The sequence below is a fragment of the Sylvia atricapilla genome, chromosome 18 (genome assembly GCF_009819655.1).
Source record: "Sylvia atricapilla isolate bSylAtr1 chromosome 18, bSylAtr1.pri, whole genome shotgun sequence".
Classification (NCBI taxonomy): domain Eukaryota; kingdom Metazoa; phylum Chordata; class Aves; order Passeriformes; family Sylviidae; genus Sylvia; species Sylvia atricapilla.
The window spans coordinates 895,156-998,207 of record NC_089157.1 but is presented as its reverse complement, the minus strand read 5'-3'; the positions used below and the strand labels follow the sequence as shown (position 1 = coordinate 998,207).

Below are 103,052 nucleotides of genomic sequence, written 5' to 3'. Positions count from 1 at the left end.
GGTTCTGCCAAACTCCCGGTCCTGGCTCTTGCTCTTCAGGAGAGCCGTCACCCCACCCAGGGGACCAGTGGGCACAGCTGGGCCACGGCTGTGAGCCGGGAGCTCTGCTCCTGCTCCTCCAGGGGCCATCCCCGTGTTCAGGCTGCACGCTGGCCCCAGATGTGCCCAGGGCTCTGGTGCTGTGGGCAGGCAGGAGCCCTGGGAGCACACCCTGCTCACTGGGCGGGGGTAGGAATAGGGGTCAAAACCCAGCCTGTCATTTCTTCTAAGTACAGCTAACAAGCAATCTGTAAGTTCCCACATGAAGCTGTTTTAAGAATGAGAAGTTCCTTTAACACAACAATCTATTCTGAAGGTAAAAACCCCCAAAAAACGAACTAACTAACTAATAAATTAAAATAAACCAAATAAACCCCCAAATTCTAAGTTCCTAGGACTCCAACACACTTGTAAGAAAAGGGATTTGTCCCATGAAAATCAGTAAAGAAAATATGTGAACAATCTGAGAATAAATAGATCTGAGAGACAAGTAAAATGTCTTTTACTAACCAATAGAATAATTAACAAGAAATCTATTAACCAATTAGAAGTTGCCTTCACTATTTGTAAAAACTGCATAAAAGACTACACGCAGCGATAATAAAGGAGCCTTCTGAGCCTTCCGAACTTTTACTGCGTCCCTTTGTGTGTCGTAACCGCCTCAACAGCCACAGGAGGGAGTCAGCATCCAGCCCTGGGCTGCGGGTGATGCGGCTCCGAGCCTCGGGGAGCGTTTCCCTGCCCGTGCCGGCGGTCTGCACACGCTTTTCCCCCCGAACCGCTGCCGGAGGTTTCCACGCCACGTGAGAGCAGCTGCCGGATGGAAATCAGAGCGGGGACTGGCGGCTGGCAGGGAATTCCAGCGAGGATCAGAGGCTTGGGGAGGGTGTGAGGTGCCCTCGGCTGCAGGCACCGCACCTGCCCAGGACGGCAGCGCAGCGGCCCGGCCGCCCAGCCAACCCTCTGCTGTTTGTGCCGGCGCCGGGGGATGGCATCACCTCCTCACGGTTCGGGATGCGAGGTGAGGAGCCCGAGGCTTTCCCCATCCCCTGCACCCTGCAGGGCCCGGCTGAGGCTTGTTTGGGTGGAAAACAGAGATGTCACATGAAAAGCCGAGCTTTTCAACGCATTTCCAGCCTTAAGTGCCCGGAGCTGGCGGGTCGGGGAGTTCTTGTCCCCACGGCCGTGTCCTGGGCTGGGCACAGAGCAAAGGGCTCAGCCCCAAACGTGGGGTCCCTCCGGGGCTGTCGCTGCACCCCCCAGTCTGCAGGCAGGGCTTTGCCACCACTTCCACCAGGGACAAGAGGAGTCTCGGCCGGTGCTGCTGGATCCCGGGCAGTCCTGGATACCCACGGAGGCTGCAGAACGTGGGCTGTCCCCACGGCAGCTACGCCCTCTGGAAGCCCCACACTTCCAAGAGCTGCACCTGGAAGGTCTCCTGGCAGAGCGGGGGGTTGTCGAAGGTCTCGCAGTGCTCCGTGTGTCCCCAGAGCAGGTTGGCGTCCAGGGACAGAGCTTGTCCTCCGCCTCCACCTGCAGAGCGAGCGCAGCGTGGGCCCGGCTGCCCCCGGCCCCGCTCCGTGTCCTTTGTCCCGGCCCCGCTCCGTGTCCCTTGTCCCTCGGGCTGCTCCTGCGGTCCCCTCGGGGCTCTCGGGAGGAGCTCCCCGGGCTGGAGGAAGGGGCTGCCCTCAGCCGCCCCGGCTTTATCCCGATGTCACCCTGGGGAGCCACCGAGAGCGGCCCCCCTTACCGATAGTGATCCCTCCTTATCGATAACGATCCCTCCCTTATCGATAGTGATCCTCCCTTAGCGACAGTCATCCCATTTACTGAGAGCGGCCCCCCTTAACGATAACGATCCCCCCTTATCGACAGCTATCCCCGCCTTGTCGATAACCATCTCCTCTTATCGACAGCGATCCCGCCTTACCGATATCGATCCCCGCTACCGATCGATTACTGATATCGATTCCCTATTACCGAGATCGATGCCCCCTCACCGATAACGATCGATTACCGATATCGATGCTCCCTTACCGATGACGATGCCGTCCCGGGAGCCGGACATGAACATGGAGGCCGTTTTGGAGGGCAGCAGGAAGTGCCTGACGGCCAGGAACGGGGACAGGCGCTCTCTCCTGTGCGCCGAGGGCACGGCCAGCTGGTTGGGGCTGGAGCCGCGGCTGTCCCGGGAGGAGCCGAGCGGGGACCCGGGAGCGGGGGAAGGCGAGCGCTGCCGGGAGCGCGGCACGGCCTTGGCCAGCTCCGGCTTCTTGATGAGCACCCACTCGTACCTCTCTGCCTCGGGGCGCACCTGGGCAGCGGGACACTCCCGGTGAGCCCCGGGCCACCGCGGGGAGAGGTGCTGCTGCTGCTCGGGGCCCGAGAGCTGCGGCCGGGGCCGGGGCCGGGAAGGGAAGGGACGGAGCCGGACACAAACCGCGACTTACGGTGAACACAAAGCACTCCCCCGTCCCAAAAAAGGCCGATGTGGCTCCGCTCTTCTTCCTTTCGCTCCAGTCGGAGGAGAGAAACGCCCCGCACACCTTGGCAGAGAGCACGGGAGCCCTCAGGGGATGGGCCGGGAGCGGAGCCCCGGGAGCGCCGGGCATCGCCCCGGGCTCAGCAGGGCACGGGCTCTGCCCCGTCCCCTGGGGAATCAGAGCCCCAACCCTGCTGTGCCGGCTCCGTCCTGCCCTGCCCATCGCTGGTGCCCCGGCCTGAGCGATCCCAGAGCCAAACCCTGCTGTGCCGGCTCCGTCCTGCCCTGTGTTTGCAATCAAACCTCACTCGTGGCCTCTCCCCCTCACCCACTGCTCCTGTTGCCCCCAGCACCGCCGGCTGAGGGGTCCTGGTGGCCAGAGGGGCACTTTGTTCTGTCCTGGGAGCTGGGACAGACCCGGGGTGGGGCAGGACAGGGACCACACAGCCCGGGGGTGCTCCGAGAGGTGGCTGTGGGGTCACCCACCCTGTCCCCTCCCCAGCCCTGCCCGGGAAACGCTCACCTCCCCCTCAGTGGTTTTGATGAGCAGCACCGTGGGTTCGTAGCCTTCACAGCACGTGTAGAACCTGCCGAGACGGACAAGGGCGGGCTCGGGGGCAGCCCCGGGCAGGCTGTGCTGGCGATCCCTGGCACAGGGTGGCACACGGGGACATCCCGGCCTGGCACATCCCCGGGGCTCCGTGTGCCCAGGTGTTGGCCCAGCGCCTGCCCTCTCCCCTGAGCCGCACTCGGGACCCTGAGCCGAGCCCAGCAGGGTCCCAGCAGCCCCAGAGGTGCCCCGGGTCCCTCGTGCTGCTCCTTTCCCCAGCCCCAAGCCCTGCCCCGGTGTCCCCTGTGCCCGCGGCCCCGCTGGGCAGGGGAGGGGACAGGGTGGGACAGGTGGAAGCAGGGGAGGCTTCACCTCTGCAGGCTGCAGCCGTCCCGGGAGGTGGAGAAGAGCAGCAGCGGGGGGAAGAGCGAGAAGCGCTCGGGGATCCAGGACCAGACGAGGCGCATCTCCTGCGCCGTGACAGTGCTGGAGCTGAACTTCTGCATGTCCACAGCCAGGTGGAAGGACGGCCTGCGAGGGGAGGGACATCGCCGGGCTGTGCGGCCCCTCTGCTTTTGGGGACACAGTCCCCTGCAGCAGCTTCTGTCCTGCTCTTTGCACCGTGAGTTCCCTGCCAACACCCCCAGCTCCGGCTGTGCCCTGTCCCCTGACAGTGTCCCCTGACAGTGTCCTCAGCTCCGGCTGTGCCCTGTCCCCTGACAGTGTCCCCTGACAGTGTCGCCAGCTCCGGCTGTCCCCTGACAGTGTCCCCAGCTCTGGCTGTGCCCTGTCCCCTGACAGTGTCCCCAGCTCTGGCTGTGTCCTGACAGTGTCCCCAGCTCTGGCTCTGCCCTGTCCCCTGACAGTGTCCCCAGCTCTGGCTGTGCCCTGTCCCCTGACAGTGTCCCCAGCTCTGGCTGTGCCCTGTCCCCTGACAGTGCCCCCGGCTCTGGCTGTGTCCCCTGACAGTGTCCCCAGCTCTGGCTCTGCCCTGTCGCCTGACAGTGTCCCCAGCTCTGGCTCTGCCCTGTCCCCTGACAGTGTCCCCTGACAGTGTCCCCAGCTCTGGCTCTGCCCTGTCCCCTGACAGTGTCCCCGGCTCTGGCTGTCCCCTGACAGCGTCCCCAGCTCTGGCTGTGCCCTGTCCCCTGACAGTGTCCCCTGACAGTGTCCCCAGCTCTGGCTGTGTCCTGTCCCCTGACAGTGTCCCCAGCTCTGGCTGTGCCCTGTCCCCTGACAGTGTCCCCTGACAGTGTCCCCGGCTCTGGCTTTGCCCTGTCCCCTGACAGTGTCCCCTGACAGTGTCCCCAGCTCTGGCTGTGTCCTGTCCCCTGACAGTGTCCCCGGCTCTGGCTGTGTCCTGTCCCCTGGCAGTGCCCCCAGCTCTGGCTGTGCCCTGTCCCCTGGCAGTGTCCCCAGCTCCGGCAGGTCCCAGCACAGGCACCGCTGTGGGAGGTGCCCGCAGCTCCCCCCGGGTGCTCTGCACAGGAATTCCCCTTTTGCCCGCTCAGCCCCCAGGGCTGGGGCACGCAGGGCTCTCCTCACCTCTTCTGCACCACGGTGATGCCCCTCTCCATCAAGGCCTTCCTGTTGGCCATCTGGAGCAGCCAGATCTCCTTGCGGGAGAAGAGGCGGATGCCGAAGGCTCTCTCCAGGAGTTTGTCCACAGTGACGTGCTGGGCGATGTTCCCGACGAAAGCGCGCAGCTCCGCCTTGATGTCAGAGCCCTGCAGCCCGGCCGGGCCCAGCGAGAGCCTGAAGAGCTTCAGCAGCGCCAGGGCGATGCGGTAGAGCACCTTGTGGCCCTCCAGCAGGAACACGTCCAGCACCCGCACGGCGTAGGCGAAGGGCAGCCCCGGGAAGAGCCACCAGAGCCACTCCGAGTACACCTCGAGCACGTTCTCGGCGGCGCCGGCGATCAGCCTGTGCGCCGCGGGGCAGTGCTTGTTGGCCAGGTCCCCGAAGGTCATGCAGGAGGCCTGGTGGGCCAGGAAGGACTGGTCGATGTAGGCGGCGTGGGGAGCGTTGCTGGCGATGAGGCGCGAGAGGCTCTCGAAGCACTGCGCCTCGTCCTGGCTGTAGTGCAGCAGCAGCGCGGCCAGCGCCGGCAGCAGCGGGCTGTGCGTGATGTCGGGGAACAGGGCGCCCACGCAGATGAGGATCTTCTTCAGGGCGGTGACCCCGTGCGGGTTGAGGCAGTAGGTGGGCATGGGGCAGCCCTCCAGGAACTCGGGCAGGGGGTGGGAGCTCACGCTGGGCTTCCCGAAGAGGCGGCCGGCCACGTCCCTGTACACCAGCGCGTCGGGGGTGACCAGGCGGCAGGAGACCCGCTGGACGAGGCGCGGGTAGAGCCGGGCCCGGGCCGCGTGGCTCCCGGCCCAGCAGCCTTCCCTGGCCAGCCTCTTCAGCTCCTTCGGGGGCCGCTCCAGCACGTCCCGCGGGATCGGCGCCGGCGCCGGCGGCTCCGGCATCTTGTCCCAGTCCACGAACTGCCCGCGGCCCAGGCACGGCGAGGTGTCGATGTCCCACGCGTCGGCCTCGGACGTGACCACGATGGTGACCGGGGACGAGCCGAGCACCTCTGGAGGACAAAGAGCTTTTACCGCGCGCCTTTCGCCGCCCCACCGACAGCCTTTGCCGCTGCCCGAGGGCGCTCGGAACGCTCACGGCCCCGTCCCGGATCCCGGGGTTCTCCCCTGCCAAGGGCGGCGTCCCAGGCTTTGCCCTCGCCCGCTGCCATCGGCTCGGGGCCCTGCAGAGGTGGGGCCGGGGCCCGGCTGCGTGTCAGGGGTTCTTCTCACACCGTGAGCGCCTTTTCGCCCCTCCGGAGCTGCAGCCCCGAGGCAGGGCTGGGGCAGCCGCCAGCCCGGCGCTGGCAAGAGCAGAGCCTGAGCTCCTCCTGGAGACACGGGAGCGGCGTTTCCCCGGGGCCGAGCCGTGCCCGGCCCACGGGAGCTGTCCCCGCGTGGGTGAGCCCTGCTGGACGCTCATTAACGGGCACGGCTAAAGGCAATCAGCGCACTCGTTAACTCTCGGATGTTTTTGTCGGAGCCGTGCTCAGTTGCCGGGGGTCAAGGATGAGTTCGCCCTGAGCCAAGGGGACACGGGGGGACAGCACGTGGTGGCACATCGGGAGGTCCTGACGCCCGGGCTGGGTCCGGCTCCGGCTCTGCCTCTCCGGCTCAGTTTGGCGCTGGCCCAAGGGCAGCAGGAGCAGCGGCTCGGGCTCGGGCTGGCTCAGGGCAGCAGCTGATGGATCCGGCGGCTCGGCCCGACTCGCTGTCCTGGACACAGCCTGACCCCGCACGGCCCCGGGGCTCCTGGCCACAGAAACCGGGCCGAGACAACGCCGGCGCTCAATCGGGAGCTGTTCGCACCCCAGATTCACCTGGTCCTCTCCCCAGGGTGCTGCCCTGCCCGGGTTCCGAGGAGCGCCAGCCCGAACCCCCCGAGCGCCGGTGCCCCGGTGCCGAACGGGGGCCGCAGCTCCGCCCGCCCCGGGCCCGGCCGGGGGCTCGGGGCAGGAGTCGGGGGCTGCCGCAGCCCCGGCGCTCCCCGGCCGTGTCCCGGTGCGGGCGGGGCCCGCTGGGCGCACTCACCTGGCCCGGGGCCCGAGTCCTCGGCCGGCTCGGCCGTGGGGAAGGCGGCGGGCCGCGGCCCCGGGGGCGCGGGGCAGGCTGAGCCCCACCTGCAGCATGTCCCAGCCCCGCCGGCTCCCCTCTGGCCCCGCAGCCGCCCGCGGGGGGTTTTAAGGCGAGGCCGAGCCCGCGGCCCCGGGCTTTATTTGGGGTAAACACGGGCGGGGGCGGAGCGGCTCCGCGCCCGCATCGCCCCTTCCTGCCCCAATTCCGCGCCGAGCCCGGGCCGGGGGCTGGAAACGGCCCGGGGCCCGAGATACCGTCAAACACAACACGAGCGCTACACGAAGCCTTTATTTCCCCGAGGATCACCTCGGTGGTCCCGCTCCGGGGCTCGCTCCAGGCGGAGCTCGGCCCAGGGGGACACCGGGGCCGCGGCGACAAGCGACCCCCGGCTGCGGCTGCTGCGGGCACGGCCGGGGGGCTCCGGCCTTCCCCTGGCCACGGCTGGGACCGAGGGATTTCAGCCTCAGGGCGCTGCAGAGCTGCACACTGAGCGCTGCGCCCACGGACAGAAGCGCTGAGCTGGAGGAAAAGCGGCCTCCAGCAGCCGGGAGAGGCTCCGGGACATCGGCCCGGGCCGACAGCGCTGCCGCAGAGCTCAGGGCTCAGGCCGCGCTCCGCGGGCACTTTTATTGGCATCCGAACACTTTAAAGGATGTTTGTTTGCCTTTAAAAATCGGATTGTTTCTGCTGCGGCAAGAGCAGCTGCAGGTTGTTGCTGAGCTGCCTCCAGCTCCGGCTGCACCTGCAGCAGCTCCGGAGCGAGGCTCCCTCCGTGCCTGAGGAGCCTCTCCTCCTCCTCCTCCTCCTCCTCCTCCTCCTCCTCCTCCTCCTCCTCCTCCTCCCCCTCCCTTTCTCCGAGCTGGGCCAAACCCCCCGGGAGCAGCTCGGTTGTCCCGTCACCCCTCCCCGCCTCTGCTCCTGACCGGGGTGTCCCCGGCAGTGGTGGCGAGGCTCAGCAAATCCCCCCGGGCTGTGCCGGCTGCCAGGGGCTCTCCCCGCTGGAGTTATCCTTATCTCCTTCTCCTTCTCTCCTCCGCCCGGAGCCTGCCCGGGGCCTGCCTCTGCCCCACAGGCTGCTCGCGAAGGGGCAGGGCCGGCCCCAGCCCCGCTCCTGGGGCACGGGCGGCCGGCAGCCGCTCTGGAGGTGGAGATGGAAGTGAATTAGGGACAGGGCGAAAGGAAATGTCGCTTCGTGCGTTTTTAATGGCCAAATATTAAATATGTAGAGGCCGCGGGGCTCCGGCTGAGCAGCGCAGCCGAAGGCCATGAATGTTTGATGGGTGTGCGGAGAGCCGGGCCAGGGAACAGAGCCCTGCCCGGGGAGCTGCCGGGGCCAGCGGGGGCTCAGAGCCCCTCAGGGCACCGCTGGCACCGGGTGCTCCTGGGCAGGAGCGGGACGTGTCACCCCACCCAGCCCAGCGTGTCCCCAGCCCTGCCCAGGACAGCAGCCAGGAATGAGGGGGTGCCTGGGTGCTCAGCACCTCCCCAGAGCCGCCCCGGGCTTGGGGCAGCACAGAGGGGATCAGCCCCGGAATAGGGGAACACAGCGGGGATCAGCCCCCGGGAACAGGGGAATACAGCGGGGATCAGCCCCGGAATGAGAGAACACAGCGGGGATCAGGCTCGGAATGAGGGAACACAGCGGGGATCAGGCTCGGAATAGGGGAACACAAAAGGGATCAGCCCCCGGGAATACAGGGGGGATCAGCCCCGGAATGGGAGAAGACAAGGGCGATCAGCCCCGGAATGAGGGAACACAAAAGGGATCAACTCCGGGAATGGGGGAGCACAGAGGGGATCAGCCCCGGGAACGGGAACGTGCTGACCAGGATGCGCTGGTTGTCGTTATCAATCTCGTTATCGCAATTGTTATGATTGTCCTTATTACTATCGTCATCATATCGTTATCAAAACGCGCCATTGTCGCAATGGAACACGAAGTAAAGATGCTTGACTCGAGTCAGGAGGCAGCAGAAATCAGGTTTTATTTAGAGTCATTCAGCCCTTTTATAACACCCTGCACTACAAGTCACGTTATAGCCCCATAGGGCTGACACCTCTCCCATTGGCTCAGTAACAGAAATGGCAAACAACACCTGCTGTTATGGGAAAGGAATATTGTTTACACAAGGCTGTTTTGCCTTTTGGGAAAAGCTGTTGAAGTTTCCCTAGAGAAGAGCCAGCTCTTCTCAAGCTCAGAAACTATCGAGTCCACACCCCTGCGGTGCTTTGTGCTCGATTTGCGTCACCGATCGTACCCAAAAACAAAGGGAGAGGCCAAATCCTGGCGGATCAGGGATGGGAAGGGCCTGGACGGAGCTGTTGCGGGAGCGAGGAGCTGCGCCCATCACAGCCAAAACAGCGACAGTGCCATCACTGCCAGTGTCACCCGGGACCGGGGGACGGGGACATCGGCGTGGGCAGTGACTGTCGCTGGAGATGGGCAGGGACAGGAGACAGGGCTGGGCATTTGGGGAAGGGAACCGGTGCCACCGCTCAGTGTCGGGTTTATTCGGCGGCAGGGAAGGGAGGGAGGAGTGGGGACAGCCCTGGTTCTGTGCTGTGCACATCTGCACACATCTGCACGGTGTGCCGTGCACCTCTGCGCCCTGCACCGTGTACTGCAAACCTCTGTGCGCTGAACCCGTGCCCCTGAAAACCCTGAACATCTGCATCTCTGCACCTTGAAACGGCAAACCTCTGTGGACTGAACCCCTGCCCCTGAAAACCCTGAACATCTGCATATCTGCACCTTGAAACGGCAAACCTCTGTGCCCTGAACCTCTGTCCTCTGCACCCGTAAACCCTGAGCATCTGTATCTCATCCCTGCACCCCACACAGCTGCCCCTCTGCCCCTGGACCGCACATCAGAACCGCTGCGCCATCGGCCCCGCTCCCTGCAGCCCCCTCTGCCCCGGGCCCGCTACCTCTCTCCTTCCCCTCTCTCCCCTCTCTCCTTCCCCTCTCTCCCCTCTCTCCCCTCCCTCTCCCCTCTCTCCTTCCCCTCTCTCCCCTCTCCCCTCTCTCCCCTCTCTCCTTCCCCTCTCTCCCCTCTCTCCTTCCCCTCTCTCCTCTCTCCCCTCCCCTCTCTCCTCTCTCCTCTCTCCCCTCTCTCCTCTCTCCCCTCTCCCCTCTCTCCCCTCTCTCCTCTCTCCCCTCTCCCCTCTCTCCCCTCTCTCCCCTCTCTCCCCTCTCCCCTCTCTCTCTCCCGTTCCCTTTCCCCTTTCCCCTCCGTCCCCTCCCGGCGCCTGCGCGTGGCGGGTCCGGGCGGATCCGGCGGAAGCGGCGGGAAGGTTCCGGGGCCGCGATGGCTCCGGACCCCTGGTGAGCGCCGGGCCGGGGCTGTGGGCCGGGGCTGTGGGCCGGGGCCGTGGTTCGGGGCCGTGGGTCGGGACCGTGGGTCGGGGCCGTGGGCCGGGGCCGTGGGCCGGGGCCGTGGGTCGGGGCCGTGGGTCGGGGCCGTGGTTCAGGGCTGTGGGCCGGGGCCGTGGGCCGGGGCTGTGGTTCGGGGCTGTGGTTCGGGGCTGTGGTTCGGGGCTGTGGTTCGGGGCCGTGGGTCGGGACCGTGGGTCGGGGCCGTGGGCCGGGGCCGTGGGCCGGGGCCGTGGGCCGGGGTCGTGGTTCGGGGCCGTGGGCCGGGGCTGTGGTTCAGGGCTGTGGGTCGGGGCCGGGTCAGGACCGGGCCTGCCGGGGCTGCGGAGCGCCCGGAGGCTGCGGGTCCGGCACGGGGGGAGCGGGGCCGGGCTGTGCGGGGTTTGGGGGTTGTGCCTGCCCAGAGCCCGTCCTGCTGTGCGTGTATTGTGGGGGCGCTGCGCCTGCCCTGCCCGGGGCCCTTCACTAAATCCCGGGCTTTCTGGGGGTGTGTTTTGGGGGTGTTGTGTTTTCCTCTGCCGGGCATTTTCCCGAGGCTTATACCGGCCCATCCCATCCTATCCCGGCCGGTCCCAGCGGGTCCCAGCCCATTCCACCAGATCCCATCCGATCCCGGCGGGTCCCAGCCGATCCCATCCGATCCCGTCCGATCCCAGCGGGTCCCAGCCGATTCCGGCGGGTCCCAGCCTCGTCCAGCCCATCCCAGCCGATCCCAGCTGATCCCGGCGGGTCCCAGCCGATCCCATCCGATCCCGGCCGATCCCAGCGGTCCCAGCCCATCCCGCAGCCCCGGGCTGAGCCGCTGCCGTGCCCGCAGGCTCCCGCAGCTCGCCGCCGCCCGCCAGCTCGCCCAGGACATCGCCGAGAGGATCCAGGAGCGGAGCCGCTGCCAGCGGAGCGGGGAGAGCTCGGCCAAGGTGCCCCGGCAGGGAGAAGGGCCCGGGGGCTTGGGGCCGGGCTGTGCCGGACACGGGCTGGGTTTGAGTGTGCGGGATTCCCGGGATGCGGCATTCCCGGCAGTGCGGGATACCCGGGATACGGGTCAGGGGGAGGGCGGCATGCCAGGGATGCGGCATTCCAGGGATGCAGGGTTCCTGGGAATGCAGGATTCCGGGGTGTAGGATTCCCGGGATGCAGGATTCTCGGGATGCAGGATTCCCGGGGTGCAGGATTCCCGGGGTGCAGGATTCCCGTGAGTGCAGGATTCCCGTGAGCGCAGGATTCCCGAGGTGCAGGATTCCCGGGATGCAGGATTCTCGGGATGCAGAATTCCCGGGATGCAGGATTCCCGGGATGCAGGATTCCCGGGGTACAGGATTCTCGGGATGCAGGATTCCCTGGATGCAGGATTCCCTGGGTACAGGATTCTCGGGATGCAGGATTCCCGGGGTACAGGATTCCCGGGATCGGGCCGCGGGAGGGCGGTAGGGGCTGCGGCAGGGGCGGGCCGGGGCCGGGCTGTGTCGCTGTCGCTGTCCCCGCGGGGGAAGGTGGTGTCCCAGGGCAGTGTCACTGTCCCTTGCCGTGTCTGTAAAGGGGACGGGCAGCGGCTTCCCGATGTCACAAAGGTCATTTGGGTTCGGCAGCAGCGATTCTCTGCGTGCAGCAGCGCCGGCTTTAGGGAGGAGCTGTGGCGGTGCTGGGCACGCCGTGCTGTCTGCTGCGGGCTGTCCCTGCCCCGGGCTGTCCCTGCCCCGGGCTGTCCCTGCCCCGGGCTGTCCCTGCCCCGGGCTGTCCCTGCCCCGGGCTGTCCCTGCCCCGGGATGTCCCTGCCGGGGTGGAGCTGTCCCAGAGGCTTGGGGATGTTGGGATGGAGCTGTCCCAGAGGCTCAGGGATGTTGGGATGTTGGGATGTTGGGATGCTGGGATGGAGCTGTTCCAGAGGCTCAGGGATGTTGGGATGGAGCTGTCCCAGAGCTCGGGGATGTTGGGATGGAGCTGTCCCAGAGGCTCAGGGATGTTGGGATGGAGCTGTCCCAGAGGCTCAGGGGTGTTGGGATGTTGGGATGTTGTCATGGGGCTGTCCCAGAGGCTCGGGGATGTTGGGATGGGGCTGTCCCAGAGGCTCAGGGATGTTGGGATGTTGGGATGGGGTTGTCCCAGAGGCTCGGGGATGTTGGGATGTTGGGATGTTGGGATGGAGCTGTCCCAGAGGCTCGGGGATGTTGGGATGTTGGGATGGAGCTGTCCCAGAGGCTCGGGGATGTTGGGATGGAGCTGTCCCAGAGGCTCAGGGATGTTGGGATGTTGGGATGGAGCTGTCCCAGAGGCTCAGGGGTGTTGGGATGGAGCTGTCCCAGAGGCTCAGGGATGTTGGGATGTTGGGATGGAGCTGTCCCAGAGGCTCAGGGGTGTTGGGATGGAGCTGTCCCAGAGGCTCAGGGATGTTGGGATGTTGGGATGGAGCTGTCCCAGAGGCTCAGGGATGTTGGGATGGAGCTGTCCCAGAGGCTCAGGGATGTTGGGATGTTGGGATGGGGTTGTCCCAGAGGCTCGGGGATGTTGGGATGGAGCTGTCCCAGAGGCTCGGGGATGTTGGGATGTTGGGATGGGGTTGTCCCAGAGGCTCAGGGGTGTTGGGATGTTGTGATGGGGCTGTCCCAGAGGCTCAGGGATGTTGGGATGGAGCTGTCCCAGAGGCTCAGGGATGTTGGGATGGAGCTGTCCCAGAGGCTCAGGGGTGTTGGGATGTTGGGATGGAGCTGTCCCAGAGGCTCAGGGGTGTTGGGATGCTCACCAGCTGCCCTGTGCCCTCTCTCTGTGAATGGGGAGCAGATGTTCCTCCCCCAGGGCCGGCTCCTGCCTTTTGCAGTGGCTGCAGCTTAGAGGGAATAAGAATTTTGCAGCCTTGTTTTAGCTGCATTTCTAAAATACAAGCCCAGAGTTAAATGGGAATGAGAAGCAGCAGCTGGAGCTTACCCAGGAATGTTGTGTTCTCCATGTTTTCACACTTCCTGTTCAAGAAATAAAATAAAAGTGAGGTTTTCAGGATGCTGCTTTTCCTGGGGTCAAAGGCTCATCTTTTCCTTACCTGCTCCCTTCAGATGTGTTCAGATGAAAATTGCTGTATGCCCTTGAGTTGTTTGCTTATAATAATTGAGACAATTAAAGCCCCAAGGCTTTTTCTAGCCCCTCTCTATATCAGGGCTGTAATGCAGTGCCTGATCACCGGATCTGCTGGGCCACTCACTTTGCTGAGAGGTGTTCAGATCAAATGCCACTTCTGAAATGTTTCCTTGCAAGAAATTCTGAGAAAAAGTGTGTAGGCTGTGCACAATAACCAGTGCTGCTGAATGGCTGCCTTAGCAGGAGTTGAGAAGGGGTCTCAGAAAACCCAAATAAGTGGGTTTTGAGAGCAGTGTGTTCTCTGGCTTTGGAGAGTTTGGAGGTGCAGATTAAATTCCTGCTTTCAGGATGGTGAAGTATCACGATTGTACAGATCCACCTCAACAACAGAAGACGAATAAAAAGATTCCTGCTCAATCTGCCTGTATTTATAGAGGACAAAGTCCTTTATTGCCACCTCTGAGGAGTCCAAACCCCAGTGAAACGTGGGGTTGGTGTTTGGAGCCTTTCTGGGGCTGGAACACTCCGAGGTTGTGTTTTATGGAAACATTGCACGGGTGACTGACCTCTCCATAAAATCATTTGTCCCGTGCTCTGTGTTTTCCAGCTTCCTTTAATCCATTAACAGGTAAAGAGGGATATTTGGCAGTTTGATTCTACTCTAAACAAGTTTCCAACAACGAGAGAGGTGTTTTCATAACAGAAATGAGAACCCCACGGCTGAGCAGTCGTGTGTCCCGTGCCTCCTGAGGGCTGTAATGCAGGAAAATGTCTTTGGACAGCATTGGCCTTCTAGGGAGAATGTAAACAGGGTTTATTTTCATAGGATTTTGTCATTAGCATGGCTGACAAACTTCTTGCTTGTTGCTGAGCCAAAAATAGAGCAGAAAATCTAAAATGGAAAAATAAACTGTGAGGGAAGATTTTAATCCAGCACTTACCATCTGTGAACTCTGCTCTATTAAGCTGATCATAAAACTTCCATTGGTTCCTTTTCTTCCTGCTTTTCTTCTTTCTTAGTTTTCTGTAAAGAAGGTGAAATCTTTTGTCCTCTGACTGCAGTTTCTGGCCAGGTGGCTGCATTTGGTGGTTTTTTTTGGCCGTGTCTCCTTTGTGCTCTGGTGCTGTTCTGGGTCAGTCAAATGCAGCATTTTCCACCTGGAGCTGAGAACAGATGAAAAGACCTTTTATTACCTGATTGCAGAGCTGGAGACCATGCAGAGGCTTCAGCATTCCCAAAATCTGATCCCCCATCCTGGTTTGGAGCTGCTGCCGTGGTGCTGCTTTGGTCCGGAGGTGGATTTTGGCTACCTCAGCCTGGGTGCACCTGCTCTCTGATGGATGTGGTGGTGTTTGAGAGCAAACCTCAGCGAGTCAGAGAGGTTTAATCTGCTGAGGCTGTCCTGCCTCAGCCCTGTGCACACAGGCAGGGTGTGGCAGCACTGACCCTGCAGAGCTGCTGCTGCCTCTCCAGTAAATCAGGGCTGAGAGTGAGAGCAGGTATTTCCTCTCTGTTCCCACTTCCCCACAGGGCTGCTGCCCATTGCCAGCCACAGCTGGTAAACAGAAAGCACAGCAAGTCTTAATTGGGGCGACTTGCATTGTTAATTGCAGTTAGAGTGGGGTTTTTCTGCATAACTGGAATGAAAGGAAATAATGTCTGAGGAGGAAAAACTCAGAGGATAATGTGATTTTGAGTTGGGAAGGGGTGAGGAGAAAGCAGGAGGATTCCTGCAAGCCTGGGGGTTGCTTGCAGCAGGGAAGAAGGACTGAATTACATTTTTACTGAGAACAGACTCATCTGGATCTTGGGCAGGTCAGTGTGGAGAGAGGATTTGGGAGTCCTGGGTGATGCCGAGAAGGGAAATGGAACAGTCTGAATTTCTTTGGGGTCTTAAATTTCAAGTCTGGAGGAGTTCAGTGCAGGGAATGCAGGAGCATGTAGCAACCTTCTCTGTTCCTGGTAGCTGGGAAAGAAACCTGGTAGTAAAGAAGCTGGTGCCTGCATTTTTATTTGAGATCGGAGGAAAGAGCTGGAAATTTACTTGGAAAATATTAAAACGCTGAACTGCTTTGCCCAAATGAAGAAGTGTGTTTATAAAGACTGGAGAGACAGCTTTCCATATTCATCAGCATGAATTCCTTAGAACTGTGTTTGTGAAACTTCCATTGTTTTGTAAGCAGCCTGCAGTGACTTCTGGCTCCGTGGGGTTGCAGTGGAGCCCTTCACACCTGTGCAGTAAAAGTGAAATATATTGTCATGAAACAGCATAAAATGTCATGTAGACCTGACAGAGCAGGCAAGTGACAATCTCTGTGTCCCTCAGGTCAGTGTGACCATCAGGGCAGTGACAATTTCTGTGTCCCCCCGGTCAGTGTGGCCATCAGGGCAGTGACCATATCTGTGTCCCTCAGGTCAATGTGGCCATCAGGGCAGTGACAGTCTCTGTGTCCCCCAGGTCAATGTGGCCATCAGGGCAGTGACCATATCTGTGTCCCCCAGGTCAGTGTGGCCATCAGGGCAGTGACAATCTCTGTGTCCCTCAGGTCAGTGTGACCATCAGGGCAGTGACAATCTCTGTGTCCCCCAGGTCAATGTGGCCATCAGGGCAGTGACCATATCTGTGTCCCCCAGGTCAGTGTGGCCATCAGGGCAGTGACAATCTCTGTGTCCCCCAGGTCAATGTGGCCATCAGGGCAGTGACCATATCTGTGTCCCCCAGGTCAGTGTGGCCATCAGGTCCTCACTGCAGAGCCTCAGGGAGAAGATTGATCAGCTGAGGGAGCTGCTGCTGCGGGCAGTGTCAACACGTCAGATGTATCCTGCCACCCCTGTCCCTCTGGGATAAATGTGCTGTCACCCCTCTGCTGCTCTGGGTTCTCTCCTCATTCCCTCTGCAGGACAGTTTGTCACCAGAACTTTCTCTGTGCTGCTGGTTGTTGTTTTCATGGCAGCTGTGGAGCCAGAGCCTGGCTCTGGTCACCTCTGTGTCGCCCTCCTGGTCACCTCTGTGTCACCGTCCTTAACAGGATGGGCTGAGAGGAGTTTAACAAGATGTTTGAGGCACCTCAGGGCTGCCCTGGTGCTGCTGTGCTGGTGTATGAGCAAGGTCACTTGTCCAGCACTAAACTGGCCCAGGAGGCATTTTCTTGTCTTCCACTTTCTCTTCCATTTTCTCTTGGCATTTTCTCTTGGCCAGGCCTTGCTAAAAGGAAGGAGGAAGCTTTGTTCAGGCTGTGGGCAGGCCTGGGGTATCCTGACTTTGACTGACTTAAGAAACAACAGAGCTGCAGCTTCAGATTGATCAGAATGCTGTGAAATACTCCTTGGGAAGAAATGACAGATCCTGTGCTAGGAGTGTCACCCCATGGCCAGACTGGGACATGCAGGCAGAGTCAGGTTGAGGAGTCCCTGAAGGTGTCCAGGTGCAGTCTGGATTGAAGGAGGAATGTTTCACTCCAGCCTAGCACAGCAGAAATCCCTCCTGAGCCCTGAGTGCTGTGCTGGTGGCCAGGGCTGGAGTTCCCCTGCCTGGTGGCTGCTTGAGCAGGCAGATGCTGCTGCTGTGGCAGAAAACACACACAAACCAGTTCAGCACTGCTGAACCCACTCAGCAGTACTTGGGGGAGAGTTAGAAGTCCTTCAGGATGTCACTGAGGTTAATTTAAAAAAGCCCACACAGCTCCCCTGTGGAAGGCACAGCTCTTGAGAGGCACTGTGTGAATTGTTCCTCTGCTCGTGAATTGCAAGTGGAAACAGATGCCCAAAGGAAAGTTTTGGTTTTTCTCTGATCCCTTGGCTGGGAGCTGCTCCCCTGGTCTGTGTGAGGAGCCTCCAGTGAAGTGAGATGAGAAATACCCCGCTGATTTTAGAGGCTCTGTTCTGCTTGGCCCTGCCCTGGTGGTGTCAGGGCAATTTGGAGCTCTTTTAAGAAATCTCATTCCTTCCCTGGGCTTAACCTGTGCAGTGCTGCTACACTGTCAGTGTTAGAGACCAACAAATTAACAAAACATGACTTTACTTGGATTTTGGAGGGGGAAATGCTATTCTTAATGCTAATTTGACAGTAATTATCCTTTCAGTCCTGTAGTTACTTTGATGGTGGCATAAAGATCATTCTGTGGCCACTGTATGAAACATTTATGTAAGGATCAGAAACACATTTAGAATTTCTAACAGCAGGTTTCACTCAGAAAAATGTGACAAATCCTCTTAGATCTTGGATAACATTTTTTTTTTGTTAAAATTGTTAATTTTGACAATCACAAAGTCTGATTTATCTTAAAGGATGTATAGCAGGTATTATTGTATACAATGAAATGAAAGCTTCTCGGTGTTTCTGAGCTTGGTCCTTAACCCAGAGCCATCAGCACGCAGCTGGAGGGAGACAGGAGGCAGAATCTGCTGGACGAGCTCCTGACACGGCACAAACAGCTCGAGGCATCCTACAGGAATGAAGGCCCGGAGCCAGACATGAGCAGGTATGGACTGTCCCCTCCACTCCCAGCAGAGCTGTGCCTGGAGTGCACCTGAGGTGCTCACTGAGCTCACTGACCCCTGCAAGGAACAAAGGCTTTAGTGTAGAAATGTTGTGGTTTTGTCAGCGACAGCCCGGTTCCTGGCAGTTCTCTGGGAGTGCTGGCTCTGGTTTTGGTGACACTCAGAGTTCAGTTGATGCTTTTGTGCATTCCTGGGTGTATTTCTGTTTGCTGAGGGTCTCTGCAGTGAGGTGGTGAAGGGCTTGGCTTCAATACTTGTGTTCTCTGGTGTTTGTTACCCCCAAAGCCTGTGCTGCCCTTCTTGCCCACGGCAGCTGGGGCTGCCCCTGGAGCCCTGGCAGTGCCCAAGGCCGGGCTGGGCAGGGCTGGGAGCACCTGGGACAGTGGCAGGTGTCCCTGCCATGGCAGGGCTGCCACTGGGTGATCTTCAAGGTCCCTTCCAGCCCGTTTTGTGACATGTGATTGTGACTGGTTTGTCATCTTTGCTTATCCAGACCTCAGGGCAGCACCTGCTGCAGGTGATAAACCTCCAGACCAGGCTTGAACCCACACAATTGTTTAAGGTTTGGATTCTCCAGAGCTCAGTGCAGCTCCTGGTGTTGTGTTGGCTCTTAAATCCATCAGGGAGTCACCCACAACACGTCAAACAGCGAGCAGGCAAAATGGGACTGTAATGTGGGACAGCTCTTGTGTGTCCCCTGCTCTGAGAGTCCCTGAGCTGGTGTGGCTTTTGTGACCATCCCTGCTGTGCTGGCGAGGTGCTGCTTCAGGGATGCAGCCTTAGCTTGCCCCAGCCAGGAGGTGTCGAGGCAAACGGGAGGAAAATACCAAAATCCCTTGATAATTTCATTGGAAAGAAGCAGGGAATCCAGTATTTTCCAGGAGAAGATAACATCAGGGACAATGTTCATTTGCTCGTGTTGCAAGGCTTGAAGTTCTCTTTTAACTTCTTTTATTTAAAAATGGATAAAACTATACCAAATATTCCAGCTGGTGGATTCACACTCCTTCCATGGTCTCCCCTGTGGGTCTGGTTTTCAGGGGTACAGGCAGAGACAACTCAGGGCCTGGATCTTGTGCCAGGAAATCCAACTTTGCTCTCTTGCCTGAGCCTGGGCTGTGTGTGGGTCTGGAGGGAAGGGGCTTGGAGAGAACTTGGAAAGAGTTTGGAAGGAGTTTCAGAGGAGTTTGGAAAGAACTTGGATCTTGGAAGGAATTTGGAAGGATCTTGGAAGGAACTTTGGGGTAGTTTGGAAGGAGTTTGGAAGGAACTTGGAGAGATTCTTGGAGGGATCTTGGAAGGACTTTGAAAGGACTTTGGAGGGATCTTGTAAGGAGTCAGGCAGGATCCTGGCAGGAGCTGGTGGCAGGCACGGAGCCCCCAGGGTCTGTGGGGCTCAGCTGCCCTTCCCAGCTCAGGGTGCCCTGAAATCCTTGCAGAGCCTGGCCCAGCTCTGGGATTCAGCCGTGGCAGAGCCCAGCCTGGAATGTGCCTGGAGCTGACACTCAGCTTTTCCCTGCATTAGAAAAATCAGCCCCTGGGGTTTGATGGGGCTGAGCAGTGACACTTGCCTGGCTTGTGCTGCTTTTCCATATCTGATCCAGGCCTGATGTGACAGCCCCCGGTGCCCAGGCGCTGTTCCTGCCAGCAGCCCTTCCTTTCATTAACCTTCCTGCACCACTGATCACATAGTTATTGTCCCAGGGCCCGGGGCTGGGAGCTTTTCCCTGGAATTAAGCTGGTTTACGTTTGGTCACCACTCAGTGAGTTTCACACCCTTTGAAAGCTGCTCTGAGGCTGTTTCTGGGCTGGGCTTTAAAGCTCTCAGGGTTGATCCCAAGTGACAACTGCGGGCAGGACACTCCATGGCTGGGGACAGCATTCCTGCCCCTGGTGGCCTTCATTCAGGTGCCACTGGGATTTCCCAGGGAAAGGCTGTGCTGTTTGTGTGGCTCACCTTGAGCAGGGCCAGTTAACAGTGCCTTGGAGTGGCTTTTGAGAACCATTTCAGATCTTCTGCCCCCTCTTCTCCTGGGCAGAGATCTGGGCGGGTTGTTGGGACAGGGGCTTCAGTGGGGCAGAATTCCCAGGGCTTCACTCCAATTCCAGAGGCAGGGCTGGGAAAAGCAGCCAGGAACGTTGACTTTCTGTGTGTTACATGTCAGACTTTGAGAGTATTTAAACATTTGTGCAGGCAGAGGGATGGGAGTGTTCCTGCTCCTGTCTGACCAGGTCTCAGGCTGGAGAAGTCCATGTCACTCACCAGAGAATCCATAAATTCACTGGCCTTCCTTGATGTCTTTTGGAATTCCTCAAAAACAGAGGCAGCTTCTGCTATCTGGGGGACACCTTCAGTAAGAGCTAGCCCAGGTACATTTTAGAAGTGTCCGTATTCTTTTTTCTCTTCAGTGTGGGTCACCATTTTTCCTGGCTGAACACCTTCCTGACTGATGGAAGGTAATTCAGCCTTGATCCAAACAGGAATTCTGCCTAATGCCAAACAGGCTTTTAATCCCTCAGTGCCTGGCTTCAGGTGTCAAATGCTTTTGGGAATCTGGCTGTTGTTTGTGGGGGGCAGATGCTCTTTGGGAAATAAAATGAACAAGAGTTGTTCAGGTGCCTCTGAAAGTCCTTCCTGGTGTCCTTCCTCCCTCCCAGTTCCTGCTGGAGCCTCCTGGCTGGGATGGGGCTGACCTCAGCTCTGGGAGGTGGATGGGAAGGGTGGGAAAAGAGGGAATTGTCCATCCAGGAGAGAACCTGAGCCCCAGGATCAGATCTAGGAGTGGCCTGAGGCTTTCCAGGGTTTGGCTGTGTGATCAGGAAGCAGCGTGGTCAGGATTGTCCCACACCCTCCTGAGCCAGCACGAGCAGCTCCCAGTCCTTGGAGTGGGACCAGCCAAAGGGAAATGGTGTCAAGAACAACATGGAAATTCCTGGAACGTGGCAACAGCAGTTCTTGTGCTGCTGAAGCTGGAAGTCCTCTGCCAGCTGCAGGGAATGCTGGAGACTTCCCATCAGGAGAAGTTCTTGTGGGGAGATCTCCATCTGGGATGGTACCTGGAGGGGATTTGGAAGTGACTGTGCTCCTGTGGCCTCTCAGGCGTTTTTGGAGAGATAGAGAGGGTTTCTGTTTTTATGTTAAAATGATATTTGTTTTATTTATTAGCTTGGAGCTTCCTAAAAATACAGAGTGAGCCCTGTAAGTGAGAGAATGCCCCAGCGCTGCAGCAGCCCTGTGGAGAGTGACCCTGGGTGCTTCAAAGAGCCCCTCTGTAGTTCAGGGAATGTTCAAGTGATCATCCACCCAACTGTCAGATGACCCAGGTTTTGTTTAAGGCTCAGTCTGGCTGATCAGTCTTGTAAAGCCCTAAGCCTCGATGTGTGGCCTTGGCCTAAAGTAAGTGCTGCTTGAGTAATCTAAGTTACTTGGGAGGTGTCCTAAGAATTATCAGTGAAACAATAAGACAAGCCCTCCCTTGTTAGGCAGTGACAGAGCTCCCTGATTTTAAACCCCATCACCTTTTAAACTCGGGCAACATTGCTGAGCCTTGTAATTAGTTAAATCTGCTCCCATCATCAAAAGGCATCCCCCCACACTCCAGTGCTCTGCGAGGCTCCAAGATTTGCCTGATTAACTTGGCGGAGGCGGTGGGTGGCTAATTGGATAAGCTTTAATCTTCACACCAGCCAGGCGAGGCAGGGCACCCGCACACAGGGCAGGAGGAAGTGCTGCTGTGCTGTGTGGGCAGGCAGTTACCAAACATGTCACAAAGATTATTGTAACGAGCAGACCGCTTGTCATGACCCAACCTACAAGAATAGGGCAGAGCACGGCTGGGAGGGAGGGAGACAGAGCCCCAAATTATTTCAAATTTGCTTGCCTTGGCTGTTTTTTAACAGGCAGAGGTAGTGGTGCTCCTTTCAGCAAGCACAGAGCTTTATGATCCCTTTGCTTTAGTTAAACAGCTCTGTCAGATGTTGTTCCCCTGGGTTTTGTGTCCTCCTAATTGAACTGAATTGGGTGAGCTGCAGTGATGTTTCCATCTTTAACAGTGCAGTGCTGCTGGGGTGTTCACACACCCGCTGCCAGTTGTGAGCCCGGGGGGTAAAAGAGCAGATTTAATCCCCCAGAGCAGGGGGAGAGCTCAGTGATGTGTGAAACTGCATTCCAGGTGTGTGTGAGTTTGTCTAATCAAGCCTGATTGCCGACTTCGATAAATGCATGGAGATGTAATGGAGGGGCAGGACTGGAATGCAGAAGAGTCCCAGCTCCTCTCTGGTGCTGCCCTTGACACCCAGCTGGTCGTGGCACAGGCTCTGCTTTGGTGTTCAGCATCACTGGCAGGCTTAAGGGAGATGTTGAAGTCTATAAAAAGTGCTTTTTAGCCACTTTTATAAAAAAAGTTTATTTTTTTCTATTTTTTCTAGTTTTTTTCTACTTTTCTGTGGTTTTCCATTTCTCATTCTGACTTCACCTTGAGCTGGAGCTCAGTGCCCAGGTCGCAGTGGCAGGGAGAGGAGCTGAAGCGCTCCGTGCCGGGTGTGGGGGATTTTCCAGCGGTGCTGCTCCATCCCACGGCCAGGAGATGGCCCCAGCTGCCCGGGATTCCTGCAGGAGTCAGGAATCTGGCCCTGGGCACAGTCACCTCCTGCCTTTGGCACACGGGGATCCAGCAGCTGTGGGCGCTGGGCAATTCAAAACTCACTTCACAACTCTATTCAAAACTCGGTTCAAAACTCAGTTAAAACCTCAGTTCAGAACTCAGTTCAAAACTCAATTCAAAACTGCATTCAAAACGCCAAAACAACTGCAGCATTCAAATTCATGTCTTGGTGTAATTAAAAAAACACCGAGAATTTGAGAGATCCTAAAAGCTGTATCTGGTCTTGGTTTGTTTGTGGGAGTGCTTTGGGAAAGAGCAGGGAAAAGGTAAAATGGGGATGAAATAGTTTAAAGACAGGAAAGCAGAAAGCAGAAGCTCCAAGTTGTGAACATCTGTCGGGGGGGAGCAACCTCACCATTCCTCCCCCCAAACCTGAGCTGCACTTGTGGGTTCAGGGGACTCTCAGTCTGTCATGAGTCTTTCTTCTTGTAGGAGAAACCAGTGAAGAGCTGAAAGGCAGAAACCAGAAATCTGCTACGGAGGAAATATTTGAGTAGGGTTTCATTTTACTGCTTGGATTTATGTGCCCTGGACATGGAAAACTTGTTTTCTGTGGTCACCAGGGAAGTGTCTGTAATGTGAATAATCTCAAGTCATAATTCTTTGAAAAGAAAACCCATTATTTAATTACTCTTCCATTTAAGAGTGTGTGTTCCTGGCTTCTCCTTCAGGTTGGAAATGCAGGAAGGGAGCTGTGTCCATCTGCAGTTTCTGAAATTCAGGAATGTTCCTGCTTAGGTTTGGTCAGGGTTGCAGGGAATTAAAAATCTCATCTGATTTGCAGTTCTGTTAACAAGTGGATTCATTTAGTGTTTGAGGCTGTAGCAATATTTTTATAGGTTTGTGCTTTGATCACATAGCAAATCCAGGAATAATGTGTATTCCCAGGAATGCTGGGTGCTCTACATGCAAACAGCACTTTATATAGATATATTCTACAATCTATGGGTATATTCTACAATCTGTGGGTATATTATACGGTCTGTTTATCCCTGTAAAATGAATTCTCCCCTTCCAGCCTGTGAGATGGGTTTGTTATTGGGGATTGCTTCTGGCTGATTCCTCCTGGGGTTGCCCAGAGCCCCGTGGAGCGCTCAGCCCTGTGTGCTGCTGTCTGCCAGGGGTTTGGAAATCACTCCCTGGGGCTTTTTTCAGGTCCAGCCTCATGGCAGGAGGGGCTAAACGTGGCATCACCAACCCCTGGCTCTTGGAAGAACCGGAGGAGACCAGAGGACTTGGCTTTGATGAGCTCAGGCAGCAGCAGAGAAGGATCATTGAAGGTACAAGAGCCTTTGTGGTTGTTTTGAGCATCTCTGGGACTCTGAGAGGAGCCTTTATTTGAACCTCAATACACCAGCCTGTGCTGAAGTTTTATTATTTACAGATACAGCTCCAGGCAGCTGCTTTCTGTGTTTGCAGGAGCAGCATTGTGCTTGCAATGATCTTAACTGGATGCAACTTTTTAAATTAAATTTTGAAAGTCCTGATTTTGCCCCTCTTTGTGGTTTTTTTGGTGTGCAGTGTGTGATCACATAAGTGCCCTGGGTGTAAGGGTGTTAATTAATGGGTGCATTAAATGTCTTGTTGAATTGGAACGAGGTAAGAATTAACTTCTCCGAAAAGGGTCTTTAGATTTTGGCCCTCTGCACGCACAAGGAATCTCCATCCAGCTTTGGAAGTGTTGGGAAACCTCAGCCTGGGGAGATCAGGTGATTCATGAGGTCATTTCCAGGCAATTAAAGTATTGGAAATGATGGAAGGAAACCAGTCTCCAGATAAAGCCTGCTGCACTCTGCATGGCAACAACTTGTGTGCAGCTCAGGAGAACCTGGATGGGCCAGGAGGAACCTCAGCTGGGTTTTTAATGACATTAGAGGTAATTAAATGGAGGCTGAAGGAGGGGTGGGAGGGCTGTTGTAAGTGAAGGGTGTCCTGACCACCCCATTTGGGCATCACTGCTGTGCCCTGGGCACTGACCCTCCTCCTGTGCCTCTCCTGGCAGCTCAGGGCTGAGGGGCACAGGGGATGTTGTTTATCACCCAGGGGCTCTGCAGAGCCCTGGGAACACCTCACACCTTCACTGTACACCCTCTCCCCACCCTCTGTGTCCTCTCGCAGCTTTACAAACCTCTTTGGATTCTTTGGTGTTTGCATCACCTGTTTTCTTTTTATTCCTCTTAAAAGTTGCTCGGAAAATTAAAAAAGGCTAATCAGGAGCTCGCTGTGTGTGCCAGAAAATCCCTTGCATTTTGATTGAGTAACAGCTCAACATTAAATTCTTGGATTTTTTTTTTCTTTTTTGGATCCTCAGCAAAAGGTCCCAGCCAGAGCAGAGAAATTATTTACCCATCATTCAGATTATTTCAAGACTACTGTTGCCATAAGGATTAATTTTCATGTTGTGCTCATGTATTTTTCTTGATACATTTTAGCCCTTTAAGCACAGAGTAGATTCTTTTTATTTTTTCCTTCACTTCTACCTATTTTATGTAGCCTGACATTTCAGCAACTTCTTCAAGTAATTTAATATCTTTTCCTGGTGCAGAACAAGATGCTGGACTCGATGCTCTTTCTTCAATCATATCCAGGCAAAAACAGATGGGGCAGGAAATTGGGAATGAGCTGGATGAGCAGAACGGTAAGGACAAGATTTTTGCCTCACTTTTATCTTATGTGAGACTGGGATTTGAGGTTTTTTCTCTCCTCCTCACACAACTGCTCCTTCTGCCCACAGAGCAAGAGGCTGACATGAAAAGTTTCTGTTCAAGCATCCATTGCAGATTGTGCACATTTATCACTGAGTTTATCATTGTGCCTCACTCCATTCCCTGGGGCTGTGTCCAGTGTGTGACCCTTGGGGTGTTTCCCCAAGCCTGACTTTTGAACAGAGAGATTGGTGATTGCTGGTCCAAAGCACAGAATTAATTCTGTACTCCATCTTCTGCATTTTTCCCCTTTCATGACAGTTTTTATGTGTTGCAGGGCTTCACTTGAGCATTGTCATTCTGTTGAGATTGACTGAATGGGAAAGTCTGGAGCAGCCATTAGAGGAGAAGCATTGCACTGTTTGCTCCAGAGGATTTGGTTTGGGAGGCTTTGTGGCAGTGGATGTAGATCAAATAAAGAGCAATATTGAACAGGAGAGCACCCATTTCCTGCCAGAGGAGCCAGTGGAATTGCTCTCCTGGTAAATCCACTTTGTTACTCACTTCATTGTGGCATGAGCTGGCATTGGCAGAGCAGATCCTCCAGCGCTCCTGACTTTTCCATTCCTTCCCCCTTTCTGTGGGAGGTTTGACTTCCACTTCCCTGACCTTGCTGGGGGTGTTCCCACCTCCTGCAGCTTGTCCTGGTGTTCAGATAAAACCTGGGCTTAATTCACAAGTAGCTGATAATGTGCATTAATGAATTAGGCTTGAGGGAGTTGATTTTCCAGGAATAATCCAGTGAGGACTGTGAGGCTCTGCCAGAATCTCCCTCCCTCAAAGGCTGCCCCGCTGGGCTTGAACAGGGCAGTGTCCTTCTCCTTGCTAAAAAATGACAGCTGAAATCTAATCCTGAAACCTGCTGCTCCCTGGGGTGATATTCCCCATTTGTGTCTCTCTGTGAGTTTGCTCGGAGTGAAGGGCTCCCAAATTCACATCCCTGCCATGAGGGGCTGCACGGGAGCTCTGTTCTGAGCCTGGAGAATGGATTTCTCCTCTTTGCCACGGCTAAATCCAGGAGGGATAGGAAATGCCTGGAATATGGCTTTGTTTGTTAATCTTGAGGTTGTTAAGGAAGGGTTTGTGCAGCTGGGAGAGGCTTTGCTTAGTGCTCTTGTCATATTTTGATCCTCTGCCTTATGTGAGGAAAGACATTTTCAATTAGGAGCCTCATCTCATAGGTTTCTTTATTAATTGTTGCTTAAAAAGTCATATTAATTGCCTTTTTTTTTTTTCCTCTCTAAATAGGAAACAGGTGGGAAGCATGAGCATGTTTATAGACTCAGTGAAACTTTGCTTTCTCCTCAGGAGAATACATGATCTGTGTCCCGTTTCTCTGTTGGGGGCTGGGGATGGTTCCCCAAATTCTAGTTTCTGGGATCCTGTAGGTTCTGTGTTTTGTGCCATTGCATTTTTGCCAGACTTCTTCCAGCAATGAGGCCTCGAAATACCTGTGAAATGGAACATATTTAACCCTCCTTTTTATGAATAACACAAAACAGCGCTGCTGTGTTTGTCTCACAGGACGGTTACAAAGCCTTGAGCAAAATCCCTGTGTTTTCATGGGAGCTGCAGACAGCTGCTTGTGGAAAGAGGGGCCCTGTGCTGGGTGCTGGGAGCAGGAGGTGGTGAGGATGGTGTGTGCTGATGGGGACAGCTCAGAGCCCTGCTCGTGTCCCTCAGCCACGAGGAGCAGACCTGCCAGCCCCGGAGGAAGTGTCATCAGCAGAGGCTGAAACTGTCCAAGAGAGCTGGGAAACAGCCTGATTTTACAGATGTGGGGGCAGATCACTCAGCACTTGGCTTCAGCCCTGCCAGGCAAGTGGAACTCCCATGTTTCCGCTGACTTGATGCAATCCCCCTTTTTTTTTTTTTTTTTTTTGGCTTTTTTGGCGGATATGGGGGGGGATAAGGTCAGACATTTTGTTGCCACTGGCACCTTGGAGAAACTGAAGTCCTTAGCAATATTTTCCAGGGGCTGTTTTCCCTGTGCACATCTTACTTCATGCCCTGTGCTTAACGATGAGCAGACTTTGCTCAGGCTCTCTGCCAAGCTCGTGTCACTGCTGCACGCTCAGGTTGATGAGGATAACTGCCCTGTAATTTCCCCTGCCCTGGAATCCCTTTCCTTCCTAGTGCTGAGTGATAATGGCATCGTCTGTGTTGTGGAGAGGCAGGGGAAGTTCATCTTCATTAAGTGCTGCTTCAACATTTCTTTTTCCTCCAGTCAGATTTTCCATCAAACCTCCCCTTTTCTGTGGGAAGGTTGAACTTCCACTTCCCTGACCTTGCTGGGGACGTTCCCACCTTCTGCAGCTCGGGAGGTGCCTGCAGCTTGTCCTGGCGTTCAAATAAAACCTGGGCTTAATTCACAGGTAGCTGATAATGTGCATTAATGAATTTAGCTGATAATGTGCATTAATGAATTAGGCTTGAGGGAGTTGGGTACTGACTTTCCAGACTTGTTCCTCGGGTCTGCTTTATCCATTCCGAGGCTCTCTGGAGGTGTTTGCCCTTCCCAGCTCTCTGAGGTGGCCAGAGGCATTTTCCCCTGAGTCCCAGCTGGTGTAGCTGTGCCCTTGCAGATGCACCAGCACCGAGGGGTTGATTAATTATGCAAAGTTTACTCCTCATGAGGAGCCGGTTCATGCAAATTCCTTTGTGCTTGTTAAATGAGTGCAAAATGATGAAACTTTGCCTTTGGGAGGGAGGTGCCTCGGTGGTGTCTGCTCCTCCTGCACTGCTGGGCTGTGCAGCCCAAGAAAAGATTTTGCTTGGAAATTAAGAGTGAAAGAGAAAATGCCTCAAATCAAAAATTAACCAAAGGAAAAAAGGTGAAGTTAAAATCAGGTGTCATATTCGTATCTTGTTTGGTTTGCCTTCAGCAATGCAACCTGCCCTGTCAGTCAACCAACAAAAAGTTTGGAGCTCAGGAATATTGAGGCTTCCTTTGTTAGATGATGGTTTAAGGAAAATACTAAGTTCTGTTGAATGTTCTGCTCATGCTTTTCGCTCACTTGCTTTCAGTAGTGTGAGTTTGCCAGTTAGACAATGTACGGCTTTAGGCTAATGCATCAAATGGATATCACATGTCTTTCCCATCCACCAAGTTCTGAGTTTCTAGGGCTCCAACATTCTGCTTCATCCTGACCTTGGCAAGGGAAAAAAAGAAGCCAAAACCATCACAAGGAGCAGGGCTGGAGCTTCTTCTGGGTTTTCTTTGGTGGGAGCTGTGCCCATGCTCAGGTGGGGACACCAGGTGACACCAGCCTGGCTTAGCTGCACATCTTTCCACCCATCTCTCCAGGAATCCTCTGGAGCCAGCAGGGACTGCTCAGGTGGGATTGCCTGGCACAGGATATGCTGGAAAAGCCCATTTCCCCCAGGGTACAGCTGGGATGGATGTGGCTGAGTCCCATCCTTGGCTTCCAGGTTTTAATGGGAGTCCCATGTGGTTATTCACTCCGGTTTCCACTGCAGGTTTTCATGGCTCTGCTTAAAGCTGTTGGACCTCTGCAAACCTCCTGAGAGGGGCATTTTGCACTGATGAGCAAAATAGAAGCAGGGTACCAGGAGACTTTTTTTTTCCAGCCTCAGGAGTCTGCTAGCAGTGAGGATTAGCAAAAGAATTTTCCCATCATTAGCTCCAAATTTGGCCCCAGAAAACTTTCTGTAATCCTTTCATCTGTTCCACAAAAAAAAAAAAAAGGAAAGAAAAAAAGAAAAAAAAAGAGAGAGAAAGAAAATAGTGTAAATGGCCTCTGGCCCTGGTGATGAGGCAATCTAATCTAGTGCAATAATTGTGGAAGAATGCTTTCAGAAATTGTGAATGCTGTTTGTTTTACCCTTATAGAGATGTTGTTTTCTCATTGTGACATGCTTGCATGAGAATGGAGTACTCTGGGATGGATGGTAAATATTGGGAGCTTGCAAAACTTGCCCTGTTTGACATTTTTCCCCTGTCAGTGTCCCTTTGCTTTGCTTTATTTTGCTTTGTTCCTTTGCTTCCGGCTCCTCTAAAGTTTATAGCAGAGCGTAAATGAGTTCTGAAATAGATAAGCTGCAAAATCAGACACTTTGTGTCCTTTTCCTGCTTAGGAGAATGCTGTACCCAGCCAGGATGTTCTTAACCAAAATGGATTATTTTAAGTAAACCATCTCTCATTATAATCTTTTAATTATATGGTTATGTAACACTTTGAATTTCTTGTCAAAAGCGAGTTTCTGAAACGGACCAGAAATTGTTGGCATCGTGTTTTTGTTTACAATGGCTTTGCAAACCAAGGTTGCAGTGTCACCTCTGGGCACAGTGGGTGGCACAGAATCCTCCCAGGGGAGGACTCAGCTCAGCCTGGTGTGAGATTTTTGTTATCCTGACACTGCCATCAAAATGCTGGAGACTGGAGCCCTGCTCTGGCTGCTGCTCTGTGCACACGTAGGGAATTATCCTGGTGTCATCAGGATACAGTGAAAATATTCCTGGGGGTGCCAAGACTTACTGGAAAGAGCACCAGGAATGTGATTCCCCTGTCCTAGAGCAGTGCTCAGCCCAGTCAGGACATGGGCAGCAAAGGGCTTCTCCTAAAGATTATTTACATGGCTATTGCAAAATCCAACAAGTCGTCTCACATTTCTGTTTATTAGGGGCATTTTTGCTGTAATAGGAGCTAATTAGCACTGTGTATGGGCTGTGCTTGAGTTATGAGCCTCAGAGCAGGGGGGCTGGGGATGCATTGCATCATTGTTAGGATTAGTTTGTAAATTAGAAATGATTAAAGATCGATTTTTTTTAGAAATGTTCCATCATCTTGTCTAAACAATATCTGTTTTCATCCTATGGAGGCGCAGCCCTGCCTCCTGGGAGCCCCGTGGAGATGGCTCCAGCCCTGCCTGGTGGGCTCTGGAGGTGTGCACCCTTCCCTGGGAAGGGCTGAGCACCAGCAGGTTCAGCTTGCCTAGAAACCTCCACAGAGGCCCAGATGTTTTTAATACTCAGATTTAAAATAACTATCCCTAGCCTGAGTGACCTCAGACCACGCAGATAGATTTTAATTTTGCTTCCTGAGCTTATTGTACGGACTAGAAACAACTTCAGTGTTACTGGGGCGCTGCTCTGTCTTTATTGCACATTGTTTGAGTGGCTTTAACCCTTCCTAGGGGGAAAATGAACTTTGCTTTTTGTCTTGAGCAATCTAACTAGTGCAATACTTGGGCTGGATATGAACACTGAGAAGGTGGGAAGTGGCAAACCTGAGCTCACATGGGTGTTTTTTTACTCCTAAAACACTTGCATGCTAGTTTCTGCAGGTCTTGCCTCACTTTGTGCATCTTTCCTGGGGGCTGAACTGTGCATGTGTGGTGACAAAAACTGTTTGTAGGGACCCTGCCAGGTGTGGGGAAACGTTCAGAGAGAGAGGCCAGGCTTGTAGGAGGGTTTGTGGCAGCAGCAGCAGCAGATAAATGTTACCTCAGAGCATAAAACTGTCTGTGCTGCTGCCCAGGAGCTGGGAGTGAGGGGGGTTAACCCATCCCAGCTGAGCTTTTGCAGGAGTGGATCCCTCAGTGGGCCTGGCTTGGCACCCAGGACAGCCCAGGACAGCCCAGGACAGCCCAGGGGCTGCTGCAGCTCTGGGTGCAGGCAATCGTGGAATGCTTGGGCTGAGGATGGTCTGGGAATGGAAGGAAGGAAGGACTGGGGATGGAGAATCATTTCCTTGTGAAAAATCTTTAACATCACCAAATCCAGCTGTAAACCTGACACTGCCAAGCCCACCACGAGATCGTGTTCCTGAAATGCATCAAAATACATGAAATATTTATTGGGAAGGTCGAGGAGGTTTGGTTTGCACGTGGTTGTAAAAAAGAGAGATTCAAACTCTTTTTTACTGAACATCCAAAATTAGTTTTAACTATTAGTTTTCCTATTTTCCATCTGAGGTGGAATGAGAGTGTTCCATCTCCCAAGGAAGCTGTCAAAATCAGAATGCACTCAGAGCTGCTGTCAGGAGGGCATCGTGGGAAGGTCTGGGAGGGAGCTTTAACTCTTCAGAGCAGAGCTGGAGTTGTGTGCAGTCCATGAGGAATGCAGCCTTGTGCTGGGTGATGAGGATAAAACAAATTATTTGGTATCTGTCAAGGAAGTAACCCTGCCTGTGCTGCCTGCTGGGTGATGGAAACCAAGGTTCCACTGCATTTGCATTGCTTTGAGAAAGGTATCTACAAAAAATGTATTTATAGTGTTTCCTAACCTTTTAAGTATAAGATTTTGCTGCTTCGGTATTTTCAGTGTTTATTTATCCGTGAAATTTCCTGGTATTCTTAAAAGGACCATGGAAAAAGCAGGGAAGCCACTGCAGAGTGGATGTGTCTCCAGGCCAGATGGGAACCTGCACAGGGAGCTCTGGAGCTCAGGCTCAGGGTAATTTCAGCAGTGTTGGATGATTGGAGCAGCAGGAGGGAGGTGTGAGGTGTCCTGCCCGTGCCTTCACTGGAGGGCTGCTGACAGCACGGGGAGAACAAGGAGCAGTCATCCCTGTGCTGCCTGGCAGCTCTGCTGGGGTGGGCTTTTATCCTTGTGCAGCCCGTCAGCCTCTGCTGGGATGGGTTTCTATCCTTTTTCAGCCTTTCAGACTGTGCTGGGATGGGTTTTTATCCTTGTGCAGCCTCTCAGCCTCTGCTGGGATGGGTTTCTGTCCTTTTTCAGCCTTTCAGACTGTGCTGGGATGGGTTTTTATCCTTGTGCAGGCTCTCAGCCTCTGCTGGGATGGGTTTCTATCCTTTTTCAGCCTTTCAGACTGTGCTGGGATGGGTTTCCATCCCTCTGCAGCCTCTCAGGCTCTACTGGGATGAGTTTCCATCCTTACGCTGCCTGTCAAACTCTGCTGTTAAATTCTAAGTCATAACAAAAATAATGTAGCCTTGCTGAAAATTCCTAGATGGAACAGATAGATTTCAGATATTATATATATATGTAGAATTGTATATTATATATATGTAGAATTATATTAGTAGAATTCTATTATACATTATATGTGTGTAGAATTATATATACACAGAAATCTATTCTATTAACCTAGGATTTGTGTAAGACTTTGCATTTGCCTTCACACATCAGTCTTAATTTAGGATTAACCAGACGTGGCTGGGTGTTGCTGCTCTCGGGGGCAGTGGGGATGCTGCTGCTCCTCTCCGTGGTGTTTCCAGCACTCAGAGCACCTGGTGGGGGAGGAAAGCCCCGCTGCTGCCCAGGGCTGCTCACACACACAATGAGCCTGCCTGGCCCCTTGGCACGGGCAGCCTTTTTCCTTGAATGCTTTGAGCTGTAAAATAACTGTTCAACATTTGTCTTCTCAATTATGTGGATTTTTCCACAGTTAGTCAAGCCCTACCTCACCCACCCCATGCTGGGGAGGGGGAAGCTGTCTCCCTCCATCTGTCTGCACAGGACCAGCACTGCTGGGGAAATGAGCTTCCAGCTTTCTGAAGCCTTTCAGGGTTTTATTTTTTTATTGATAAGAATTATGATCTTAAACATCTTCTTTGTTAAGCTTTGTCTTTGCTTTCCTACTGGAGAGCTCTGGTAGGAGCCTCAGCTTTTAGCACATGAGGGTTTCCCATTTGCTTCTTCAGGCATTTGATTTAAACTGCTTAAAAAGAAAACAAAACCTAACTGTAATTGTAGAGATTTCAAAACTCTGATGATTTTTTTCCATGTTCATTTAGCTTTTCCTCTGTTCAAGAAAATCTCAAATTGGGACTGTGGAGAGGGGATTTGTTTTCCCAGCTTGCTTTCTTAGGCTGTGTTGTAAAGGAGCAGGAAGGGACAGACCCAGTCTGTTCTCCTTTACAGCCCCTTTTTGGTAAATCCTTACCTGGCTGGGAGCAGCTGGAATTCTCTGTCCTGACCTTACAGTCCCTGCCTGTGGCAAAGAATGGCAGGGGATTAATTGCCCTGTGCAGAACAGCCTTTGCTAAAGGAAAATGTTAGGAGTTTCTGTATGATTTTAGTGATTTTGTCCTTGTAGGTACACCGAGGTGTATCTATCCTTCTCCTCTGGTTTTTGGCTGGATCAGGGAGGGTTTTAAGGTTCGAGGCAGGATCCCAAATGCTTTCTCTCTGCCCTGAGCTGGTGTTCACTGAGCAGGACGTGGCTGCTTCAGCCTTTTCTCGTGATGACATTTCCCTGTCTCTGGGCAATGGTTTATTCTCTAGTCCTCAAGCACCACTTAGGCTAAAAATAATGTTTTATTTTTAAATATTTGCTATTTGTGGCAGTGAAATACAGCTTGATGGCTTCTCCTTCAGTGTGTACATTAAACGACTTCAGTGCTTCCTCTGTGCCTTCCCCTCCTGGGGAGGGATTTTTGAGGTTGGATGGGGGAAGGAGGAGGGGGCAGTTCTGTCCCACATCCCTGGAGGAGCTGCTTGCCCAGGCATTGTTGGGGAGGTGGTTTCCAGCCCTTAAAGGGAGTCACATTTGCTGGGAGCCAGATGCTCCTGTGTCGTGGTGATTTCTGTCAGAGCTGCTGGGCACTGTTAACAGATTTCCCAGAAAACCTGCAGGGGCTGGAGGCTGCACGGTTCCAGCACAGGAGAGGAGAAGAAAACCACGTTTCTGGGCACGTTGTGCTCGTGAGGTATTGCTGGAATCTGAGGAGTGCTTTGAACTGGGCTGCTCAGGGCTCTCCAGCACATTCTCCTGCTTTTCCCATTACCTCCACGTGCGTGGCCAGCTCATCCCTCCTCCCAAATCTTCTCCCATCCCTGCTGCTCTCCTGAGCAGAGTATATTGCTTGTCTGACTCTCTTGTCCAGTCCTCTGGAGCTGCTCATTTACCAAATCCCTGGGGTGGAACTGTTCCACACGGAGCCCAGTGTCACAATTCCAGTTTGTTGGGCTTGGGCTGAGGCAGCAGAACCAACTCCCAGGTGCAGCACTGGGGGTGGGTTTGCCGTGTAATTTTTTAATTGTGAAGTTTAAAGAAAGTTGGAAGTGCCAGGTTGTGCCCACAGTGTTTGTGGGAGCTGATTTTTCACAGAAGGGTTTTGGTTTGTGTCAGACCTCTCTGTTTGAGGGAGGTGGAGGGAAAGCTGGGAGCAGTCACTTCCTCAAAGCTGTGTTTCGGTCAGAAACAAAAGAATTGTCCCATAAACGTGGCATTCTTTTAAAATGGGGAAGTTGATATCTTAGAGCATCCCAATATCAGTAAAAAACTGATACAATCATTATGCTACAACTATTGCTAGAAATTAAAGTAACTTCCTTGCAAGCTCGACTGTAACCTTTTTGTCTGGATTGCTGATGGATTAAATGTGTTTCTCTGCATCCCAGTCCAAGTTGGTGTGGGTATGACCCTGTTTATGCCATGTGCTGTGAAAAATCCTCTGCCTTGCTGCCTGACTCCAGCCCTTTCCTCTGGTCCCAGGGAGCTCTGGAGGGACTGGGATGTACTTGTTCCCAGTGAACTGCTCTTTCCAGACATCAATAACTGCAGTAATCCTCCAGCACAACAGTAGTACAAGTCTTGGATGTGGAAGCAGACAAAATTCCACTTCACTTTCTCCCAACAGTTTTACAAGGAACACTTCAGCATGAAGGGAATAAATCACACAAGGTACGTGAGGTCCCAAAATATGAAGTGTCTGGCATCAAAGTGCAGGGGCACAATCAAATCTGGCTTTTGGCTCCGTGGATCACATTGTGCTGAAACAGCTCCAGGGGTGTTTGATCTCAAAATTTCGTTGGAAATTCTCTTACAGGACCAAGTTTGCTGAAAAATGCTGGTTTGGGGCCAGTCTTTAGTCTGAAACATCTGGGCCTGACAGCCTTTTTCCAAGCTCAGGGTAGGAATTCAAGCAATATTTTTATCACAATACCTTTGTGATAAAAGTGATGGGTTTGGCTGTGAAATACTTACGCCACAGTTCCCAGTTTGGAACAGGACAGCTGGACTGGGCACCAGGGCCCCCAAAATTCCCAGTTTGGAGCAGGACTGGGGACCAGGGACCCCAGAATTCCCAGTTTGGAGCAGGACACCTGGTCTGGGGACCAGGGACCCCAAAATTCCCAGTTTGGAGCAGGACTGGGGACCAGGGACCCCAAAATTCCCAGTTTGGAGCAGGACACCTGGTCTGGGGACCAGGGACCCCAAAATTCCCACTTTGGAGCAGGACTGGGGACCAGGGCCCCCAAAATTCCCAGTTTGGAGCAGGACACCTGGACTGGGGACCAGGGACCCCAGGGCTCCCCACAGCTGCTCAGCTGAACCTGCTGCATCAGCTCCTCCAGGTGTGAGCACAAATGCTGCCAGGGAATGTTGGTTTCCGGCCCTGCCAGGATTCCAGAAGGTTTGGTTTGGTCTGGTTTGGGCAAATCATATGTAAAAATAAGAGAACACTTGGTATAAACGACCCAAATGTTCTGTATAAGCCTGACCTTTGTGTTTATAGGATCACAAGCCCAGTGCCAGAGCCCCAGATCTGTGTCAGCACTGGGAAGAGGGGGCAGGATCCAGCTTCTCCCTCTTTGTGGAGCAAGGAAGCGCTTCTGGGTGTAGAGGGAGGATTTATGGTTCTTGTTGGCTGGTTGTTATGGGCTTTGCCATGTTTGTCACTTTGTGTGAGGGAATTAGGGTGGGAAACATGGTGACTTGGGCAAGAAACTTAGAAATTGTTAATTTTACTGTGTTAAAACTCTTTTAAGGATTTTAATTGTATTGCAGAGGTCTGTTTTCTGTGCTGTAGCACAGACAGGTAGTGGTGGAGGGGACTGATGTGGGATTGTCCTTGGCTTGGGGAAAAATCCATCAGGACTTGGCTGAGCTCGGAGATCTCCTGAGGGATGCTCCAGCATCCTGTTCATTTGCCTGCTTCATTTTCTGCAGATGACATTTCCCTGATCAAGCTGTGCTTGGGCTTGCAGGAGCTTTCCTTGCTCCTGGTTTGGAGGCTGGGACAGGGGCAGGAGAGGGAAAGCAGGAGGTGCCCACTGGGACATTCAGCGTGGGGCAGGGAAGGATCATTCTGGGGACTGGGAGGGCATTTCTTCATTTTTCTGTTCCTTGCCTCTCAAGCTCCTGCACTGTTGGGGAAGATGAATCAGGGAAACCTTATAAATATGATTGCTTAGCAAAAGATTCTGAAAATATGAAACCTGTAATCGAAATAGAAATGGAAGCTGACTTTGAGTTGTAGGATATTGTTGTTAGTTACTATATAACCTAAAAACAATAGTCTATCTAGCTGAAGGAGAATCCCTTTGGATTGAACAATCCCTTTCTGCTGGCTCAGGGATCCAAAGGTCAATGTAGCAAAACAGAAGTTTAAAGAGTAGTTTCTAGAGTTTAAAATATAACACAGTATGGTAATGTAGTAGTTCTTATAGGCTGTATGTAAATTCTATAGGATTTTGTGTCTTGTATTGTTTGGTCACTGTAAATTAGAATATTCATCACAAAAGGAGATATAATGTATTGTAACAAGGACCTCGCTCTCTTCTCTTTCCCCCTGCTCTTGCTCTCTCTCGCTCTCTCCCCCCTGCCCTTTGCTCTCTCGCTCCCTTCTCTCTCAGCTCTCACTCTCCTGTTCTTTCTCCCTCTCTCTTTGGGACTTCCCTTCAGCAGAAGCTGGTGGCTGAAGGCAAGGCCCTTTTACCCACCACCCTGCAATAAACCCACGTGTTCTAGAATATCTCAGGTCAGCAGAGAGCCTGGTCCCTGCCGTGCTGGGATTCGCCTACACTGCGAATCTGATGGTAATAACTGGAATCTGATGGTAATAACTGGAATCTGATGGTAGTAACTCTGCCTTGTTTTGGACTGATGCAGGTTTCCCACAGCCCTGTGTTGCCCATTGCTGTGCAGCAGGGTGTGGGTGTCCCGTTGCTGCAGTTGGGTTCTCAGCCAGAGCCTGCAGATAACCTGGGGGCTTGCCAAGGAAAATGAGCAGTGTGAACTGAACTCTGCAGTGGCCTTCCGAAACGGGCTGTTTGCAATGAATAGAAAATCAGATAAGCTGGGAGGAAAGCTTCCTTCTGCCTGAGCTTGGGACATGGGCTACCTCATATGTACTCATTCTGGAAAAGTATTTTCACTTGGGAGTTATTGTTAGGTCCCAGCTGCCTCAGAGCACCACCAGCCGGATAGAGAAGACCCCAGCATGGCCCACATTCATGGGCTGAATCATCAAAGATCTGAGTTTTGGGGCTGGATGAGGATTTTCTGGTACTGGTACCTCTGTGTGGCACTTGGGGTCAGTGCTGGGTTCTCCAGCACTTCCATGTCACCAATCACAGGTCATTTTAGGGGTGCTTAGACCTGAACTGGAGCTGCAGGGTGATTCTTTAAGCTGCAGTGTGATTCTTCCCACTGCTTAAGCTGTTGTGACCTCACTCCTTATGGAAAAGCTCCATTTGATGCTTTATTACAATGGGCACTGCAATAGTTTTGCTGATGGCTAATGTGGGTGGTGTGTTTTCAATGAAAGGAAAATGACTTTCATAGCTGGAGACCACAGGACTTTGGAGAGGGAAGGGCTGAGGGTTTGAGTGTAAAATCAGTGTTTTCCTCCCTTCTGTTCCAGCCTTCACCCTCAGTGGCTGGTGCTCTGCTAAAGCTCCCTGAGCACTTGAAACTGGTTTTATCTCTGGGGAGAGGAGAGCAGGGCTTAAAGGCAGTGTGCAGGACACACCACCTGTGAGCTGTCCCCCACTGCAGGGAGATGTTGGACAGGTTTCTGTTTCACTTGCTGCATAAAGGGACCCTCTGAAGTGGAAATAACCCCCAGATCTGCCCTGTGCTTCCTACCCAGCTCTGTCCGAGCAGAATTCCTCTTGGAAGGGAATGGCAGGAGGTTTTGTTGAGTGAGGGAAGGTTGCATCCCTCAGAAGCAAACATAAATTAAAAAATGCAACAGTCACAGCTGATTTAAAAGAAATCTTGGAGCTTTGTTGTGAGCATGAGGCAGATTTCTCACTCTGCTTTCTGTTGAGTGTTCACAGTGCGAGTGTGGTGGCAAAGCCCCTGAGCAGCTGTGTGTCTGCATGGTTTTATTCTGAAGGTTAAAACTGTTCCTCAGTCCCTGCTGAAAGGGAAACTTCCAGATTTCTGTGAATAATGGAGAAAACCCATTAATACAGGGGCTGGGGAGCCTTTTAAAGAGATCCCATGCCAGGCTTGCTCTGCTTCAGGCTTTCAGCTGGGGCAGGATACCAAGCCAAGTGAATACAATTTCTGATACCTGTGGAGTTTTTTCCTGTTTCACATTCATTAAAGCTGGTTACATTTATACAGTTATTATACACATTGTATACATTTATATCCATTATATACATTTATTTTTTTATCATAATCTGTCTGTAATTGATGTAACTGAGTTGAAGGAGGAGTAACATTCCTGTCTGCAAGTGCAGATGTCAGCCACCTACAGAGATCATCTCTGCAGGAAGGCAGATCCAGTGCCAGGCACAAAATGGCCCAGGAACATTCTCCTGCTCTCCAAGTCCTGGGGGACACTTGGGACCATCAGGCTTCTGGTGAAGAGAACCTTAATTAGCAGATCTCAATTAGGGTTTGCTGGAAGGTGCTTGGCTCTTCTGCAGGGCTTGGGAGCTCCTGGTGTGTCAGAGCTCCTCAGGAGACCCTCTTTGGGGGAGGGCAGAGGGAAGTGGAGTGAGACCTCAGGATTTCTGTGGCCTGGCTTCTCCTCCAGCTCCTGAACGTCACCCACACTGTCCCATGGTGACAGCTGAACAGTTTATCCCCTGAAGCCAGCAGGAAGATTAAGGAAAACTCTCATTTTGGAGTTGCCAGGAGCCTTTATAAGGGATGTGTTTGAAACAAGCCTCCCAGTAGTGTTTAAAGAAACTGGAAAGGGAAAACCAGTTTTAACAGGGATTAAATAGAGCAGCTGGACATTAAAGGCAGCAGATCTGGTCTGCCTAAATCATCCACATGTCCAGACTCTGCCAAACACAAACACAGCCAAAGCCCCATCCTTCAGTTGGGGATAAAAACATTTCAGAAAGTGACTGGCACTGCTGGCTTCAGTGAGAGGTTCGGTTTTTGAAAGGGGGGAAGCTTTCCAAAAGTCCTCAGTAACAGTAATTGTGTGAAAATCAACCACAGACACAGCTCTGGTCCTGCCCAAGTGTCCTTGGGCTGCCCATGGCTGCTCCACTGAAGCTCCCATCACCTCCTCTGGTGCTTCTGGATCAAAGCAACTGGTGATAAACACTGAATTCTCCGAATTTAGCTTTGCTCAGGAGATCTTGGGTAAAATGTGTCATTGCTGGCAGCAGCTCTTCCTGCCCAAAGCTGTGAGCTGCTGACACAGCCCAAGTTGTCCCCAGTGCTGCAGGGTCACGGGGTTTGTGTTCCCTCCTGCAGAGGATGCTCTTCCTCTTGTTCCCCCAAATCCAAAAGGGTTTTTACACCAGCTGAGGGTTGGGAGTGGCTGCTGTGAGCGGTGGTGACTCCTGTGTGGTGCACAGGGGCTCAGAGGGCTCCATGGGTTTGGTGGTGCTGTTCCTGTGCACTCTGCTCCTCTGCTCTGTTTTAGGGCTTGGAAGACTCCCTTCTTCTAGAAAAAAAAAAGCCCGAGGAGGAGTGGGGGGAAGAGAAATTCAGCAATTTAATATGTTTCAGTGTTCCTGCGTGTCCTTCCCCACATCCTAAACATGACAAATATCAGTGAGTTTCCCTTTGGCCCTGGGGGAAGGAAAAGGAGTCTCCAGCTGGAATTCATGAAGGTCTGCTGGAGGAAGGAGCAGTGTCATGGGCTTGGGGTGATCCCTCTGGAGCACAAGTGCTGTGCTGGGAGTGAACAGCTGGTTCATGCACACTTAAACTGTCCTGAACCACCACCCTCCCCAATATTTCTTCATCCCTTCCACGTGGGAGAGAAGCACAGGGAAAAAAAAAAAAAAAAGAAAAACCCACAAAACATTGAAAAAGGAGAGCTAGAAATCCATTTTGTCCTTTGTAAAAAGAGGGCACTGCTTTTCTTCTTGCATATAATACTACCTGAAGGAATGGCCATATTTGATTTTTAAGGTGCTTTTTCAGCGTGGGGTCAGCAGTGAGGTTGGATGATCCTGCAGTCCTGTGCCTGGCAGTGATGCTGTTTCAGAGGAATGTGTTTTTCCCCTCTTTGACTTCCTCAGACAATTGCCCAACTGTTGGAAAGAAAGGTAGTGCTGCCTGAGGGGAGGAGGAGGTGGAAGTGTTGCTGCCCAGCCACATGCCAGGGAAGCCTCAGAGCACATCCAGCTCTTCAGTGAGGAAAAGTCTCTGATCTTGTCCTGGCAGAGGGTCCCTGGCTCCTGGGTCTGACACTGAGGTGCTTGTGGTGCCCTGGGTGTGTTTTGCTGGGTGCTGAGCCCACGCTTTGGCATTGCTGTCACAGCCCTGTCTGTCCCTGGTGCTGGAGCTCTGCTCATCTGGTTCTCCTGCCTCTGAAAACAGCCCTGAGTGGATGGATTGCTGCTCAAGTTCTGACTGATCAACTCTTCTCCAGTGAGGGAATGCAGTGAGGTAAATAAGGGAAAGACCCAAGTTTTATTTCCTTTGAGCTGCTCAGCTCAAGGTGCTGCTGCTGCTGGGCAGGAGGAGCTGCTGACCATGCAATTCCCAGTTCTTCCTGCCCCTTTCAGGCAGGACACTGAGCTCCTGGGGCTTGTGCCTGGGTTTCCTTGGAGAAGCTGTCCTGGGGCTGTTCCTGTCCTCAGTGTGCTCGCTCTGCGCTGCTCTTCCCAAGGACAGCCTTTGGCTCCTCACTGTGCTTGGTGCCCCATTGCTCTTGCATTTCTCTGATTTATTTGAGTTCTCTCCCCCAGTTGTGTTCACTTTCCTTGGTAAATGAGAAGGAAGTTGGTATTTTAATTTTCCCTGAGAATGAGTTCCTTTCATGGCACTCGTGCACTAGTAAAATGTGTGTCTGTCATCTCCATTTCTCTGGCAGAACAAGAGAAAAAACTCTTCTGTGGGTTTCTGCATTTAGTGACCAAAACCCCTCTTTAGCAAACAACTCTGGCTCTTGGGTTTGCTGTTTCCAGCTACTGAATTCCTTGTAGGAATTCAGGAACTGTGCTCACTGCAGTGAGCATCCCTTGGTGCCTGCAGGCCAGGCAGCTCCTGCAGGGGCCCTGAGCCCTGGCTGGGCTGGAAGAGGAGAACTCCTTTGGGTGCTGAGCCCTGGCTGGGCTGGAAGAGGAGAACTCCTTTGGGTGCTGAGCCCTGGCTGGGCTGGAAGAGGAGAATTCCTTTGGGTGCTGAGCCCTGGCTGGGCTGGAGGAGGAGAACTCCTTTGGGTGCTGAGCCCTGGCTGGGCTGGAGGAGGAGAACTCCTTTGGGTGCTGAGCCCTGGCTGGGCTGGAAGAGGAGAATTCCTTTGGGTGCTGAGCCCTGGCTGGGCTGGAAGAGGAGAACTCCTTTGGGTGCTGAGCCCTGGCTGGGCTGGAGGAGGAGAATTCCTTTGGGTGCTGAGCCCTGGCTGGGCTGGAAGAGGAGAACTCCTTTGGGTGCTGAGCCCTGGCTGGGCTGGAAGAGGAGAATTCCTTTGGGTGCTGAGCCCTGGCTGGGCTGGAAGAGGAGGATTCCTTGCTGAATGCTCTCGGTGTGCACAGGAAGGGGAGGCTGCCCTGCAAGTGCTGCATTCCTGCAGCTACTCCCCACGGGCTGCCCTGGGATGATGGATATCTCAGCATCTTTGTTCTTTGTTTTCCTTCTAACACTGGCAGAGCTTAAATCACGGCAGGAGAGGGCCTGACACGTCTCCAGTTACACAAACAAGTGGTGCTGCTCTCGGCAGAGGTGAGGAGCTGTCTGGAGTGCTGCTCCTCGGGAAGGGTCTCTCTGTGGCAGGGCTGTGAGGTTTGGAGGTATTGCAAAAATGGGGACGTGACTGCAGGGGCTGGGATGCTGTCCAGTAACAGCCTCACCAGGAGCTTATCAATGTGTGGAGTTTGGGATGGATCCTGACAAAACACACGTCAGACCCTTCACTGAACGAAAATAGAGGCTGTTGGCTTACCTTTGTGCTTCTGCTGCTTCTTTCTCTTAAAATAATAACTCTCAGGGCAGTATTAATTTGTTCCAGCTTCCAGGGAGCAATCCCCCGTCTCCCCAGACCTCAGCAGGAATAAATACGACTGCGTAGGTGCAGCTTCAGCAGAGGAGGAGATCTCCAGTGGCACGTTAATGTCAGGTTTCGGAGCAGTAGCACGTGAATTTGGAGGAATTCAAGCTGTGGTGCTCTCTCCTGTAGCCCCAGGAGCAGCTGTGCTCTGGTGGTCCTGGGTGGGTTTGGGCAGGGTTCTCTGCCTTGCCCTTTGTTTCCAGGCCCCTCCAAAGAGGGATTTCCCCTGGGATGGCATTGGTGAACCTGAGCTGCTCTTCTCTGAGAGGTGCTGAAAAGCTGTGAGGTCTTTGATGTGCCTCGAGATTCCTCTTGCCAGATCAGCACCATGATGATGATGAGGGTGGAGTTGCTGAGGTGTTGTGAGGATGAAGGCTTGGGTTTGCTTTTGATCCACTGAGCTGCAGCAATGGTCCTGAGCTCATCCCAGCCCTGAGCAGACCTTTGCTGGTTTAATGGGGACAGAAAATGAGCTGGAGCAGGTGACAACTGTGCCTGGGGCCAGGACAAGTCACTGCACCTGGACACAGCTCTGTGAAAAATCCTCTCTGAACTCTCTGGTTCTTGTTTCAGAAGAATAACTTGGATGAGAAGAAGGTGCAGAGTAGAAGTGGGGGCTGTGGGGGTCGGTGGGAAAGCACAGAGGAGGCTCTGCTGTCTGGGCTGTGCACTCTGGCCGGCTGGGGATGGACTGCACATAATGGTTTGCTTTCTGTTCGTGTTTAGGCAGTAAAATATTGGGGAGGGAAAAAACTACTGAAGCTGAAGAAGGGTATTGGTTCAAGAAAAAATGGGAATGAATTGACCATAAATAGTACAGATGAGAAAATTACTTTTCTTTTTCCTTTTTTAACTGAGAGATGAAAAATTCCAAAGGAGCTACCAGAAAAAATGGGGAAAATATCACCAGTTTTTAAAGTGGAGTTCAGATTAGTAAAAAGTTTGGATAAAAAGTGATTTGATAGGGAGGGAACTAGCATGGATCTGCAGATCTTTCTGAGGTTTCTGTCGGGGTGAATATGTGCTGCTATTTCAGAGTAATAAAACCAGCTAAACCATGTTTGAAACTGATTATTTGATGTATAATACAACACCAATGACAAACCAGCTGTATTTTGAATCTAGAGAGTGGCAAACCCAAGTATCAATTATTTTCATTCTTTCATTCTATGGAAAGACCTTATTATCAAAAAAAAAAAAGTTCTGAAAATCTTTGTGTGTTCTGAGAAAGGCAGTGGATTTTGTAAGGCACAGAGATGCATCCAGGGAAGGAACCTGCAGTCCAGGAGGAGGAAGAAATCTGCCCAGTCTGGTCACCAGCACTGGGGGAGGGAGGCAGATTACCATTAATAATTTCTAACCTTCATGAGCATACATTATGCTGCTAATTTTTTCCTGCTGCTGAATTCATGTCGACGTTTGAAAGTATAAACAATCCCCTGAAGAAAATTGTGTTTGGTTTGCCTTGTCCCACGGATTAACAAATCTGATTACTGCATTTAAATTTAATGCCCCCCAAAAATTCCCGAAATGAATGATTCAGTGTGAGGCCATGAGCAGACGTAATTATCTATGAAAACTAATGAATCATGTCGTTAGGAGAGTTCTCCTTGCAGCTGTCTCCAATTAATCCGTCCATCAGTGCTGGAGTGAGGATGGAGTAATCCCAGGGTAAGGTACTGCCACGGCTCTGCTCTGCCCCAGCCACACTGAGCAATCTTCCCTCGCTTTTAGGTTGTATTTTTGGAAAATGCAAAGCCCTGAGAATGTGTTCTGCCAGTAGTGGTGTGATGAAGTGGCGTTTGATTTAACTGTGTCCCTTCCATCTCTCCCAAAAAGCCAAGTGTCCACAGAAGTGACTTTTGGGGAGGATTCAAAGCTTTTCCCTGCTGGTTTTGTCTCTCAGTGTTCTGGGATCAGGGTGTTCACGTGGGAGGTTTCTGCTGAGCAGCCCCTTGTTCTGTGTAGGGCAAGTCGGAGTTTGCTCAGGGAACTCTGCTACTGCAAAAATGGATCAAGGAGCTTTTCCCCTCTCCACATGAGTGGCAGAGGATGTTGAGTCTTTAACAAACAGCTCCAATGTTCTGGAAAACAGCTGAGTGAAAAGAGTTAAGTATGAAAGGAGGCTTCCAGAAGCCTGGGGACGAGGAGACTTCCTCCTGCCCAAGTTTTGGTACCCACGTGTCCCTGTGGCAGCTGGTCCTTGCCTTTCCACCAGCTCAATGTGAGAGTTTTCATCTTCATTATTTTGTCTGTCAATATTGGGAGTTTCCCCGGGCTGGGGGGTGATGTAACAGGAGGGTTTTATGCCAGGTGCAGGTTTGGAGCTGTGGTAAATCAGTGTCTCAGTTTTCTGAGCTGTGCACAACAAACCAAGGGATGGCCAGCGCTGCTCTCAGGGCTGGAAATGTGTTTAACTGTGGCACATGAGAACTGAAAATGCTGAACACTGTGTTCTGATGTGCTGAAAATGGTGTGAAAATAAATCTAATGGTTGTCTACCCTGTTGCAGAATCAGGATTTTGGAGGGAAGAAAGAGCAAATCCCTCAGCTGGAAGGAGGGATGTGGCTCAGCTTTTCAGGGTTAGTGGGGGCCAAGACCACTAACCACCACTAATGCCTGCAAGAAATCTGTTCCTCCACTGTGTTCCCAGTCTCTGGGGGCTGTGGAGAGCTGGGGGAAGGTGTGTGGGGTGAAGGTGTGTGCAGGGGGACAGGGGATCCCTCAGTCCCCTCTCTGCAGAGAGGCAGGGCAAGGCTCAGTGTGGAGCTGCTCCTGCCTGACCACAGCCCGGGCGGATTTGTTGTTGCAGGGAGCCTGGCTCGTTTGAAGTGGCTGCCCCTGCTGGAGCAGAACTGGCTGGTTCCTTGTACAAATGGAGCTCCTGCTGGGAGCGGAGTCCTTCCACCTCAGGCTCACAATAACATTGCCTCTGGCCCGGCTGGGGAGGCATTGATGGCATCTCCTGAGCACAGCCTTGCTTAAAACCAGGATTAAGAGGGAAAGCGAGCAGATTGCAGAGATTTAACAACTTGCTGGCATTCCTGGGGCGGTGGGGGCACAGAGGGGTCGGGCTGCTGTGATGGCTGGGGAGGAATGTTGGCTTTGTGCTGCTGCTGGACACGCACAGCGCTGGCGTTTGGGATGTGAGGCATCTCTCAGGCTGCGGGACACCTGTAATTGCAATTAGCAGCAAGGAAACAAGAAGTCACCGGGCTGGAGGAAGGGGGGAGAGTTGGAGGGGATGTGCTGGAGTGGATGGGAGCAGTTTGGCCTCTCTTCAGCACGAGGAGCAGAGCTGTAAAAACACCTGAGCTGGTTCTCAGCCTGTCCCGCTGATCAAAGCCAGGCAAAAACGGGATTTTCCTGTGCACTTCGGGGGACTTCCTCCAAAAGGCCTGTTGCCTGAGGTTTGTTTATGGAAGTGCAAAGCTGGAGAATTGCAGAGAGCAGGAGTTGACCAAGGAGGAGCCGGTTCTGCTTTTCCCAGTGAGAGTGCGCTCGCAGATCCACGGACGGTGTGACCCCAAAAACAACTGGAGTCACTGTGCAGGGAGAGGGAGCTGGTTTGTTGTACCACCTGTACTGCACTGTGTCCTCTTAGCTATTTTAATAGCTAATTAATCTTGATTTGCTTGGATTTAAGAGGTTTGGTTTTTTTTTTCTCTTTTGGCACATATGTGCAACCTATTATATCATAAATCCCACACGTTTCAGCAAATGTCATCCCGATTGTTCCCTACAGCACAGCATCCTACTAGGGAAACATTCAGGGTCAGGAACTCAGATTCTTTAACCACTGTATTCGAGGAAGCCAATTTATTGTTCTTTCCCAGCAGAACAGGGTGATTTCTTTTGGACCTATATCACATTGGCAGCCAATCTGGAGAGGTCAGAATTGCCTTTTAACACGGGGTGGTTTGTGGGCACATTAATCTGCCTTCATAAATTAACTGTTGCACCCCACAGATGCCAGCACGGGGCATTTCTGAGTGTTCAGAGCTTTTATATTCCTCTAGAAGTAGGAATTATTTTAGTGCACTCAGTGTTTGACCTGCGTCTCATCTCCTAAAATCGATACAAGTATTCCTTGTCCTTTTTCCTTGTGTCTCTTAAAGGGTTTGAAGGAGTTTTGCTTGGGGCTGGAGGAAGTGACCTCCATATCAAATAATCCTGACGTGGCAAGCTGGGGCTTTGGGTTGCTTTCTTGTGGCTATTTGTGCTGTGAAAGCTGAATAAAAAATTTGCAACTGAAAGTCTTAAAAAGTGAATTAGGGAAGTGTTGACTCCAAAGAGCCATTAGCGTGTCCTCAGCGTGGGATGTGCCTTGTTTTTCCTCGCTGCTTAATGTATGGCTGTGTCTGACCTTTTCCCCGGGTTGTTTTGGTGGGCCTGTGAAGGAGATGTCAGAAGGAAAATGTGAATTAAAACAGCCTGCGTAAGGAAATGACTTTCCTGCTCTTCTCCAAAAGGGAAAAAACCCTGAAAATAATAAAAAAAGGGGGAGAGTCCTCTCTTGGTTTGCCTTCTCTGGGACTTTTAGTTCCCGTTTTCTCTTGCTTTGGTGGTATATTTGAGTTTTGGGGGGTGTGGTGCTGGGGCAGTGTCTGTGTGTCCCTGCAGGTGCTGGCACTGCCTGCTCCCAGCAGCAGCACCCAGGGCTGGGCTCTTTGCAAAGCTCCTTCAGCCCCAGCAGCTGGATGTTCCCTGAAGTGACATTCCCTCCTCAGGTAAAACACAGCTTATTTCAAACTTTTTGTTACGTTTCAGTAGCTAAATTAAAGTTTTTAGACATTCCAGTCCTCAAATCTCTCTGTGGTTGGAGCTCTTTTTATTTCCTTTTTCAGAAATCTTTGGAGTGTTCTTTCTTCCTTATGGCCTGTATCAGGGTGGTTTTTTATTCATTTATTTGGGGTTTGTTCTGTTTGAGTACAGGGTGCTGCTCCGTGGTTTTCTGACAGGACCTGCTGCGTTCAGGGCTCCTGACAAGCCGCTGGGTGCCGAGGCTGCTGCACAGCTCAGCCCTTTCACAGGCAGAGCAGCCTTGTGGTCATGTTGACAGCTCGACACTGCCCTGGCAGTGATTTGTTCGAGCTTCCTCCAGCAGCCCCGTGAGCAGGGCACACAAAGGGGAGGCATGGGCAGGACCTCCCGGAACGAATTGGGATTGGAGAGGAGGCTGGCCTGGGCCATCCCTGCGGGTGCTGGAACCGACAGGGGCGGGTTTGGCACCAGCGTCGCCAGCCTTGTGTAACAGAGATGCTCCATTCATCCCCATTTGGGGTTGCAAAAGCAGCTTTGGAGGGCTTGGTTTATCCTGCATCAAGCTCTAAGGCAGGGGAGAGGAATCTTAACGGGGCAAGGGAAGAGAATTTAAGGAGTGTGGGGTGGGAAGAGACTTCAAAAAGGTGGGAGCTTTAGTGAGGGATCCTGAAGTGAGACAGAGTGAGGGTAGAGCAGTCCTGGGCACTGGTGGGTGCAGAGGGCAGAGGGTGGCAGTGCCCAGCCTGGGGAGCTGTCAGTGCTGCTGGCACAGCTCCCTGCCCCAGAGCCAGCTGCTCCTTGCACAGGGGGACAAGGGGCTCACTGGGAGGCCAAGCTGGGAGCTGAGCTCCTGTCAGCTCTGGGTTGCTGCAAATAAAACATCAGTGGCACGAGCAGGGCTGCTCTGGCAGGAGACAACTGCTCTGGGAAGGAAACATGCCATCAGGGTTTGAATTCCAAGTGTGATAAGCAGGCACAGTGTTCTGCACCAGTTTGGGAGATTTTCTGGCACGGATGATCAGCCCTACAGGTATGTGACCCATTGTCACACACCTCTGTCCTTGGCTGCAGGGAGAGTCACAAGGAGCCCATTAAATCACCAAAATGCAGGGGTCAGGGGATCAAGTGCCATCAGCCCCTCTCCTGGTCTAGAAAATGCTAAATTCTGTTAATATCCCTAATTCATGGGGCCTGGCTCCTGCTGGCATTGGGAGATCTGGTAGGTAAAGGTCAGTGGAAGGAGAAGTGCACCAAGTAAACAAAAATACTCAAGTTTTCAAAAAGAAAAAGGCTTATGAAGAGAGGAAAAAAAAAAAGATGTATCAGGGTGTAGGCTGTAAAAGTGGCTCTTAGACTCCTGTGTGTCCTCTCTGTGGGCAAGGTGTCCCAGAACTGGTACCCAGAAGGTCACTCAGCTCCTGCCAGCTTTAGATTGTGATTATTGCCTGGGACTGGTGGTTTTTACCAGGGCAGTCCCTGTCACCCAGAGCAGTGGTGGGCTCAGTCCCTGTCCTGTGCTCTCCTTTAACCCTCCTGCAAATCAAACTGTCCCTGCTGTGTTTGCTGCTGCTGACACCCACAGTGAGCACACCAGCATCCCTCCCATCCCTGCTTTCAATCAGGAAGTGAGGCAGAGGAATAAATACTGCCTCAGATGAAACTTTATCTGTTTTTGAAGAACTCCCACTGAAATAGAAGGCTTTTTTTTTTCCTAGTTTTTTAACAGGCCTCTCCTGAAAAGCCTCTCTTGGGGTGTCTCTCATCCTCACTTCATGATGTCGAGGTTCTTTTTCCTTTTTTATTCCAAGTTTCTGGAAGCTCCGTGGTTTTCCCTGTTACACGTTTTTAATTCAGAATGCCTCAGTGAGCCTCTCCAGTTCTGAATCTCCAGAGTACTCCATGGGGGAAAATTTCAAAAATAATATGTAAGCTTTACATAATTTACTATGAGAGTAATTGGGTTTATACAGCAGTTCATAAACCTTTAGCTGGTAAAAATCAAAGTACCTTAATCTCAAAAGCAGATGGGAGGATGTCACAGTGAAGGCTTATGTAGTTTTCAAAGACAAATTGTTTAATTCCATCACTGCTGGGAAAATAAATAGTTCTGCTGCTCGATTGAAAACAGAAACATCTCAGAAATGAGACTTTCTTCGCTTTCAAGCATTGTTAGCCTGACAACAAAGAAACCCCAAAGAAGCTCGGTGGAAGGATGTGATGGAGCTGCAGTTTATGAGCAATGAAAGGCAAAAGCCTCTGAACCACGTGTGAACCATTCTCCAGGAATTTTCAAGTGCCTTTCCTGTGCCGCTCTCAGGCACTGCCAGTGTCCCGGGCAGTGTTTGGTGTGAATCACTGAGGCATGTGAAGATGTGGCAGGTCATTTCCTTCTATCCACAGAGGTGGCAGGGCTGGCCCTGCTCCGTGCCCGGCGATGGGAGCCGTGCCTGTGGGACGCTGCTCCCAAATCCCACTTTTCAATGCAGTGTGCAGGGCTGGATTGAAAGCTGGGAGCCATGCCTTGCCTGTGTAATGAAGGCTGCATTTGTAGCCCCACAGCAATGCTGCTCACAGGCCAATCAGGGCTATCTGGCCAGCACATCCCCTCCCAAGTGATGGTCTTGCTTTAGTCCTAATGGCCTGATGAGATCACCTCTAATTTGTGTATCAAGCTGGTTTGTATCACATCTTTCAGAGAAAAAAAGAAAAGGGGTAAAAAACCCACACACAAACCCAACAAAACCCTCTTTATTTTATTTTTTTTTTCTCCTTGCTGGACTTCAAAAGGTTGTATTATACCCAGTGTACTGTGAAAGCTCAGAGCCATTACCTCAGCCCAGAACCAGCAGCAAACAAGTGCCTGTTTTGGTGGGGGCTCATTTGCCCCAGAATTATGACAGTGCTGTCAGCCCAGGAGGAGATGCTGCCTCTGGTGGCTACCTGGGCTGCTCTCAGCATCCACAGCTGCAGCCTCCTCCTCCTGTGGCCAAGGGAAGGAGGGAGATTTGGAGCAAAAAGCGTGAAAAGCTGGTGGGTGACAGCACAGAAACATCAGAGGAAGATGTTGAGGCGGCTGAGGATGCTGATGGCAGAGTGTGGGGGGATAACAAGGTGCTCCCACACCCTGTTTTGGGTGTCCAGGTATCACATTGTGTCAGTTTGGAGAAAAACTTGCTGTGTGTTCTTGCTGGTTGAGCCTGGGTGTGGGTTTGGTATCTCAGTGTCAGCAGGCTGGGTCACAGGTATGGCTCTGACAGGGTGAGGGGGTTCCTGGTGCCCTTCCTGCAGCAGCAGAGCCTCGTGGTTGTGCTGTTAATTCAGCAGAACCGGCTGTGCAGAGTGTTTTTCCAGTTTTTGGGCAAAGAGGACTCAGCCGTGGGTTCAGCAGTGATGGACCCATTCCTGGTGGGCTCAGTCCAGTGGAGACACAGAGCTGAAGGAACAACATAATCCTCAGAGCCCAGCACACAAAGCTCTGCATTGTGTGTTTGGGAGGAGGAGAGATTTCATAAAGTGCTTTGGTGTAAAGTGTAAGGGATAACGGAGTTGGGCTGTTGGATGTTTGGGAAGTGAGTGCTGACAGGAGGGAACCAGGCACACCACTGTGCTCACATCTTCTGTGCATCAGCCAGGCCTTTCTTCCAGGTCGTTCCAGAGCTGAATTAACCTCAGTTGTCTTTTCCCAAAACTGCTCTCCCTCTAAAAGAAACGAATTATTGGCAGAAATTGGTTTGTTTTTAGCAGCTAATTTTTAAATCTAACAAGTATCTGCTGCAATGATCAAAAAATGTGACATTAATACTTTTTTATGACCTTTGCTGAGACACTTGGTAGCTGTTCTGGGTGATTTTGATAGTTTTATTTTTATCATTTTTACTGTTCTACACCCTTTTGTCACTGAACCAGCATTGAATATTGCAGTGCTGGCATTTGGATTTCTCTGGAAATCTGGCTGGAGGAATTTAAATCTTTGGAGCTCAGCTCGTTGTTTTCTGTCTCCTTCCTGTGTCCCCACACTGGTGCACAGCAGTTTGGGAGCCCAAGGGAACAGGAGCTGGAGCTCACAGGGGCTGAGCACTCAGCTCTCACAGAACACTTTTGGAAACTGCACTCTGCTCATGAAATCAGGATGCTGGCTGCAGAAAATGGTGCAAAATTCAACTGTGTGAGTTGCTCTCAGTGGGCTCTTAGGTGTCTGGTTGGGATCAAACCCAGGTGAGTGATGCTGCTCCAGTCTGAGGTGTTGGATGAGGTTGGTTTGCTCTCAGACAGCAGGATGCATTCCCAGAGTTGTCTTGGGGCTGCCTGCATTGTTTTGGCTTTTTGTGTTGGCTTTCTTGCTGAACTGGGCCCGCAGTTAATGCTGGGTTTCGATTCCCATGACAAGTTCTCTTTTGGGAGATTTACAGCTCAGCTGCTTTGGTTTGCCAGGCTCATGCTGTGGAATGCAGGTTGACAGTCCAGATGTGAAACCTTTCTCCTCGCAAAGAAAACAAGGGATTAAATGCGTTTTAAGAGGGTTGGAAAAAAATAATTTAAGGCTGAGGCCCCGAACCCAACATCTGAAGTCTTGAAATACTGCTGGGGATGTGAAACTTCAAAATCAGGACACTTGGAAGTGTGGCCAGGCTGGGAGTTCCCTGTGGCTTTTGCAGCACCTGACACTGCCTGTTCCTAAGGTTTTACAGAATGTCAAGTGATCAAATTCTGCATCTTCATGCCATCAGTGCAGATTAAAGGGTGGTTTGGGCTTTGCTCCTGCTAAAACCTGTGCAGTGAGGGGACAGCTGCAGGCTCTCCCTGGGAAATGACCCTGTTTCCCCCACTTTCATAGCTGAAGGTAGTAGCTCGTGTTTTCTGATGTGACAAACTGACAGTTTTCCTGAGGGAGATTTAGAATGGGAGCTCCAGGTGGTGCAGGTTTGTTCAGCAGCATCCCCACTGCAGGGGGAAAGGTCTGACCAGGCTACAAGGTCATGACTGAGCTGGAAAAGGGTTTAATGGTGGTGTTTAATGTCCAAAACATCTTTTTAAAGAGGGAAACACAATGGCCTCAGCCAAGCCATTGAATGGGATCCTTTGTGCTCGTGAAGATTTGGACAATGCATCTACCCATGAATGCCCATTTGGGTTGCAGAATTATTTGGGTTGGAAACAATGCAGCAAGAGTTCATTGTCCTTTCAGAGCAATGATGAAAACATCCAGAACTTTCTCCCAGCCCATATGGGAAGAGCAAACATGAGGAGTCTGCACTACCAGATGTCTTAAAACTGAGATCACAGCCTCAAAGGTAGAGAGGGCAGACCTTGCAGGGCAGGTCATTCTCCAGTTGCCTTGGGAAATATAATGGGGTTTATTGGGATTTATTAAAACTGGAGTTGTAAAAAGCTTGTGGCTCTTTATTTGGGGCTAATAATCCTGCTGGTGTTGTGTTCTGCTCAGGCTCAGGAAGCCTCTGCAGAACGGTGACTTTACTGTAGCGGAGGCACATTCTACACTCAGATATTTGATATTTGCTCGGTTCAGAAAGATCTCTGCCTTTATCCCAGGTTGTGGAACAACAGATGAGTACAAGTAGGCTAAAAAGCAGCTTTAACAAATGTTGAATAAAAATGGCTTCTGTTTTTCCCTGGTAAAAATCAGGAAGAAAATAAAACCCCTGGGCTAAAACTGCCTTTTGTAGTATCAGTATATCTTTTTTTTTTAAGGGGGATGTTCCGAACTGAGTAACTAGAAAAAACAACTTTGACATTACACATAGAACTAGGAGTTAATTTTTACCATATATATATATATATATTCACTTTTAAAAATTAATTTCTCCTTGGAAACAATGTATTTCTGATTAATAAGATGTTGTTTGGTGTTGAACTCTGCTGCAGTGGGGTCTGGTGCTCAATGTTCCCATGCACTGGGAGCCATCAGAGCAGCCCTGCACACACTTGCAGGAGAAGCAGAACTGCCCCAGCAATCTGTGCAGTCTGATAAACCCTCTGTTTGTGCAGCTTGATAAAGTGGAGGCTCGAAGTTTCCTTCCTGCACTGGGGTTTGTCACTCTGGGATTCAGGGCTGGTGTGTGGAGACCAGGGCAGGCTGCAGCCACCCCAGTGTCCCCAGCCTGGTGGCACCAACCCCCGGTGCCAGCGAATCCCTTTGTGGAAGTCACAGAGGAGCAGAGCAGCAGTGGGAGGGTTCCCTGTGTGCAGCAGCCTCCTGCCGCTCTGCAGAGATCCACAGGCACAGAGACACCCAAATACCCTGCCCTCAGCCACATCTGCACAAAAGCCATGGGAGGGCATGTGGAAAGTTGGCACAGCTCTTGGTGGAAGGAAGTGGGAAGAAAGAAAATCATCAGCTAAGGCTGATGGGGGTGCCTGGACTCGAGGTCATCTTATCTGTGGAAGTTCTTCTTCCACCCTTTCTGTTGTTTTAAGCACTTCTCTGAGTAATCAGGACTTTTTTTTTCCATGCCTGCAGACTGGGAATGGAATCTTTTTTTGAGCCATCAGCCCTGGAGATGTGTCTCTGTGTGCTTTTGGCCTGGCAGTCTCCTGGGCAGGTGGCTGGGCAGGCAGGACCCTGCTGCCAGCGAGATGCAAGGAGTGCCATCACTGCAGGGCATCCAATCCCTGCCATTTGCCCAGCTCTGAGTGGATTGTTAGGTGATGTATTCCTCCTGCTAATTCACCCAATTTAGCCCTGATTCCAGTGGAGCTTGATGAAGGGTGTCAGCTGGAGATTAGTCCCAGATGCCTGGGTTGACCTTAGCTTTATCAGCTGCTTTCAATACTGTAACTATGAAGCACTTGCAAGTTTTCTGGTTCCTCCCATGATTGATAGCCCAGTTCTGAAGTGGCTTTCCTCCTCGTTTGTGATCCAAGAGGATAATGCCCTGCAGCTGTCCACAGCGTGATGCTCTTGTGGTGAGCACTCAGATGCTCAGCTGGCTCCTGCCCAGCACCAGTGTTCATTAAAATGGCACTTGTGTTCTGCAGGCCTGACCTCCCACTGATCGTGGGTCTGCCTTTCCCTCTGCTCTGAGTATCCTGAGGAGAGGGGAACAAGTCCCTCAGGGCTCAGGTGAGGCTGAGGTGTTTCAGGAGAGGTTTAGCTGTGGATGCTCAGAGCTGCAGCACCCGTGGCAATCAGCCTTTAGCACTTGGCAGAGGTGTTTGCTCGTTTTGAGTCTGGTTTTGGGGAACTTTCCTGGAGTTCTCAGCTCCTCTTGGTGTAAGGGGTGAGGCAGAGCTCTTTCCTGCTGGCCTCCTGGCCTCCTCTGCTGTTTGTCACTGTCACCACGTGGGGATGTGCTGCAGGGTGGCATCTCCCCTGGCTTCACACTGAGGTCGTTCAGCAGGCTGTGGGGACTCCCAGCGTTCCAAAAGCTGTGGGGATTCTGAGGCAGCCTTCCCATGATTAAGATCCAGGACTAGACCAGCGGACTTTTTTTTATACCCTAAATTTTGCATCTGCAGCTGCCTGCTGTTGGGGTTCTGCAGAGGGGAACTCACCATGGGTGGGTCACTCTTGCAGACACAGGGTAGTGCTCTGGTTGAGGGAAGGTGCTCGTTTGGTTTCTAAAGTGCATTTTCATTAAAGAAAAAAAAAAAGGAAAAAGGGAAAGAAACACCAAGCCCCATCTTCCTTTGAAGGATGAGGGTGGTAGGGCCTGACTCTATCCTCAGGAAACCTGCTGGATGTGGTCCTTGTGTGAGTGCCATGGGAGAGGGGCACTGCCTGCTCTGAAGTGAGGAAACTGGCAGGGGAGGAAGGCAGCCCCTCACTGAGTCCCTGCAATCAGCATCAGCCCAGTTCCCCTCCTCAAGCTGCACTCACTCCATGGTTTGCCCTCCAGCTGTGCAGGAGCCCTGCTGGTCATTCTCTCCAATCTCCTTTCATCTGTGTGGAAACCAAGAGCACTTAATCTGCAGTTGTTGAATAATAATTCTCCCTTGGAGGGGTTTGGACAGCAATGAAGTGTTTCACTGGTTTGGAGCTTCTTCACGTGAAACATGCGGGGTGTTCTCTGGGCAGTTAACACTTGGGGGATGGCGTGGTCCTGCTTTTTGGGTTTGCTTTCATTTGAGTAGAAATGAAAGGAAAATCCTAGAAATGAATTTAAAAAAAAAAAATCCTGAAATAAAATTAAATCCTGCTCAGCCTGCTGGCTATCCCAGGAATTTCAGCACTCCTTGGCTTTGAAGGTGCTGGCCACGAGCCAGCAGCTGAGAACTGGAGTTTATCTGGTGGCAGGAAGGTGCAGAGCTGGGTGGAGGTGGCTGCGAGCAGAGTGGATGAGGTGCTCTGCCTCACTGTCGCATTTGATGCTTTTCTCTTGTTTTTAATTTTCTTTTTGTTTTGTTTTGATGTTTTTGTGGGGTTTTTTGTTTTCCTTGTTTTGCAAAATGGACTAGAAACCTCAGCTTAGAGTGTTTAGTAGCCAAATAGTGTTTTATGGGGTAGAAGGTAGCTCTTTTGGGCTTTTTTTTTTTTTTTGGTGTTTTTGTTTTGGTTGTTGGTATTTTTGTGGGGTTTTGTTGGTTTCTTTCTTTGTGAAATGGACTGGAAACCTCAGCTTGAGGTGTTCAGCAGCCCAAACCCTGTTTTATGGGGATTTGCTAAACCACCTTAGGAAATTGTGGTGTATTGTATCAAAATCGATGTGTATTTGTAATGAAAGCTGTTGGTATCTATGGAAAAGGGTTGCAATGGTGTAAAAACAGGAAAAATCAGAGTGGCTAGAAAAAAGCAGGGATGAGCATTACCAACAATTTCTGAAGGCATTATTTAAAAAAAAAAAAATCCTGCTTAGACTTTGGATAAAGGGAAAACAAACAAATGGAGTCTGAAGCAGCTTCTGTCCTTTCATTTTCTGCTGTAAGTTTGCAGAGCACAAACACATTTGTAGCAGGAAAAGTGTTTTGCTTGGCAGGGATTTGTTCCAGCCATGTTCATGGCCTTCCAGCCTCCCAGGAAAGCTCCAGCCTTTCCTAGACATGCAGATTTTATGGTGATTTTATCTATTCCTTGCTTTTTCCCAGAGTCTCATCTGCAGGAAAATAATTTGGTGACATTGTCCCTATAACTTGAAGATTTTGCTGGAAGTTTGGGTTGTCTGGCCCCAAAATCTCTGTGTTGTTGGGGCATTTGGATTTTAGATTTGAATAAAAATGATTATTAATTACAAATGCAAAGAGCCCAGTGAGTGCTGTGAGGTTGGAGAGCCCAAAGAGTGCCCTGGGTGTGTGGCACTGGGGAATTCAGCCAGTGCTGTAAACTGGAGGCAACTTTTCATAATTCCTACAAGAAGATTTTTGTTCTAAAGCTCTGTTTGGTCTCAGGTGATTGCGCTGCTGTGCCTTAAACACGGTGAGTAAAAGGAAGGGTCACTTGTTGGGAGCAAAGGGGAAGTGTTGGGAAAGGTGAGACAGGAAAAGTCTACAAATATGATTGCCTGGCAAGAGATACTAAAAATATAAAACCTGTGAGTGAACTAGAAATGAAAGCTGGTTTTGAGAGGTAAGCACAGCAGGCAGGGAGACAGTGATTCACTGGTGATGGGTTGGGTGATAGCAAACAAAGGAGCTCGAGGGAGGAGCCCCCCACGGTATCCAGGGAAAAGACAGGTAAGAGAAGTAGTCTTTAGAGTTTGGAATACAGAATGATATGGTAATAGAGCAGTTCTCCTAGGCTGTGTGCAGAGTCTGTAGGTTTTGTATCTCTAGCGTTAGTCTATGTAAATCAGAATATTCAGCACAAAAGGAGAAATAACGGATTGTAACAAGGACCTTACCTTATTCTCTTACCCTGAATTGCATCTCTCAGCTCTTACTCCTTACCCCTCTCTCTGTCCCCTCGGGGCATCCCTTCAGCCCAGGCTGGTGGCTGTAGACAGCCCCTTTTACCCTGCAATAAACCCACGTGTTCCTCAAGTGTCTCAGGGCTGCAGAGGTCCCTCTCCCTGCTCTCCACGCGTGTTCTGACAGGGAGGAACAAATGGCTCTGCACTCAAAGACTTCCAGCGAAGGAGACTTTTATCTCCTCGCAGATGACTGGGAGAGGAAGCTCCCAGTGCCATATCATGTGAATATGGTGCTTGCCTGCCTTGTATCACTGCGAGTTCTCAACACATCTGGGCTGAGAGCAGTTCCAGTAACAGTCAAAAGTACTGTTTTGGTTGGCACACTGGGGCCGTGCTGGATGCCAATTAGTAATGGCTCTTGGAAACAGCTTGCATTAAAACTGTCCCTGAACCATTCCCCGGAGAAATTATTCAATTAAGTACAGCTAAAATTAATGTCCGTGGGTTTTGTTCGAATCAAACAAAAAAAAAAGCAGCTGGGAGAAGGGAGAACTTCTCAGTGTGTGCTTTTAAAATATCAACTCCCCGCTAGTAACTCGTGTGAGCTGGAGTTGATAGCAGTGTTTGTTGTGCCAGTGTTGCTGTGGGGCTGGGGATGAGGCGGTGAGGGTTTCCACAGCTGAGATCCTTGGATGGCTCCGTGTCACCTCCAGTCACCATCTGCTGCTCCTGGACCTGCTTTGAGAGGATGAAGTGTCCTGTGTTGCCTGGGGCTGTCACAGTTTGACCCAGATACAGTCAGAGATTACAGGATGGCTGGAGGCAGTGTGGAAGGTGCTGTGGGGTGGGAGCAGAGGGCCTGGATGTGTCCCTGGAGCAGGTGGAGAGGTTCTCCGTGGCAGAACCACCAGGTCCTCTGGTTCTGGCACGTGTTGGCCTGAGGGTGGTGAGGGTTTGGTTGGGGAAGGTGTGGGCTGGCCCTGGGTGTTCTGAGCTGGGTGCTGAGGCTGCTCCTCACCTCCCACGGGCAGGCAGAGGGCACAGGGCTCTGGAGCTGCTCCTTTCCAGCCTGTGCCTTTGTCACTGCTGTCCAGGACTCCAGGAGGCAGGAGCAGCCCTGGAAACGAAGGAGTTGGTGTTCCTCTGGAAGAGTTCCTCAGGCAGAAGCTGGCATGGCCTGGAGCTCCTGTTGGGAGGAGCAGGACCTTCTGCCAGGAAAGCATGGAGTGCCTTGGGATGTGACCTGGGCACAGAGCAGGGCTGGGGCTGTCCCCAGCTCCTGCCTGCAGCCCCTTCAGTCCAGCCCTGCTCCTCTGCCATGGGACAGGGAAGGGTGACAAATGTCCTTGTGCCACCTGGAGCTGCCAGGAGTGAGACTCCCTCTGGCCTCCCTGCAGCTCTGGCACTGCTGTGTTCACCTCTGTGACAGAAATATTCGCGTAGGAACTGTAAAAACTTGCCTCTAGTTCCCATCCTGACATGTTCCCAGCAGGAGCCCAAACAGAACTTCTGAGCCCTCCTGTCCCCAGGGATCATCACGATCCCTGTTAATTAAAAGAGCTGAAGAGTGAGACAGCTGGAACACGGAGAAACAAGTTGGTTTCACCCCTTGGAGAAGTCTGTATTTTTGGGGGTTTTTTAATGCTTACAGGAAGTTCTGCCAAAGAAGAGATTAAATGTCCTCAGTTAAATTTGGGCCGGTGGAGGGAGGAATCTCGGTGTTTGCTGGAAATGCAGAGCTGATCAGAGCAGGGAGTGTTGGTGTCCCAGTGCTCTGTGGAGCAGGGAGCACCACGGGGATTTGGGGTGGAGCTGGAGCAGGAGAAGCCCAGGAGTGCTCTCCTGTGTTGTCTTTGGCACAGGGAGCTGCACACCTCAGAGGGGCTGCAGAAACCTGCCAGGGCTGCAGGCAGGGACAGCAATCAGGATTCCTGGCTTTGTGGGGTTTACTGCGGTTTTTTCTCTTTTCACTCTACCTTGACATTACAGCTGGCACACGGTGCTGAGGTTCTTCAGGTTTCTGATGCACTTCCATTAGTTGCAATCTTCATTTCAGAGCCCTGGTGCTTGGAACAATGCTTTGCTTTCTTATTAACTTGTAATTATGGGGTTTGGACATATAGAGGTTGGCATTCCCTACATGATTCATCTCTTTGGTATCTTCTCCTGAGGCACCAGGGACCTGAAGCGGGGAGGGAAAGCCTGCTTGGCTTCTCCCCTGAATTCCAGCCTTACTCTAATTGGTTTTGTGTAGGGGGTTTAGTTCTCTGTGTGTTTCCTTAGGGCTGACTGGAGTCTTCCATGACTCAGTGGGGTCGGCCGTGGAGGTCCATTACTCATCGATAAATGCTATTGAGTGATCCATAAATCTCAATGCGCGGAAAAGCCAAACCATTCCAAGGAAACGTTTGGTCAGCAGCTCTGCTCTGCTAAACTGATCAAACCCCAGGTTTGGTCCTCTCTCTTCCAGGGCTGCATTTCACGTGGCTGCTTTTGCTTGGCTTTTGGGTTTCTCACTCCAGAGACAGAAAGGGTGCAGGTTGAAGATACAGCTGCCAAAACCAAACATGGGGAGTTTTTTTTGCATTTTAAAGAAAACAAGTGAAAAAAAAAAATCAATTGGTTTCAAGTCAGAGCTTTAAAACCTGTTCCACTTCATGGGAAGAGGTGGTCATCCTTCCCAAGGAATTCCATGAGTTAAGGAGAGGATTTAAAAAAACCCAAACAGCTCATGTGCCCTCAGAAAGGTGGTGCTGCTGTGTGAGATGTGGGGAGACACAGGGACGAAAGGAACCAGGTCATTTTCCTGCTCTGGAGTGAGGAAAAATCAGGGAAAACCCCCCCATGGTTTCCTGCAAAATGAAACATGAAGTTGCCCATGTGCTCTAACTCTGCCTCTGCCTGGCTTTCACTGCTGTAAGGAACTGCTCATGTCCCCAGGTTCTGCTGTTTAACGTCTCAGGAAGGGTCTCCTTAACAGGAGAAACATCATGGAGAGCCCATGGCACTGAGAGGGACAAGAGGGACAGTGCCACCTCTGTGTCCCCCTGCTGCCCCTCACGCTGGGGCTTGTCCTCTCCCAAGTGACCCTTTTTTGGCTGGAATGTGCACCTTGATCCCTGTGCCGTACCTCTGTGTCCTCGCTGCTGTTACGGCCCTGCAGAGGATGGTGGAATATTAATCTGTGGTGGGATCTCATGCCCTCAATATCCATTTGCTGGTCAGGCACAGTGGGGTCCTGAAAGGGAGGAAAGAGAGTGGCTGAAAGAGCTGGAACAGGGGCTCCTGCTCCCTGGAAACGTTTGTGCTCCTTGTTTTGTTGGCAAAACAGGATTTTGTGTGGTTATTCACTCCTGGCTGGCCAGGCAGGAGCTCCAGCACAAAGGGCACCTGGAGGAGGTGAAGTGCTGCTGTCCCAGCCCAGGAGCTGGGATGGGCTGGTTTTGCCATCTGCCAAACGGCTTTCCAGGGAAAACTGCTCCCTTGGAGAACTCCTGGGCAGCTGGAGAAAGACTTGATGGCTGAGTGGACACAGGATGGGGCTGCCAGAGGCGTCCGGCCCCAGCCTGGTGGGAAGGCTGTCGGGAATGTCAGCAGAGACGCTGGGAATTTGGGAAATGAGCTGGGAGTGCTGCTGGAGGAGCTGTGTCTGGGCTGTGGGCAAAGCCCAGGCCCTGAGCTGGTCCCTTTGGAGGGGCAGCAGAGGAGAAAAGCAGACGGATGTGTTTGGACAGCGCCGGCTGCTCTGCCTCAGCCCGGGTTTGTGTTCCCTGCCTGCAGGGATGAGTTACAGCTCCGGCCTGGGGGGCTCCTGGCCCCTGGGAGGCACTGAAATTATCCATGCTGTGGCTGGAGAGAAGCACAAGCAGCTTTTCCCAGAAGGTGTTGGTGATCTCAGGAACTCAAACAGAACGTTTCTGATTTTCACGGCAGCGGCAGAGTCTCTGAAGGAAAAAGGAAATGAAGGATGAGCTTTTTTTTTTTTTTTTCTTTCCTGAGAAATTCCAAGGATCCCATACAATTTCTTCTGCTCAGTTTTTTATCATCTGTCTTCCCTTGGTGTCCTGTGCATAAATCTTGACATTTTTTAGCTCTTAGCAGATGTGGTTTCAGGGACGTGGATAAGTCCACCCTTACCACTGCTGCAAGGTTGTTCCTTTCCACAGTTAATGCAAATTATTTAACAAAACCAAAATTTATTTGGTAAAAAAAAGAAAATAGAGAGATGTTTTCCTCACTTTGCTCAGGCTTATTCCAGTAAACACATCTCCCCTCCCTGGGAGGCAGAGTTATGTTGGGATGGGAGAGGGCTGCACTTCCAGCCTCTCCCACCTCTTCCTCAGGGATGCTTCTTCTGACCTGGACCCACGCTCAGCCTGCTCTGCCCTGTCCAAACCACATTGCCTGAGATCAAAACCCGCTGCTGTGTGGTTTTAAACCAAACCAAACCAACAAAAAAAAAGGTATTTCAGAATATATCAACCTACATTTTTCCTCTCATGGGCTGGCTTTGCTGCTCCTTCCCTGGGTGTTTTCTGTGTGGCATTGATCCCAGTTTCCTGAGGGGCTGTCCCTGCCCTCTCCGTGGCTGGTCCCACGGCTGCAGGAGCCAGGGCAGCACTGCAGCCACTCCTGTGTCCCCAGGGAAGACCTGCCATGACTCCTGTCCTGGTTTCAGGCGTACTGACCCCTGATCTCACCATGATTTTGCTGTCTGACACATACCTGAAGAAATCCTGCCCTTGCTAGGGGCTCCATCCCACAGTTTTTAGTTTGGATCACCAGGAAAAGCACCTGGATTTACAGGGACAGATGGTGCTTTCCTGGCAGGAGGGAGCTGAGGAGACCTGGAAGTGCCTCTGCCTTCCTGTGGGACTGGACACTTCCCATGGGGAATGCTGGGCTGCCTCAGCTCCTGGGCAGCTCCAGAACCTCCTGCCTGGCTGGGGGCTGGCACTGCAGCACAGGGACACGTGTGCAGGGAAGGGAACAGCTGGGGCAGTGGGTTTTGAGCAGTCCCTGCTGATGGAGCAGCTCCTGGCCAAGCTCTCCTCCAGCACCTGACCTTCAGACTTCTCCCATTTCGGCTGTGCTTAAACTGACTCCAAGTGTAGTGCTGGGGTTGGGCACTGGGGTTTTTATCTTCTGCTTCAAGATCCTGCTTTTCCCTGCAAGGAGACCTTGGCTAGATCAGTGTTCCTGGCTGAGTTGTGGTTTGCAGTGCCGTGTTACAGGAGTGTCCTTTGGAAGGTCACCAGCAGCCAGCCTGCCTTCCCCGTCTGCTCCCTCCCGCCGGGGGCACCTGCCTCCTGCCCTCCTTGCAGGTCTCTCTCCATCTTTTTTTAGCCTGCTCCTTGCATAGCCAGCTGAATGGGCGGTGACAGGACGTGGAATTGCCAGCTCGAAGGGCAGAGGGGGTCACAGGTGGGTCAGGAAGAGTGGGAACCTGTGGAGTGTCAGTGCTCTGAGGACTTCTGCAGCCATGGATTACTTGGTGCCCACCTAAGAAATGCAGTGCTGATTTTCAGCTCTGCCTCATCCAACACTGATTTCTTTTGCTTTGGAGTGGGGAGAAATATTTCATTTTCAGGGAGGTTGAGCACTGCCCTATGCTTTGGTGTCACCACAGCAGGGGGTTTGTGGGTGCAGAGGATGGATGGATGGATGGATGGATGGATGGATGGATGTTTCTCTTCTGGGGGTTTTTAGTTACAGGGGCACTGTGGCCAGGGGAACCTGCTGGGCTGGACTTCTGGTTCAACTGGGAGTGGGGTCAGGACTCCTTGTGCTTCCCCCCATTCCAGCTGCTCAGACCTCCAGGTCCTGCCATGAGCACTCCAGAATTCTCCAGGTCCCAAGTGAGACATCGAAGGGCTGGGTGCTTTGGGTGCTTGTTGAGCTTTGGGCTGTGTGTTGGGTGAAGTTCCCTGCTCCTCTGGAACCTGACTGAGTCACAAAACATGGGTATATATATATATAAATATATATATATATATATATGTATGGAGAAATGCTTCTTCCAGGATGTCCAGGGCAGCCCTTTGGTTCAGAAATGAATCCTGGCAGGGGGATGGGAAAGGAGAGGCTCTACACAGAATCCCAATTTGCAGTGCCTTGGGCTTTGAAATGATGACAGAAAATTTTCCTGCTCACATTTGTTCTCATTTAGCTACAGCTTGTTCACCAGGATGTTTTTCAAGGAGGGTCTGGTCAGTGTTGGCAGAGGAAAGTCTCCAATTTCCCAAGCATGCTTATCACTTTGTCCTTGACAACGATGGGAACTTGCAGCACTTTTTTTTTTCATGGAGAAGCAAACATGAGCAGTCCTGCCCTTGCAGGCAGCATTGTCCTGCTCTTCCTGTGTGCTGAATCACGCAGGACAGATAAAGTTTCCCCAAAATGTTGTTGGCTTTGCAGATGTCAGAGCTTGGAAAGTTGGGTGGAAATGGGAAGAAGAGCGACTATCTGAACCGCAAACTGAACAAACCTTGGAGCTCAAACAAAATGCCTCCCATCCCTTGGGAAAATGTGTTTTTGGTGTAGGATGGACAATACTGAGTGCAATAATACTGATGAAAAATAATTTTAGAATTTGGCAGTATGAAGGGTTTGTGTCTGGAGCAGAGCAGTGCTGATGGGGTGGATGTGTCACATCCAGAGGATAAAACACAGGGACGTGGTTGATGTTTGCCCTCTGCCCTCCCTTTGTGGGCATTCTGGGATGGTTTGGGCTGCAGGACATGGATCAGGAGCTCATGTTTTAGGAAACCTGTATATTTTTAAAGTACTGAGGTTTTTTTAGAGGCTGATATCATTTTCCATAGGGATTCACTGGAGATGACAGAGTGTTTGTGGAGCAGATGGAAACATGCACTGCAAGGATGATGCTTACATGTCTCAGCTCTCTGGGAGAGCAAACCTCCGTGCTCCGTGTGCCTTGCACATTTCCTTTGTGCCTGCAGAACTTTGATCCTTTTATGTGATTTTTGTTATCTCTGTGTACAATCAGATTGGTTTTGTCTCCATTTGGTACAGTGCTTGTTCCTTGATAAGGCTGAGAACATAAACACCCTCCATAAGGAACATCTGGGAGCTGAGGGAACAGCTGGAGCTGTGTCAGGGGAGGTTTAGGTTGGATTTTAGGGAAAGGTGCTCAGGCTCCCCAGGGCATGGGCACAGCCCCAGAGCTCCAGGAGCCTTTGGACACCCAGGAATGCCCAGGGTGGGATTCTTGGGGGGTCTCTGCAAGGACAGGAGCTGGGCTGGGTGATCCTGGTGATTCCTTTCCAGCACAGGAGTTCCTGTGATCTGCTCTGGGGAGGTGGATGGTGGAGAAAACCATTCCCATCCAGTTCCTGGTGGCACAGGGATGGCAGCAGGGAAGCTGCAAGAGCTGATGTCACACACTGGCGCTGCTGTTGTAAGGACAAGGGCTCCTTGTGTCACAGGGAAGTTTGGGAAGGACAGGGAATGTCCTCTCCACTGTCATCCCCTTTTTCCTTGTAGAGACATTTGGGAAATCTTTCATTTGAGGTAATACAGTCAAAGCAATAAAGACTTAATATAATGAGGCTCCCATCCTGTTGATGGGAGTTGTGTTCTTTAAATGTCCTTCAACCCTCTGCCATCATCCATCCAGGGTTTATGACCCATACCTTTGGGCAGGAGATCACTCTGACTGGATGCTGTGTGCTCTGACTTCTGCTTTTGTTGCTTGAGGGCCACTGAACCCAGGGTTTCCTCAGGGCAGAGCTGCAGTGCCAGCACCTGCTGGGCTCCAGAGGGGCCGAGGGCACGGCCACTGTCCCCAAGCCTGGCTCAAAGGCAGGCAGGACTTACAGACACAGGGATTAACAGTGGGGAGAGTGCTGGAGGTGGAACCAGAGCAAGAGGCTGTGCAGCAGCACTCAGGGCTTGGCTGCTGTCCTCTCCTGATTTCTCATGCACAAAGGAAGCCTTTCCTACCTGCAGGGCTGAGGGCAGCCAGGCATGGAGTGTTCACACACCAGAGGCACTGGCTGTGTGTTCCAGGGAAATCAGAGCATAACAGGCAGTGAGAGGGAAATTTAGTGCCTGAATGTGGCTTTTAATTTTCAGCCATGCCATCAACCACTCTCAGTGTAAGCCTTGTACCTGCTCTGCTTTCCATGACAAAATTAAAGCCATCAGTTACAGGAGGTTGAGGGTGGCTTGGCTTGAAATTTTCCTTTCTCCTCTCTTAAAACTCAATGTAGGGGAAATTTGCCCACTCTTCTTTTCCCAGAGGACCTTCTGGGCTGCAGGAGAGCTGCCAGACCCACAGCTCCAGGAGGGAACCAAGGCAGGACTTTGTGACCTCAGTGGCTGTGTGGTCAGGACTGCACTGAGTGCTCTCAGAAGCCTTTATGAAGATGGTGGCTGTGGTTTAGAGATGTTGTTGTGACCACGCGTTGAGGTGCTGTTCCAGGGACTGAAATTCCAGATTTGCTGTAGCATAGGCACTAATTCCCTCACTTTGGCTCAGCTTGGTGGCTGCCATCATCCTGTACTCCCTGACCTAGAGTGATGCTGCTGTGTCAGGCTGTATTTTTCCCTCCACTTCAGGCTGTGCTTTCTCCTCCCCTCTTGCAGTGGAGCACTGCAGTGACTCTGGAGTCTCTGGTGCGGTGTCTCCCGGGATCAGGAGCTGTCAGTGATGGTCCCCATCCTGGAGCTTTCAGCAGGAGGGTGGGTGAGCAGGGCTGCTGTGGGCTCAGATGTCATGCTGCTGTCCCCTCTTTCCCCAGAGATCATCGACGACCTCACCAACCTGGTGGAGAACACGGACGACCGGCTGCGCACCCAGACCCGCCACGTGAAGCTGGTGGACAAGAAATCCACGTCCTGCGGTAGGAAATGGCCTCAGCACAAACCATCCCACCCCAGGGCACTGCCTGATGACGGTGCGGTTATTAACTGCTGCTAATTGCTGTGCTCCGCCCCCCCACGAGGACAGCTTCTTTCAAAGGCACAAACCCAGCACTCCAAAGGTCTCCTGCAGGTTTGACGGGCTGTGCCCAAGCGCTGGTGCAGTTAATTGCCTTGAGCCGTTTGACTCCAGCGTTGCACAATATCCTGATTGTGCCTGAAATGGTTTGAAATTAGAGCCGCGCATGTTAATTAGCTTTACACAAACTTTGCTACCAGCTCTCACAAAGCTGGCCCAGTGGGGAGCGTTCCTGGGGGTGTCCTGCAGGAATGAGCTCTTAACCCAGCAGCGCTCAGAGCCTGCCGGGCAGGGAATCCTTCCCGGTGACTCCTGAAATGATGTGCAAGCTGCTCAAGCTGAACTGGCCTCCCTCTGCAGGGAGCCAAGGAGAGGTGATAGTCACAGGCAGTTTGGATGGAGAGCTGAGGTTGGCAGCACTGACCGGGAGGGGATGCTGTGGATGGTGGCAGAAATGCCTTTATGTGGGGAGAGTGAGTGAGGTGGTGGCAGTTCAGTTCTGGGAGCAGCCTGTCTGGTTCTGGTGTCTGTGGTTTTTATCCTGCTAGGACACTCACAGTGCTCTGCAGAAATTTGACTTACAGTCAGAAGTTGTTGAAATTTGGATTATGTAGTTCAGGAAAGAGAAAGCCGAGGGCTGCTGTGGTCACAACCTGTTTGTGGCTGGTGGGAGATTTCATTCTGTGCAGTGAGGCTGCAGAAGCTCCCCAGCTTAGACTGGCAATGAAGCATCTTTCCAGCACTGACAATTCCAGGGATTTATTTGGTTCTCCATCAGTGAGAAGCTTTTGAAAGCTTGGTTGATGTAGGCTGATGAAAACCTGTGGCTTCTTCTGGAGGTTAAAGTTGACTTGTCAGAGTCATTTGTCTCCGAGTTCTCTCGTACCAACTGCAGATGGAATTAAAGGCGTGACTGCAGAGTTCATGACTGACTCTTTTATTTTAGATCCTGAATGTTGATGCAAGATGGATTTAATTTAAAACTGAGTGCACTTGAATGATGCTGAGTACCCCTGTGTGCCTTTGGAGTCTCCCCTTAATTCCTGTGGCTTGGTTTTCCTCACGAGTCCAGGGCAGCTCAGCTGGATATGGGGGGTGGGCAGGGAGTCAGACCCGTGACATCCAGGAGGAATTGCTCCCCAGTTTTATGTTCCTCATGCAAGTGCAGCCCCAGACACGTTGCTGTGTGATGAGGCTGTCTCTTTAACTCGGGAAGCCCATCCTGGCTGCCTGGGGAATTTCAGAGGAGGAGGAGGATGATGGGCTGGGAGGATCTTGGGCTGGATTCCTTGGGGGTGACCTCTCTCACCCTTTGCACATTGAAAAACATTTTGCTTTGGTGAGAAGTGCTGCCCCTGGTGCCTGTCCCCTCTGCTCCCATAGGCCTTCCTGTGTTTGCAGAACAATTTGGGCATGAGTAAACACCACATTGCCTCAGATGGCTGCTTCCTCCTGCCCAGACGTGAGCTTTGGAAGAATAAGACCGAGGACCCAGGCTCTAACAGCATTCCTCCCATCCCTTTTCCACCCTTATCCCTGGCACTGGAATGGACTGGTGTACTGGCATGAGAAAGACCCTCCCTGTACATTGATTATCCCTGGGATGAGGCCAAGCAGCAGGAAAAGTGGCACCTGCCAGAGGACTCTGTCAGAGTGCCTTTTTATCATTTAAATTGATAAAGTCTTAGAAACTCTTTGGGTTTGGTCCTTACTTTGGATTTAAAGCAGGGTGAAGTGCTCAGCCTTCCCCCTTGCTCAGCCCATCCTTACTGAGACTCAGGCTCCACTGTGTTCCAGCATGTGGCTGTTAATGTGTTTTTCCCTCCTTTTTGAAATCATGATGTCTTTTTATTTTCCTGATGAGTGCCTGTGCTGGAGCCACGGGCTGTGGATACAAGCGGAGCACACTGGCTGCAATAATGGAATAATCCCTGTTTTACAAGCAGGAATGTAATGCATTAATGGGTGTGTCTTTGTTAGCAGCCAGTATAATCATAAAATCAAAGAATTGCTGGTGAAACCCAACTTTAATCAATGTTTCAACATCTGCCTCTCATGCAAACCTCGTTTCCAGCTGTGGGGGCTGTTCCCAGTGGGGTTTGGGCTGTGCCCTTGGCGTTACCTGCCCGGCCCAGGAGCTGCCTCTGCCCATCCTGGGCCTGGCACAACCCCTCAGCTTGTCCTGGGTGGCTTCTTGCATTCACAGCTGATTTTCAGGGCCGTTTTTCTGGCTGGCCCCAGAGCTGTTGACAGCAGCAGCCCTGGCTGTGCCCAGGGAAGGCTGTCCTGCCTCCCTCAGTGGCCTGGGGCAGCCCCACACTGGTGGCACTGGGATTGCAGGGGAAGATTAACCACGGGCTGGACTCCAGCCTGCTGCATTTATGGAATGATTGTTGAAAATCATCAGTCATTCCAGGCAATGTTTGCACGCTGCCTGGCATTGTTTTGTCCTTCCCCACAGTGAGTGCTGGGCATTAGGAGGGGCAGTGGGACCTATAAGTTCCTTAAACTTCAGAGATTTGCATCGAGCTTTCACCAGAGTGTTCACACAGATCATCAGTCAAGTGTCAGGCTGCGTGTAGCAGCTTTGCTCCAGGAGAGGCTGTGTTCACAATCCTGACTTTTCAGCCTCACCACTGGCGCTTTTGGGTTGGTTTGTTCTCTTTCTTCCAGTCTGAGCACCTTTAGGGCTTTCTGCACTCACTAACCATTTCTCAATAACTTTTCTATTAGAAACTTTAACCCTTAGAACGTCCTCTGAAGAACTGCATTTAAAATTTTGCAAATAAATTGAAGTATGTAGAGATGTAGAGATGCTGGGGGATGTGATGGTTTAACCTTAACCTCCCAGACCCACCCTGTCCCCACAGGAACCATTCCTTCAGTCCCACCTCCAGGAAATGTCTATGAAAAGTCCAGAAGATGTTCCTTGAGATCATTTAGTCCTGTTCTTTGAGTTCATTTAGTCCATGGCTCTGGATGCTGGTGGTCACTGGGGTCAGATGAGCTGGTTTTGGTCAGGTTTTGTGGTTATTGAGCACCAGAACCAGCTCAGGTCAGTGCTGCACTTGCACTGCTTCTTGTAGGGCTTCTCCACACTGGGCCAGCTGCTTCCTGCCCCAGTGACTCCAGAGAGGTGCAACCCAAATCGTGGCTCACACCAGTTTAAACTCACATCCATCAGTGTCCAGCTGCCTGGGCTGGCGTTCCAGGGTTCACTGAGGCTGCAGAAGCCCTCCCAGAGCACCGAGTCCAGCCTGTGAGCAGTGCCCCCCTTGTCACCCAGCCCTGAGTGCCACATCCAGCCTTCCTTGAGACAAGGACCAGAGCACTGAGCTCCTCCCCTTGCTCCCAGCCTGGCTGCAAAGAGAGGTTTGGTGCTTTGGGGTAACTTTTCCCCATCCTTGAGTTTTGTAGTGGGATTTTTCCCTAAAGACACGAGTGGGCAGCTCCCTGCAGAGACGGTGGTTAAAGCCAGGCTCTGGCTATGATAAGAACATCCTCAAGTGTTTGTGCCTGGAGGAGCCAAGGGGATTCAGCAGCTCAGGCCACAGCTGGAAGCCCTGGTGGCAGGTGTGACCTGTGCAGAGGTGATTCCCTCTGTGTGGAGTCAGAAATGCTCTTCTACCCTGCAGAACCAGACCATGAACTGGGGAGGGCACCTGGGCATTGCTGGTTCTGCTCCTGGTCCTACCCCAGTCACTCTCTGGAGTTCTCCTGCAGCCAGGGAGAAAAGCTGCTTTTGTTTCCTGGGGCAGCAACACAGAAAATCATGACTTTGTCACTGGAAAAACAAGCAAAAACAAACAAAAAAAGCTTTTATTTCGGATAGATGACTGTGTCCATCCCCTTACAAGCAGCCCAACCATGTTCTCCCTGCGTGCAGCCCTCTGCCCTTTCAGATGAATGAGGAGAGTGAGGAACAACCACAGCAGATCCCCTCTGGGGTAGGAGCTGTGTCCTGGAGAGCAGCACCCCACTGCACAGAGCAGCTCTCCCCCGGGCCTGCTTTCCTCCTGTTCCACAAGATGGCAATGCAATCTAATCACCTCCCTCAGCCCAGGTAGAGGCTCCCAGCTGCCCTTTGCCTTCCTGCTCGGGGAGGGCTTGGGGATGCCAAAAGCAGGGTGTAAACTACATCAAATTAATCTGGACCAGGTGGGGTTTTCTTTTTAATCTTAGCAAAACACCTGAATTAAAAACAGAGCTTGGCTAAACCCATTAATTGGAGTTTTTGGAAGGTTTGGTTTGTTTTAAAACAGGGTAGCTTGGATTATATAAGGTTTCCTCTAGAAACTAATGATTCATGCAGGCTGGGGCCTTTTCCTGCCAGGTTCTGTGATCTCTCTGTTCTAAGTTTTGCTCCTTTTTGCCATGGATTTAATTTGTTTTATAAAGCACGATGGCAGTTGCTCAGGTTTGTTCCTCTGACGTATCCTGTGTGTTTAGATGAGCAAGTCCCCATCCATTTGTTTTTTCCCCCTGTGGAGAGGAGGAGCTGGTTCAGTTGCCATGAATTCAGCCTTTCCTGCAATCTGACTCTTGGAGAGGTTACACTGCTGTTCCTCAGCGCTGCCCTGACGACTGCACTGCTCTGAGTCACCTGTCCAGCCTTCGATGGGATGAGATTTCTTGGCCTGGCAACTTTTCTCTTTCCCTGAGATGAGGCCCGTGCTGGTGGCAGTGTCCTCCAGCCTGGTGCTCCCTCCTGCAGTGCCCCTGTGGCCCCCAGCCAGCTCATGGCCTCCTCTTCCTCCTCTTCCTCCTCTTCCTCCTCTTCCTCCTCTTCCTCACACTCACTCTATTCACTTCTCAAATATTTGCTAGTGCTGAGGTGCTGGAATGGATTCAGCTGATGAAAGAGGATGGACCTAAGCGGTCATAAATGGGGGTTTTTTTGTAAAAAAAGGTGGTTTGGATTTTCTTTGAGACTCCCCTTCCAGGTGGGAAGCACAGCATGTGCTGGTGCTGTCAGCTCTGTGTGTGTGTTGAGCAGGAAAAGATGGGACCTTCTGGGTCAGAGGATCCCTTCAAAATAAAGATCTGAGAACAAGCTTGTTTTTTCCCCCCCATTACTCCCATTGGAAGGCTGAAATGGTCATAAACTTATCTCCAGCCTGGACCTGTCGGGGATACTTCATGATGCCCACGTGCTGCCCTTGTTCTGCTGTCCTCAATAGTTCTTTCCTCTTTTTTTTATTTTTCCCCTCAAATGTGTGTGTCCAAGAGATCACTCAGTGTGTCCTCCCAGCTTCTGTTTTGCAGGGCTGATCAAGTGTCTTTACATTTGAATCTCCTAGATTAATCGGTTTCCTGCCAAGTCTTTTTTTACACTTCTTCCTACTTAAACCTTTTGGATGTTTAACCACAGGAAGTGAGTGCAGCATCCCTGGAGCCTTCTCACAATTCTGGGTTTTTGTGAACCCCTAAGCTGGCTGGTCCAGCAGCTCCAGCACTTCCCTGGCTTGGAAATACTGCAAGTCCAGTGTGTTGGTGCCTCAGTCATCCTGGTTTTGAGCTCTTTGCCTGGGCCTTTCTCACTCTTGAACATGTTCCACTCGAGTTCATTTTCTTTCCAGCTCACAGCAAAAACTATTTATCCCCAGAGTGTGGCTTCCTCTCCCATCCCATGGAATTCCAACTTTCCTCCATTCATCTTCACAGTTCCCCATTTTCTCCCCCGTCCAGTCCCAGCTTTCCTGTGTGCTGCTGCTGCTTTCCAACTTTGTGTCAGCAGCAGCTTTCATTAGCACACTTCCTTCTTGTGCCAAGGTCATTAATAAAGGTATTTAATAAGCTCAGCCTGCTGACCATTCCTGGAGGAGCTCTGCCCGTGACCTCCATCCATCCTGATCCTTCTTTCAACGCCACTTCCCCTTTCACCAGTTTCCTGCCCTTCCAGTTCTGCTAATCCCCAGTTTTTCATTTCAGGATTTCCCATGTGGGGCTGGATCACTTTGCTGCAGCCTGTGTGGGTAGGATCTGTCTCACTTCTTTGTCTAGGAAGTTCATTATCTGACCAGCTAACCTGGTTAGCTCTGTGTGATCTGATTTCCCCTCAGTGCACTCCTGGTGTTTCCTACCCTCTTCTTGGTTTCATGTTTGAATTAGCCTTGGTTTGCTCTGGAGCCTCCATCCTGCCCAGGTTGCTCAGACAAGCCTGGGGTTGCTCACAGCTGGTTCTTCCTTACATTTGGTGGGTGGCAGTTGTGTGGGTGGTGCAGTTCCCCTCTGGTTCTAGAGGGATCCCTATTTTTGGGCTCATGTCCTGGCTGAGGCTCAGTGTGAAGGGAATGGTTTGGGTGCATCGGTCCTGCCTTCATCAACCAGCTCATTTCATTTAATGAGGGTTCATCCTGTGACACTGAGACCCTCCAGAACCACCACAGCCTTTTCCATGCTCCCACCAAGCCCTGGCTGGGTGGATTCAACCAGTGGTCATTTAAAATCACGGAATCACAGGGTCACCCAGGCTGGAAAAGCCTCTGAGATCATCCAGTCCAGTTGTCGATGTCCTTCTTGTCATCAGGGGCACAAAACTGACCCCAGCAGTGGGGGTATCCCAGCAGTGCCAGCACAGGGATGGGCACTGCCCTGGGGCAGGTGTCACCAGGTGCCACCTGGGCACCCCTGGGCTCATTTTAGCCACAGTACCCCCAGGGCCTTTCCCACCAGGAACTCTGCAGCCACCCTGTCCCCAACCCCTTCCCAGATGGTTTTTTCCATCTGTGGTGACCCAAGATATTCATCCCTAAATATTCTCCCTAAATATTCACCCCTGGGTGGTGCTGGCAGACAGGGACAGGAGTGAATTGCCCATCCAGGCTGCACAGCAGGTGTGCTGCAAACCCAGGGTGAAGGGCAGCCACAGTTGTGTAAAACCAGGTGGGGAAAAGTCCCTTTCCTGGGGCACAGTGACCAGGACCTGCTCCCCCAGGGCTTGGAGACTGCAGAACAATCCCATGGTTATTCTCAGCCCTGATTTTAAGGACGCCCCGAGAGTGGTGTTTCTGGGGCTGGGCTGTGAGGTGTAAATCAGGCAGAGGTGGAAGCCTGGAGCAGTGAAATGCCAACCTTCCCCATCAGGAGACAGGGTGAGGGGAGAGGGGGAGCAAAAGGCAATAGAGATCTTCTTAATTACATTTGCATATGCAGCTGTTCAAACAGACTGAACTTCACCAGTGCCTGTTCATACCCATCAGGGGATTTAGAGCAGCCGTTGTCAACCCACGAAGAGGGATCCTACAAATCTGCTGGTAAAATAAGCCCCTGGGCACCCTGCTCACCCAAGCTGTCCATCACTGCAGAAGGCCAAGCAATTAATTGTATTTCAATATTGAAAAAAAAAATGGAATTGTGTGAAACATCCCAGAGCAAGTGCTTACAGCCTGGTTTCCAAGGATACATGTTGCAGAATTAAATCATTAATTTATATTTCTGAAAACGGCGATGAAATGTGTTAATTTGTACATTACCAAAGAGGCTCAAACTTGCCTCCTTCTGCCTTTTCTTCCCTAATATGCTCAATGACAAAATAATTGCTCTCCCTGATCTGGAGCTGAAACACAACGGTGTTCAGGCTCGGGGATTTTGTGCCACGTTAAAACCTCAATTAGGGGGAAAATCATCTGGCTTAAACGTTCGTAGTAATTCCTGCAGACTGAAATTCTGCCTTAATCCCAAATGCTGAGCCTTTTGCAGCCTCTCTTGGTGGTGTTGCCCTGAATGCAGGGCAGAGGCAGAGCTGTGCTGAGCACACAGAGCAAGGGTCCAGCATCTGGAACTGTGCTTCCCCAGCCCCGGGCACTGCAGGGACACAACAATGCATGAGGATGTGGTCAGGGGAGAAATTAGTCTGCTAGGGACAAGTGGTTATGTTGTCTCTTCAGGGCTTTGTGAGATGCATGGAGGATGCTGATCCCACCAGAATCCGGGGATATAAATCAACAGGGGCTGGGATCTCAGCTATTTCTTGTTTTGCGAAAGTGCAGTGGGATTCCTGCCACGGTGCCAGTGGGCTGGGGAAAGAGTGTCCCCAGGCACATGGGAAGAGCAGTAAGGAAGCCCTGCCCTCGTGGGGGATTTGTCAGGTCTGGGGGTTTCTGGTGTTGCTTTAGAAAATGGATTGACTTAAGGTGAAACCCCCAGATTTTTGTGCAGCATGCATCAGGAGGCATTCAAACACAGGAGTCCTGCTTCCAGCTGAGTGTTAACAAAGCCGTGTTCATCCCACATCTGGGATTGCTGGTTGTGTTTTGGGAAAGGAGAAGGGATCTGTGTCCAGCCAGGCCTGTGGGGAGGGCAGTGTCACTGTGCTCGGGGTGCTGGGGGCTCTGTGGGGCTCAGGTGGGACCAGCCCCACAAAGACTGGGGGGTCCCCTGTGACCCTCAGGAGGTTCAGCAATGCCAAGGGCAGGGTCCTGCACTGCCTGGGTGGGGATGGATGGGGAGCAGGCCTGAGGAGAAGGGCTTGGGGTGCTGGTGATGAGAAGCTCAACGTTCCCTGGCCGTGTTCTCTGGCCCCCCAAATCCCCCTGTGCAGGGCTGATCCCAGTGTGGCAGGGGAGGGAAGGGAGGATTCTGCCCCCTCAGGTGAGACCCCACCTGCAGAGCTGCCCCAGCCCTGGGGAACAACAGCAGAGGGATGTGGAGCTGCTGGAAAGAGCCCAAAAATGGTCAGGAACTGGCTGGGAGAGCTGGGGGTGCTCACCTGGAGAGGAGAAGGCTCCAGGGAGAGCTCAGAGCCCTGCCAGGAGCTCCAGCAGAGCTGCAGAGGGCCCTGTGGCAGGGGTCCATATTTAAATACAGGTCATTTTTGCAGATTACACCCCATTGTGCTGCAGCTGAAGGTGTGAGTGCAGCCCTGGGGAAGACACCTGCAGTGTCCCTGTCACCTGGGCTGCAGGTGGGCTCAGTGTCACACAGAGGTGCTGGATGTCCCACGAGGGTGACACTGAAGCTGTTGTGCCTTCCCTGGAGCTGCTGTTTGCTGTGACTTCCAGAGGAAAGCAGAGGAGTGACAGTGGAATGTCACCGCTGTTTGCAGAGCCAGGACTGCTCTCCTGCCTCAGGTCTGCAGCAGCAGGGTGGGATTGGAGGCTGGAATGTGCAGCCTGTCTGCTTCAGAGAGGGAGAGAAAGGGTTTGTTTCTGCTGCAGCATGAGCAGCTCCTGCCAGTGGCTTTGGAGTGACATTCTGGAGGGGTCTGGGCTCTCTGGGTGTCAGCCTGGGACACGTGGGGCACTGGCTGCATTGAGGTTGTGTTGTACCATGTCCCCAGATGGATTGTGACACAGAGTAGCTCCTGTATAAAAATATCTCCTAAATATTCAAAAAAACCTGCACCAGAACATTGCTCTTGTGGCAAGGCAGACAGTGCCACTAGCCCTGTTTCAGTGGAAACTTCCTTTTCCAAGCCACGCTTGCTGAATCCGTCTGGTTATTGCATTTATCTCTGAGATGCATTGGGAAAACTTGGAAAACTTGGCTCCAATTTGCAGTAGCCTTTTGAGGGGGGTGCTGCAGGCTCCCACCTCACCCTTGGGTCATTGTGTGCCTGATAATTAATGGTGTTTGTCACTGGGGCTGGGGGAAGCAGGGAATGGTGCAGGGTGTCCCCAGCCTCTCCTTCCCACCCCTCCTCTACAAACATCTTCCCCTGGATGCTTTCTTTTGTCAGAGGCCTGAAAGAATACACTTATTTTAAGCTTCTATCTGCTTCCACAGAGGGACAGTTTTATAGGATACAGACAGTGCCTGCTGCGATTTTTATGGCCTGTAGTTTTCTCAGCAAATGGTTTTGAGCACAAGTTGGCTGGGCTGGAATGACCTTCTCTTGTTCATTACCTGTCTGTTGAAAAATATGTGTGTGGTGGTAGTTAGAGAGCCTTGATTGGGGTTATTTTAGGTGGTGCAGGGAGGTCTGGGCTTTCCCTTCCCTCCTCATTATCAAGCAGCAGAGGCTGCCTAGGGCCTGGTTTATTTACCTAATAAACTGCCTCTTTATCGTCTAGGAAATGCTCACATTTTTCAGCCAAGAAATCCTAGTAACAGGCAAACAGAGGTCTAGCAGTCAGGTCTGGGGAAACAACAAAATGAAGGTCAGCTAATATTGCTGTTATTCTCTTTCCTGGTGGCCATGACAGCAGGGGTGGTTTATTTGAAGATCCCAGACTCGGAGTCATTGCTCGCATTGTTGGTCCCCCGAGCATGGGAGGCTGTGCCAACACTTGGGATATTAATGTATTCCACAGATCAGTGAATGAGGAATTCCTCTGCACGCCTTTCTTTGGGGGAAAAAAGGGGAAAAGAAAAAAAAAAAAAGAAATCCCCTTCTCCCCCCCTTCCCCTTTCTCCCCACACTTTGTTTGCCGTGGCTTTGTCCGCGGGGTGTTGCTGGGCATCCCTAATGAGCCTGGCAGGATGGGGATGGGGATGGGGATGGGGATGGGGCCGGCTCTGGCTGCTGCACAGCGGCCAGGACACAGCTCCAGGTGTGCCAGGAGATGCCCAAGGAAGGAGAAGGCCCATCTGGGGCACTCACAGCTCCCTGGTTTGCTTCCTCCCGGGAGAAAATCCTGCCCCGTGCCCGCTGCCAGCGCTCCCTCAGTGCTCACCCCAGCTCCCAGCCCAGCCAGCAGCTGCTCCCAGGGCAGCAGGAGGCAATTCCTGCTCCTGGGTGACTGTCCAGGCAGGGAAAGGTGGGATCTGCTGGGGAGGAACACGGTGATGGGAACAGAGCAGGGCAGCGGGGGCTCGCTGGGATGGATGTGCCGAGATTTTTGGTGGGAATAAGAGCCTGGGCTCCTGAGGAGACAATTATCCAGCAATAATGCCAGGGCTCAGGGAAAGGCATCTGAGCAGGCTTTTTTAATATATATTCCGTTCCGTCGCAGGAATCGTACTTAGATATTTTTTATTATATTCTTTGATCCCTCATGGAAATGTTAATGAGACGAAAACTCCTAAAGAGCTCTCCAGACGCTGGAGAGAAGGGTGCGCTGAGGCACGGCCCCTCCGAGGGCTCCTGACACACAAGCAGCCCCTTTGTTCGCTCCTTTCTGTCCCGGAGACACGTCTGGAAGTGCCGGGGAAGGAGAGGAGCTGAAGAGGCCGGGAAGGCCGGGCATTCCCATTGACAGCGGGAAAATCCCGCTGCAGCTATTGAGGCGCAGCTCGGGCGTTTGAAGTGTGCACAGAGCTGCCCCACGGCCGTGCGATGGCCGCCTCTCACCCCTTCATTCACCAAGGGGCCTTTGTCCCCACGGGCTGGGGACGTGTGGGGCTCGGCCCCCAGGCACAGGACAGCGGCTAGGGGACAGGGACACGGCTTCTGTGCCACCGTGCCAAGCACAGGGCAGGGACAGGGAGCTGCCACAGGTCACTGCTGGTGTGGGAGGTGGCACTGTCACAGATCACTGCTGGCACTGTCACAGGTCACTGCTGGTGTTGGAGGTGGCACTGTCACAGGCCACTGCTGGTGTGGAAGGTGGCACTGTCACAGATCACTGCTGGCACTGTCACAGGTCACTGCTGGCACTGTCACAGGTCACTGCGGGTGTGGGGCTGGCACTGTCACAGGTCACTGCTGGTGTTGGAGGTGGCACTGTCACAGGCCACTGCTGGTGTGGGGCTGGCACTGTCACAGGTCACTGCTGCTCTGGGGGCAGAGGGAATTTGCAGTTTTACTGGCATTTACCCCTCGGCTGCTTGTTTCTGGTGACCTGTGAGAGAAGGCAGGTGGTTTATGCAGCACCGTGTGTGTCATGAGGAGCAGATTTTGAACATCACAGGCATTATTGTCCCAAATCACAGGCAAAACTGTCTCAAATCTGCCAAATTCAAGGAGTTTGGGAAGTTTAACCTCTGCAGAAGTTGAAGGTATTCCTGGCTTTAAGGCTTCTCCCTGGGCTTGGAGATTTTATTCAGCTCTGAGGTCTCCAGCTCCTGCAGGGCTGGATGTGTTGGTTCTACTGCAGTGTCTATAAAGTCTGGGGGATCCCAGCAGAGAATGTTTTGTGTTTAGCTCTAGAGCATTAGCAAGGTGACAGTGCTGCTAAAAAGCTTTGGAAAAGCACCTTTGTGGAGCCAAAGTGACTCATGCCTGCTAGAAAAGCAGCAAATGTTTTTCTGTCATTTAAGTAAAATACAAAAATATTAATTTCCCACCTTGATATTGAACTAAAGACTCAAAAGTGAGGGGGAAAAGGCCCGTGATTAGGCCTTCTAGAAAAACAGCAGCAGTGCCAAATGATTCATGCTGGTATTTTACAACATGGGGCAAGGCAGTGCCATAAACAGGAGTGTTCCCACTTCCCTGAGATGAGATGATGGGTTTTCTTCCTGTGGATTGTGCGTTCTGTGTTTTCAGACCTAGGAACCCTCCATTTGTCTCGTTGTGTTTAGACAGGACACTCAGATCCCCTGGGAGTTGGGTCGAGGTTTAAATTAAAGCTGGTCCCCAGTTTTTGTTAGAGCTGCAGGTCTGGGTGTTGGGTGTGGGGGAGAAGTGGCTCTCCAGACTTCTCACTGCACCTCAGCCCCTGGCTGGAATCAGAATTCCTTCATTTCTGTGCCTTTCCCAGCGTCACTGCTTCTGCTTTACTGGTTTTGCTGGTGATGACAGCATTGGTAACACTTCCTTGGTTGCTTTTGTGTCCTCTGAGCCACTTCCAACATTAAGTGGTTCAGTTGTTTGCCATCACCTTCAGTACTTGGGAGATGCTGTTTGCTCTGGATCTGGATGCGGCTGTGCCCATGAATGCAGGATGAGCTTCAGTCCTCCTCCTAGTTCCTGTGTCCTGTGTGGAGCATTCACAGCACATTTGTGTGGGAATTGTCGGGGTTAACAGAGAAACTGTTAGCCAGGAATATCAGGACAGGAGTGAGCTTCAAGGTCCCTTCCAGCCCAAACCATTCTGTGATTCCATGATTCCAGGATTCCCAGGCTTGCTCCCCTTAGCAAATCCAGGCTGCCTTTTGACTGCCAGAGGAACGCTGCAGATCATCTTCCCAGGAAGGAAAAGTAGAACTGATTCTCCTTTGCTGCTGTGTGAATGAAGATCAGAGTGATGCCGGTGGCTTTTTGGTGCCCATCTTTTCTCCTGCCAATTCTGGCAGTAAGGACACGGTTAAGTCATCAGAGGGTTCGGAATTGGGGAGTATTTAGGTTTTAAATGGCCTGGAAGTTGAGGTGGCAGCTCCCAGAAGGGAATGGTAGGTGGGCACTCAGGTATTTTTATGGGATGTGACTGAAGGAGTTTTACAGCAGACAAGTTCCAGTCGTCTGCTTCCTGCTTGGCTTGGCACAGGACCCACAGAGCCCAGCCTGAGCTGAGCCTGGGCTTGGCTGGCCTCTGCTCAGTGCCTGTGGGCTGTGGGCTGCCTCACCTGACACCCTGAGGTTTGGGGAGACCCCATCTCCTTTTCATGCCTTCCCTGGGGATCAGGGAGGCAGGAAATGTGTCATTTCTGCTCTTGGGTCTTTAGAGAATCACAGAAGGGTTTGGATTGGAAAAGGGGCCTTAAAGCCCACCCAGTGCCACCCGTGCCATGGCAGGGACACCTCCCACTGTCCCAGGCTGCTCCAACCCCAGTGTCCAGCCTGGCCTTGGGCACTGCCAGGGATCCAGGGGCACCACAGCTGCTCTGGGCACCCTGTGCCAGGGCCTGCCCACCCTGCCAGGGAACAATTCCTGCCCCAGATCCCATCCAGCCCTGCCCTGGGCAGTGGGAAGCCATTCCCTGGGTCCTGTCCCTCCATCCCTTGTCCCAGATCCCTTTCCAGCTCTCTTGGAGCCCCTTTAGGCCCTGGAAGGAGCTCTAAGGTCTCCCGGGAGCCCTCTCCAGGCTGAATAACATCAACTGTTTCAGCAGGAGAACTTGTGCTTTCCTCCCCAGAGCCATCCCACCATGCAGCTCCCAGGCAGATGAGCCCTTCTCATCAGGTTGGTCACTGGGTTTGTGCCATTTATCCTTTTAGGTACCAGAGGTGGAACCATCCCTGGTGGTGGAGTTTCTTTTGATGGAACTAGACTGCACTTCAGGAGTCCTTAGCTGTCTAACTTCTTGCATAAGAGACTTTCTTTGTGAGGTATTTTTAAAGACATCTCTGATAAAAATACCACAGGTGGGAGGGAGAGCTCTCGGCACGCTCCCCTTCCCCAGTGTGATGGGGTTACGCCCTTTGCTTTATATAGATCCAGAAAATGGGGGGGTTGTAATGCTTTAGATAATGGAGGGTTGCTGAATAATGCTGTAGAGACTCCTGTTAAACTTGGAGTCTTTTGTGACACGAAGTGTAACACAGCCCTGTCTGTGGAACAGCCTCTCCCAGAACCTGTCGCTCCTCACGGTGCCATGAGTTGGCAGAAAGTCAGGAGTGCTGCCAGTGTTCCAGGCAATTAATGCCCAGCCCGAGTCCCTGTGCTCTGTCAGGTCCTGGGGAGAGCAGGGAGAGGCTTCACCCATCTCCCACGGGGCACCCAGAGCTGACTGGGCTCTCAAGGCCACAGGAGCACAGCCCAGCCCCAGCCCTGCAGCACCCGCTGCCTCTGCTGCCACAAATGGGATTCTGTCCCCTCTTTTGGACTGCAGGAGCTGCTGTGCTGTGCTGGGTTTGTTCAGGCTCAGGGCAGACAACTGCTGCTCTCCTGTGCAGTCCTGGGTGCCTCTGAGGGCTCCTGTCTCCACTGCAGGTGACATTGCTGTAGCTCGCTCCAGAAGCAATGATCATTTTCTGGAAAAAAAAAAAAAGAAAAAAAAAAAAAAAAAGGGGGTTTTAGCATGACCTGCTGGCTTGCTAAACGCTGCTGCAACTTCTTCCCCTGTAAAATATTTAACATAATATTCCTCTTTTTGGCGTGGCGGGAGCAGCTAGATGGAAGTTCAGTGGGAAATGAATATTTAATGCCACCAGGGAAGGTTCCTGATTGAGGTGGATCCCGGAGCTGGTGGTGAATGTGCACTATCAGGGCCGGGGGGATTTGGGGTGTGAATTTCCCAGGGTCTAATCATCTCATAAAGCTGCTGAGTGTGACTCCTTCCCCAGTAATCTACTTAACTCAGTCATTTAGCCCTCCTCTTGCCTTGCCAGGAGAATGAAGCTCCCAGGTTGTTTGCATGACAAGTAGCCCGGGATTGTCTGGGCTCTGAGGAAGATGCTGGGAGTTAATTGGAGCAGCTGGAGTTGGTGGTTTCCCATGTTCACTGAGAAGCAGCCAGCTCTATTTTATGGGCAGCTCTATTCCAGGCTGCACCATGTGTTTAAAAAAAAAAAAAAAAAAAAAAAAGTTTGCCTTCCAAAGGATGTTTTTCTCCACCAAAACGAAATCTCGAGGGAAAATGATGTTTGGTAGCTCTAGAATTATTGGATTTGCAGATAGAAACTGCTGTGTTAATGGCAGCTACTGACTGATGACCAAAGCAGCTAACTGGGAGATGTTCTTGGCAGCTGGTCCTGCTAAAAACCTCCCCTCAAAGCCATGAAAACCACAGTGAACAACATCGAAATAACCAAAAAAATTAAAAAAAAAAAAAAAAAGGCTGCTAACAAGCACAAACTAATCTCTGCATCCACCTCTTCATTTTAAAATTAAGGATACTCCATTAGAAGTGTTGCCTTTAAAATTTTATTAGGATTCCCTCCCACCAAACTTTATTTGTGCTAAACATAAAAGGAGAAGCGTCCCTTCATCTCTGTTTCTAATTTGCCTGCTCCTGAAGCCAAACGTTGTGAGTGAAACTCCTGCTCGGAGAGGGGCTCTGTGATCCGTGGTCAGCCTGTGCTGCATTGGATGAGAGCAGAGGCAGAAACAGAGGCTGAAGCACTGGAGAAACTGTACAGGTTTTATTTAAATTACTGCCATGTTCTGTGGCTTGCTGGGAATCAAACCGTGCCAGGCATCATCTCCCTGCAGTCCCAGTGGTGTGCACCTAATATGCATTTCATTAACCATTTGCAGATGACTTTACTCCTGCTGTAATGCTGCGTGTGCAGCGTGGAGCTTTTGAAGTGATTGAGGCAGGAATTGATGAAACCTTAAAAAAAAAAAAATTCTTTTAGCATGACTGTTCACACCCAGCCCTGGCAGGGTGACACCAGGCTGGAGTCGTGCTGTCACTTTTCCCCTCCGTGGCTCAGAGTCTTTTGTGAGTCTGTCTCTCCCCCTGTTCTGGCCTCCAGCTGCCACAGAGGTGGGTGCAGATGTTGGGGTTCAGCTCCATCTTCTGAAAATCGAGCTGGTTTGATTTTTCTGCTTCCCAGCCTGTTTCGGATTTCACAAATCACAGAACTACAGGCTGGATTGGGGCAGAAGGAACCTTGAAGATCTTCCTGTTCCAGCCCTGCCATGAGCAGGGACACCTTCCACCACCCCAGGGTGCTCCTTGGGCACCTGCAGGGATGGATCCAGGGCTGTCTGCTGCTCCTGCCCGGTGCTGGGGGTCACAGCCCCCAGGGGAGCTCAGAGCCCTGGTGGAGCAGCCCCATTCCTGTCCTGGAAGCAGCCTTGGAGCAGAGGTGGAAAGCCCACGCCGAGTTCTCCATCGGGGAGAGCTCTCCAGTGCCCTGCACAGATTCCACAGGGCTCTGCCTCCAGTTCCCAGGGGGAACGGCAGCACCCAGGTGGGGTCCCTCTGAGCACAGCTGGAGGCTGCAGGGTGCTGCCTGCAGCACCAGGGAGAGCCCAGAGCCCCCAGGGGCCTCTCCCTGCTGCCCCACGCCTGGGTGAGCCCAGCTTTTGGCAGCATGGCACCACATGATCCGTGGGGTTTTAGGAGGAAAGATAAACATGAAAAATCATTTATGTAAACTGTCTATGAGCTGGGAGGAAAATCAGAATGAAATCCATGTTGCAATTCCAAAAGTGCATGGAGAGGCATATTTGTTTTGTGACTCAGAAGGATGTAGCTGGCTTAGGAGTGTAATTTTAGCAGAGTTGTATCACTTGGTTTGAGTTAAAGCTTTGCAGACAGCAGGGTCCTCAAAACAATGTAAAATCTGGGGGATAAACGGGGATCCTTCCCATCAGAGCCCACGTGGGCTGGGGGGGAAGCTTCCATAGGCAGCATTTTCTCTGCACTGCAGATCCCCTTTCCCTTGGAGAGATCCTCAGGTGTGGGATAGGAAATGGGGACTGGCAATGGGCATGGCAATGGGGCTGGCAGTGGGGACTGGAAATGGAGACTGGAAATGGGGGACTGGCAATGGGACTGGCAATGGGACTGGCAATGGGGATGGCAATGGGACTGGCAATGGGGATGGCAATGGGACTGGCAATGGGACTGGCAATGGGACTGGCAATGGGGATGGCAGTGGGACTGGCAGTGGGGGATGGCAATGGGAGACTGGCAATGGGGATGGCAATGGGACTGGCAGTGGGACTGGCAATGGGACTGGCAATGGGGATGGCAATGGGGATGGCAGTGAGACTGGCAATGGGGACTGGCAATGGGGATGGCAATGGGGATGGCAGTGGGGACTGGCAATGGGACTGGCAATGGGAGACTGGCAATGGGACTGGCAATGGGGATGGCAATGGGGGACTGGCAATGGGAGACTGGCAATGGGACTGGCAGTGGGGATGGCAATGGGGGATGGCACTGGGGGCTGGCAGCAGCAGACCCTTCCCACAGCCGTGGCTGTCCCGTGGCTGTCCCCCGGCATCCCCGGAGCCTCCCGGGAGCAGGGCAGGGGCTGGAGGCCGGTGCCATGCCGTGGTGCTCCCAGCCCCGCAGCAGGCAGCCCGGGATTCCCGCAGGCAGCCGGATTCCCCAGAACACTCCTGCTCTTGATCCCCCACCTAGAGCTGGCCCCGCTCCCCGTTCCCGTGCTGGGATTGTGGAGGGCTGCGTGCTGTGCTGAACGTTCCCTTTCTTCTGTCAGCCAGGGACTTGCGACTTTCTTAATTGTGGATTCTTCTAGTTAATTGGGAGTGTTTGGAAACGCCTTGCACCTCAGCGGGGTTCAGTCCTGCGGGGTGCCAGGGGCTTTGTTCCCCGGCCAGCAGAGCACTCCAGCCTGGCTGGGAACACTGCAGCCGCGGGAGGCTCGTGGATTGCGGGGCACTGAAGGGTTGAGCCAATACCCAATTTCCTCCAGTGATCCCGGCTCAAACGGTGACATCCAGGAAAGTGTTCCTTGAATCTTAATGCTGCCTTAAATAGCCAGGACTCCGGCTCCATAGTCGGGAGCAAAGGCTGAGAGCAGCGTTCGGAGAGGTTCTTCTGGGAATAGAGGAAAAGTCACGGTTAAAGGTGATTTTCCCTCTCTCCTCCCCTTATTTTTCCTTTCTCTTCTGTAGTAGCAGGGCTTTGCTTTAACTGTGGTCATCTTCAGCGAGCTTTTAATAAATGAAGAGGAAACTGGAAGGGTTTGGAAAAGTCTGGGATAAGCAAACACTCCAGAGGGACTTGTAGTGGCAATATGATTAATAAGGGACAGTGCTGGTAATTCTATCAAAACAGAGCTATTGCAAAAGCATATGGAGCATCCCGTGTTTGGGCAGGAGCAGCATCCAGACAAATGATCCAGGGAGATTTATGTGCCTCCTTGCTGGGAGGGTTTCTTTCCCCCCCTGGAAGTGTGAGAGGAAAAGCTCTGAAGACTTAACCATAGGATTAGACTCCAGGAAAAAAGAAAAGAAATTAGTAAATCAGGCAGCTTATGGCTCCCAAGTATTTTTATGCTGGTTGTTTGTTTGATAACAGGCTCCAGTCCTTACACAGATTTTTTTTCCCTTAAATATGTTTATCTTTTTTCTCTGTCAACCCCCACACGTATCTGGGAATAACCTTAAGGAGCTGAAAAGGGGAAATGTTCTCCAAAAAGAAAATGTGATACAAAATACAGAATCCTGGAGTGGTTTGGGTTGGGAAGGACCTTAAAGCTCCTCCAGTGCCACCCCTGCCATGGGACCTTCCACTGTCCCAGGCTGCTCCAAGCAGCTCCAGCTGCTTTTACTGTGGGGCAGTTTGGAGCTGTCATGGGGAGGCAAAAGCAGGGAACTGGAGTTAAGAGCTTATAAACTTCTCAGGTTTTAGGAAAGTACAGAGATGAAATGATACTGTGCTTTTCCCCTCCTCCTTTCCTCCTTTCTCTCTCTCTCTTTTTTTTTTTTTTTGACACAAAATGAGAGGGGACCTCTTGCACTGCACGTGCATAAATTGTACAGGTTTGGCTCTGCTCGAGGCTGAAATTAAAAAATAAAAGAAAATCAAATAGTCATCCTGACACATGAGACAATGCAGTCGTCCAAAACCAAAATAGTTCTGTGTAGTACTCTGCATTTAGGAGTCAGAGATCTGTGTGTGGGCTTTAAGAGATGCCTTGCCTTCTTTTTTTGGAGAAGAAACTTCTGTTAACATCTAAGTGATGTCAAGAATTCAGCGAGGATTGAATTCCCTACTTCATCGGCATGACATTTTTGCATTGCTACTGAACTCTGTTACTTTATCAGCCTCCTGCTCTTCAGGATCCATTTTCCAAAAACTTTTAAAGTGATTGTGCAAGTCAAACCTAATTTCTTATCACAGCTCTTGTGTATATTGGCTCAGTCGTTTGCAAGGCATTGTTTCACCCACCCTGTTTCCCTTGGCATTTTTAGAAGGTTCTTGTAGTTGTTAGCAGCTGTAAGTGGTATTAATAAGGAGGATTTGGTTGCTAGTTTCTGCAGTTTTCTCTGCTGATTAGGCTGCATTGCCAAAGGTTGAGCAAGTTTCTAAAAGCAGGATTGTTCTTTGAACTGTGAAAACACAATTCTCAACAAAATAACAGCTGCGTCAAGAATTCTCCAGGCAGGCTGCTACAGCCCTGCAGAAACTGGGGTGAAACACTGGTAATCCAAAGTGGTATTGGTGGTAAAACCAAGGAAGTTTCACCTGAGTGTTCAAAGATCCAGCCAGGAAAACACCGAGGTTCTTTCCCTTTCCTCAGGGTTGTGTCTGGGCTGAAGAGCACTTCCCCACTCCAGCACTTTGTCCCTGCTGGGCTGGGCTTCCCAAAGCAGCTCTGGTGGGTTGGGAAGTGCCTCCCTGAGAGCAGCAGGGCTGTGGGGACAGTGGGCACATCTTGGGTTGGGTTTCATCCAGGGAATCCAGAGTGTGGGATCCCTCAGCAGCTCCATGTCCCGAAGGCTTTCCAAGGGTTGGTTGGCAAAGCCCTGAGCAACCTGAGCTTGGTCCTGGAATCATGGAATGTCTCAGGGTGGAAGGGATCCACATGGATCATCAAGGCCAGCTCCCTAAGTTGACCCTGCTTGGGGCATTAAGCTGTGCTAGAACCTTCCATGATCCATTTCCTCCTGATGGTTCTATGAGTGATGGCTCCAGGTGTCTTCTCTCTCTTGCTGTGGTCACCATATCCTGCTGTTGGAGGAGACTCACCCAGATAAAATTCATGAAATGAGTCAACTGAAAATAAGTGCTTGAAAACAACAACAACAACAAAACAAAACCCCTTGGCATCTTCTCATGTGGCTCTTTAAACATTTAGGTGAAACTTCATTGATTTTAACACCAATAGCACTTTGGACAAATGGTTTCAGCCCAGTTTCTGCAGAGGTCTGTTCAGCCTGGAAAATCCCTGACAGCTGCAGCTTTGACTTTGTAGACCCTGCTGTCTGAGCCTGGCTGCAGGTGGGGAAGGGCTCATGAGGTGAGATTCACCCAAGAAAGGGAAGCTGAGTCCCACCAAAGCCTGCTGCTGGCTGGATGGAACAGGGAGTGTCCATCCGTGGGGCAGCAGCCCTGGGATTGTCCAGCCACAGCACCAGAGTCAAGGTCACCTTCCTCGGGGACTGTGGAGGAGTGACCGTGTCCCACCTGGGCTGGGTGGGCTCAGCTGGAGGCTGCAGGGAACGGGAAGGGGAGAACTGTGGAGGACAGAGTCAGCCCAGGTCACACCTCAGCTCCCCAGGTCTGATGTGCTTCCACCTCCTCTGGCACCAGCAACAGGAGTTCAGAGTTTCTGCCTCTCAGCTGGGATGTCAAAAATTTCCTGTCATCAAGAGAAACAGAACCAAGTGCTACTGAATGTACAACTTGGTCATCTGCAACAACAACGTGTGACAAGAAATGGGGGAAACCCCACTGTCTTCAGTTGTTTTATGACAGAAAAACCCCACAAACAGACATTGAATTTGCCCTGTGGCTGAGGGGGTGGAGGGTTTGAGGGGAATTGCTGGAGCAGAGTGAAGGTGTGAGCAGCAGGTTTGAGGTCAGGGGCCCAGTGGGAATGACCGTGGTGTGGGAACAGCCTCGGGCACCTCGTCCTGCCAAAGCTCCCCTTCCTGGGGACCATCCCCTGCTGGGCTGGGCACCCTGCCCTGCTGGGGCTCAGGGTTCCATCCCTGCTGCCTCCTGCAGGCACAGGCTCTGCTGGAGGGGGCTGAGCAGGGCTGGCTGCTCCTGTCGTGCTTCTTGCTCAGCTGCTGTTCCTGGAGGAGCTCCTCTGCCCAGGCAGGACATCAATCCTGGCTCGGGCAGGAGCCTCCGTGCTGTGCACCTGGACTCAGCTCTGAGCTCTTCTCCAGGGCCTGGAGCAGATGGAGAGAGACACCACGAGCAGAGGGGAGAGAGTTTGGGCTTCCAGTCCGTATGGACTGGAAAAACAAAAGGATTTTTGGGTGTGTGGAAGCAGTTCAGGCGTGCAGCGTCATTAATCTTCATCTGTGGCTTTTAAAATCAGCAGCAGCCAGAGGCTCCCAGATCTGAAAGCCGTGTTTGTTCAGATGGAGTGGATGTGCAGGGAATTTGTTTTGAACTTCACCCCACCAAGGTGGGTTTGTGTCAAGTGGATTGGCTGCAGCAGCACTGCACAGTGTGGATTGCAACAGCCCTGCTTTACAGGGTCAGCCCAGTGCTTTCATGTTTAAAGCTGTCACACTTTTAATTCTTGACTGCTTTGTGCCCATTCTTAATTTCTAAAAAAAAAAAAGAATTAAAAAAAAAGTCCATGTTGGTTTTGAGCTGGAGTTTCTTATACTTAAGTCTCTGTAAAGATGATTTATGGTGCTAGTGGTGCTAGAAGGGCTCCACTGGAAATGCAAGATCTATTATGAAGTGGATGGAACGGCCCATGCTGAAATGTTTATTGCTGTCTTCAAAACAGAATACATCAGGGCTGATGGGGCCTGTCCAGGAAAGAGAGAGAGTGCAGTGCAGTGGGGCTAGTGGGGTATTTTTAGTATTCCAATAAAAGGCAAGGCTTTTGAAGGAAATCACTTATTGCCATTTTGCAATCAAGAATGCAGGAGCGTTCCAGGGACTGCAAGAAATATGCTTCAAGAATGTGGGAGCCATAAGGAACTAATCATTAAATATTCTCCCGTTTCCACCCCCGGCCCTGTGCTGAGGAAGCCATTCAGAGCTGTGCAATTTGTATGGAAATCTCAGCCCTCCTGACCACTTATCCCGGGCACTTGGGAGCCAGCAGCCCATTTTCCACAGCTCCTACAACTCCTGGGTGAGCAGGGCACTTTGGAAAATGGGAGACACATGGACCAGCCTTCAGGAACACTTAATCTGACCTCAAATGACTGATATGGACACAATGTGATTTATTTTTTTTTTGGTGCTGTAGGCTCTGTTTGGTCAGTGCCTTGCTGGGGAAATTGTCCTTGCAGGTTCAGATGGATCAGCAAGACTGGGAGGTTGGTGCTGTTGCTGTTCCTCTCGTTTGACTGAGCTGGGATTATTTTTATTTCTTGTTTATTTTATTTTTTTTTCATGTGATGCTTGAAGCATTTTGGAAGCATTTTGGTGCCGTAATACATCCATGGAAGTAGGGAGGGAGCAATCCCAGCATTTGCCAGAGCGAAAAACAAAGGCAGAGGCAAAAGCTTATGCTTCCCCAAGTGATTTAAGAGCCTGATGGAACAATTTAGTGCTGCATCTAAGCAGAGCTGGTGGTTGCCTGCTCTTCCTCCCCACGCTCCCACCTTGTTCCCTGTCTGGCCCTGGTGTCCTGGTGAGGCAGTTCAGGCAGCTACAATGGCACAGAAGTGACCCCACCAAACACAAAGCCAGGGTGTGGGGCTGGTGGCAGATGGACGTGGGCAGATGTCCCTTCTGTGCCAGGCCAGCAGAGCTGGCCTTTCATTCCATTGTTTTCCTTTGCCCATTTGTTTTTACTGGAGAAAGTGGTGCAGGGACACCAGTTCCCTGCTGAGATCATCTGTCACAGCTTCTGCCTGTCCCCAGCCTGCTGCAGGTAGCAGAGCTGGGCTGTGACCCTTCCTTTCAGCAAACCCCTCTGGAGTTTTGCCAGCTGGGCTGGGCTCCTGCATCCCCTGCTGGAGCTGGGCTGGGCAGAGGAGCTGAGCTGGAGAAGGTCCACGGAGACACAGATTTGGGATGAGCCCCAAAAAACTGCCCCATCTCTGGGATTTCACTTGGCTCAGGCTGGTGAATCTCCCGTGTCTGGAGTGCAGGGAGAAATCCCTTCAGTGATCTGGGCCTTGTGCTGCAGAAGGTCCCACCTGGTTGGATTTTCCACTGGAAACCCTTGGCTTTTCCGAGGTGTTTTGTTCTTGCTGGGAGAGCTTTCCCTGGCTGTGCTGCACACCCTGATCCTGGCTGCTCTCCCCAGCACAGCTCCTGAGGGTCCATGGCACAGTTCATGGCAAACCCTTCTGTTCCTCACTGCTTGTGGCATGGGGAGGTATCTTCTGGTGGAGATGGGGATATCCCAGTCCAGCCTGTGCTTTCTCACCCTCCCTGCTGCTTTGTCTGGAGAAAAAGGGTTCAGGTGACACCTTTGGCTTGGTTGGGCTCGCTGGAGTGAACTGAGTGACCCTCATATGAAAGAAGGGATTTTTAGAGCCTTTGTGCTCTTGTTTGAGCTGTTTTGTTTCCTTCCTCCTGGGAAACCTTCAGTGCACATTGAGGTCTGTGAAACTTCCACAGGTCCCATCCCAAGCTGGAGCTCTGTTGCTCAGAAATGCTGAGTGTTCCTCCACTGCTCCTTGATGTCCCTGACGTAAGGGAAAGGATGCCCCAGAGTTTGGAGGAGGGACAACTGGAAACTCTGTGTGGATGTGTGTGTGCTTGTTTAATTAAAAAAAAAAAAAAAAAAAAAAAAAAAAAAAAAAAAAAAAAAAAAAAGGAGGAAGAAAAGTCATGTGCAAGGAAATCCAGTGAGGACATCTGCTGATGACCTTTGGGGCTGGAAAGAGTCTGGTGATGGTGTGGGGCCAAGCAAGGAAAGTCTGTGAAGTCACTCCAGAAGAACAGAAGGAAAAACCATGAGGATATTTCCAGTTTGGGGTTTGTTGGGGGCTGGATGATGTGCACAGCTCTGCCCACCCCTCAGAACAGGCAGAGATGGGCTGAGATTGCCAGTTTGGGGTTGATTTGGGATTGATTTGGGGTTTTGGGGATGGGGAGTCAGCTGTTGCCTCTCACACCTGCTCTTCATGCAGTGGTGAGTCCAGGAAATGATTTTATTTCCCAGTATTTTTGCAGAAGGTGTTCAGGGGTGGATTGCTGTAAAGCTCTGTGGTTCAGTCACTGTGTCTCAGAGGTACATGAACCATTTCTCCACCATTGTCCTCTCCCAGTTACCTGCTGCTATTTAGAGGAAACCCAAATTTAGCTCAGTGTTCCCTTTCCCACAGACTCCTCTGAAAGTTAAAACTTGTGACAGTTCAGTTCTTGCTGTGCTCTTGCCTTGTCTTCAGCTCCAAACAAATGTCTTGCCTGCCTCTGAGCTTCACTCCTGGTGGCTCAGGAGTGAAATTGAAATTTCCTCATTTCCATGGGAAACTCTCCTGCCTTGGAGCTGCCCTTCCTGACTTCTGGATCTCAGGGCAGTGCAGGAGCCTCAGGAATTATTTAATAGAAACACAATCAAATGTGGCACTTCCAACCATTGGAGCTGAGGCTCCCCAAGGCAGGAGATGACCTTCCCCTGGAGCAGCTGAGCCCCAGGGCTGCTGGAACGTGAGCAGAGCTGTGAGCAGAGCCCCGAGCTGTCGGTGAGGTTGGGTTTGTGCCACTCCTTCAAGGAATTTGGGATTTCGGTGCAGTTGTGCTTGGAAGCAGTTCAGGGCATTACCTGGCACACAGCTGGAATTTGAAAGAGAGATTAAAAAAGCAGCAAATTGAAGGATAACAATAATGGATGAAGAGAAACACTTATCTCACTTCCCTCCCTCCGCCAGGCTGCACATGGGGCGTGGGACCCAAAGTTTGGGATTATTTGATTGCTGAAGTCTTAAAGGTTTGGATATAAACTCACTCCACGCTGCTTCTGGGGCTAATCTGACATTTGTTTTCTGCTAGTGATGGCTCTCATCCTGCTGGGTTTTAGCCACGCTGTTTTTGCCCCCAGGCCCTTCTGTCATGACCTGAGGTATCCTCACGCCCTGATCAAAACTTGTGTTAGCACCAAACTCATCCGTGCTCCCCAGAGGGAACCCTATCCCCAACCTGAGGTGACCAAACGCCACAAAAATGTAATTTCTAGTGGGTGAAATAACGTTGAGTGAGGAGTTAATGTGCATAAACAAAGTCTGCACCTTCCCCTCAGATAAATTGTTTCTTCAGGTTGATCTGGCATCGCCCGAGCAGCTCCAAATGTGCAATAACTCATGGACCAAGAGTTTTTTCATCTTACACAGGAACGACCTGGGCTTTTCTTTCTTCCAAATAAGGAATTAATAATGCAACAGTTGTTGTTTCCAACAGAGCTCAGCTTTTTCGAGGAGTGTCTTTTTCCCCCCCTCCTCTAGACCCAGTGAAACACATGGACATTTGGAGCCTTTAATAACCCAGCCTGGTCTTGATTTCTCTGAGACCCTGCCAGTGATTTTGATGTCAGGGCTGAGAGGTACAATAGCAGTGTTAAATTCCTCGAGGCAGAGCAGTTGAAAAGGAAGGTCAAAAGCAATAAGGGCCAGGTTCCTCTGGGTGGGGAAGGAGCGTTTTTTCCCCGGCCCCTCTCGCCCAAGAAAATGTTTGGCTGTCACAAAACTAATAAAGGGAAACCTCCAGAGAGGTGGGCTCAGTGCTGCAGGTGTAGGATTCGGGGCTGTATTTACACACAAGCCAGCTTAATAGCGTGGGATTGCAGCTCAAGTGCTTCTTAATGCAACACAAATTGAATACCCGGCCCGGGGAAAATGGTACAGGGAAAGGGGGATTTTTATGGCTTTTGGGGGGAGAAAACGCTCAGCTCTTTTTTAGGGAACGTAAAGGACAGCAAGATGGATTTCTTGGGGTGCTTGCCACGTGAAAGTAGTGCTTTAGGTATGTGCAGAGGGTTCAGAGCCAGCCTCTGAGCTGGTTCTCTGCTGCCTCCCAAAGCAGGGCTTGGAAGGGAATTTGGGCAGGCTTTCTGCCATATATCTGGCAACACGGGCTTAAAATTAACTTACTGAAACAGCAGATAAAATTTGGGTGCTTTAAAACTGTGATATTAAATAGGAGTCCTGGAGGAAAGCAGCCAGCCCCTTGCTGCAGCTCCCATCCTTGCCCTGCCTCTGCTGCCCTATAAAACAACGATGATGTGTTTATAAGTTACTGCTCCGTGTCCCTTATAAAAGAAGACTTGTTCATAAACTTCTGGATAGACAGTTCTGTGGGAATAAAACTTCCTTGGCCGAAACCAAGCTGCTTTTTCCAGATAATGGGATGCTATGCAGGCTCTTTAAAGCCCCAGCATGCTATTTATTATTATTTTACCATCTATAAAAGACACCAGTGTTGAACCTGGGAATGGCACCCCACTGAAATCAGCAGGAAAGACAGGGAAAACCCCAAGGACAGCTGCTGTTCCCAGAAATGCTCACTGACAGGGTGCTGGGGGATGCTCAGGGCCTGTTGCAGGGCTGCATTCCCTGCACCTCCTCTCTGCAGGCACAGAGCCAGGGCATTGCCAGGGGCACCTCTCATTTTTGGGGTGGGATTTGCCAGATGTAAGTTGGACATGGTTGAAATGGACTTGGATGCAACCTTGGAGCTTCTGAAAGCTCCAAGCCAGGGCAGAGGGCTTGGCCACAACACACATGCACATTCCTTAGAATTTCTTTTTTTAATGGGTTGAAATCAGCTTTCACTTCAGTCCTCAGGAGCCAACCAGCACGTGGCTGTGTTTGCTCCCTGAACATCCCCAGTGCTGAGCCCTAAGAACCACCCAGCTCCCCCAAGCACAGCCACTTCCCAGGCTCCAGCTGAGGTGGGTTTGGGGATGATGGATGGGATCATATTGGCCAAACCTGTCCAGAGAAGAGCTGCTCCCTGTGGGGAGGGGCTGCCCCAGCAATCTGCTTCCAGGCTGGAGGAGAATCCAGGGCTGGGCACCCGTGGAGAGGGGACATCACCCCTCAGCATCTGCCCTGGACACTGAGGTGCCAGCTGGGGTGGACATTCCTCTCCTGGGTGCCCTCCAGGTGGATTTGCTTTTCTGTGTGAGCCCGAGCTGGAAAGTCGGTGGTTGGGGAGTAAATCCATGGGAAGGGTGTCCCTGAGAAACCCCAAACCAGTGACCCTCAGAGCTGACAGGTCCTGGGGAGAGGGAATGGCCTGGGGACTCAGATCCTCTGCTCTCAGGGCTGGACAGAGCAGCTGAGACAGACCAAAGAGCAACATTAACCCAAATTACATGTCATTTAACCTTTTTTTTTTTTTTGTATCTGAGGATGGGATCTTTATTTGGAATAAAGGTTTGGTGAGACATGGAGCACTGACCGCACCTGAGGCAGGGACTGAGGGCGTGAGCAGAGGCATGAGCTCACTGAGCTCAGCCTGTGAGTGCCAGCCCTGCAGGAATGCTGGGGAGATCCCCATCCTGCCATGGCACATGCCCTGGAACTCGCTGCAAGCTGGGAATGTGCTCCCTGCATTTGGGATCAGCAGCTGGAGCAGCAGCTGGAGCACTGCCCCACAGCCTTTAGCAGAGGGAGCTTCAGGAGCATGGCATTTACTCCAGCCTGCCTTCATTATTTGCTCTGTAGCTGCACAGAGATTTCTGCCTCCCACCTTTCCCTGGGAGCTGCAGTCTGGATTTGTATTCCTGGCACTGCTTCCCTCTGCACGAGAATCTTTTCTTTGTTCTCTTCCGACTCCTGTTGACTTTGAGAATGGCTTTGATTCCTGAACTCTTTGAGGCTTGCTTGTCAAGGGGGAATATTTATATTTCACACCATTTGAGCAAAAAAAAGGCAAAGCAGACAGGGACCTCGGAATGCAGAATTCCTGTCAGATCCTACCACAGCTTTTGTGGGGAAAGCACGTGAAACACCCAGGTTTAAAGCCCTGAGATCCTTCTGATCTGCTGTTCTGTGGGACAGGGGGAGAAATGTGTGTAACATCTGCTCTCTGTCGTGCCAGAGGTGCTTTGAGGTGATTGCTCCTGCTCTGGTGTCCCTGGGCTCAGCAGCTCTGCTGCTCCCACCTCAGCTGGGACAAGGACAGCACCTGACTGCTGCTTTTTCGGCTGCAGGTTTTAATGCCAGTCCTTTTCCAGCCATGAAAGGAGGTTTGTTTGATCCTGCTGTCCCCTCTCTCACTGGCCTGGCCGTGCCCTGCAGTTCCCTCACTCAGCATTGCCCATTAGCAATCCTTTATTAGTCCCTCACCTGCCCCTCTTCCTGCTGGGGAATAATTTGGGGTTTAAGTGTGGTTTTCCTTGGGACTTGTCAAAGGATAATTACACCCCATTAACTGCCCTCTGTATCATTACTAACTCACACCTATGGAGTATTTTCCAAGCAGCGGATCTCGGTTGTCTCTTAATTGCTGGAGTCCATAAACTCTGTGAGGCTGAAACTGTGAGAAGGATTTGCACCCCCTAAAACTTCTCCCTCCAGCGCAAAACATAACAGAGAGTGGGAATGTGGCAGCTTTATCAGATCTTACTGCTTCCCTCTTTAGGCAAATTGTTTGCTTCTGGCTCTGCTGAAAACCCCAAAATGTATACTAAGGTGTAAAAAATAGGAGACTAAAAGGGGAGAAAGTCGTGGCTGTTGAGTCTGGAGAGGAGAAGGCTCCAGGGAGAGCTCAGAGCCCCTTCCAGATGCTAAAGAGGCTCCAGGAGAGCTGGAGAGGGGCTGGGGACAAGGGATGGAGGGACAGGACACAGGGAATGGCTCCCAGTGCCAGAGGACAGGGCTGGATGGGATCACAAATGGTTTCAGTTGAGCACAAGAGAAAAAATTAATGTTGGTGGCAACTCTTATTTCCCTGGAAAAAAAAAAAAATTCTGGCCCCCTGGCAGAGGAACAGTTTCTGCACAGAAAACATGACACTATTTACAAAAAGCAGTGTCTAATATCCTTTTCCAGCTTGGAAAGAGGAGTTTATTTCAATACATCCTTTTTTAATTGCCATGAGCTGGACTTGTAAATACTGTAAGTGGTTGAGTAATAGTCCTGAGTGAGCAGAGCAGAGGAAGGGACAGGTTTTCCACTCTTGGAGCCCTCTGTGTTCCCTCAGCTCGGGCAGGGAGGCAGCACGGAGCAGATCCTGAGCACAAATTAAAGCCTCTCAATAAAAAGATCATTTAAGCCCAGGGGATGCCCATGGGTGTGATGCCAGTGGCCAGCACAGTGATCCAGCTGGGCGAGGAGTTTGTTTGTTGGGGCTGGTTTGGGAGGTGGATCCAGGATGTTCTCACTAAAACATTTCTTCCTTTCTTCTATAACATGGGAGAGAAAGGGGAGAGTTCCCCCAAGAAATGGGGAATTAAAGAGAAGGCAGAGGATCGAATTTTTTAAGGTCTCATTTGTCGTTAACTTCTGCAGGGATCCAGGAGGTTTTGGGGCAGGATGGGACCATGGGCAGAGGTCTGGCAGAGCACTGTGGGATTCTCTCCAGGGCTGGCTGATCCCTGTTTCCCCAAGGCCTGACAGCCCAGCTCTGCACTGAGTTCTGTCTGAAAGCAGGAGGGCTTTGTGTTGGAAACAATTTCCTGGTGCGGTTTGGATTTCCTCCTGAATAATCCTTTGCCCCAGTGGGATGGGACAGAGAGATTCTAGCAAAGCTCCAGTGGCCTGACTGGGAGTTAAACACATCCCTTGGTGTTTCCACGGCAGATGTTCAGGTAGCCCTGAGGCGCTGCTGGAAAACCTTGGTTTGAAGAGTCAGGGAGAGAAGGAACAGCTCTGGCACCGTGGGCTGTGGGTCCAGCTCTCTGCTCAGGTCACCAGGGGCAGGGGTGAGCACGGGGAATCCTTCCCAGCTGGGAGGAGGAGGGATTTAATCCCAGGAAACCGCTGAAGGCAGCAGCCTAACCCTGAGCTGTGTCTCCTGCAGGGATGCTGGTGGTCATCGTGCTGCTGCTCATCGCCATCGCCGTGGTCGCGCTCTGGCCCACGGGTTAACCCCGACCCGGGGCAGCTGCTCCAGGGGGGCACCAGGGCTCTGGGGGGGCCCTGCTGAGGGCAGGGACCTTCTGTGCTGGCAGTGAACTCCATCCTTGGGAACACACTCCACAGCTGGGAATGAACTCCACAACAGCAGAAACGGCGGCCGCCAGACATCCGCTCTCCTTGGAGAGCGCCGAGGAGCTCGGTGGGACCCGGAGGATTTCAGTGGGAAAAGAGGATTGCATCCCACTCCTCCCACCTTCCTCTGGCACTCAGGCAGCTGCAGCTGTAGGATGGACCCACCTCTCCTGCATCTGCATCTGGGGACACGCTGGTGCTGCTGCCCTGCCCATCTCCCTGAGCTCAGACATCCCAGAGGCTTCAGACAGCGAAATCCAGGAGTGGCTTGGAGAACAGCAATTCCCTGCTTTGGGATCCCTCCTTCAGACAGAAAAGGCTCCGTGGTTTTCAGGGAAGAGTCTTGGGGAGTGACTGCATCTGGATTCTCACAGGATGGGAAGCGACAGCCCTGCAGGACCCCGTGGGCTGCACGGAATTGCTGGTGACTGGGTCAGTGCTCAGCCCTTGGGGGGAGCTATTGGTGGGTGATTGATCTGCAGGGTTATTGGTGGGTGACTGATCTGCAGGGTTATTGGTGGGTGATTGATCTGCAGCGTTATTGGTGGGTGACTGATCTGCAGGGATGGGAGTTAAACAGCAGCAGGACTCAGCCCAGCCTGTGAGAGTGGAAGCTTTGCCCCCAGGGGCTCTGGCAGCCCGGCCTCGGGAGATGCAGCAGAATTCACGTCCTCACTGAGCTCTGGCTCTTCCTTTGACAGCTCCTCACACCCTTCTGCAGCTGAGAGGAAGGATTACCTATTTCAAAACTAATGCAAAAGAAGTATTAAATGTTTGCTTCTGGCCAAGAGAATAATTATTTTGTTACACATGCCAGGTTGATTTCAGGATTAATAGAGCAAGCAATAAATACTGATTAAAGCTGATCCATTTATATACCGTTTCTCTGCCTGGGGTTTTATTGTTTCCGACTGTCTTGTGTTGTCTGTGAACAATTTATCCAATGCTGTCATATCCTAAGAGCTGCTCTGGAGAAGGAAATAAGCAATTTCTGTCAGACTTTGTGTGTGATAGGACAGATCTGTGAGATTTGCAAGGGCTGGCCCTCAGCTTTCTGCTGGTGTCTCCTTTCACAGCTCTCACCTGGCTCTGCACTCCTTTCCCTCTGCCCACACAGCACATCCAGCTCTCTCTGGGAGGTGGGATCCAGGCTCTGGATCCTGGTGCTCTGTCCCCTCCTGACTGACCAATCCATTTTTCTCTCCTGGACTCAGTTTCCCCAGACTGGGACTTGGGCACTGTTAAGGGTTTGCTGACTGCAGATCACCTTTAGCTGTCTCCTTGCAGGTGTTGGCTGGAGCTTGGACCCTGTCCAAGGAGGGCTGTGGAATGAGGATGGGAGCCACGGAAGAAGATGGAGTTTTGCAGGAAGCAGAGGCAGGGAGTTCCTGAGCACCCCGTGGGACACATGGAATACACAAAATCCCAGAATGGGTTGGATGGGAAGGAGTTTAAATCCCATCCAGTGGGCAGGGACACCTTCCACTGGCCCAGGCTGCTCCAGGCCCTGTCCAGTCTAACTTTGAACATTCCCAGGGATCCACCACTTCATTTCTTCACCTGCCATGTGTCCTGCAGCCGTGGGAGGTGTCCCCTGGATCCTGAGAGCATTTCCCTGGCTTTGTGCTCCTGGGGAGGGGAGAGAGGAGCTTGGTGGAGAGAAAGGCCCAGAGATCCATCCAGTTGTGCCCCTCGGGCTTCAGCTCTGTGCCCAGCCCATCCTCAGCACTCGGAGCTGGAGGAGAGACTGGAGCTCCTCTGGAGTGTTCCCTGTGCTCTGCTGCAGAAAATCCTTGAAGCCTTTCCAAGTCCCACCCGGGCTGTGCCTGGTCAGTTTTCCTGGAGAGATGCTTCACCTGCAGCTCTCAGAGGTGGGGAGGTGGTTTAATGTCCTCTGGTTTTCAGGGGGACACTGCAGGGGGTTGATGAGTGCAGTGTCGATGTCAGATTAGAAATGGAGCTTTAAGCAGGGCTGCTCCAGCTGGAAACAAGGAAAGGCTTTGGAGAGCAGTTCCAGATCTGTGCATTCCTGCAGCTCTGTGGAGGGAGTGATGCTTGGAACGCTCCTGGAGCTGCTCCTCGGCGGCAGCCTCAGCCTGGGGCAGGATTTCAGCAGCCTCAGCCTGGGGCAGGATTTCAGCAGCCTCAGCCTGGAGCAGCCCCGTGGATCCTCAGTGACAGCAGGAGAGCAACAGGGCGTTTGTTCAGATGACACCAGGGGCCTGGGCCTCTAATTAAAGCCTGGGCTTCTAATTAAAACTGTCAATTCTGGAGGGAATCGTGGCTTTGTTTGAATTCCCAGGACACTCGGGATGGACGTGTAACTCATCCTGATCAGCCTTCCCCAGGGACTTTGTTCTGACCCAGGCTTTCAAAGGCCCTTTCTGACCCACTGGATCCTCCAGCACATTTTTCCTGTGGGTGCCTGGGAAGGGTGGAAACAGCAGGATTTGCTCGTTGTGCTGGCGAACAAAGAGGTTCTCAGCCTTGCCCTTTAGGTAACATTTAACGTGTTTGTGGGTGAGGAATTTTATTAAAAAGCAGTGGATTTGGCAGCGCTCTGCTGTGTGCAGGGAAGTTTTTCTGTCTCCCTGCCCCACTAAAGAAAAAAGGAAGGTTAAAATACGAGAGGGTTTGGCTCTGAGCAGCCAACCTGGAGTGGCTTCTCCAAGCAAAGATCTTCCTGGAATGTGCCCAGAGACATCCCAGGCTTCTCCTTCCCTGCCACCTCCTCCATTTCATTTCTCCCCTGGAGGACGTGCTTAGCTGCTTCCAGCCGTAGTTTCATCCAAAATCCCAGTGCTGGAGCGGGTCTGGTGTGAGCTCCAGGGTGTCCCAGTGCCCTGGGAAAAATCCCCACCTCCTGCATGAGAACGGGGATCATCTTGGAAGGCTGCTGGGCATTTTCCCATTCCCTGATTCCCGGTGTGAGCTCCGGGTGTGGATGGCTCCTCTCCCATCCTGGTGGGACCAGGCTGGGAAAGCCACTCCAGGCCCAGCCCTCCGTGGGAAAAGCCTCATCCCCCTCTTTCCAGAGCCACCTTTGGACCAGTGGCCACCTGCAGTCTGGGAAGCCCATTTGCCCCTGGGAGCAGAGGGCTGCCACTTGGGACCCATTTGTCTCTGCAATAAAGATCTGAGATTTCCACCCCCCAGGATGTTTTTGGATTCATAAATTCCCGGCACTGCTGAAGGCTCAGGGCAGCTGGGCTGACCCCCAGCGCTTGGGGATCCTTTTGCCTGGATTTTTGTCCCTGGAAGTGTTTTGTTGCCTCAGTTTTCCCCCAGCCCTGGCTCTCGATGCTGTGGGTGCCGCCAGCCCCAGCCTGGGCTCGGCCCTGCTGATCCTGGGGTGGAGCTGACGGAGTTGATGGAGCCCTGAGCCCTGCAGAGGAGGGGCAGGAGCCCTGGGCACTGCTGGGCAGCCCCTGGATGGGGCAGAGACACGTTCAGAGTGGGGCTGGCAGCTCTCCGGACTCCGAACTCGGGCTGTCCCCACAGCTGTCCCCCAGCTCTGGTCCCACCGCAGGGCACAGCGGAGCCCTCAGGGGGGATGGGGACCCCCAAACCACCCACCCACGGTGACCCCACTGTCCCCAAGGCCACGTGGCCACTGCCCGAGGGTGCTGGGAAGGGACACTGCCAGTCAAAACCAGCTGTGCCACCTCAGCCCTGCCCAGGGGACACTGACAGACCCAGGGGTGCAGGGGACACCATCATTTCCTGCCCAGTCCTGGACCCACAGCCTCACTGAGAAAAAAAAAAAAAAGCAGAAATTCCTGGAGATTTTTACAGTTTACAAGAGTTTATTCAACTGGTTTCTGACTTTAGTTCTACCGAGGGGGTGCTGAACAGTTACAAGCTCCTTTGGGTCAATTACAGCCAATCTAAGGAACGAAAAAACAAAAGGAGACCAAAAAAAAAAAAAAAAAAAAAAAAAGAAAAAAAAAAAGGAAAAAAAAAATAGAAAAAGAAACAACTCAGAAAAACAATAAGAAAATCCACAACTTTTTCACGTGTCATTAAATATATTCATATATAATAACCATAATATATTAGTATGCATTGTAAAGAAACATCGCCCAAAGCAGTCTGCCATGGTCATAACTAAACAACATTTACAGTTCAAGATATTAACAGGAAAAAAAAAAATCAACAACAACAACAACAAAAAACCCCCCACAACCCCAGAATGAACACAGGTTTGTGAGGGGGTGAGGCAGGGGCAGGGAGGGGGCACAGACACGACAGGAACGAACAGAAACGAGACCAAGCGACTTCTGTCGGGTGCTACGGTCAGTGATGATTGTTTTGGCATTTCAGCTGCTCTCTGAAGCCTCTCTGAAGGCACCACAGCCCCTTCCCGGCCACCCCACTGTCCTCAGGGTCCCCACTGCTGTCCCCAGGGCTGGGTCCTTGGGGGTGGTCCCCCAGAGCTGCTCCCCGGCCGTGCAGGGGTGAGAGGGACATCCTGTCCCTCTGGCGGGCCGGGCAGAGGTGTCCTCCTGGAGGTGTCCTCCTGGAGGTGTCCTGGAGCAGGGAAGAGCTGCCCCTCTGGGCCCTGAAATGGGGCTGCTCTGCCCTCCCCAGCAGAGGCTGTTCCATTGCACCAGTTCCAGCAGCAGCTCCTGCAGGTCGGGGTTACTGGGAGCACATGGAGGGCACTGGGACTGGGGATGGAGTGAGGGGCTTTGCCTGCTCTGACCTGAAAGGACAAAACTCCAGCGGGGATGGAGGGACAAGTCCTGGTGGGACAGGCCTGGGGACTTCCCTCCTGTGCCAGATGTCAACTCCTTTCCTTCTGAGGCTGTGTCAGTGCCTGGAGGGGTCTGCCCATGGGATGAGGGGCTGGGGGTCTTCTGCAGCCTCCAAGGCCAGTGGGAGCAGGGAAGGGGCTGGAGGGTGTCTCTGGGGGGTTTGGGGTGTCCAGGCTGCGCTGGGGAGGGCAGCTGTGTGTGACAAAGCTGGAGACAGAGTGAGCATTGGGTGTGCAGTGTGCTAGGGGCAGTCCCCACGTCCCCCCTGGCCTTGCCTTCCTGCTCTCCATGTGCAGAACTGGCTTTGGGTTGGATTCTGTTCCTTTTAGGCACCATTTGAAGGTTGGGGATGTCCCGGCTACCTGGGGAGGTCTGTCCCCAGCTTTGGGGTTCCCTGGCAGCAGCTGACTGCAGGAGAGCAGTTTTGGGGCTTTAAGCCTCCATTTAGACACTTGAGGTCAGATTTTATCCCTCAGACCGTGGTGGCCTCACCTCCCTTGGCTGCAAAACCATCAGCTCTCCTTGAGCTCTGAGATAAGGAAAACCAAGTCCAGTTTGGGAAAGGGGAGAAAACACTGACTTGGAGGCAGGGGGAGTTGTTTGATGTCCAGGGTGGGATTTTTCTCCTAATACCCAGATCAGTTTTGGGGGCATGTGGAGGCAGGAGAGGCTCAGCAGAGCTGGGTCCCTCCAGGTGGCGATTCCAGCAGCCCTGGGAGCCTCCTCTTTGCACCTATTTACATGGCTGCCCTGCTTTATGGCGGTTTATGTCATTATATAAATATTGTCAATTGCTATAAAACAAGGCAAAACCGCTGGAAAATGTCATAAAAAAGAGATGTTTCCAAGTTTCCTGAAAGGAAAAACATCAGGGAGGTTTTGCTTTTCATAGCGACTCATGTTTGCTTCTCCTCCAGGTACCGTCCTGCCCTCGCTCCTTCCTGCCCCAGCCATTCCTGCTCTCCATGGCTGAGGAGGAACTGGATATCCCCATTGCCATGGGCAGGGCAGCAGCCTGGCACGGGGGTGACAGCTCCAGAGCCAGTCCTGCCCGCAGGGTGTCCCAGCAGGGAGATGCTGCGGTCTGAGGTGAGGCAGCCCCCGCTGTGCTCAGCGCATGGATGACTGGAAATCGGGACATTCCAATTGGCTGTTTGCCCCCCACCCCCAGAGAAGGAGGAGAGCTCCAGGGGGGTCACCCTGATCCTGCCTGAGCCCCCTTCACTGGGCTGGTCCCTGCCCGGCGTGGGCTCTACCTCAGAGCTCTGCACTGGCCCCACTGCCCATGGGGACAGTCCCTGCCACCCTCTGCTCCCCACTTTGTCTCCAAGACCTTTGACAGGGATCTCAGCGGCTGCAGCTCCAGAGGGAGTGAAGGCAGAGCTGCCATGGGTTCGGGAGAGCTGCCCAAATCTGGGAGTGAAAGCAGCGAGCAGCCAGGACCTTGGTGTCACCTGCAGGGATTTTCTGCCATCTGAGGGCTCCTGGGGTGCTGACAGCAGCAGGGGGGCCGAGCCCATGGAGGAGGTTCAGGGGTGGCCACAGTGGACATTCAGGGACTGAGATTGGCAGGATCTTCCAGGGCACTTTATGCCAACTCATTTTTTGTCAGGTGTGGGTGCTCTTGAGGATCCTGGTTCTTGACTCCTTGCCTGTAAAGGGGTGGCTGTGGGCTCACACCCCTTCAGTGTGGTGGGGGCAGCATCCTCAGGGTCAGGGGCTGAGCCATTCCCAGAGCCATGCAGAGCAGGAACTCACCCACCAACATTGTCCCCACTTGGCTGTGCCTAAAGTGGGCCCAGAGCACCATCACAGCTGGAGACCTGGGCCACCCCCGGCACCATCAGTGGGTGGCTGTCGGGTACCAAAGCCCCCCAAGACCCCGTCCGCCGATCCTCAGATCTGTCCTCAGCAAAAGTCTCGGTTTAGTTTCCTCTACAAGAACTGTCTCAGTCAGCCTAAGTTGCAAACAGGGTGTTTTGGGGATGGGGAGTTAATTTCCAGCGGCGCTGTTGATTAGTTTCTTACAGGGTGGGTGTGCCCATGCTGTGCTTTGGAGGCAGCAGATGTTGGCAGCTGGAAGGCAGTTTGGTGTCTCTGAGTTCAGCAATGGGGCAGGAGGGAGCTGGGGGGCTCCAAGTGCTGCACACCCACACCCCACT

General features: G+C 52.2%; 2 protein-coding genes across 2 annotated transcripts; one reads left to right on the top strand and one right to left on the bottom strand.

Moving 5' to 3' along the window:
- Positions 1 to 1,414: 1,414 nt before the first annotated feature.
- Positions 1,415 to 8,636, bottom strand: LOC136369534 (TBC1 domain family member 24-like). The gene is made up of 10 exons (XM_066332436.1): positions 8,604 to 8,636; positions 7,432 to 7,574; positions 6,460 to 6,759; positions 6,200 to 6,391; positions 4,617 to 5,711; positions 3,444 to 3,602; positions 3,045 to 3,108; positions 2,490 to 2,585; positions 2,077 to 2,353; positions 1,415 to 1,572 (listed from the first exon to the last, which is right to left on the bottom strand). The coding sequence occupies exons 1-10, from the start codon at positions 8,634 to 8,636 to the stop codon at positions 1,427 to 1,429; spliced, it is 2,505 nt and encodes an 834-aa protein (XP_066188533.1). The 3' UTR covers positions 1,415 to 1,426.
- Positions 8,637 to 9,964: 1,328 nt separating this feature from the next.
- STX8 (syntaxin 8) lies at positions 9,965 to 97,013 on the top strand. Its single transcript, XM_066331862.1, has 8 exons — positions 9,965 to 10,040; positions 10,906 to 11,005; positions 15,878 to 15,972; positions 17,526 to 17,636; positions 23,475 to 23,599; positions 24,865 to 24,957; positions 65,491 to 65,592; positions 95,943 to 97,013. The coding sequence occupies exons 1-8, from the start codon at positions 10,024 to 10,026 to the stop codon at positions 96,008 to 96,010; spliced, it is 711 nt and encodes a 236-aa protein (XP_066187959.1). The 5' UTR covers positions 9,965 to 10,023; the 3' UTR covers positions 96,011 to 97,013.
- The last annotated feature ends 6,039 nt before the right edge of the window (positions 97,014 to 103,052 follow it).

Coding starts and splice junctions, on each gene's coding strand:
- LOC136369534 (XM_066332436.1), bottom strand. CDS start 8,636: ATGGCGCGTTTTGATAACGATATGATGACGATA. Junction 3,109..3,443: donor GACGGCTGCAGCCTGCAGAG/GTGAAGCCTCCC, acceptor CCGTCTCGGCAG/GTTCTACACGTGCTGTGAAG. Junction 1,573..2,076: donor CCGGGACGGCATCGTCATCG/GTAAGGGAGCAT, acceptor CTCGCTCTGCAG/GTGGAGGCGGAGGACAAGCT.
- STX8 (XM_066331862.1), top strand. Junction 11,006..15,877: donor GCGGGGAGAGCTCGGCCAAG/GTGCCCCGGCAG, acceptor TGTGTCCCCCAG/GTCAGTGTGGCCATCAGGTC. Junction 65,593..95,942: donor CAAGAAATCCACGTCCTGCG/GTAGGAAATGGC, acceptor TGTCTCCTGCAG/GGATGCTGGTGGTCATCGTG.